At 47.5% G+C, this 133,688-nt stretch overlaps 1 protein-coding gene, 1 long non-coding RNA gene and 1 pseudogene across 3 annotated transcripts; 1 reads left to right on the top strand and 2 right to left on the bottom strand.

Annotated features, from left to right (window-relative positions):
- Window positions 1-12,703: 12,703 nt before the first annotated feature.
- Window positions 12,704-30,547, bottom strand: LOC139042339 (uncharacterized). The gene is made up of 5 exons (XR_011498975.1): window positions 30,450-30,547; window positions 28,674-28,817; window positions 28,004-28,433; window positions 18,377-18,570; window positions 12,704-15,269 (listed from the first exon to the last, which is right to left on the bottom strand). It is a non-coding gene; the product is annotated as an uncharacterized lncRNA (long non-coding RNA).
- Window positions 30,548-32,575: 2,028 nt separating this feature from the next.
- LOC106822441 (liver carboxylesterase 1-like) lies at window positions 32,576-56,996 on the top strand (annotated as a pseudogene).
- A 3,742-nt stretch (window positions 56,997-60,738) lies between these two features.
- SLC6A2 (solute carrier family 6 member 2) lies at window positions 60,739-113,142 on the bottom strand. Of its 2 annotated transcripts, XM_014827664.3 has the most exons (15): window positions 112,180-113,139; window positions 111,335-111,659; window positions 100,702-100,833; window positions 98,589-98,826; window positions 88,796-88,934; window positions 80,942-81,076; window positions 79,149-79,252; window positions 77,905-78,029; window positions 76,956-77,068; window positions 75,597-75,725; window positions 74,999-75,098; window positions 73,916-74,016; window positions 73,218-73,385; window positions 71,562-71,633; window positions 60,739-70,917 (listed from the first exon to the last, which is right to left on the bottom strand). In XM_014827664.3, exons 1-15 carry the CDS (start codon window positions 112,420-112,422, stop codon window positions 70,894-70,896), a joined length of 2,148 nt encoding a protein of 715 aa, XP_014683150.2. In that variant the 5' UTR covers window positions 112,423-113,139; the 3' UTR covers window positions 60,739-70,893. The 2 variants fall into 2 exon arrangements, with proteins under 2 accessions (XP_014683150.2, XP_070356434.1); XM_070500333.1 differs by lacking the exon at window positions 73,218-73,385 and having other exon boundaries at window positions 112,180-113,142.
- Between the last annotated feature and the right edge of the window lie 20,546 nt (window positions 113,143-133,688).

The following is a 133,688-nucleotide window of genomic DNA, read 5'->3' as shown; positions in this document are numbered from 1 at the left end:
CACATCTCACCCTCAGAAGGGCACTGGGGAGTGGCAGACTTCTGAAGCTGGCACCTCATAACCGCAGGCCCTGCCTGGAGCTTCCCCGGTCAGTCCACGAGGTGAGCACCTGGATGAGGGATGGACAGTGAGCCCAGGGTCAGCCAACGTGTCCTGTCCACCAGTCCCTGTGCCATCAGCTCATTTGTGTTCCTCTGTGCACTGGCACCAGGAATAAATGTGAAGGCGAGGCAGCTGGTGAGCAGAGGGGTTCCTGTTAGACTGTGAGCTCCTCAGGGTCAGGACCCAGGTCAGATTCATTTTCATGGTCCCCTGGAAAGTGTTTGGCAAAGGGACTAGGTGGATGGACTCATGGATCTTTACAAGGTGGAGGTGGACATCAGCCTTCAGTGACCTGTGATTATGTCTTTGAAGTCCATACTAATAATAGTAACTAAAAGTTATTGAATATTTATTATGTGTCTTCATAATAATTACTTTCATATTAATTCAAATAATCTCCACAGGAACCCTATGAGGTTAGAACAAGGGCCAAGAAAACTCAACTAGTAAGTGATGGATAGGGCCAGCTACATAATTAATAGTGCAAAATAGAAATGTATAATTTACATAATTAGGTTGTGCAAAGTAAAATAATCCTCATTTTAAAAGTTATTAAGAATTTCATGTTGGTGACAGAGAAGCATATAAGGCCTGCGGAGGCCTTCAGAGAGCCAGGTCTGTGTGACTGCACAGGTCTCACGCCCATGAAGCCGGCCCTGGTGACAGAGCTGGGATACGAACCTCGCAGTCTGGCTCCAGAGCCTGAGTCCTTAAGTACAAAGCAACCCTTCCTTCCTGCGCAGGACATTGTTTACCATCCACGTCTGGGCTCCTCCTCATCTGTGTCTTCATGCCTTGATTCTGGCCAAAGGCACCGATTTGATGATTCTCTGCTGCCCTCTTGTGGGCAGAGTCCATGCAGCCACACATGCTTCAGGGATGGGGCCAGGACTGCGCCCCAGGCCAAGACTCCCCACCATGTCCCCAAATAGTGTGACCATGCCTGAGCTGACACATCCAGGGACGGCATTCAGAGTAATCTCTCGGCTCTTGCAGCCTCTGGAGTCCTAGTCATGCAGGGGCTGCTTGGGTGGGAGCTTCCCAGCTCTTATTCCTCCTTCAAACTGAGATTAAACACCTTCAGGCCCAGGTGGTCTCCCAGCCTCTAAGACAGATCTAATCCAGTTCCCGCACCTGGGAAGTGCTCAGGAAGCTCCACTCACACAGCATTTCTCTGCAAAGCATCTGTCCTCTGCCTCTCACCTGGGCTGGTCTAAGACTCCTATCAAGTCTCCTGCCTCTGTTCTCCACCCTACGGGGCCAGAGTGATGCATCTGAACAGCCACAACTGTTATCACCTCTGTACATGCGATTCTGCAGGTCCACTCATTCAGAGTCTGGGCTGGCCTCTTGACTTGCTTTGACAGTAAAACATGGCGGAAGTGATGGTGTGTCAGTTCTCAGCTAAGGACTCAAGAGGTCTTGCACGTGTCCATTGGTTCTCCTGAATCCACATGACTGGCACGTGAACAAACCCAGGTTAGCCTATTGAAGAATGACATACCACATGGAGGGGAGCCATCCCAGGAGAGGCTGTCTAAGACCAGCCAGCCTTGAGCTCACCCACAGCTGCAGATACCTGAGTGAGCCTGATCAAGGTCAGCTGAACCTGGTCTTGATCAGCAGAACTGTGGGAGACAGATGGTCGACAGACCATGAACTACAGACATGGTTGTTGTTTTAAGATCCAAAGTGGTTTTGTTACCCAGCATGTGCTCACTGATACATTATATAACAACCAACTATGATCACATCACTGCACAAATCTACAACATATCACTGGCTCCCAAGTGCCCCTGGAAACTGTTCCATCTCTTTATACCAGCATAGGAGGACCCTCATCTTCTGGTTTACTTTCCTCTACAGCCTGTCCACTTGCACCCTGCAAATTTCTGCACATCCTTACACTGCAGAATCATGGTATTGTCATGATGTGGAATTTACCTCCAGACTCAGCTCAAGTGCCACCTGTTATGGGGAGCCCTGTCTGATGTCCCTGGGTGGGATTCTGTGCATGATTTCTCTGCCAGGCTGTGCCTTGTCTCACTTGTCTCTGTAACCCAACCACCCCCTAAGGGCCGATGATGTACCAAACACTTGTCTAGACTCTGGAGACATAAAGAGAAGTAAGTGGTTGTGCCTCCCGTCCTAAAAGGCACTGGCCCCATGAAAGATCATGTCAACAAACGGTGGTAGGTGCGGTGACAGGGGTAGGTCAGGGAAGGCTCTTCTAGGGGTGACATCTTGAGGGACAGATAGGACTTAGCCAGTTTCAGAGAGATGGAGAAAGGCCCTGGGATGAGGCGCAAGGGGACAGGGTGTGCTGGGGGAAACACCTGCGTTAATCTAGGGTGACTGGGGCAGAGAGCGGGGGTGAGATGAGGAGGAGGAGGAGGCTGAGGAATTTGGATTTACATTGAAGGAACGGGGAGCCGCTAGAGGACTTCAAACAAGCATGCAGGAGGTGCTCAATATGTGTTTCCTGATCAGCACACCAGCTGTCTCCTCCATCAGACCAAGAGTTCCTTGAGGACAGGGTTATTTGACCTTTGTGTTCTCTAGTTCCTTCAGGTACATAGTAGGACTGGATATGACTGTGATCAGTGAATGAGTGAATGAATGAGTGAATCCATCCAAGATATACCAATATGAAACCAAATATATCTTTTTATCCAGACAAGAACCCTTTTCACTCCCTGGTTCAGGGAAGTGTTGAGGGTTCAAATAGGCTCTGAGACTGGTCCAGAGACAAAGACTCCTCATGCTCCTGGCTTCCCTCAGCCTCTACTTGGCAGCAGGAGCCTGTATTGGTGCCACCTGAGGGCCACAGTGCCCATGTTCTATTTTAATCAGCTTCTGCTGTTGCTATGATGCCCTGTCAGCTCAGAGAAGGGGAGAGGGAATCCAGAATGGGGAGAAATGTTCTGCTCAGTGGACATACCCACCCACTCAGCCAGCTTAGAGGTGCCTCTGTGAATGCCAACCCACGGTCTGTCTGTCCTCATCCTGGAAGAACTAGTCCTGAGTCCCTATAACGTCGTCAAGGATAATAACTGATTGCAGCCTGTGGGAATGAGAAGCCCTTATCTATGGCTGCTTGGACCACGGTCTTTCAACCCCTCCCCACATTTGTCAGCAGATGATGGAATCCAGAGTGAGGAAGCCATGGGAAGGGAGGCAATGACCATCATCCTTCAATATCCCTTCTTATCCTTCTGACATAACCCTGATTCTGTTCAGGGCAGCAAAGTACCCACTTACAATTTCTTACTCTGCCCCCAGACTCCCTTACAGCTAAGAATTGCCATGTTACACGGATCTGGCCAATGAGATGTAGGTAGACATCTGTGTGGGGTTCCAGAAAAATCTACTCTTCTCCAGAGTAAAGAGACACAGGATCAACTGGTCTCTTCCTTTTACTCTGTTTCCCTTCCTCCTGCCTGAAAGGTGGGCAAGATGTCTGCAGGTGGATTAGCCCTTTTCTCTCCATGAGCATGAGAACCACATGCTACGGATGGTGGAACAGGAAGCTAGAAGGGTTGCAAATTCTTCTTGACTTCCTTCAGCATCTCCAGAAACATCCCAGGCTTCTGGGCATGTCCAGATGAAGAAAGTTCTCCTCCAGAAACAAGGAGATTTCTCCCTTTCTTCTTGCTCAAGAACATCTCTCATGCTGACCTATTGCCTATTTGTTATGCAGGAATGAGAAAACCTCATTTAAGAGACCATGATTAGATCTGTTACATGCAGCCACTTGTCATCCTAACACATGTACACGCTATGTGTAATCTTTTTGCATTTTGTGAGCCCATATGGCATACCTGTATCTGGCATAAAGAACCAGAGAGCATGGGTCTGGTGTGCGCCTGGGGAAAGCCAGCAAAGGTATTTTCCCTGGGAGACAGGAGAATTCTGTTCAAGATGAACTCTCTCTTATTATATTACCTAGGACAAATCATTTCTTCCTAGCGCAATGTAGGCACTTAAATATATCTATGTATAAATTTCTTTTTTTTCCTTCCTCTTCTCCCAAAAGCCCCCAGTACATAGCTGTATATCCTAGTTGCAGGCCCCTCTGGTTGTGCGATGTGGGATGCCGCCTCAGCATGGCCTGATGAGCGGTGCCATGTCCACGTCCAGAATCCGAACCAGTGAACCCTGGGCCGCCGAAGCGGAGCATGCGAATTTAACCACTCAGTCATGGGTCCAGACTCATACATAAATTTCTATATATATGTATTATATATACTTAAGTAGGAGTATATATACATAGATAACATATTTATACAAATTACATATATCTGTACATATAAATAAATATATTTGTTTTTATATGTATTTGTAATGAAGAGAGTGTTGGAACCAGTTGAGAATCCATGTCCAGGTACCAGCTGGACCATGTTACGCCTGTGTGGCTGGGGACCAGGGAGATGGCATATCAGAGTGGGTAAAAGAACAGACCGGAGCCTGACTTCCTGGATTCAAACCTCAGTCTCACCAACCAGTATTTCATCTCTTTATGTCTCAGTTTCCACCACTAGTAAATGGGGTTAATAATACTACCTCATGGACTCATTAGGAGGATTCAATGAGCTGCAGTTTATAAAGCACTAGGAACAGTAACTGGCACAGGATAAACCAATGTGTTTGCTAATTAAATGTTAGCTCAGTACACTGGCCTTGTCCAAGGTGCTGATGCTCCTGTGGTCCCAGTTCTCCTGGGAATCCATGACTTGTGAGACTGGGATGACCCCATTCTCTCTTTTAACAAAGCCAGGCACTCCTTGTGCCATATTTCCCCATAATTCCAAAACCATGGTGGGGGCTCTATAAATTTAACTGCCTAGCTAGTAATTCTAATCTTGGCTCTGATCTGAATCTGCATCTCATTAAAATGGCAGAGTTGCAATGTCTTTCCTTATCTGTGAAGTGGGCATGCCTCAAATATCACCCTGCCCTCTCACCTCTCTCCTTTGGTGGAGTATTTTTACTACTATGTGATTGGAGACGGGGTCAGGGCTCAACGGCAACTACCATGGGAGTTTGAGGAGTTGATGCAAGAACAGAAATTTAGCAAAGCCTGGGAATGGGCTCAGAGTGGGCAGCAGGCAGGTGCCCTGGTGTTGGGCTGACATGGCCTTCAAGTCTGCAGCAGGACCACTGTGGCCAGAGGCTGGGCTTGCATGAGACCTCTTCTCTCCTCACTTTGAGTCACCCTATCCTAGGTTGGGACTCTGGACTAGAGCCTGGAGCTGCAGTGGGTGTGGGGGCCGCTCCCTGTATAGTAGCCATTCTCTGCTGCAGAAGCAATTTATTGGTGGCTCCTGGATATGTCCAGGCCATGGTCTTTTCTGGGGCCTTCTCTGGGGATGTGAGTCAGCATAAGTGAGGCCATTTTGTTATGCTAAATAGCCCCAGTTCATCTTCTGCATGACTACTTGTTGCTCTGAATGTACTCTAAAAACATTCACATGCTCTCCTGATTTACGGCCTCAGCTTACGTATGTACTACCCTATAGCTTGATAAATTAAGACTTTTTTCTATGAGTTTCCCTCCAGGAACAGGCTGATCACGGGCGGGAAACACACCTACAAAGTGTCCATCACAGCTGACAAAGGAATGGAACAGTAAAAGACCCTGGAGTCCATCAGGACTGAAGTAAATCCCCTCCTTACCCCCCATTTTGCCTATATCTTCCTCAAGATTCTGCAATCCTTGAAGATGGGTTTTTGAGACATTAATCTGCCATCTTCCTGATTGTGACAGCTAATTGAATTAAATCTTCCTTTCTTGATCCCTAATTCGTTGTGATTAATTGACTTCTCTGGAGTGGTGTTATAGGCCAGTATCTGTGAGAGGATGGAGAATTGGAGGAGGCCTCAGCCTGGTCCAGGGTCACCCTCCCAGTGGCCGAGAAGATACTCCAAGGTAAGCGTCACCTGCTATTTGGTCCTGAAGTCCCACATGGACAGCATGTGAGGTTTGTACAAAACACAGCCCACCCCTGTTTGTGGAGTTGGTCAGTTCACTTTGAGTCATTCATCCAGTGAGTGTTTATTGAGCCAACTACTGTGGTCAGACACTGAGCCAGGCCCTAGTGATCCAGAGCTGAGGGAGACCCACATGCTCTCTGCTGTGGGGGAGCTTACAGTTCATGGAAGGGACTGGCATTGAACAAATAAACGCACAGGCAATTTTCTATCCATGATGGGTATAAGTGCTGCAGAGGACAGGCTCAGAGTGCAATGAGAGCACAGGAGATGGGACTGGCCCTGCCTGGGGAGCAGGCTGGCCTCCCTGGGGTGGAGACACAGGGCAGGACTCAGGGAACATAATTAGAATCAACGACTGATCACTAGATGGTGGAAGCCCTCCATGCTCCCGAAGCATGGACAATAAAAATGCTGAAAGCAGATCCTGGTTCCCATGTCTGGGATGACCTCATGGAACACTGACTCTCCCAGTCACCCAGAGGCTGCCAGATTTTGAGATTTCATGAACAGGAAATATGTCACAAGGAACTGGGGGAAAGAGCAGACAACAGTGGCTGGGGCCCTCTTCACTCAGTTCTTGTATGGCTCCCTCCCTCAAGTCCTCATTTGTCTATCTGTTCCCTCATCAGAATGTGAACTCCAGGAAGTGTTGCCTAGTGCTGAGAATACTGCATGGCCCATACGGATTCTCAGTAAATATCTGTGGAGTGAGTGGGTAAAGGAAAGAAGAAATGAAATCTTTATCTTTCAAATTAAGGACATCAAGAAAAGATCATCATTATGATTTACAAAAGAAAGGGCATGGTAATAACCAAAGAATAGGAAAGACATAACTTCAGAATAAAGAGCACTGTTTCCCAAACACTTATCCAAGTGTATATGTTCATGCAATGCATACAGGTAAAAGAAGAACAATACGTTTTGGAGATCTCTGGTTTAGGTTTATCAGATGTCAGATTTAGGAAAGAGGCAGGTAAAAGCCGAGATACCAGGTCACCGTGAGCTTGGACAGGGAGACTTAGGACATTTGGGGTCATGACAAACCTTAGAGTGACCACGGGAGTGGGTCCAATGAAGGCAGTCTGTCTAGCTCATCCTTGGAGGACTTGAGGACTGAGCATCACCTTCCCACATAAATAACAGTAGGAATAGCAGTGGGAGCATTTATTGCATAGGACATATAACATAACAGCAGGTAACATGTGTTGAACATATATGTACCAGGCACTGTGCTAAGCACAGTCCCTTTTTCCTTTCAAGGTCCATATTATTATCCCCAGGTTACAGATGTGGAAACTGAGGCTTGTGTGTGTGGGGGGGGGGGGTAAATAAGTTGGCAAATGTGGTGGGTCTGTCTTACTCTAGTGTCCACATCCTTCTGTATCCCCTCTCTCATTCCAACAGGAATGACTTAAGATGAGCCCTCCATTCCTGTGCCCCTGTCTTCCTCCAGACTGGCCCAGTGCTCACCTCTTGAAGGGAACTTCATGTGCTGTAGAACTTGTAGACAACGTAGGCTGGTACCAGAGCCATGGAGGAGAACGTGATGCCCCACCCAACCTGGTTGTCCCAGAGTGGGAAGATGTAGTCATTACAGGTGAGTGGCTTAAAGTCGATGATGCTCACCACCACCATGTGTAAATTAATAAAAGAAACCTCAACTAAAATTGGAGTCTGGAAGACCTGTAGAGGGAGCTCTAATGCCTGCCACCCATTGTCAATACCCCAAAGAGGAAAGGACTTACCTGGCATCTCCAACAGCAAGTTGGCTACTACTTTACTACCCCAGCAGGAGGAAGGAAGAATTTCTTTCTGTCCTTCAACAAGCCCAGCCAATGGAAAATACCACAGCTCAGCAAATGAGAAACCATCATCACCCTGGACTCTTACCCTCCTCCAAGGAACTTTCACAGAACAGCCCTCTCTTCTCCCCTTTTTTCTCTTTAAAAGCACAATCCCCTTCTCTGTTCTCCGGACTTGCCGGTGGTTTTTGCCATAGCTTGCTTGTCCCAAACTGAATTCCTCTGGCTATTCCTGAATAAACTCAATCTGCTGCTGAGCTAACGGGCTATTTTATTTTAAGGGTGATGGTAACTGTTGTCAGAAATGGGATCCAAATGAGGAGATCCCTGAAAGACGATGATCCCTGGAACCAAGCAAGCTCCCTGCACCAGCCCCTCGTGCTCAACGCTCTCATGAGTTGCTGCCAAATATATACATATTTTTTTTTATTGAGGCCATATTGACTTATAACATTGTGTAAAGTTTAGGTGTGCATTGTTATATTTCAGTTTCTGTGTAGCCTACATTGCGTTCGCCACCAATAGTCTAGTTTTTATCTCTCACCATACATATGTGATCCTTTATCCATTTCACCCACCCCCCACCTCCTTTTACTCTCGTAACCACTAATCTGTTTGCCAAATTTTGGTTTGGTACGTCTCTCTGAGCTCCACTCTTCTGCATTTTGAGCTCTCTGATTTTATTCATTAAACACTCATTAAAGGCTTCGTTAATTCCAGTTCAAGGCTTCATCCTTGGTGTCAAGGTTTCATCCTTGGTGAGTACTCGATTATTTTCCTTTCAGAAAGAGTAAGATTTTTTTTGCAATCAGGCTAGCCAGGAATATTCTTCTGTTCCTTGAAAAATTTGAGATGGGATCCCAGTCACCTAAATGCTCTAAGGACAGCCCTTCTTCAGGGCCCTTTACCAGTTTTATGTTCAAAAACTACGCTCCCTCCTCATCTGCATTTTTAACTAAATGAACTGATTTAACTAAAAATAATTTACAACATCAATGACCATTATAGAGAATTTTTGATCTTCTCAACCTTTCTTTCCTCAGAACTAAACCAGAAAGCTGCAGCTCTAAAATAAAACAAACTAAATGATACACCTGTTTTAATTGGTTCCTGGAATCTTCTAAACATACCCAAGACTCCAAAATCACCTATTTGTAAAATACCAGTTATAAATTATCTGAGGCAAAGAAACAATAGAAGGAGTCAAAACGGCTTCTGAAGCCTTGTGCTCCCCTCCCAAAGTTTCTACGTCTCAGTTGCCATCTTGTTTGTTCTTCTGGTTCCTTTGTCTCAGGCTTCACCTCCAGCACCATCTTCCTCTCTTCCCCTCTGTGAAAATCTGTCCCTTTAAAATCAGACCCTCTGAGGATTCAAAAGCTAAACTCCTAATAACTATTGCTAAGTTAACTGGAGCAAATAGACAACTAGGAGGAAAAATTTAAATAGCAATTACCCTAGGCTTTGGATATAGACAAATATACTCTGAAACTCCTAGGAGAAAACTTACATGTGTTTCTGTCTGTTTGTTGAAATTCTTGGTAAGGAATAAAAACATGATATTCTCAAGATTTTTAGAACAACTGTTGGAAAACAAAGTCCCTCATAGTTAAGAAGTTTTAGGGAATCCAAAGACAAGAAAGGTTCCACCTGGCTTGTGGGCCAGGATCTTATGCCTTTCTGGAAAAATGAGTAAGCTTTTGGATACTTTGGAAATGTAATGGCCATTCTAAGGAAACTGTTTTAAATAAATCCACCTTAAGTGTCACTCTTAGAAGAGAGGATTCCAAACCTTCCAGGAGACAGTGGAATACATTCTTTGATTGGTATGCAGAAGTTTCTAGAAGACAAAATGGCTCCAAAAAGAATCTTATAGCATGCAAAAAATTTGTTTAGTAGAAAACCTTTAGGCATCTGACCAAATAACCTTAACTTAATCTGTCTGCCAGAAATAGAGTTTGGATCCAACTATTCTTTTGAGTTTTGTATTATTGTGCCTGAAGTTTTAAAATGAAAGCCATGAGGTCTTTGTTTGCATCAATCTGTATGTTTATGTGTGTCTGTGTGTGTTGTATTTTCTACCTCCAGATATTGTCGCCAAAATTAATTTGTAAAAAAGCTCTATTTAATTGATTTGAAATTAAGCATTTATAAACTAAGTATTCCTAAATCTCAGAAATAAAATAGAAACTAATCAAAATGTTTTTCAAGTTTACATGATCTAGAAGTAGTCTTTTGTAAATAAATCTTTAGATTGTTGCTTTAGTTGAAAAAAGTATATCTTTAGAGTTATCAACACTGAATATAATGCAAACATACAACTTTTATTCTACCTGGGTTTATTAAGATGATGTAACTCTGTTACAAAATTTGGCAGTGAGAAAAAATAATTTAAGATGGAGGTTAACTGCTTTAATGCCACAGGAAGCTTTTGTGAGTAATGCAAGCATAATTCTTGGAACAAATGATTTAGATGGATAAAAGTGGGCTAAGAGATTTGAATGCAATAATTATGTTGTATGGTATGTGTGCTTAAAAAATAGCATCCAAAATCCTTTTGGTAACTTAAAACTTTATAGCTTTGCTGAGTTAAATTAAATGATGGAATTTCTTTGAATATCTGGATCATTTCCAAACAAGATTAAATACTAAACAGTCAATTACTGAACACAGGGTTTTCTACTTCTCACTTTAGTTTTGAGGAAGATTAGCCCTGAGCTAACTGCTGCCAGTCTCCCTCTTTTTGCTGAGGAAGACTTGCTTTGAGCTAACATCCGTGCCCATCTTCCTCTACTTTATATGTGGGATGCCTACAACAGCATGGCTTGCCAAGCAGTGCCATATCTGCATCCAGGATCTGAACCAGTGGAACCCTGGGCCACCAAAGTGAAACATGCACACTTAACTGCTGTGCCACCAGGCCAGCCCCTACTTCTCACTTCTTATTGCAAAGAAACTGAAGATAAATTTGGGTCTGTTAGTAGCCATGTCTTGTGCCACATTGAAAGATTGCTCTGTTTAAAAGGGCATATATACTACAAGTTATGAAATATTTTTATAAATTTTCCAGTCCGCAATTGCTTACTTCTTAGTTTTCACTAGGAATTAAGGATTCTAAGGGTTAAGAATTCTAAAATATGAACAAGGGGCCAGCCCAGTGGTGCAGCAGTTAAGTGCGCATGTTTCACGTCGGCGGCCCAGGTTCGCTGGTTTGGATCCCTGGTGCAGACATGGCAATACTTGGCACACCATGCTGTGGTAGGCATTCCACATATAAAGTAGAGGAAGATGGGCACGATGTTACCTCAGTGACAGTCTTCCTCAGCAAAAGGAGTAGGATTGGCGGCAGTTAGCTCAAGGCTAATCTTCCTCAAAATAAATAAATAAATAAATAAATAAAATGTGAACAAAAGCTGCTAGAAACAAAAAGGGAAACATCTTCATGTGCAAGGAAAGTAGGGTGTGTGCTTAAGTAAAAGAAGGTATGAGGAATGGAAATGCATTTTCTTGAGGGAAAAGAAAGCTATTTTGTCCTAAAGAAATGCTGGTTATTTTGTGTTGGGAAAGAGGAAAACATAGGACAAAGTCTCAATGTAAATGAAAGTTCTGGAAGGTTTGTGGAAAGGAATCTTGGGAAAGGAATTTTATGTGCAGTCAAGACTGGCTAAGATTGGAATGAATGAGTTTTAATATCAAAAGTAAACTGATGCTGGGCCAGCCTGGTGGCAGGGTGGCTGGGTTTGTGCTGTCCACTGTGGCAGCCTGGGGTTTATGGGCTCAGATCCCAGGCTTGGACCCACGCACTGCTCATCAGGCCATGTTGTGGAAGCCTCTCACATACAAATTAGAGGAAGATTTGGACAGATGTTAGCTCAGCAACATTCTTCCTCAAGCAAAAAGAGGAAGATTGGCAACAGATGTTAAGTCAGGGCCAATCTTCCTCTCCAAAACAGAAAAGAAAAGAAAAGAAATGAGGAGTTCAAAGCCACTAGATCTCTATTACAAGAAGTGATGAAGCAATCCTCCTACCTGAAACAAAAAGGCAAAGGTTTACAAAGCTTTGAGCAAGGAGATAAATAGACAAAATCAGAAAATTGCAACTCTCTATCAGAATAGGTTAGCAAACACTTAATTATACATAAAAAATAAAAGGAAAGAAAGTATCAAAAATAACTATAAACATTTCAACTTAGTCATAAACTCACAACACAAAACAGCATAGTTTGTGACAACAATAATTCAGAAGCAGATGAGGAAAGGGATGGAAACTACTCAGGTTAATGGAGATAAGAGGCTATCAGAAAATGGAGTATTTCATCTATGAGGTCTTTTATACAAACCTCATGGTCACCACAAAAAAAAAAAAATCAGAGCAGAGTCACAAAGCATAAATAAAGAGAAAACTACCACAGAAAACAACCAAACAGAAATGATAGTTAGAAATACAAGGAAAAAGAAACAATGGAAATATAGAATAAGCAGAAAATAAGACATAAAATGGCAGTATTAAGCCCTCATATACCAATATCCCTCTAAATGTAAATGGATTACAAGACTCACCAATATGCTGTCTCCAGGAAACACATGTCAACTCCAAAGGAAAACAGGCTCGGAGTAAAGGGATGGAAGATGATACTCCAAGCAAATGGCAGGCAAAACAAAGTGGGTGTAGCCACACTAACATTGGAAAAGCAGACTTCAAAATAAAAAAAGAAATTAAGTGACAAAGATGAGCATTATATAATGATAAAAGGGGCATTCCATAAGGAAGACATAATGTTTATTAATACATATACATCTAACACAGGAACACCGAAGTATATAAAGCAACTATTAACAAACCTAAAGAGATAAATTTACAGCAACACAGTAACAGTAGGGGATTTCAACACCCCATTTACATCAATGGGTAGATCATCTACACAGAAAGTCAATACGGGAACAATGACCTTAAATGAAACACTAAACCAAATGGACTTAGTAGATATATATAGAACACTCCATCCAAAAACAGCAGAATACACATTCTTCTCAGGTGCACATGGAACATTCTCAAAGTGAAAATATATTCTGGGAAACAAAGCAAGCCTCAATAAATTTAAGAAGGCTCAAATCATACTAAGCATCTTTTCTGACCGCAATGCTATGAAACTAGAACTCAACTACAAGAATAAAGCTGGGAAAGTCAGAAATATGTGGAAACTAGACAACATGCTACTGAACAACTATTGGATCAATAAAAAATCAAAGGAGAAATAAAAAAATACCTAGAGACAGACGAAAATGAAAACACAACATACAACTCTTATGGGATACAGCAAAAGCAGTACTAAGCATGAAATTTATAGCAATACAGGCACACCTCAACAATCAAGAAAAATCTCAAAAAAACCAAGCTGGACCCAGGTGATCTAACGTAAATGCTTGCCAACTGTCACTAGTGAGGTTAGTTCATTTATTCCTGAATTTATGGGCTGTTCTGTGCCTACAATAATAAGCTAATCAGATGAAGTTATCAATAGAAAAATGATAGGAACTGCACACAGGAGATATCACTAAAATATCTAGTTAAAAAGTTACACAAAACAGGTTCTTAAAGAGTTCATCCTGGCCTCTTAACTTGAGGACAGAGCTTCTCCCATAGAGTATGTTTGTGCACTGTGGTTTGTTCTTTATTACATTTATTCATTCTCATCTTATAATACAGATGAAAACACAACTACTTCCTAGGTGGTCATAAGCATTAAATAATGCTTAGTAAATGTTACTCTTGTTATTATTCAGCAACCATCACTGAGCCTGTACTCAGTGATGGACACATGGACTGTCCAACTGGAAAAAAAGGAACAATGGGTATATCAAAGGGTTAAATTCTGTGATATCTAAAAAGCTCCAAAGATCAATGAGAAAAAACCAAACCACTTGAATATTGGGTAACAGATATAAATAGATAGTTTATGGAAAAGAAACATGATTAGCTTTTAAACATGAAAATCCACTCAATCTCTCGTAACGAGAAAATTGCAAACTAACCCTGACTGAGGAATCATTTTTCATGGATCAAGGCTGAGAAGAACAATACATTTTACTTAATGCATTCAAGCAGGTGTGAGGAATCAGACAACCTTATATAACCTTATAGAAAATGCTTTCAAAATGTAAAATGCACGGTCTTTAGCAATTCAACCTCTGGGATTGTTTTGAGCCATTATACTTCCACATGGGCAATAATATACATGTACACTAAGGCATTGCTTTTACCATCAAACAATTGGAGACAATGTAAAGATCCATCAGTAGAGTACTGATACATGAATTACACATTTATATGTAATTGCATATAAATACATTTATATATTATATATTTATAGAAAAATAAATGACAATAAGTAGTTTATAGGAGACAATATAGAACTATCTCCCATATACAATTTTAGTAAAAAAGGGAAGATGAAAAATGTGTGTCCGTATTATACTGAGTATGTAAAAAGTCTGCTTAAATCTTTGTACCTGTCTAGCCTGCCTTCAGAGGGCGCTCAAGAAGCTGGTAACCATGGTTACCTCTGAGGCTGGTAACCGCGGGGAAAACCAAGTGGTACCTGCTGATGGACTTGAACCCGAGCCTGGGACAGAGTCTGAAGGAGCTGGAGATGGAGTTTTGGACGGAAACCCTCCCCCTGATAATGTCCACTTCCAGAGCGCTCCTCAGTCCTCTCTCCTCCTTAGTCTTGCTGTCTCTGCTCCTGCCTTCCTTTTTCTCTTTTGCTCCTGGAGAAGTTACTTCTGCGCGATTTCGGTTTTCCTTCTCCTTCTGCAATTTCTCCTGCAATCATTAGCTTCATTCTAAGTTTAGCTACTTTGTGGAATCAGCTGCTTTTGCTGATCTTTTATGGACTTGGGGATGATTCTTAGGGAATTCTTTTCAACATCAAAAAATGCAGTTTGCCTGGAAGGCTACCAGATTTCTACGGTGAAGCAGGAGGGCTGGGTTATTAGTGGGCATAATCATGATCCTGTTACTCATAGGAAATAAAATCAGACTGTAAAATATGCACAGGGAATAAAATTTATTTTGGCCTGAAAACTCTCCCCATCCACAGAATCCATGATGAATTGGATTTTCTATCAGAGAAGCTGTCTGTGTGTGTTAGTGAAATATGAGTCCTCCAGCCCCAATCCAGGTGGGTTTCAGCCACAAGCCAAGCACGGATGTCCTGAACATCACTGGCTTGAGCTGGGCTCTTCTCTGGCTCAGGAGTTATGTGGGGGAGGGAGGCATGCTGGAGAGCCTCCTGCTCAGCCATAGAAGTCAGATGTCTCCAAGGTCAGGAATCCAGAAGTCGAAGGCCAGGCAGCAAGGTCAGTTCAGAAACACTGAGGAGAAAAGAAGTTTCCCAGATGGGGTCGACATTAATCTGTCATTCAATAAATCTACAATGGGCGTCTGATATGCTCCAGACATGTCCTCACTGGGGATGCAATGGTGAGTGAAGAAATGCCCTCCACCCAATGGTGAGCAAACAGACAGAAAGGAAACATTCACACAAGCGAACATCTTATGATGTAAAATTGGTAAGTTCACTCAGGAAAAGTAAGGTGTTTTGAGAAAGTGTAACAGGGGAACCTAACTTCGATTGAAGTCTTGGGAGGTTTTCTCTGGAGAAATAAGATTTATGTTAAGAAAAATGAATTAAAGTTAACTAAATGATATGCAATCAGAAAGCTGTACGTATCTTCATTCAAAGGATGCACTTGTATTTCTTACGTCCACATCACCCCTATCATGTTCATGTAATCCATGTCATGGCCATGTACTTTACCACGTTAATTAGTTCTTCTTTGTAATTGCTACAAGATTACACATGAGGAGCACAGAGGAGGAGGGTTTCTGGGATGTCAGTAACTTCAAAGTCATCCGGGTCAGAAATCGCCAATCACACCTGAATCTGGCCCCATGGAGTGTTTTATTTAGCCCATATGATATCCAAAATATTTTGGAATTAGGTTCCAGCTAACTTTAAAGTAGAGGAATTTGTCATATTTTCAGCTTCTCCAGAAAAAAAAAATCTGGCAACATTAAAGCTGCATTCCCACATGGCAACCAGGGTTTCTGACAGTCCATACAGCACATTTGTGCCTCAAATCCCTCTACAGACTTCTTCTAGGAAACTGTCATTGATAAATAGCTACATCTATGGTATGAATGACACCTCAGAAGTAGTGCCCTTGTACAGTGCACAACTTGTACAACTATTCTCAGTGACCCTCAGAGACAACTGATCTGCAGGATCTGCCCCCTTTACAAAAGCATGTGGTCTCAACTTTCCGCAGTCCTCACTAATCCCCATTGTCTTCTGCCCGGCCTATTGCACTCCCTGATATTCCCAGATCTCTGAAGATATTTAAGTTTGGACCCCTGACCTCTAATTTTACAGTAATCTGTGGAATGGTGAAGGGAGTCACCCAGCATCACTCACTGAGTTAGCAGCAAGTCCAGACCAGACCTTGAGTCTCTTGTTTCTCCAGAGCAGGACTCTTCCTGCCGCGCTGCCTGCCTCCCTCAGCAGATGGTCCAAAGCTGTTGATTGTCTCTGGCTTAGGTGGCTGTGGGAGGGGAGGATCGGGGATGCTTGGGGCACTGTAAGGCTCTAGGAAGAGAGACCAGACCAAGTGCAGGCAAGCTGGGAATTCAGTTTCCTCTGCAGCTGCAGAAGGCTAAGGTCTACACTGGTATTTGGCAAAACTAACATGTATAAAATGCCACACTCATTTTCTAAATTACTAGCATATTAAAAGATATTACATGTATTATTTATATACTACTCCCAGTCCCACATCCTCAAATATGGGTCTAATTTTAATAGGTGTCTTGCAAGAGGGAGCATATTTCTAAGTCATCCAGATACGTGGCTGTCTTCCCTCCTTGTTCGCATCCACATGCAATGAGATGATTCATCGAGTTAAAGTTGAAATATAAATGCCACTTGACATTCTGCTTTTTTTCATTAAATTCAGGATTTTCTCTGGGGTGTAGATAGAAGACTCCCTTGGAAGGCTTTTCCTAAATTCCAAGGCCCAGGCCACTCCCCAGTCCGACCAAACAGAATCTTCTTGGAAGGGAGCTGGAAATGTGTATTTCTAGTTTGTAGGTATCTGATGCACATCCCTGATTAAGAATTGCTGAGTATTAATAGCATGGCATATATATTTCAACGTTGCTAGAGGATCGTCTAAAAAAATCCAGTTTCATATCTTATGCTATGGATCCATCACAATCTCTTTAGCCACCTGCTGCTCCTGGACATTTATGGGCATACTTTGATGAGCAACTTTGGGAATGAGTACTTTTACTTTTAAAAATTATTTCTTGCATCTGGATTTGCAGGAGGAGACTGACTGGGTCAAAGTTCACGCCCTTTTTAAACTGTCTCCTTGTGTTCCACATATTCACTTCCCTAAAGGGTCACATCACTTCATCCTCCTCAGCATCACAGGTACATGTCTTTCACAGTCACCTCTGCTTTTCCATCATTGTAAAACATAAAATATTTAATGACTTTTTTATTGTAAATTAAACAATTTTCTTTTTTACAGAAAATCTTTGTTTTTCCCCAATAATCTTGAACCTGAATCACTAAATCAAACCAGAAGAAAACTTTGGAGACAACACAAATCCGATTGGCCTGTGAGTCTCCTCGTGTCCAGCAGAGGGAAGCGTTAGAAAAGGGGAAACAGAAAGTTTCCCACCATCTGAGATTCCGGGGCAGGGGTCGTGGGGTTGGTGGGGGGGGCGCAGGGGGCGCCCAGGGGTGGGCGGGGAACTCCGGGGTGGGGGGGCAGGGGGCGCTGGTGATGTGATACTGTAAGACTTGGAAGGAAAAGAGAACCAAACAAAATACTTAAATTACAAACCAATACCATTTATTGTTGTCCCTTTTCCCTGTAACATTTGGAAAGGGGAAAAATACAATCCATTACCTAAGGAATCTGACTGAAATGATTAACTCACAGGCAGAACAGAAGTTGGGGCCAGCACTTTTTTCTTTGCTGATTTTGTTTCTATCCCATCAAGCCCATAGGACCCCACCTCAGATGGGCAGGAAGGAGCCCCTTCCCCCATGGCTCCCTGCCCCTTCTCCTCTTCCCTCCAGGTGCCCTTGGACTCTGGACATTTCTCACCAACCTGAAGCCCAATTCTCTTCCCTCTCAGCCTCTGGCCCTGGCTGCATGTACCAGTCCTTCCACTACTCCCCCAACAACTCCCCTAAAAAAGCTCAGTGTTTACCAAAGTGTACCACACTTACTCCCAGACTTATGCAAGATTGTTTTAGATGACGTGCAAACAAACTTCAAAGCATTTTATAGTGGTTACATATTTATTTTGCTACGTATTAGCAAAAACATCCCTAATATCAAATCTATAATTCAATGGGTATTATTTGTGGCAGGAATTGCTAGCTGTCCGTTAAACACTGTCTTACTTTCTGTAACGCACAACCAGACCACATTTCCCAGCCTTCCTTGCAATTAGATTGACCATGTGGCTAAGTTCTTTCCAGTGGAATGTGAGAGGAAGTGAGGAGGGCCACATCCACATCTGACCCCACAATGCACCCCAGTGCACCATGTTCATTTCTTTATGCTCCTCCCCTCCTCAGCTGGCTGGACTCAACACCTGTAACAACATTAGAAATCATGAGTTAAAGATGGCAAAGCTGCTATGATCTAGATTAGTGGTCAGAAAACTATGGTCCATAAGATAAATCTGGCCTGCCATCTGCTTTTAAAATAAAGTTTATTGAAATATAGCCATTGTCATTTGCCTGGGAATTGTCTATGCTGTTTTTGCTACAACAGCAGAGTTGAGAAGTTGCCACAGAGTATATATGACCCACAAACCCTAAAATATTTACCATCTGGCCCTTTACAGAGTAAGTTTGCTGACCTCTTGGTTAGATCCCTGAATGACCATGTGGAGGACAGCCACTTTGAGACCTAAAGAGCTCTCCAATACTTTACATAAGCAGGAAATAAACCTCTGAAATTCTGGGCCCATTTGCTCCCACAGTTTACTCCACTCTCACAGTACATTCTTACACAGCAGGAGCTAAACTAGGCAGCCCCGCGTGATCGCCTGATGCAGATGACCTGACTGCCAGTGGTTAGTGCCATGCAGGATGACCACTTACGCCCCTGGGGCAGTGCTCCCCTCCATGACTCACCCCAGCTCAAATTTCCCGCAGGTGCTCTCCCTCACTCAGTCCTAGGACCAGATCGACCCTAGGGAGTCTGACCACCTAATTACAAGAAAGCATCGAGGGCTTTGAGGAGGGTGGCTACAATGAGATTTCTCCCCAGTGATCTGAGCCTCAAGAGGAAGAAAGTCTATTTTTTTGTGTGTGGCATATCCGTAGTGCCATCTCTTTGGTTATTGTTGGTGTCCACAGCCCTGTTTCTTTGTTTACTGTTGGTTTCTGTTAATGTGCACATGAGACAAAGGCTATTGCTAATGGGAACCTCAGAAGCCAAAAGCCACAAAATCGGTGGGCATGAGTGGAGTACTTGAAAGCTGTTAGAGCACTCACCCCCTAACTCGAAGCTTCCTTTTTTAGGATAAGTTGGTCATGGAACAGACTATATTGACGCTACATTGCCTGCCAACCTCCAGAAAATTTCTGCGCAATGAGGCACACTATAAAACACCACAACTCAGAGTCCTCAACTCAGCATGTTTCCCTCTTAGGTATTAATTTGGTCTGAGAGATCCAAGATTTAGTTAAAGAAATGGGACCCTTAAGTTCCAAAGTGCTGAGTGTACCACCTTCTGGTACACCTGCTTATTTTATGGGAAGAACTGTGGTCCTGACAGATGCAGATATCTACAAAATGGCAAAATCTTACTAAAGTTTGTAAGAACTCGGTTTGGTAACTGTCAAGATGGGGCCCCAAAATATGGCCAGAAGGAAATGTGGGTTGCACACCATTTGCAACTAGATGTATCTGGACAGGAAAGTGGGTTAAACTCCATTTTTAGCTAGAGTCCTTCCAAACTGCTTCCAGCCTGAAAGTAATTACAAACCAGAATTAAAACGGCCATTATGAGGAACATTCCAATTAGATAAGATCATCTAAGAAGTGCACTTGAAAGCAGGGGATCCCAAATCAGACTGAATAGGATACCTACTTCAAGTGGTATACAAAAGTCTCCAAAAAGCTTCAAAATTCCGAAATAGCTTCATTGCAAAGCCTAATAAAAAATTAAAGACATAAAAGGTACTAAAACAAAAGACTATAAGACTGACTCTTATAGACAGTCTTACTGTCTATAACACATAAATCTATGGCTCCCTTCTATCCTCCTTTATTTGAGTACTCATTCTAGGAATCCTCTGTCTGAATTATCTTCCCAATCTGATGAGACTGCATGGTTGTAAATAAAGGTGCATCAGGTTGGTGGCCTTACAGACACCCCCATATCTACTCAGGAAGGAGGGCCTCCATGTGGGCCCCTTGTAGGGTTGATGGGGCTCTGAGGAATTTTCTGGTAAACTTCTATGTTATTCCCTTGAACATCCAAGGGAAACTAAGGTTAAAATTAGTGTAAAACCTTGCCAAATTTTGGTAGATACTGAAGCCTGTGGATAGGACCCTGGTAAATCTGGCAGAAGCCAGCACAGCATGAGAGTTTTACTAGAGTAAACTCTCCAAAATCTCTGTCTGTAGTGCCTGGTTGAGAGAGGGAAAAATATCTTTTCACCCTCTTTGGGGATGTCTCTTGGGTCCATGGGGCTGTTCAATACCTGCCAGAAATATTTAGTGTTTGTCCTGGCTAGAAACAGACCAGATGTTTGAAAAGACTTAAGTAGCTCTGTGGTGAGGAGGTGGCCAAATTTGAAGCTGATATTCAGAGCATGATAGGAATTTTTTTTAGGCCTTTCACCCTGAGTTATAATAATACTATGTACCCAGAGGAAAAGAAAAACCTTCCAAAGCATTAGTCAAAGGATTTACTAAAATGTTTTAAGGACAAACAACTCTAAACCCAGAATATAGAACGTTTTTGATTTCCATCTTAGTAAAAAATCTTTTCCCTGATGAAAAAAAAGAAAGAAAGAAAATTGAAGATAATATGATTGGATGGGGAGATCAGCCCTTTGTTATTATTTAGGCTGCAAACCAATTCTTTGAGACATTAAGTCAACTGTTCTTATCTTCACATGTTTAAAAAACAGAAATGCAACTCTAGACACAATTCAAAGTCCACCTACCCTTTTTACCAATCCCAGAACCTCCTCTATTTGTTTCAAGAGGCTTATAAGTATTGGAAAAATTCTGGCTTTAGGAAACAAAAGACTTTCTTGGAGGAACCTGAATTCTTTCCCTTTGCCTTTAAGATGTAGATATCCTCCCTGGTCTTTTCCAGATACACTTATTTAGGTCATCTCTTTGAAATACAAACTTGAGGGAGATAATTCTTATGAGAAGGAAAACAAAAGGGAAAATGTTATTTGGAACTTACACAAATGAAAAATCTTAAGTGTCTTCTCCACAAATATACTAAAAAGCTTTAACCATCTGAGTAGATAACCTTAATTTATTAGGAGTAATGGTAAACTTTCTTTATCTTATTTTTATATAGATCTTTATTAATGTAAGTCTTTCACAAATTGTATGAAACTCCAAAAATTCTAGTACATCCTGCTATAATGACATCAGTCATAATTCTAGCTATTATCTTAAAATGTTGTATGTCATAGATATAACCATATTTCTTTGTCAATTTCATTATAATGCACTCTCATCAGACAATTAACCATGACGATTTTTAAGTCTTTTGTCACATACAATTATTGTTTTACTCTGGTGCATTTGCAAAGGTGATCCTGCAAAGTGCTCATCCTCAAGCTGTTTCATGGAAAGGACTTTGACAATTACAAGTTTCTGATAGCTTCAAGATCATATAACTGAACTGGGGAAGAATTTCCAGTACTAATGGAAAAACTTGATTCAAACAGAACAAGTATTAATGACATGGGATTAAATTAATTAAGGAGGATAATTATAATTTTTTTATTATCCTGTTTTGAAAGATTGCTGGTTCTTAATGTTTTGTTTTTCCAGAATTAAGGGAACTTTTCTCTTAAGCTATCTATGACTTACAGCAATTAGGAAGAGTATAGCTTTGTAAACAAAGATAAAACATTTACTTTTTCTCCCCACCTGGCCCCTCCAGAATTTGGAAAATCTTGAACATTCTTTTCATGGCAATACAATTACTTATTTACATAATTTCAATAAGAATCCGTTTTCCTTGCAACAGAACACAATTGGAAACATTTGTTAAATTAACAAGGCTTTGACTGGAATGTCACATTTGAGAGAGATGTACATAGACTCAGATATGACCAGAGAGTGTTGAGGAATGGAGATTGACTTAATGGAACTAATAAAGCCCCTTGAAAAATTTGACCCAGTACCTTGCTTACAGGGTTCCTGGTATCCCTAGCAGATGAGTAATGAAGGTCACTTCCTGGCAGCCCCAGGAACCTCAGGATATTTTTGTGTACGTTGAGAAGAGGAACTTACCCAAACCACAGGTATGGCAGGCAAAATCTTGGCTTGGCTTTCTGATCTCAGAGTTCTTTTAAGAGACCAAACTGAGAATCCTTATGAAAAGTTTCAGCAAGCAGTCTTGAAAAGAGCTTATATGGTCTACCATTGTTCTTGTGACGCTTATGCAAATAATCAGGCTGAGTTTATTGCAAACAAATTAGTTTTTCTGTGATTGTCTTTGGTAAAAAAAAAAAAAGAGAGAAAAACAGGGGTACTGAAGAGTGAAAAATTTTGTTCGTACCTTTCTGGATAATATATTCTAATCCTGTTAATTATCTTTGAGGTTTTGTTATATACCTGTAAATTGAACTGAATCCTGAATTCTTCTAGTTGCCTCAAATACCTGGCTATGAATCTCCAACTTAACATTTTCAATTTTCTCCTACTCTTCTGATTTGGAATCACTAAGAACAAAGACTGCCCTAAGATCTCCTAGGAAGGGACAATACCAGGTCTTCCTCACTACACAGATGGAAGCCAGACTTCAGGGACTTGAACCTTGGAACCACATCTCCCAATTAAAAAGAGCTCCTTCAGATTCTAGGAACTGCACGCCAGCTGGAGACCTAAAGATCAAATTGACTAGGAGGGAAAGTAGCCAACACTGAGGTAGACTGCTTCCTCCCAAGTCTTCAGATCAAGAAAGTTTCTTTCCATTCCTTCTTCTGTCTCTGACTGTCCTGTTCCTAATTCTTACACTGTGGAGGTCTTTTATGATTCTTTTGTCAACCTTTTGCCTTGCTCTGGCCTGGAGAGATAATGCTATTGTTTGCACCTCTCAGGCCATTGCAAAGGGGGTAATCCAACTTCCAAAGAACGGTTGGACTTGCCACAATGCTGATGTTTCTATAGTTCTGCCCACCACAAACTTCTCCCTAATTTCCAATGCCTCAGTTTCTCAGGAACAAACAACTCCCTCTCTATTGTGCCAGACTCCCTAACCCTGGGGGGTCCATTTGCCTGTCTCTGGTTAAAAATCCCAAACTAAGGAACCAATTTATGTGCATGCTCTGCACAAGAAAAGGGACACAAGTCAAGGCTAACCAGAATAAAGCCACCTGTGTGGTCTATAGACCCTTAAATTTTACTGGCTTCCACAGACATCACTTTTTTCAGTCATGAGCCACAGAGCCAAATGGAAATTACCTTGAGACATTCATGATTGATTCAGAATTAGCTTCCTTTGTTAGATTACTGCTCCCCTGGCTAGGAGCAAGTGCAAATGAGGCTATGATCAGGAACTTCTCCTTAACTCTTGAAGATATTGCAGAATCCGCAGCTAAAGCAATGGCTGCACACACACACACACACACACACACAAACCCTTAGACTCTCTGGCTAAGGTTGTTCTTGATAATAGGATATTCCTTGATTAACTTTTAACTGAACAAGGAGGTATCTGTGATTTTGTCAACTCCTCTTGTTGCATCTGTATTAACACTCCTAGGGAAGTTGAGACTCAGCTACATAAGATTACTGAACAAGCCACTTAGCTTAAGAAATTGACTTATTCAATGAACCTTTCTTTGATTTATTTGATTTTGATTGGTTTAGGTCTTGGAGACCACAGATCCAAAGGGCACTTCAGACACTAGGAATTGTTCCATTTATAATTATTGTAATCCTCTCCCAGGTGTGCTGTATTCTCTCAAAAGCTTTCAAGGGATGTTCACAGACAAGCAAATGATCTCCCTAAGACTTGAACATCAGAAAAGGAAAGATGATAATGACCAACTTAAAAAATAGAAACCTGAAGTCATGACCTGTGAATACCACAAAGAGGAACAGCAAAAACTGTGAGAACTTCAGAGCAGTAGCTGGGGGTGACACTAATGCCTTCAATTTTGATCGCATCTCTCAGTTAAGCTGGGAGTCTGATCAAAAGGGGAAAATTGTTAAAAAATAGACAGCAAATCCCAAATTGAGTCACTTGTATTAAGCCCACATCACCAAACTCAGATTTAATACTTAAGTTAGTTACCATTTCAACCTTTTCCAGGATGGAACCTTAAACCAGTCAATCTGGAATTATCTGGTCAGACTAGTGAGGTGATCTGCCTGATAGCTCTTTGCCATCCTCCAAAGGAAGATAACTCTGCCTGAAACAATCCACTCTTTGCTAGTAACTTCCTTGTCCTGCTACTTTCTGCCCAACTGAGTGTTTCATTTTGTACAACTCCTAGGAGTTTCTTTTTATCTTCAAATGGAATGCTGTCCAGTTCACGAATCATTGAATAAAGACAATAAGATCTTTAAAATTTAATCAGTTGAATTTTGTTTTTTAGAAAACTGGAACTTAATTTCCTTTTATATGCCAAAAGGACAAAGTTTTCTTGGACTGTTGGTCTGCTCCTGATGAGAGATTGTGAAAGGTCTTTCTTTGCTTTTTAAAGTAATCTGCCTAACAAACAAAGATTTTGTGTTTTATCAAAATAATTTTCTGTGTTTGATGCTGTTTTTAATCAAGTTTTTGATTACTTCAGAAAATGGAGTCTTCTTTATTAAAAGAGCTAAGGTTTTTTTTAACTACTTAACATTCTGTATTTGCCTGTGTTGTGTCATCACTATGGTTAAATGGATAACTAAGTATTGCTCCACAGTCACCTATGATCCTATTTGACCAAGTGTTTTATAACCTTTTGATATTTTTGACAAATTTCCCAAAACTCAAATTCCACATAAAGCTTTTTGACCTAGAACTAACTTCGGGGTTTTCCAAAGGGCCCCTGGAACATCTCAAAAGAATTATTCTCTCTCCTTATAGAAAGAGAGATATTAAACTAATTAGGCTGATTTGACGTGTTAAATTACATGGGAAGCATTGTCAAATAAGAAGTAGTACTAAGCCTTCTTTATGCTGTATTTGCATAAGTATATGCTATATGTGTTCCAGAAACTGTATGAAATTCCTGGTATCTGATCTGATATATCCTGGTATAATGTCATTAGTCATAATTCCAGTTATTATCTTAAAGTATTGGATATCACAGAAATAACTACCTTTCCTTATCAAATGAACTATCATCAGATCTTTAACAATAGGCATTTTTAAATCTTTTGTCGTTCAAAGACAGTTATTTTTTTACTCTGATGTTTTTGCAAAAGTGAGACTCACTGGAAGTGCCTTACCAAGTGCTCCTGACCATGGACACTGCTGCAAAACTAGAAGGCCTTGAGCCTTGGGTACACATCTCACAGCTGAAGAAGGCTCCCCTGCACCTGGTCCTGTACAAATGCAGGAGACCTCCAAATCACATTGACTAGGCAGACAAGTAGCTGATGTTGAGGTAGACTGCCTCTACCCAGATGCCAGATCAAGACTTCATACTTTAACTAAACATGAAACCATTTCTTCTCTTTCTTTCCTTTACTCTGGCATTGATCTGGATACGTAATGCCATCATCTGTATCTCCCAGGCCATGGCTAAAGGGGAGTAACCTTTCAGACTGCTGGATTTGTCGCTAACAACTTCAATCTGTCCATGACGAAGGAAAATCCCTGGTCCTCCCTGTGGCCAATGCTGCTTCTATTCCCATTGTCACCATAACTATAATTGACTCCCCTTGGGAGTCACAGAGTCCGACTTTTATGGCTAGAACACCCAGGGCCTTGTTTTTGTGTTTCTCCAATTATAACAATACCTTCCCAATTAGACACAAATACCCATGCAAATCATAGCACATTTGCACCCTGACCTTCTGTGATTATCTACATCAGATCTGCCCACAATCACAAAAGATCTCACCAGCAGTAACCATCTTTTCAAAGAATTTAGAACAACCTTTTATCTCAAGCAAGGAGCTTTACTTCCTGAATGGGCTGAAAACCTAACTGACTCCTGGTTTGAACAGGCAAATACAACAATGCCTGCAAATGAATCCACTAACAGTGCCATCTTAGTGAGAAAGACTTGTGCCTCAACTGGTTTTATCTTTGTCTGTCGTGGTTATCACTCTCCTTAGGTCTATGAATGCCTAGATGGCTGGCACATAACTGGGAAATGCCTCTTAGTTTATCTAACTGTGCCCCAAATGTCCACAATCAACCTAAACACCTCATTGGTAAACTCCACAGAATTGACATCAAGTTAGAAAGGATCGACCAGGATGTGTTCATGATTCACTTCCTTTGGCAGGTCCCTACTTCCTAGGTTAGGAGTGATTACAAGCGAGGTTATGATCAGGAACTTCTCTTTAATTCTTGAAAGTATTGCAGAATCTGCTGCTAAATCAACAGCCACACACACAAAAACAATCCCTAGACTCTGGTCAAGGTTGTTCTTGATAATAAGATAGGCCTTGATTAACTTTTAGCTGAACAAGAAGGTATCTGTCCTGTGGCCAACACCACACGCTGCCCCTGAATTAACATTTCCAGGGAAGTTGAAACTCAGCTACATAAAATCACTGAACAAGGCACTTGGCTTAAGAAAGGGACTCCTTCAACAGGGTCTTTCTTTGACTTATTTGATTTTGACGGTTTGGGTCTTTGGGATCATGGCTCCCAGGTGCACTCTAGACATTGAGAATTACCCTGGTTACAATAATCACAGTAATCTCCCTGGTGCACCGCATTCTCTCAAAAGCTTTAAATACGCGTTTGCAGCAGCTAACCACCAAGCAAATGATCCCTAAGACTGGAACATCAGAAAAGGAACAAAGAGAATGACAGACTAAAAATATGTGAACTTGAAGTTATGACCTCTGAATACCACACAGAGGATCAGCAAAAACTGTAAGAACTTCAGATGGTAGCTGGGAGTGGCGCTAATGCCTTAGATTTTGATCACATCTCTCAGTTAAGCTGAGAGTCTGATCAAAAGGGAAAATTGTTTAAAAAAAAAAAAAAGAGCGAGAGAGAGACAAGAAACTCCAAATTGAATCACTTGTATTAAGCTCACATCACCAAACTGAGGCTTAATACCTAACATAAGTGCAGTTTCAATCTCTCCCAGGAGCAGAATCTTAAACCAGTCAATCTGGAATTACCTGGTCATATTAGTGAGGTAATCTGCCTGATAGACCCCTGCCATCACCGAAAGAAAATTGAGCTTGCCACAGACAATCCACTCTTTGCTAGTAGCTTCCTTGTCCCACCTCTTCCACCTATAGAAGTCTTTCATTTTGTACAGCTCTTCAGAGCTCCCTTCTAACTTCTAGGTGGGATGCTCCCCAATTCATGAATCATTGAGTAAAGCCAATAAGCTCTTTAAAATTGATTCAGTTTAATTTTGTTTGACACCTATCATTCACAGCAAGTTACTCAGGTCTTCCATTTATGGAAATGGTGTAAAAGTTCCTTTCAGAAAGAGCATGTTAACGTAAAAAGAATTAATCCACTTAAGAAAACTGCTCATAATAGTAGAGATGATATGCTATAATGGCAAAAAAGGCATGTTATTATGAGAATAACTGAGGCTCCAGAAACACTGCTTATGTCTAGGCTGCTGTGGAAAATGTCCTAGTGTTACCGAACCTGAAGTGAGTTCGCTCACCCGTTGCGCAGCAAGCCAATCTCTGACACCGGGGGTGGTGGAAGAAAGTAGGAACTTTATTTTGCACAGCACTGAGCAAGGAGGGAGGGCAGCTAATGGTGAAATCCCAAACTCCCCGAAAAGCTAAAAGGAAGGGTTTTTATTTGGGGCTTTGGGTAGGGGAGGGGGAGCATATGGCCTTGCTGGTTGGAGATTTCCCACCAGCCTGTCTTTGGCCTTGAGACACTTGCAGAGAAGAGGGAGCTCGTGACCTTGCTGGTCGGAGCTTTCCCACCAGCCTGTCTTTGGCCTTGAGACTACTTGCAGAGAGGAGGGAGCCCGTGACCTTGCTGGTCAGCAGCTTTCCCACCAGCCCGTATCTCTTTGTGGGGAGGAGATGGTCCAGGTGCTTGTCCTTGACGGTGTCTGTCTCCATGGAGGATAGCGGATTCTGGAGCCAGGAAGCCAGAGAGTAAGCAGGGAATGAGTGTTTTGGTTTTAACCCCATATATGCTGGGTTTAATGTGGGGAAACTGATACCAGGGTCGGTATCACTAGAATTCTAGATTCACAGAATATTCATCCAGGGTGAACAGTGCATGAGAGGTCACCTCACCCATAGCCATTCCTGCCTCTAATCACCTCATTCCCAGAAAGGATCCCCGAATGTCACCCAGTGAGGCTCCCTCACCTCTGGGCTTCCAGTGCAGTGTTCTCCACCATGAAGGCTCTGCCTGATTAATCCCATGATCAATAGACAAAGTCAAGTGAAGGGCCCAGTAGGACGGGGGCTCATGCTAGTTCAGTGCTTGTTCTAGATGTGCTCTTCATATATCTGTTGAGGAAATTGATGGAGATGGAGAAGTTTAGGGGACCTAATGTGGAGCAACCAGACCTGTCTTCTCTCCTAAGACCTTCCCAACTACTTAGGAGTTAGGGCCAATTTCTAGGATTTTATTCTTCAGACCATTAACTTCCACATGGGAAAACGTAGGGAGTTCCCCAAGTGAAAAGCAATAATCCCAATTGACTGTCACTGGAACAAGAAAAGCTGTATCACTTATATCTAATGTGACCTAGGGAGATTATACATATTAAATAAAATTGAAGTCTGGCCTGAGGTTACATAGACTCCAGCCTCACCCATCACTTCTGCAGAGTCTTCATGAGCCAGGAAAGCTTCCAGGCTGCAGCCAGACACAGCAAGATCTGGGGGTGGCTTCCTCTCTTTGCAGAATTGGTTGGTATCAAAAGTGGGCATGTGATTGAACAGGGGGGTTGGGAGAATAATTCATCCCTGCCTTTTATATGTGCTGTCAGCACCCTACAATCTTCATAGACTAGGAGCCAGGGCTATGTTCCCAGGTTGCAAAGCCCACCGGAGCTGGGTAAGGTGTGATTATTATTCCTTAACAGGTTTATGAGTCTGTGAGTGTGTGTGTGTGTGTGTGTGAGAGAGAGAGAGAGAGTGTGTGGGGGGGGAGGGGGTGTGGTATGCTAAGTGATTATAAACAGCCTTGATATCTGCTATGAGGACCACCCAGATTACCCCATATGCAGAGAGATAGGGGTGCTCTTCACTAGGGTGTTCTTTATGACTCGTGTTTCCTTCCTGGATAAAATAGAGGAACACAGAACAGATCAATCTTTCCAGAATCAATGATCTGGGGACTGACTCTAATGCTGTCACAAAGTCCTCATCCCACCACAGGGCTCCCCTCTCACCAGCCTGCCACAGTGTCTAGAATTAGTGCAAATGAGCATCTCTTTTTGAATTTTGGTTCTCCAGAAGCTTCGTTTAGCTATAACCTATGGCCTCGGCCAAGAACCCATGAGGTTTTCTGGGATTGTCATGTGTTTTACGGCTGCTGGTTACCCAATTCTCCCTGATGTCAATATTGGTCCAGCCTGGACAAGGGTAGGCTTGCCAATGACATTGGGAAAGCAGCGTGGGCATGGAGAAGGGACAGCTGCCTCTTTACTGCGCTGGCATGGAGACAGCGCTGCTTCACATCTGCCCACTCTCCATTGGCAGGAACGGATCTCATGACTCCAGTTAATGTGAGGGGCCTGGGGCATGCGTTCCCAGATGGGCAGCATTGTCTCAGTGATAAGTCCACACTGGGAGAGGGGACCTTCAAGTGTGAGCCATCACAGCAAGCCCTCCACCACCTGGTCACTACCTCTCCCAGGAACCCCAGCACTCCTGTTTCCAACCAGCCTTCCAGGCAGCCTGAGGACCCAGGAGGTGTCAGCAGGAAGGTACAGCCCTTTGAAGGGGCAGACGTGGAGGAGATTCTAGAAGAGAGAGGCCACCTGAGCTCACCCACAGGGGAACCAAGCATGTGCTGAGGCCATGAGAAAGTCAGCTTCTCAAAAAGTTTTGACACCACAGCAGTGTGGTTGAGAGCATGGGTTGTAATGTTGTGCAGCTTTTGTTCAATCCTCAGCTCTTCCTCGTACTCACTGTGTGACTGTGGGCCAGTTCCCGACCAGGCTGAGCCCCAGGAAGGAATAGTCTCAACTCACAGGGTTATTTGAGGTCTAAGTGAGATCCTGCAAACAAAACACAGCACAGTGTTTGCCACACAGTGAGCTCTCAATAAATATTTGTCAAATGAACGTCTGAACAAAGAAAAGTGGAAAATACTAATAAGTATAAACTCTCACAATACTACAGGCAAGAAATGGCTATTGTAATACTAATTAGATGTATAACCTTCTGAAATTTTTCCTGTGCAAATAAAGATATGTATTTTTAATAAAATGGGATATTATACATGACTGGAGTTTTAGAAAGTATTTCTTTATTTTATTAAATATGACTCACATACCATAAAACTCACCTTTTTAAAGTACAATTCAGTGGTTTTAGTACATTCCAAAGTTGTGAAAGCAATACCACTATCTAATCCCAAGACATTTCCATCACTCCAAAAAAAACCTCACACCCATTACCAGTCATCCACATTCTCTTCTCCTCTAGCCCTTAGCAACATCTAATACACTTTCTGTCTCTATGGATTTGCTTATTCTTAACATTTCTTATAAAGAGAATCACGCAATATGTGGCCTTCTGTGTCTGGATTCATTCATTAGCATAGTTTTCAGTAGTCATCCATGCTGTGACAAGTATTCATACTTCATTCTTTTTATAGTGAATAATATTCCATTGTGTGGATAGATCACATTTTATTTACCCGTTCATCAGTTGAGGGACATTTGTGTTGTTTCTACTTTTGACTATTAGGAATAATGTTATTTGTATACAAGTTTTTGTATGGATATGCCTTCAGTTATCTCGGGTACATATGTAGGAGTGGAATTTCTGGGAAATATGGTAACTGCATGTTTAATTTTTGAGGAACTGCCGAATCGTATCCCAAAGAGCAGTCATAACTATTTTGTAATCTGTTTTCTTCCCTTCACAATAAACCATGACTGCCTTTCCTTGTCAATAAATATAGATGTTCATCACTAGTTTGAGGAAATGCATCATATGCCCTTAGCCAACTGTACCAGAGTGTATTTAATGAATTCCTCATTGTTGGAAATTTAGTGAATCTATGAAATAGGCTTTGAGTATCTTCCTTGTGTCTCCAGCAGGTAAATGAGACTTTCTTAGTTGTCTTTCTCAGGCACTTCGTATCCCTCTATTTTGATGCTTTCACAATACATTGCAATTCACACACCCCCACACACAGCCCATCTGTCTCATCTACTACACAGTGAGCTCCTTGAGGAGACGGCACATGCTTTGAATTCATCTTTGTATTTATAACACTTAGCATACTGCCCAACATTTGGCAAATGTTTGAAGAATGAATGAATAAATGGAGTTTTGAACAAATGGAAGGATGGATGGATAATGAGAGCCAAGGACTATGGAGGGATGGAGTCTGTTTATGTAAGAAAATTCTGCTCAAAGATCCTTGCCTCTAGAGGTAATGGGTTCCCTCACCCTGGAGGTGTGTGAAAGGAGGCTGAGTCACTTGACAGGAATATTGTAAAGGTTTTTTTAGGCATCAGAAAGGAGACTGGATGCAATTTAAGGTGCTTCCAAACCTGACAGCATAGAACCTTATGAAATAGAAGCCCAGGGAAAGAAGAGATTTGTCCTCAGTTCCCCAGCTGAGCAGTGGTGGGGCTAGGAGCTGCTCTAAAAGTTTTCAAGCTTATTTCGAGGACCCCAGACCCAAGTGTCCCCTTCTCTAAAGGCATCTGTCTGTTTGTGCCTGCCTTTGAGAAGTTTGCAGTGCACTAAGGTTAGAGTCCAGGAAGGGAGCAACCCTTACATAACAAGTTGTTTCTCCAGTCTGTAGCTATCAGTAATCGGAGAGTTTATTTCAGGCTGTTTAGACAAAAGAGGGTAAACTTTTTGCAGGTGTCACGTAGAGGTCCCAACAGACACCCAGAGTGATCTTTGGAACGGAGAGAGTCTTTTTGCTGTTTTCTGATTAGACTATTGGGTGAGAGATGGGGCGGGAGCTGGAGGTGGGCGGGAGCTGGAGGTGGGCGGGAGCTGAGGGGCAGGGCTGTGGGGCTGACTGCACAGCCCCTCTATCTGGTACAAAAACCTGCAGGCCGAGGAGCTGAGATCCTTCCATGATGTGGCTCTTCGCTCTGGTCCTGTTCTCCCTGGCCACTTCCACGGTTTGGGGTGAGTCCTCCCGAAATACAAATGGTGGGGCACATTGGAAATCCTTCTCTGGGGCATAGCTAAAGAAGATACTTACAGGACCAAGGCATGACAGGTCCTGAATTGCAGCAGCTGCCCTCCAGACATGGAGCGCCCAGCCACCAGCCTCAGCCGTGGGAAGATAGACACCCAACCCCAGCTTCCTTCCCCAAGCACAGGAGAAAAGACAGCTAACCTCGTGTCTCGCAGATGAGAACTTTGACAGCTCAGTTTATTTTCCCCTTGATTATTAATCTGGATATGGACAAATCATGGAGAATGGCTTAGCAGAATATAAATATCGACTTTGGAAGCTGAGTTTGTGGGTTCAAGTCCCAGCTCAGCACTTACTAGCTGTGTGTCCTTAGGGATGTTACTTCACTTTTCTGTGCCTCAGTGCCCCTTTTTTAAAATGGAGATGAGGACAGTTCGTACCTCGTTGGGCTGTCGTGAGGAGGAAATGCATTGTTGTTTCTAAAAAGCATATTTTCTGATATGAAGAGAGTGCAACAAAAGGATTCATAAATAAAAGGATTGTTTCACTATACTGTATTAATAGAAATTTGAAGCCTGGTATGGCCATTAGAGCAGGAGCCGACTGCCACTGAAAAGATAGTTTGCTACTCTCAGTTCCAAAGGGGAGGGGCACGCCACCACTATGCTGGGCCATGAGGTGAGGCAGCCGGGGGGTCAGGAGGCAGAGGAAAGAGGAGGAATTGGGGGCAAGAGTCTTCATCCTGGTTGCTGTGGGAAGGAAGGGGCGAGGCAGGATAAGCAGGTTTCAGATGAGAAAACTAAAGAACTTCAGTGGGCTCAGGGGCCTCAGGGCTGTTTGAAGTTGTGACCACTGCTCACCTCCTGGCAAGGCCATCCCTTTTCCATCTTCAGAAAGTCCATACTGGTTGCCTGCATTTCCTCAGCTTCCTCATCCATAAAACAGGCATATGAACACCTACCTAGGAAGGCTTTTGTGAAGATTAATTTAATGGTCCTGGAATACACATCCAGCACATAGGAAGTACTCAGTATACAAACATTACCTGTAACACACATGGTAACTGCTGCTCTTACCACTATGGCTGATGCCTCTCACCCCATCGCCCACTTTGTCACCCTTCTTGTCTGGCTTCTGTCCACTTCATCTCTCCTGAAGTTTAGCACTGGATATTCTTCTTTAAGAAGAAATCTGGGTTATTCTTTCTGCTCTGGCCACACACTTTGAGGGAGATGCTGCCTTTTTGTCTACGCCTAAAGGATAGCAGTTGGGAGGACGAGAGGCTAGACATCATTTCCTACGAGGAACGCTTGAAGAATCTGAGGACGGACAAGAGAAGGCCTGAGGGGTGGGCAGGCTCAGGGGTCTGCAAGGCCGCTGCCACATGGGAGCTCAGGACGGGCCACACAGGTAGAAGCAGGGCTGATGTGGAAGCTGCAGGGGAGGAACTTCGGCTCAGTGAGGAAGAGCTGTCTGCTCCACAACAACGGAACAGATGGGGATCTGACCCCAGTCTCAGCCCCTCTGGATGACCCTGCTCAGAGCCGCCAGAAGAATCCTCTTCAAGCTGATGGTGTTACGCTTCCATACTCCAGAGCTGTTCACTGATGCTCATTTACCCACAATAAAGCTCAAATCCTTAGCCTGGCATTCGAGGCCCTCCCAGACATGAACCTCTCTCACCCCAGGATTATTTTCCACTCCCCCATAGACTCCCTCTGCCTCACATGGGCCATCACTCTTCCTCGGGCAGGCCTTGCCTTTTGCTGTCTCAGAGCCTCGCCTCGGCACATTCTCTTCTCTGCTCTATACCTTTATTCCCCCTCATCCATCTCCCCCCGCTCAGTCTCACCTACTGCAAGTCCCAGCTCCAAGGTCACCGCCTCCATGATGCCAACAATCAGAAGGCCTCGCTCCCTCTTCTAACTCCTGGAGGACCCCACTGGTCCCTCTCTCAGGACACTGACCACTTTCTTCCCAGCAGTAGGGTCAAGTGTGTATGTGGCTCATTCTCCCCACAAGGCTCAGAGCTTCTGAGAAGAGGGGCCGCCTCTTGTCCATCCTCCCATCCAGCACGCAGCTCAGCGCCAGGATCCTCGTGGGTAACTGTCTCCAGGGCTCCTGAGAGCACAACCCCAATGTCTGCTTCACTCCCAGCAGCTCTCCTTCTTGCATTTCCTTCTCACTTGATGCCATTTTACCTCCATGTCCAATTTGCTCCTTAAGCCAGCCCAGGGAGTTAGGAAGGACAGTTGACCTCCTCTCCCTTTTACATAAGAAGAAAATGAGGCCTAGAGAGTTGAGGTGGCTCATTCAAGGTCACATGCTGAAAGCAGCAAGACTCTCAGAATCCAGGTCAAGCCTTTCACTGATGTGTCCTCATTTCCTCTCGCTGTCCTGCAGGGCACCCATCCTCGCCACCTGTGGTGGACACCGCGCAGGGCAAGGTCCTGGGGAAGCATGTCAGCCTGGAAGGATTTGCACAGCCTCTGGCCGTTTTCCTGGGCATCCCTTTTGCCAAGCCCCCCCGGGATCCCTGAGGTTTGCTCCGCCGCAGCCTGCAGACCCATGGCCCTTCGTGAAGAACGCCACCTCCTACCCTCCCATGTAAGCCGGGGGCTTTGGCATCTTTCAGTGGGTGTGTGCCTCAAAGTGACGCAGGAAGGAGCCAAGGCCATCCTCCGAGTGGCTCATACTTTGTTCTAGAATCCTCAAGACACTGTAGATCCTTAGAGACATTCCAGAACTCTCACAGCATTCTGGAGCCCTCTATTCAACACATAGTTATAGAGCACCTACTGTGTGCCAGGCATGTTCTAGGTCCTGGGATCCATCAGTGAACAGAACAAAGATCCTGTCTTCATGGAGCTTGCATTCTAGGAGGAGATATAGGTAATGAACAACATGAAAATTAACAAATGAATTAGTAATATGTTAGAATATGGTAAGTGCTTTGATGAAAATAAAGCGTTGAGCAGTGAGGAGGATCAGAAGTAATGATTCTATTACTTCTTCTCTTTTGAATTTTGCCATAGTTGGCAGGTAGGGCAAGCCAGGCAGTGTGTGAGTAGAGAGTGCTTTGGGGTGGTGACCAGGCAAGTTCTCAACTCCCAGGTGTGTCTAGCCACCTAGTCAGGAGCAGAGCAATGCTTGGTGTGTCCCATTCACTCTGGTCAATTTTGGCAAAGAAGCCCTTCAACCACACCCCAAGACACCGGGATGCCTACCTGCATCCATTCAGACCTTATTCATCTCAGTAAGGCATTTCTGGGAATTTCCAGGGTCTACCTCTTGCTGCCTGCTTTTCTTTTCTCTTTTCTTTTTTTCTCTTCTCTACTCTTATCCTCTTCCTTCCTTCTCTCCATCCTTTCTTCCTTTTTAAAATAATATTCACTATTTGTAGTTCTGGTTACAAGTGTAATACATGCTGATTACAGAAAAGTGAGGAAATACGGATAAGTAAAGGTAAGAAAATGAAATTCATATACAATTTCATCCCCTGGAGAGAACTGCTGCTCATATTTTTTATTCTATTTTTGCAGTCTTTTATCTGTTGCATATTTTCTTCCTTAGAAACAGAATCATAGAAGATTGTGCACCCAGTTCCAGTGTGTGTGTTTTTTTTTCCCACGCCGACAAGCAATTCTCAGATACCAGCTGAGTGTCCTACAATTCAATTAAATTCAGACACTGTTTACCAGGAGATAGCATCAGATGCCACAGTTTAAAGGCTCAATCCTACAAGACTGTCCTCTGCTTCAGATGCCAATACAAGTCGAGGTTGTTACCTGTGCTTCTGGCTGACTGGCTATAAACCAGAGGATGCCACGAGACCCTCCTTGGGTTCCACTCATTTGTTAGAGCAGCTCACAGAACTCGGGAAATTAGTTTACTCTCTAGATGACCAATTTATTACAGAGTATATTAAAGGATAGGAATCAACAGCCACATGAAGAGTTACATAGAGTGAGGTCCTGAACAAAGCAGCCTCCATTCCTGCAGAGTTTTGGGCCTGGCACACTGGCACATGGACCTGTTCTGGTTCACCAACCTGGAAGCTCTCTGAACCCCTGTCCTTTGGTTTCCTATGGATGCTTCCTTACATATGAATGATCAATTAAATCATTGGCCATTGATCATTGGTTTAACCTCCAGCCCCTCTCCTTTCCCAAGAGGTCAGTGGGTGGACTGAAAAGCCCAAACCTCTAATCACTGGTTGGTTCTCCTGGCAACCAGTATCCATCCTCAGGTGTAGTCCAGAAGTCACCTCATTAATATAACAAAAGACACCTTTATTGTTCTCATCACTTAGGAAATGCCAAGGATTTTAGAAGCTCTGTGCCAGAAACTGGATGAAAACCAAACATATACTTCTTATCATAAATCACAATATCCCATCACACTATACATATAGTTTGGATGCCTGCTTTGCTCGGTTATAAGTATATAATGACCATCATTCTGTGCCATCAAATATCACAGCCTGACATTTAATAGCTGCCTTACATTGAGAATTGAATTATAATCTATTTACCCGATCTCTTATTTGAGGTCATTAAGTTGTTCTTAATGTTTTGGTAACACAAATAGCACTCTAATGAACATCCTGTAGCTATATGTTCATACATTTTTATGAATATTTTTGGAGAAGTTGCAAGAAATATAATTTCTGAGTCAAAGAGCATGCACCTTTTCTTAAATTTCCCTCCACTAATGCTGCAACTATACTTCTTCCATTAATTTATGAAAACTTCCATTCATCAGAACTTTGGCAATGCTGGGGCTATTAAAAAATGTTTTTGGTTAATGGACAGGCAAAATAATAATTATTATTGTCATCATAATTATATGTATAATTTTGCTATTTATTTGAATACTAATTGTATTGAGCTCTTTTCTCCCTTTTTGACATTGGAATTTCTTCTTTTATGAATATTACGCCCCTTGCTCTCAGTGATCCAGTGAAATTTCCCCAGGATGGAGATCAGGAAGTCATCTTTGCAGCCTCTGACTCTGCCACTTGACAGCTGGGACGTCCAAGCACCTTAGCGCCTCAGCCACCTCATCTACACACCAGGGCAGTGATGCCTGCCTTCTGGGTGCACTGAGATCAGGAAGTGTTGCTTATAATGTCCTTGGAAATATAAGCACTACAGAGTAGAGGTCTGTGTGACCAGGCTTAGTGACCTTGAGCAGTTTCTCTAATCTCCCTGTCCCTCAGTTTTCTCAAGTATAAAATGAGGATAACAACAGAACCTATGTTACGGGGCTGATCTGAGGATTAAATGAGTTAGTACACAGGAGAACTTAAAACAAGTTTGGCATGCTGGGACAACTCAGTGAATGCCACCGGTTATAATCTATGTGGGATGTTTAAGATCTGTTATTAGGGCAACTAAGAGCCCTTGCCTGGGATGCGCTGATGATAGAATCTTAGCATGTCAGGGCTGAAAGACCCTTACAGAAATCACTCCCCTCGCTTAGACCTCCCAGATTCAGGCCAACCAGGCAAGGTACTCACCCAAGGTCACCCAGCAAATTGGTGACTGAGGCAGGACTAGAATGCAATTCTCCTGATGTTGCCTCACAAATATTTCATCCCTGATCTGTTGTATACACTAAATGTCTGCCATTTGAGTGACTTCTTGTGGTTTATAGAAGTCCCTCGTGGACTAGAACACATGGTTTACCTGGTGGAGGAACATGGTCACCCTGCAGGCCACCACACAGAGCCCGGTGGAGAGCCAGGCTGTGTCCGAGGCATGCAGGAAATGGTCCTCTCCCAGGTGTAGGGGCAGCCTCCTCTCCTTGACCCAGGGCAGCCCGAAGGCTCTGGGAAGGGGACAGGTGCCAGGACTCACTGTACACAGTCCTGGAATACTTTAGTGAGTCCCGTGGCCCCCCTCCCAGATCCCGAGATAACTTCCTGCCCATTCAAGTGTCTTGAATGTGGTAAGAGCAACTCTGTTACAGGTCTAACCCACCCAGTCCAAGGCCAGGCCTGACCGCAGGAGACATCTTGCTCAGCTCTGACTGAACCTCAGGAGTTCTTCCTTCTCCCCTCCCCTCCCAGGTGCTCCCAGGACACAGTGGCGGGGCAGATGCTCTCAGACCTCTTTACCAACAGAAAGGAGAACACTTCTGTCCAGATTTCCGAAGACTGTCTTTACCTAAACATTTACACTCCCGCTGACTTGACGAAGGAGAGCAGGCTGCCGGTAAGCAGTGGATACCACTGGTCAAGGCTGGTGAGTTCCAGCCCTCCAGGATCTTCTGGTATAGACTGGAAGAGGATGAAGGTAGCTTGGGGTGGGGTCATTAGGCAACATGACTGTTTCAGGAGCCACAGGGCTTCCTTTTCCCACCACAGCCAGACCACGTGACCACAGGAAAAAACAAGATTTCCCACCTCAATTTCCGCTGGTGACAGACATAGGGCCTCTGGGGAGTTTGCTGTAATCTGTAGTGTACATTTTAGTTTTTCCAGTTCTCTCAAACTAATCGAGGGACAAGAATGATTGCCCTTAGTTGCTGGATTAGGAATCTGATACCCAGAGCGGTTAGATTAGAATTTCCAATAAACTTGGAATTGGAAGGAATGTTAGAGACAAGCCAACAGCTCTACCCTTCCGAGCACCCAGCCACCTCCTGGGACACAGCCGGCATGACGCCCAGGAGTGGAGGGGGTGTCCGTGAACTCATGGCTAGAAGCGTCACTGCACATGCTTGGCCCAAAGAGGTCGGAACAAAGATTCATCCATTCATTCATTCATTCTTCTGTTTTGTACTCAGTGCCCAATACACAGAGCTAGACTTGGGGGTTAGGAGAAAGGAGGAATATCAAAGCATTACCAAGCAGCCCCTGCCTTTGAGGGTCTTGCCATCTGGGCTGCACAGACGAACACTAACTTCAGCAAATCTCTGCTGCCCCGACCTCGGCTCAGCCTTCACTCAGAGATGACTGAGACTCAGCCGCTCCACCTGGAGGCAGGTGGGGATCAGACGTGTGGGAGGAACAGGGGCTCTGGAACCTGCAGGCAGGAGACCTCTAGCTATGGACACAGTTGCTGGAACTTCAGGACCTGGGTTTAAATCCTGGTTCTGCCTTTTACTCGCTGAGACACCTGGCTCTCTTTCCTCAAAAGGAGAATAATCACATATGAGGATTCAACGACGATGATCAGGCTTTCTCTCAGTGCCTGGAAGCCAGGACAGTGCTCCTGACACGTCACTTAGAGCTGAAGGGAAGATCTTCCTCCTTCCCTAACAGCCAACCTACTGCACCCTGGACATTGGCTGCAGTGCGTTGGGTGGCCCATCATGTGGATCTGGAGCCAGACCACCTGGGTTCAAGTCCCGCTTCCACCTCTTATTAGCTGTGCGACCTAGGGCAGGTTAAGTGCCTCAGTTTCCCTGTCTGTTAAATGGGGCAATAGCAGTCCCTACTTCATGGGTGGTTTAATTTCAAATGCTCAAACAATACTTGGCACATACCTCGTGTTCTGACTTTTTTTATTAACAAAATTATTGCAATGCTATTATGTTAGCCATTCTCAGTTTACTGCTATGTGAGCTTTTTAAACGCAAGAGCCACATGTTACATATTATTGTGACCACTCTCAATCCTCATCACATCCCTGGCACATAGTAGGTTCTCAGATCATGTTAGTCAAATGATTGAGGACTTCTTGGAGGAGGTGGCTTTTAGGCTTGGCTTTGGAGTATCGGTGGGATTTGGGGATGCAGAGGAATCGGGAGGAGGCAGAGGGAAATCCTATCTGGAAGATACACCACTGTGGGCATGTGTGTCTCTTGAGATAATCATTCACACATGAGAGAAGTTTAACTCACTGCAAAGGAGATAACTAAGATGAAGCTGAAGTACAAGGGCCACCACACGCAGAGTATATTGAGCTGGGTGAGGGGTCCAGGCATGAGGATGATGGGAGTGTTGGGGAGAAGATGTCACTCTTAGCCTTGGCTGTTCCCATGATGGTGTTCTCAGCAGGAAGAGCCCTGGAAGGAGGAGGCACTGAGGCTGGGGAGACAGGCAGGGGCAACGAGGATGCATTGAGTGGGGTGGTGGCCTGGGCCCCAGCTGGGAGAGTAGGGGAGGAGAGCAACTGCCTGCTCCAACGTGGCTGGGGACTGCTGGACTTCAGGGCTCCTTGAGTCATTGCTAAGAGATAGGCGACCAAAGCAGACGGCCTGTTGAGGTCCTTCTCAACTCTGCTGCTTATGACCAGTGTTCTTGCTTCCTCCCTGTCCAGGTGATGGTGTGGATCCACGGAGGTGGGCTGGTTCTAGGTGGAGCATCAACCTATGATGGGCTGGTCCTCTCTGCCCATAAAAACATGGTGGTGGTGATCATTCAGTACCGCCTGGGCATCTGGGGATTCCTCAGGTAAGATATTGGACTCCGCCCACTCCACATTGGCCCCCAAAGTGAGGGTGCTAGGACTCAGCTCTTGTCATGTCAGTGCTCAAGGGGATCTTTGCTAAATTCCCTAGTAAGGCCTGCAAGTCCTTTCATAATTTCGCTCCACCTACCTCCTCATTCCCCAGGCACACTGGTCCCCTGCTTCTGAGGTTTTGCATGTGATTTTTCCTCTGCCTAGAATGCCTTTTCTACCTGACAAACTCTTATGCATTCTGAAAGGTCCTACTCAAATGTTACCTCCTCAGAAATACTCATCTCCTTTTCACCTGTGCTGCCCCAGCACATTGCAACCTCTAAAGTGACAGTTAGCATGCAGCACAGCAGTTAGAGGCTTACACATCTTACCTCATGGGAAAGGAAGGCAGGAGCAGACTCATGATGGGAGCTCAGGGAATGCTTGTGGGTGAGGAATGGTTGGCTAGATCTGAGAGGTTGTCAGAGCATATGATCTCAATGCACAGCCCTCCCAAGGAATATCAGATCCTCTCATCCCATTTCCTTCTGCATTTGGCACACACATGAGTCAAGCCTAGAGTCTTCTCCATCAAGTCTCCATGGAAACAGAACCAGGTTTCCTGCAGGACACAGTTACCATGAGCCTTTTCTGAGTGCCCTGGCCCCAGCATCTCTGACCCTGAGATGGCTGATGGGTGGGCTGGGGGGCGGGCGGGGACTACTCTCTGGAAAGACCTATGGAGCTGGAGAAAGTTATCCCAGGTGAGTCCAGAGATGTATCAGCTTCATTAAGACTACTAATCCCTTTCACCCATGGCCCTTTTCTCTGCTCCCTTTTACAGTAAAACTGTTACATTGGCTCTCCCCACTTCCTCTCCTCCCAGCCTCCCCTCTACCTATGCCAGTTAGGTATTCACCCCAACTACACCACCAGACAGTTCTGGCCAAGGTCACCAATGACCCGCCAGATCTTGGCCCAACCTTGGCAAACAACCACACACAGTCTTGGCAGCATCCACACATGATCACTCACACCATTTTGAAATGCTTCCTCTCTCAGCTCCTGGCCGCCTCCTACCTCATGGACTGCTCGTTCCCAGCCCGTTCACTGCATCCTCGTCCTCCCTGACCTCGGGCCTCTGTGTTCGTCTCCCTCACCATCTCCACTACTGCCCTGAGCAACCTCAGAGGGCTCATTCACTGTCTCTATTTTTAGCCCCAACTTCCCTTTTGAAACCCAGATGCGCATCATGAACTATCTCGTTCTACATCCTGCTGTCTCCACTGGACGTTACAGGGCACCTCACACTTTACATGAACAGACTCAACTCTTGACTCCCACTGCCCCTCCCCCAAAACACTCCCGCTTTCCCACAGCGCCTCCTGCTCAGCTCCTGCAGCTCCATCCTTCTGCTTGCTCAGAATAAAGGTCCTGTGGTCAGCCTTGACTCTTCCCTTTTTCTCATACCCCACATCCGGTTGGTCAGCAAATCCTCTGCTTCCACGTTTAACATTCATTTAGAATTCAGTCAGTTCTCACCTCCTCCCTTGCACCCACCCTAAGCTAAGCCCTCTGTGTCTCTCACCTGGATTATTGTAATAACGGCTACTTTTATAATCTTGCTAATGTTATACTCTGTGTGATCTGCACAGTGATCATTTAAGACATAAAGAGAATCATGTCCTTCTGCAGTGACTTCCCACATTACTTACAATGACATCCAGTCCTTACCAAGGGCCACAGGGCTCTCTCTAGCTACATGTCCTACACTCACACTTTGTTCACTGGACCACGGGCCCTTTGCACTTGCTGTTTATTCTTCCTGGAATTCCCTTCTTTGGATATTTGCGAGGCTCATACTCTCATTTATTCAGGTCTCTACTCAAATGCCACAGCCTCAAAGAGGCCTTCCTTGGTCATGTGATCTCAAATAGGATCCCACTGCCCCACCTCTGCCTGTTCCTTTACCAGGTTTTATTTCTCCTGAAAGCATTTTCACTACCTGATATATACTCTATACTTTTCTCTTTATTTGTTTATGATCCATAGTGTGAGCTCTGTGCAGTCAGAGATTTACCTGTTTTGTTCTCAGAAGAGCTCCTGGCTACTAGAACAGCGTTGGCACATGGTAGATGCTCGATGAATAGATGCTGGATGAAGGAATGTAGAACCAACAACAGAACAATGCTACAGGAGAGGAAGGCAGGTGGAGAGCCCTGTGTCAGGGCTGTGAAGGCCCCGTCTTATTCCAGAAGGCTCACCTAGATCCTCCAGCCCCATCTGTGGTCCTGAGAGCCCTGCCACAACATCTCTGCTTCCACCCCACCCTGTTCTCTTACTCACAGCACAGGGGACGAACACTGCCGGGGAAACTGGGGTCACCTGGACCAGCTGGCCGCACTGCGCTGGGTCCAGGAGAACATCGCCAACTTTGGAGGAGACCCAGGCTCCGTGACCATCTTTGGACAGTCAGCGGGAGGTGCAAGTGTCTCTGTTCTTGTAAGTGTTCCTGGTTCTGATGTGGCTCCTGATGGGATCTTTACAGATCAGCCAATCTAGCCTGGGGCACCTTTACTTACAAGACCTGGATTTAAGGCTGACCCCACCTTGCACAGCCTCAGATGGTGCAGAGCTAATGGCAAAACTCTCCTTGGCCCCCAGGAAGCTCAGAGCTCAGCTTAGCATCCTGGGTCCATAAGAATCTCCAGCAGCTGCTGCTACAAGGGCATTCCTCTCTTCTCACTTGGTTGAGCTTCTCTCTCCTTTCTAATCATTTTGACATTAGGACTCACCTCCTTCTCTTGGGAATTAGGTATAGGTATAAATTCTGAATGAGAGGAGGCAACCATGAGAGTTGGGCAGAGTGTCGTGGTTTTGCTTGGAGCCAGATCTATGTGTCAGGGGGACACGAGCACTAAGAACAGCTGAGGGGCCTCCTCTCAGGTGGTCTGATGTCTAGTCCATGCCCAAGAGGGAGGGCAGCAGTCTCTGGACTGAGTGATCGAGCTGGGCTGAGGGAAGCAGGTAAGAGGGAGGAGGGGTTAGAAGGTGGGATGGGGAGGCATGGGACAGGGGATATGGGACACAGACATGACCTGGGAACCTGGTGAGGGGGATGGGGCTGAGGGAGACACTGAGGGAAGCAAAGATAGAAAACCAGATTAGAAGGTGCTGGAAGCTGTGAAGACCCCTCCAGCTGCCTCACAGTTGAGCAGAGGGTCGGCCCTATTACTATACTTTTAAAACATGTATTGGTTTCATAGTTGATACTCAAAGGGAAATGTTTCTATATTTTATACAGTTGAGAAAAAGGAAAAGTACAGATAACACCAGAGAAGAAAATTGTCATCCACAATCTCATTCCAGCGATACTTCCCATGGACGTCTTGAGACATGTTTTTCTAGACTTTTTTCCATGACGCACTCTATCCATCTATCTATCATCTACCTATGATTTTTTTCAAAGAAAATCCTTCCTTAGCATTATAATAAAATATTTCCCTAGCCATTAAGTACTCTTCCATAATATTATTTTTTAAAGTCACACAGGACCCCATGGTAAAAATGAAAAATAGCTTATTCAGCCAATCTCATAATATTGGAACCTTGAGTTATTTACAATTTTAACTATTTGAACAGAATGAGCATTCTTAGAAATCGTTGTGCGCCTCCATAGTCATTTTTCTAAGGATATATTCTGAGTAATGGAAATGCAGAATCAGAACCGTGTCTTTAAAGTGTTGCTAGGACTTTCTAAGATTCTTTCAGATACTCTTGATTGCTATAATCAGCATGCATGCCACACACTTCCTGTTCTATCCTTCACTCTGTGTTCCTGGCTGCCTCCAGCTGAGGGAGGTTTTCTTGGATAATCTGAGTCCCAGGATCAGCCTGGGGTGCAGGCCAGGCCAGGCGAGGACCAGTCATGTCCACTGAGCCCCAGGGTCTCCAGGGGAATGGTCCAGGGCAGAGCTGGGATGGGAGTAGCTCTTGCAGATCCCTCCTGTGAGCATAAACTCTCTTCCTTTCCACTCCCCTCCCAGGTGTTATCTCCACTGGCCAAGGACCTCTTCCATCGGGCCATCTCGGAGAGTGGCGTGGCCCTCACTGCTGTTGTGTCTGATGACTACACGAGGGCTGCAGTTCAGGTAGGGTGGGATGGAACGCCTCTTTATTGATCGATGGAAGGGACGTGGCTCCTGAATCCTGCTGTCGCCTGTGATCTCTGCAGCAATTTGCCAACTTTTCTGGGTGTAACACCACCACCTCAGCTGTCATTGTTGACTGCCTGCGCCAGAAGTCAGAGAAGGAGCTCCTGGAGGCATCACTGAAGATGGTAGGTGCATCCATTCTTGTGGCCACACAAGCCCCCACCCTGTAAACTTGGCCTCAGGCTTCAACATTTCAGTTGTCCCTTTGCCCTGGAAAAACTACCTGGAACATTGTCTCCTCTCTCAGGAGCAGTGTCAGCCTCTGGATCTGAAATAACAATTTTCTTTTTTTCTTTTTTATTATGAAGTATCTCAAACATTAGCAAAGTCAAAAAATAACACAGTGAACAAATGTGTGATAATCCCCCAGCTGTATTAAAACTATTCTTGTTTTCAGATGTGTATATACACTTTAATTGAGGTAGCGTTGGTTTGCAACATTACATAACTTTCAGGTGTACATCATCATATTTTAACTTCTGTATAGACTATATCGTGTTTACCTCCAAAAGTCTAGTTTCTGTCTGTTACTGTACACTTATCCCCTTTTACCCCTTTTCCCCTCCCCACACACCCCTTCCTATGTTGTAACCATCAATCTGTTCTCTGTATCTATGTGTTTGTTATTTTTTAAAATCTTCCACGTATGAACAAAATCATATGATATTTATCTTTATCCATTTGACTTATTTCACTTAGCATAATACTCTCAAGGTCAATCCATGATGTTGTAAATTGCAAGGTTTCATCTTTATTATGGCTGAGTATATTCCATTGTGTATATATATACATATATAGCACATCTTCTTAATCCATTCATCTGTTGGTGGGCACTTAGGTTGTTTCCAAGTATTGGCTGTTATAAATAATACTGCAATGAACATAGGGGTGGAATATATCTTTTCAAATTCATATTTTCACATTCTTTAGCTAAATACCCAGAAGTGGAGTAGCTGGATCATATGGTAGTTCTATTTTTAATTTTTTGAGGAGTCTCTATACTGTTTTCCACAGAGGCTGCACCAATTTACATTCCTACCAGCACTGTACGAGGGTTCCCTTTTCTCCACAATCTCTCCAACACTTGGTATTTCTTATCTTTTTAATAATAGCCATTCTGACAGGCATAAGGTGATATCTCATTGTGGTTTTGATTTTCACTTCCGTAATAATTAGTGATGTTGAACATCAAATATATTTTTAAGAAGTTTAACACTACATATTCCCGGAGGTACCTACCATCGTGAATTTTGGGGGGCGGGGACATTAAGAACAAAGATTTTCAGAAAGGTCATCACAATTTATGTCAGTTAATTTAGAATCCTAAATTAACCCAATAGTTGCCCAATTTTCTAGATTTTCAGAGACTCTTCCTTGATTGTGATTCTCAAATATCCATACATCCACTCATTAATCTATCCAACTAACCATCCATCAATTCATCCATCCATCTATCCACTCATTATCTTATTATCCATCTATCCATCCAAAAATCTATCCAATTCATCGATATCCTTTTATCAATCTAGCATCAATCCATCTGTGACTTTCATTCATCTGTTATCAATCATCCATGCATCATCAGCCACCATATATCTTCACTCCATCATTCTTCCTTCTAAAATCAATGATCCATCCATCACCTATCTGTAGTTATCATCCACCTAGCCACTTATCTATCCAATTCACACATACTCCATGTATTGACCAACTCCATCCATCCATTCATTCATCCATCCATGCTAGGTATCTGGGGAGGGGGTGGTAAAAGGGATGATGATGCAAACTTGAATTGAATATAGTCCCTGCTCACAAGAAATTATTCAGGAGAAACATACCATACTTTGTGGGTTATATACTTTGGGGGTTAAGTGTGATAGTAGTATAGAGACAGGAAACATTCCACATAGTCAGCAGGGATGCTTCACAGAGAAGGTGAAATTGAGCGTTGATGGATGGCTATGGCAGTGGGTCATCACAGGACCAGACACCCGGAGAATACAGCATTAGGACCACCAGAAATTATTACCTTTGTAGGGTTTGGGGAGGGTGTGGATGTGAACTCAGGAGTAGCCTGAGCCCCTGCACTCTCTATGTGGACAATGGGATCCTGAGGATACTCCTGGGCCCCCAGAAACTGGCCTCTGCTCTGTTTCCATGGGTTAACTCCACCATGGCCCTAGGGCATGGATCCAGGTTTTTCTGGCTCAAATGAGGTGACCAAAGTGTTCAAAGAATAAAAACATAACTGTTTTCTGATGCCTGGAACAAAGCAAATTTACTTCAGCAATTCTCCGTATGGCTCAAGAGGACTCATCTTATAAGGGGAGAGTGGTGACTTTGAGAAAACTCAAAGAATCTAAGAGCCCATGTTATCCTTCTGAGATTTTCTGAGATCATGTGGAAATGTTTCCCTGATTACCCACTCTCCTCAATACACAACACACGCACACACCCCTGGCTGGTAGAGCTGCAAAACATAATAGAGGGACTCTACTGGTCGCTTGCTGTATACTGATCAGAACTGTTAGCTATAGCATAACATTACAATCAATGGAATCTTGGTGAACACACAACAAACAGAAGTGTAGGGTGGGGTGAATTTCTGTGAGCTTACATGAATCAGGACTTTCTAATGGAGGATGAGAAAACTCATCTCAAAGTGCATAGAGAAGAAAAAGCAATGTGTTGTAAGAGACTCTTCAGGTAACTAACTGAAAACTAAACTACAGTTCAGGAGTAGACGGCTTCAGGCATGGCTGAATCCAGATGCACATATGATATTATTAAGAATCTAAATGTCTCTGTCTCTCAGCTTTTTATCTCTCAGTGTTGGCTTCACTCTCAGGCAGGTGTGTCCCCTGGAGAGGTTAAAGACAAGAAGAGCACTCTAGAAGTATATTCTATCTGCTTAGAAACCCTCTTTCCCAATAATCCAGCTAAAGTTTTGGGGTAAATTCTATTGGACTTACATGGCTTGTGCCCATCCCTGACCTAATCTCTGTGGTCAGGGAGATGGGGCACCCCAGGTCACACATAGAGGCCTGGATTCATGGACTGAGAGTGGGGAAGAAGGAGGCCCCTCAAAGGAAAAAGGGGGTGTTGTTGCCTGAGGGAACAAGAAGGGGAAATGGATGGAGGGCGGGGCAGGCACCACCACAGACATCCTCTCCAGAGCCCCTCCCCCGTCCTACACCTACACCCTGTGCTCATGCCCAGGGCAGCCAGGGTCCGGCTTTTCTCCAGGAAGCTTCTCACCCACATCGTCTGCCTTTGTCTTCACAGAAATTTCTCATGCTTGATTTTACTGGGGATTCCAGAGAGGTAATGACCTTTGGTTTCTTGATTACAGTTTTAAGTCTTGATATGTTTAAGCTAAAATTGAATATGAATGAAAGAATTCTCCCTGTAGAGTCATAGAAATTCCTTGTGTTCCTATTGCTGAGGCCCAGAGAGGGGTAGTGACTTGCCTGGATAACACAGCCAGGAGGACCAGACGTAGGACTGAAACCTGTTCCCCTGACTCCCAGTCCAGGGCTCTCAGTCATCAACTCTGTGTCCCCTGGGCCCAGACTACCCCCTTTCTTCATTACGTTTCTTGCTCCTAAAATTGCCCCCAAAGGAGAAGGCTGGACTAACAACTTCCCCCATGGGGAGATGGAGATAACTAGATAAGGGGTTTCTTCAGCAGCCTTCACTGAGGAGCCCAGATATTCTCATGGGAGGCTGCAGGGTTGACTGGCTGTGCAAGCTGCACTCTCTGCAGGGCCATCAGGAAGGAAGCCAAGCGTCTCAGTCCTGAAGACTCCACCAGAACGCCCAGACACGCAGGAAACTCCAAAAGCATCCTCCCCATTTCCTTCATCCTCCCCTCCTACCTTCTAAGGTGTTGCCAGGTTCCGATGACATTACCTGTGCAATACCATACAATCCTGTTCTCTTTGCTCTCTCCCAGGAAATAGTAGCACTACTTTAAAAGGCGTTGTACGGATTAAATGAGATTCATTCCGTCATTCAGCAAAGATTTAATTAGCGCTTAATGAGTGTCAGGACCTGACTCAGGAGCTGGGGATATAGGAGCGAAACAGGCTAAACAGATTAAATCCACGCAGATCTGTGGTGTTGGCCTCACACTCAGATAGGTGGAGGGGGGAGGTGGGTGTTTCCTTGAGGTGGGGAAAGCACAACACTATGCTGCCTCTTCCCCAGAGCTATCCCTTCCTGACCACTGTGGTTGATGGAGTGCTGCTGCCAAAGATGCCTGAGGAGATTCTGGCTGAAAAGAAGTTCAACACTGTTCCCTACATCGTCGGAATCAACAAGCACGAGTTTGGCTGGATTATTCCAACGGTGAGAATGTGCTGGTGTCTTAGACTCACCTCCTCTATCCTTCACATCACCTCTCCCGTCTCAGGTCACAGGAGCTCCTCCTTCTCCAGACACCCCTAAGGGTCCAGGGCAGCCATCCCCTTCACACAAGTTGACATATCCATGGAAATCTTCTCTGAGATTTCCCAACTGTCACGTGGGCGTGTGGCCCTGGGGACACCTGTCCCCAAACCCTCTCTGATTGTTCCCCAATCCGAGAATCCTGAAATGTCAATGCTGGGGGCCTGTAGAGACAATCACAGGGCAGATGAGAAAACCGAGGCCTGGAAAGGGAAGGAGCTCGGGGGTGAAGGAGTGTGAGGCTGGGGCCTGGCAGCCTCTCCCCTTGGGCTTGGTGCCTTCATGATTTCTCCATAAACCTCACACATGCTCCTAGTCATCCAACAGCAAAGATTCAGAGGAGCTCACTTCCTCTTAAGTTAAAATGACTGCTGCAAGCTAGGAAGGGCTGTCCCTTCTGCCAAAGATAAAGCCAACAGGAGTGTAAGTGGTGCGGACAGGTTTTATTATTTATCGCACTGCAGTGGGGAAAAGAGTCCAGCGTGAACTGAGGTCAAGTCCCTGAAACTAAAGGCTGGAGTCTATTTAAAGGCTCGATGTGCTCAAGAAAGGCTGTGGGGTGGGAGTGGAAGTTTGTTCATGTGTCTAGGCCACCAGGATTAGTTAATTGGCACCTACCCAGAGGAGCAACAAACCCTCTTGTCTTTATGACAGGAGGCAGTGGAATAGGTTGGAGCAAGGTGCCCAAAGAGGTTTAGTCTTTCTCCTCCCACAGAGACTGAGAGAGAGCAAGGGTCATCCCCTGAAGTCTGCATTTCAAAGAGGTGGCTCCCTGGTCCTTGAGGAAACAGGTTGGATGGTAGACTTACGTCTCAAAGACAGAGAAAGGATTTATAGTTGAAAGATTTCTAAAGTAGCTGCTTTAAGAGAGTGTTCAGGGAACTGTCAACTGATCAGCAGGTTTGGGCTGGAACAAACAGTAAATTCCCCTGGCAGCAGGGAGCTTTCTCAGGCAGGCATTTTAAGGGAAGCTGGGGTCATCCTAAAGACAGGGCCTTAACTGCTAGAAGTCTTCATAGAGTTTTGACAAGTGTGTTACTATAGAGATTTACTTAGAGTTCTTATGTGCAGAGTTCTTCAATTCTTACTTTGGAACATTTTAAGAGGTTGTACTGAAGGACCAAAGCCAGAATGGCAGGATTTGGGGCTTCCTCAGTCAGCTGAGACAGGGAGGGTATTTGTGAGCTCTGTGTCCTCTGCCCAGAACCCTCCACTTCCACACTAACTTGGCTTGAACCTTCCCTCTCTGCCTTGATGGCCATTGTGGGGACTCTAGTCTGACACATATATACACATACATACTGCAAAGAGCTGGGACAGCTCTTCTTAACATTCGCTTTAACCTCTTTACATTGAATTTCTGGATAAAGCAAGTCCATTTGATTCACTGATTTTGCCCAGCTTATCAGAGACCCTTGCACATAAAGACGTGGTAAGGTGACCTTCACACTCCATTGGTTTGGTTGGTTGGTCAGTTTGAGTCTTCCTGCTGATTCCCAATGATTCACAACTGATTAACCATTGTTTTAACAGATGATGGGCTTCTCACTCTCTGAAGGCAAGCTGGACCAGAAGACGGCCACGTCACTCTTGCAGAAAGCCAACCCCATCCTGGTAAGAGTCTAGGGAATCACACGAACTGGCCAAGACCCGAAGAAGGGAGGTGCTTGCCCCAAATCACAGACCAGTTAAATGACAGAATGAAGACTGGGGCCAGAGGGTTCTACCACCTTTTTTCTGCTTTTTTCCTCTCACAAGGCTTAAGGAGTGGTTTCACAGGAATCAAGAGGTTCACCATTAATGCAAGAAGAGAAGCTGTGTCACTCACGAGGGAGTGGGGTCACTTTCACTCTTGATCCATTTCAGCACATCCCTGATGAACTGACTCCAGTGGCCATTGAGAAGTATTTAGGAGGGACAGACGACCCTGTCAAAAAGAAAGACCTGTTCCTGGACTTGATGGGGGATTTGATGTTTGGTGTCCCAATTATAACTTTGGCCCGGCTCCACAGAGGTAAGTCCCTGAAGTCGGACAGCAAAGGGCCACTGACCCCACTAGCTTTGCTGTCTGCCTTGCCCACTCCTCAGCATGCACAGATATGTGGAAATTGCTGAGAGTCAGGCCTACAAGGCTGATTCCACATGGCCTGGCTGGGGCACCGTCTTATTTTAGTTTCTGCCAGAAGCCAACTCTGGGAAAAAGATCTGAATACAAGTAGTTTATTTGGGAGATGATCCCAGAAAACACCTTTAGAAGGGTGGAGAAGTGACATGGGAAGGAGAAGGAAGTCAACCCATGCTGCCCTGTCAAGCAAGTATCCATGTAGACACTGGAGCTGGGGAGCTCTGGGAAACCCGCAGAAGACATTCTCAGGGTTATCCGGGGTGAACAGCATGGGAGCTCAGGTATTTATCCTCCAACTGCCAGGACTCACTGGTTGAAGCCTATTCCCAAGGGGTTGTTAATTCTCTGGTGCTTTGACTTGCTGCACACATGGGTCTCTGGTGGCCAAAGACCTCAGGCAAAGAGCGACAGATGCCAGAGGTGGAAGTCAGGCTGGCATGTCCAGAAGTAGGGGATGTGGTGAGGCACCAACACCATCTGCTACAAGGACTCCTCACCTGAAATTTTTGTGGTCCGTGGGGCCAAAGAGCACATATTAGAAGATGTGTCTTGGAAGGTTTCCAAGGTCAGAGCTAGCTTCAAACTAATTTGTTACCTAGTGGAGCTAGGGGTACAGTGAAGCCAAGCATAGGATCAGATGGGTTATCAGGGAGCAAGAGAGACAAAAGGAATGAAGACTAGCCTGTTATCAATGAAATCCAGTAGTGTAAACTGTATGTATGTAGATGTTCTTGAGTGTGGATGCATCAGTAGGCAAAGGGGTTCATGTGAATTGATCTGGTGTCCCCAAAATGGTAGTTATTAGGAAAAGATTTACCCAAGGTTTCAACAACATTCATTCATTCAACAAACACCTGGCTCAAATCCAGTTCCAGCTATCTGCCCTTAAGCAAGTCACAGAACTTTTCTGAAACAGTATGTTATGCTGATAAACAGGGGTTTCCTGCAGCGCCACATGTGTCCAGCACACACACACACTCACAATGGCACCTGTTGTTAATATTGTTGTTGTTGTGTACTCAGGTTCCAGGTGTGCCACCAATTCCCCGAGTGCTCGGGGCCCCCAGAGACCTTGATACCATCCAGGTGTGCATCAGGTAAAATGAACTGTGCATGAATCTATGTCTTCTCAGATGCCGGAGCCTCCACCTACGTGTATGAGTTTCAGTACCGCCCAAGCTTCTCATCAGTTATGAGACCCAAGACAGTGATGTGGGACCACGGGGATGAGCTCTTCTCACTCTTCGGGGCCCCATTTTTAAAAGGTGATGGCAGTTTGGTGACTACAAACTTAGGATTAGAAGATCTGGGTACAGGTCTCAGTTTGGTGGCTTTGGACAAGTTCCTTCTTCTTTCTAGGCCTTAATCTCTGGAATTCTCCATAATACGGTTGAACTGTGAAGGTTCCCAACATTTCTCTTATTTTAACATATATGATGGAGAAGGTGTACCCATGTGCCCTCATTCATGATCACTCTAAGAATCCAGACCTGGGCATCAATATGACAGGTGGTGGGTCACCTGCAGGGCCCTGCTCAAGGGCTAGAATGCCACCACTCACTTCCCACTGGCAAGAGCATATGAGAATATGAGTGAGGGTAAGGTTAGAATATGTATTGTCTTTGAATCAGGACTAATGTGTGTCTGTCTATAGATCACCTATCTGTCTAAAACTCATATCTTATTAAATTTATGAATATGATAATTTAAAAAGAATCACAAATGTCTTCAATGCCTTAACTGTATGCAATAACAGATAACTTGTGTGTGACCCACCTCAAGGCATTCCCCGGTGGGGCGACGCCTTAGGGCCATTGCAGCTCTGTTATTTTTCAGATTCTGTGCATATGTGGGTGGGTGAAGAAGGTTGTGGAAAGACTCAAAAGAGAGCAATCCTGGGAGGTGGGCTTGCTTTAGTGGAAACCCTGGGGTGTGGCATTGCCACCCTGAAGGGAGAGGGTCAAGGGCTGGTGGGCACAGAAGACAAAGGCAGACCACTCAAGTATTGACTGCAGCCCCTCTCTGTGCCTTAGATCAGTAACTCTCAAGCTTAAAATGCACATAGATGTCCCAGAATCTTGTTGAAGTGCCACTTTTCACTCAGTAGGTCCGGAGAAAGGGCTCAGATTCTGAATTTCTAACAAGCTCTCAGGTGATGCTGCTGCTGAAGGACCATGAACCACACTTTGAGTAGCAAAATCTTTTCATCTCCTTCCCCACAGGGGGTGCCTCAGAAGAGGAGATCTATCTCAGCAATATAACGATGAGCTTCGCGGCCAACTTTGCTCGGAATGGGTGAGCCTCGTGGAAAAGATGGATTTAGATAGATAGATATTGGGAAGGGGTAGCTTCTAATATTTGATGATCAAACTTCTGGCCCTGTGAGTTCTGATATGAGAGCTCTCTAAAAATGGACAAGCTGCCCAGAAGATGGTGAGCTCCCTATCTCTGGAGGCCTCTGATCTTCTTCTGAGATGAAGTTAGGGGGTCCCTGAAATCTCAGATGGTTGTTGGGACCACACAACAGCTTTGGGGAGTTTCTGTTTGATTCTGTTCCCAGGGACCCCGGTGCGGAGGAGCTGCCCCACTGGCCAGCATATGACCAGAATGAAGGGTACCTGAAGATTGGCGTCCCCATCGAGGCAGACCAGAAGCTGAAAGACAAGGAAGTGGCTTTCTGGACCGAGCTCCTGGCCCAGAAGGCAGTGGAAGAGCCACCCCAGACAGAACACTGAGCTGTGAACAGGAAGCCCAGCTGGATTTGGAGTCCGGGGAGAACCCACACAGAGGTATTCTACAGAGGGTGTTTATGGGCCAAAGAGACATATTATTGTGGACGCTTGGAAATTGCTGGTGGGAGTAGAGAGAGGATGAGGAGGGAGAATTTCTGCATCTGTGGCCTCAATTTGGGGAATAAATGTGTTTTTTTGGAGACCAAGTTAGTATCTGTGTCTTGGGCTGGATATAAAACCATCCTCCTTAGAGAGAGAAGGATGGAGAGAGAGGGCATCATTGGCAGGAAGGTGACTCTGGTGGGTCTGGCTTGGCTTCTGCACAAGCAGAGTCCAGCAGACGGGGCCCAGGCCATTGTTGAGGGGGAATCCACATCTATACCATGTCTATGGGCCCACAGCAACTTCCAACAATAGCATGTGGAGTGCAGAGTGCAGTGTCCCTGTCCTCCCTGTGGAAGTACCTGTAGAGGCGGAGGTGGCACAGATTGAGGATGTACCTGGAGTCAATGGGGGAGGGTGGTGCCTTAGTGACCCTGTGGCAGGTTGCGTGTCCCTTACTGACCCTTCCACAGGCCTACAAGTCTTTCTTCAACATGCACAGTATCCTCTCAGGCCCCTCCCTAAGGCCATAACTTCCAACAACTCGTCTGAGCCCCCTCTGCAGCCTGGACCACTTCAGGTCCAAGCAGTGACCACCTTGGAGTGATCCCTCAAGTGTCACCCTAAAACTGCCTCTTGCAGAATCTCTTGTGTGACTTCTGGCTTCTACTGTGATGTAGAAAACTCTAGGGAGTGACACTCCCACCCTAACAGCAAGAAAACACTGGAGTATCCTCAAAATCATGACTTTTCCTGAGCCATTCAAAGAGCTGAGATTGCAGGTGAACAGTTACCCTGAGGTCTCAGGAAGACAGGCACTTTGGAGCACAGATGGGGTATGGATGCTGACTCACCGTCCCCTACAGGTGGAAGATGGGGTCACCGTGGGTGTGAGCAGAATTACTCTAAAACTTCTAATCAAGTACAAAGGCTCCATGAGAGCTGGTACGAGTGTATAAAGTCCTCGGGAGCCACAGACCCACAGGGCAGTTTACACAGACTCTTCTCCATGGACCTCCATCAGAGGCTCCTGAGAAAGATGGGGAGCAGGTAGTAAGACCAGAGAAAGCCTGCCTCAGGGATGCAGGCGTGAGGCCTGCTTAGACACTTCTCTCTTAAGGAACAAACTCCCTAAACCACAGGGGCAAGGGCAGCAAACCCGCCTCCCTCAGGGCCCTGGGGAGAGCTATTCAGGCCGTGGAAAAGGAAAATTTAAAAATTATCTGCCCCTGGGCGTGGTTCAGGAGACCATCCTGGGTCTTTTTCATTAAAGGTCCTTTATTGCTGGGGAGGGGCAGAACCAATGAGAAAGCCCACTCTCCACGACCAAGGGACAGAGGGTCTGCCTAAGGCTGAGGTCTCACCAGGACAAGAGAGACCACTCCTGGATGCCAGCACTGAGTTAGCACACACCAGGGACTGAGCAGCAGAAATGTACCACTGGGGGGGGCGGAGACAGTGTGGAGCGAGACCCTCTCTGAGGGGCAGGTGCACAGGGCAGGGCTACAGCTGAGCGTGGAACAGGAATATTGGGGAAAACTTTTGAGCAGCTCTCACCCTAAGCACAAGGTAGCACTACAAGAATGTGAATCGGGTGGTGACTGAAGAAAACCACAGCAACAACGAAACTCAAGCCCTGCTCCACTCCTGATAAATGCACTCAATTCTCTAAACACACAAACATGCACATGCACGCACACACACACAGAGTATCAGTCTAACAGATGGAGAGGCATGGCCATTTCCAGTCATAAATACTATTTACTTAATTTCTGCTCTCTTACTCATGCTGCTGAGGGAGACTCTACATCTCTCATCCAAAATTACAAACACAAAAAACAAGAAAATCATTCCCACTAACAGGAGACAAAGCAGTCAAGAGAACCAGATTCAGACACAGCCCAGGTGTTAGTACTAACAGACTAGGGATCTAAAACAACTATATGGAAAACTTCTCTGAACAGATGGGTAATTTCAGCAGAGAGAAAAACTAGAAGGAAGAAGAAAATGGAAATGTTGGAAATTTTTTAAAAATACTAACAGAGATGAGCAATACCTTCAATGAGTTAATCAGTACATTTGACACAGCTGAGGAAAGAATGAGTGAAGTTGAAGAGAGGTCCATATAAACTACTGAACTTACATTAGAAAAGCTGTGGGAACAAAACAGTACAGAGGATCTAAGAGGTGGGACAATATGGAATGGTCCAACGTATGTGTAACTGGATTCCCAGAAGTACAAGATGGAAGGAACAGGCAAAAAAATATATTTAAAAAGCTAATGGCTGAGAATTTTTTCAAAAATGATGAAAGACACCAAAGCCTAGATCCAGGAAGATCAGTCAGCTCCGAGCAGGATTACAGGACAACACACACATCTAGACACACAATGAGACAACATCGAAGGCAACCAGAGGAAAAGGACACGACATGACGTAGAAGGGCACCAGGGACGGCACTTGACCACCCATATATGTGGACAAAGGAGGCCCAGAGAGGGGAAGGAACTGGCTCAAATCACCCAGAAGACATGGGTGAAACTACTGGAGCCAAACTGAGGCCTCCTTGCCCCTAAGCTGGGGTCTCTCTACTGCATTGCCTGGCCACCCCCACATGTACCCCCTTCACCCTCTTTCCCTCTTGACCACACTCCACTCCTCTCCCCTCTGCATCTGCCTACAGCTGCTCCCCCTCCCTGACCAGCTCCAGGGTGTGAAACCGACCCTATCAAACACTCTTTGCCTCCACATTCCAGGCAGCTGTGAGAGGCGAAGTCTGTGAAATTTCCAGCTTTGGACATTTCCCTTAAATAATTATGACTAACTAATCTTTGGGGAAAATGGTGGCATGAGCTGGTGCCTGATCTACAACAAGTCATGACATAAAATAGAGGAAGAGCAAGCAGAAAAAGAAAGGAGAAAAAACCTGAAAAAGAAAGATGGAGATAAGAAAATACAGGATTAAAGAAGCAAAAACCTGCAGAGGCTGAAAGAAATCCACTAAATGATACGTTCGCCATCCTGGCTGCCATTGAATTCAGCTGAGCAGCTTCTAGAACACGTCATTGCCCGGGCCCCATCCTGACTCTGATTCCTTTCCTCTGAGGAGATGCCTGGGCATCAGGAGTTTTTAAAAGCTCCTCTTGGGAAGATGGTGTTCAGCCAGGGTTGAAAACTCCTCACCTGCTCAGTTTGTTACCGTGGGGAACACTTTCTATAGGTCTCTGCATCTCCAGGGCCCTGCACAGAGCGTGTGTTGAGTGCAGGCAGGCATGCACGGCTGAACGCAGGAGCAGGCAGGCAAAGGAGTTGTTTGCCAGGTGCCTGGGGATTGCAAACATGTGAGCCCACCCGGATTTCTTCAGTGACCGGGGCTTGTGGTCAGAATGCAGGAAGAAGAAGGAAAGCGGTTCATTGACGAGGCCTTGTGGGGACAGGAATGTCATCTGGGAGATGAACCCGAGGAAGCCATGACAACAGGGTCATTGTGTCAATTCCCCTGCAGTAGCACCACCTCCCCAAACCTGGATGTCCTCCTTCATGGTCACTCAGCCCCTCTGAGCCTCTGCTTCTATGGCTCCTGCTGATGTCTCTGGGTATGATGATGCAGGTTTGTGCTCATGTGACCTCGTGTTGCACTCTGTGCCTGAGCTCCAGCTTTCTCTGCACACTTCACTTCAATCTTCCTGAGAAAGTCTGATTGATTGTCTCAGTCACCCTCCCATAGAGACCATCCTATCCAGGGTGTGGCTTTGTGCCCACTAGTCCTTCTTGCCTGGGTGCCTTCTCTGGACTGTGCAGCTGTGCCCACACAATGGGGAGCAGAGCAGCCCACATCTCAATCTCACAAGGGCACTGGGGAGTGGCAGCCTTCTGACGCTGGTCCTTCGTAACTGCAGGCCCTGCCCGGAGCTTCCCTGGTCAGTCCAGGAGGTGAGCGCCTGGATGAGGGATGGACAGTGAGCCCAGGATCAGCAAATGTATCCTGTCCATCAGTCCCTGTGGCCATCAGCTCATTGGTGTTCCTCTGTGCACTGGCACCAGGAATAAATGTGAAGGCAAGGAGGCTGATGACCAGAGTGGTTCCTGTTAGACTTGGGGCTCCTCTGGGTCAGGACCAAGGTCAGATTCATTTTCATAGTCCCCTAGCAAGCGCTTGGGAATGGGACTAGATGCACAAATGGATAGATGGCCGGCCAGTTGGATTTTTACAAGGTGGAAGTGGACATAAGCCTTCAGTGACCTGTTGATTATGACCTTGAACTCTCAACAAATAATAGTAACTAAAAGTTATTGAATATTTATTATGTGTCTTCATAATAAAGTACTTTTCATGTTATTTCAAATAATCTTCACAACAACTCTCTGAGGTTAACACAAGGCATACGAAAATTCAACTGGTAAGTGACAGACAGGACCAATTACCTAATTGACTATGCAAAGACAAATATGTAATTTGCAGATTTTAGTTGTGCACAGTACAAATAATCCTCATTTTAAAAGTTATTAAGAATTTCATGATGGTGACAGAGAAGCATATAAGGCCTCCGGAGGCCTTCAGAGAGCCGGGTCTGTGTGACTGCACAGGTCTCACGCCCGTGAAGCCGGCCCTGGTGACAGAGCTGGGATATGAACCTCGCAGTCTGCCTCCAGAGCCTGAGTCCTTAAGTGCAAAGCAACCCTTCCTTCCTGCGCAGGACACAGTTTACTATCCACCTCTGGGCCCCTCCTCATCTGTATCTTCATCCCTTGATTCTGGCCAAAGGCACCGATTTGATGATTCTCTGCTGCCCTCTTGTGGGCAGAGTCCATGCAGCCACACCTGCTTCGGGGATGGGGCCAGGACTGCACCCCAGGCCAAGACTCCCCACCATGTCCCCAAATAGTGTGACCATGCCTGAGCTGACACATCCAGGGACGGCATTCAGAGTAATCTCTCGGCTCTTGCAACCTCTGGAGTCCTAGCCATGCAGGGGCTGCTGGGTGGGAGCTTCCCAGCTCTTATTCCTCCTTCAAACTGAGATTAAACACCTTCAGGCCCAGGTGGTCTCCCAGCCTCTAAGACAGAACTAATCCAGTTCCCGCACCTGGGAAGTGCTCGGGAAGCTCCACTCACACAGCATTTCTCTGCAAAGCATCTGTCCTCTGCCTCTCACCTGGGCGGGTCTAAGACTCCTATCAAGTCTCCTGCCTCTGTTCTCCACCCTACGGGGCCAGAGTGATGCATCTGAACGGCCACAACTGTCATCACCTCTCTGGACACGCACCCTTTGTGATGCGATTCTGCAGGTCCACTCATTCAGTCTGGGCTGGCCTCTTTGACTTGCTTTGACAGTAAAATGTGGGGGAAGTGATGGTGTGCCAGTTGTCAGCTCAGGACTCAAGAGGCTTTGCATGTGTCCACTTGCTCTCTTGAGTCCACATGACTGCCAAGTGAACAAGCCAGGCTAGCCTTCTGGAGAATGAGACACCACATGGAGGGGAGCCATCTCAGGAGAGGCTGTCTCAGAACAGCCAGCCTCCAGCTGACCCACAGCTGCAGATGCGTGGATGAACCCAATCAAGATCAGCTGAGCCTGGTCCAGATGAGCAGAACTGTGGAAGGCAGGTGGTCCATAGACTCATGAGCTACATATATTGTTGTTGTTTTAAGATATGGGATGGTTTGTTACCCAGCGTTCTCTCTGATACACTATATAACACCCAAGTGTGATCATATCATTGCACCAATCTAAAACTTCCAACTGGCTCCCCAGGGCCCCTTGAAAAAGTTCCATCTCCTCATCCCAGCACAGGAGGGCCCTCATCTGGTTTACTTTCCTCTGCAGCCTGTCCACATAGACCTTGCAAATTTCTGCACACCTATGTACTGCCTGTACTGCTTCACGCCTCTGTGCTGTAACTTTTGCTGTCTCATGACCTAGAATTACCCTCAAAACTGAGCTCAAGTGCCACCTGTTATGGGGAGCCCTCTTTGATGTCCCTGGGTGGGGTTCTGTGCATGATTTCTCTGCCAGGCTGTGAGGTGGCCTTGTCTCACTTGTCTCTTTAACCCAACCATCCCCTGAGGGCCGACCATGTGCCAGACACTCGTCTAGACTCTGGAGACATACAGAGAAGTAAGTGGTTGTGCCTCCTGTCTGAAAAGTTGCCGGCCCCTGAAAGATCACGTCAACAAACTGTGGTAGGTGCGGTGACAGGGGTAGGTCAGGGAAGGCTCTTCTAGGGGTGAAATCTTGAGGGACAGATAGGACTTAGCCAGTTTCAGAGAGATGGAGAAAGGCCCTGGGATGAGGCCCAGGGCCCGCAGCGTGCTGGGGGACACACCTGCATTAGTCTAGGGTGATTGGGGCAGGGAGGCGGGGTGAGATGAGGAGGGAGAGGCTGAGGAACTTGGATTTACGTGAAGGCAACGGGGAGCCTCTAGAGGACTTCAAACAAGCATGCAGGAGGTGCTCAATATGTGTCTCCTGATCAGCACACCAGCTGTCTCCTCCATCAGACTGAGAGTTCTTGAGGACAGGGTTATTTGACCTTTGTGTTCTCTAGTTCCTTCAGGTACATAGTAGGACTGGGTATGACTCCGATCAATTAATGAATGAGTGAATGAATGAATGAATGAATGAATCCTCTCAAATTATAACAATATGAAACCAAATGAATCTTTTTATCCAGACAGGAACCACTTTTCACTCCCCGGTGGAAAGTTCAAACAGTCTCTGAGACTCGTCCAGAGACGAAGACCTCCAGTCCTCCTGGCTTCCCTCAGCCTCTGCTTGGCAGCAGGACCCTGTGTTGGTGCCATCTGGCGGCCACAGTGCCCATATTCTATTGTAATCAGCTTCCTTTGTTGCTAAGATACACTGTCAGCTCAGAGAGGGGGAGAGGGAACCTGGAATGGGGAGAAATGCCCTGCTTAGCAGACATACCCACCTGCTCAGCCAGCTTAGAGGTGCTCTATGAATTCCACCCCCGGGTCTGTATGTCCTCACTCTGCAGGAACTGAGTCCTAAATCCCCATAACTTGAGCCCAAGAGAATAATGATAGCCCATGGGACAGAGAACCCCTTCTCTATGGGTCTCATTCCATGGTTTCCACAACATCCCTCCCCACCTTTCTCAGCAGATGATGGAATCCAGGGTGAGGAAGCTATGGGAAGGGAGGCATTGACCAGCATCTTCCCCATATCCTTCTTGTCCTCCTCCTAAGAGAACCCTGATTCTGTCAGAGAAGCAATGTACTCAAGTTACAAATTCTTACCCCGCCCCCCAGAGTCCCTTACAGCTAGAGGTTGCCATGTTACATAGATCAGGCCAGTGAGATGTAGGCAAACATCCGGGTGTTCTAGAAAAATCTAGTCTTCTCCAGAATAAAGAGGCACAGACTCACCTGGCTTCTGCCTTTTTCCCTCTCTCTTTTTTTCCCTTCCTCCTGCCTGAAAGGTGGGCAAGATGTCTGCAAGTGGATTAGCCATTTTCTCTCCATGAGCATGAGAACCACATGCTATGGATGGTGGAACAGGAAGCTAGAAGGATTCCAAATTTTTCATAACTTTCTTAAGCATCTCCAGAGCGTTCCCAGGTTTCTGTGCATGTCCAGGCAGAGACCCTCACTAAAGTCCTTCTCCAGAACCAAGGGCACCTCTCTCTCTTCTTCCTGCTGAAGAACACCTCTCTCCCTGATACATTGCCTGTGTGTTACACAAAATGAGAAAACCCCATTCGTTGAGACCATAGTTAGATGTGTTACATGCAGCCACTTGTCATCTGCACACATATGTGCTGTGTGTGTAATCTTTTTGGTTCTTGATAGTGAGCCCGTATGGACCCTATTTCTGGCACAAGGAACAAGAAAGCATGGGATTGGGGTGTGCTTGGAGGAAGCCAGTAAAGGTATTTCCCCTGGGAGACAGGAGAACTCTGTTCAAGATGAACTCTCTCTTACTACGTGACATAGGAGAAGTCATTTCTTCCTAGTACACTATAGGCACTTACATATATACATATACATTTGTATATAAATTATATATACTTAAGTATGTATATACATATAACTACAGATATATGTACAATTACATATATGCATATATAAATTAATGTATTCATTTTTATATGTATTACACATTTGTAATGAAGAGGGTGTTGGAACTAGTTGAGGACCCATGTCCCTACCATCTGGACCACGTTATGCCTGTATGGCTGGGGACCAGGGAGATGGCATATCACAGTGTTTAAGAGCACAGACTGGAGCCAGTCTCACCACCTAATAACTTATTTCATTTCTTTATGTCTCAGTTCTCCGCACTTGTAAATGGGATTAATAATACTACCTCATGGACTCATTAGGAGGATTCAATGAGCTGCAGTTTATAAAGCACTAGGAACAGTAACTGGCACAGGATAAGCCAACCTCTTTGGTTATTAAATGTCAGCTCAGGGCATTGGCCTTGTCCAAGGTGCTGATGCTCCTAAGGTCCCAGTCATCCTAGGAATCCGTGGCTTGTGAGACTGTGCTGGCCCCATTCTCTCTTTTAAGAAAGCCAGGTACTCCTTGTGCCATGTTTCCCCTCCAGTTCCAAAACTCTGGTGAGGGCCTCTAAAAATTTAATTGTGTAGCTACCAATTTTAATCTTGATTCTGCTGCTCCCTGATCTGACTCTGCATCTCATTTTAAACATCAGAGTTGCAAAGTCCTTTCTTATCTCAAATATTGGTCCTGCTCTCTCACTCCTCTCCATTGGTGGAGTACTGTTACTAGTAAGTGACTGGAGATTGGGCTCAGGGTTCAATGGCAACTACCAGGTGAATTTGCAGGCTTGTAGTGTAGGAATGAAATTTCACAAGGACCTGGAAATGGGCTCAGGGTGGGCAGCAGACAGGTGCCTTGTTATTGGGCTGAACATGGCCTTCAAGTCTGTAACAGGCCCACTGGGGCCAGAGGCTGGGCTCACTTCAGATGCCTCCTCTCCTCTTCTGACTCTGAATCATCCCGTCCCAGGTTGGGACTCTAGACTGGTGCCTGAAGCTGCAGGATGTGTGGGGACTCATGCCTGTATAATAGCCATTCTCTGTTCAGAAACAGTGGATCTCTGGCTCCTGGATATGTCCAGGCCATGGCCCTTGCTGGGGCCTTCTCTGGGAACAGAGATGGTCTTCCCTGATTTCCTGAAGCCCAACCCCTTACCTTCATGCCCTGCTAGTCTGTCCCAACTCAGCCCAGGCCTTAGGACAACAGAGCCAGCAGCTGACTAGCAGGACACCAGAAGCCAGTTACTTGCCAGCTCTTTCCAGAGTCCCTGGTCACCACACTTCTACCTCCTCCTCCTCTGGGTCACGGCTGTGGTCAGGGCCTGCCTGAGACATAGCCAGCTAGAAGAGCATCTTTCTTGCCATCAGCCTGATAGGGGTTGACAGCAGAGGGCTTGTGGGGCAGCCCGGGCCTGCAGGAAGTTGGCTGCTGCCTGACGAGCCCCATGGAGGCTGCTATTTCCCAAAGCTGGAATTTCCTGTGCAGTTGGTCACATGTGCTCGGGCCCAGAGAGACTCAGATTTGCCCAGACACAAATTCAAACCTCAGGGATGCCAACCTGAGGAGGGGACAAGGGCACAGAGACATTGTTTTGGCTACATGAGAACAGAGCAGTAGCTGCCTTTGAAATGGGCCGAGGTAGGAGAGAGGGAGAGGAAAGAAACATTCATTACGTAGCTGATATGTACTAACTGTCATAACACCCTGCACTGTTCTGAATGGACTGTTAACAGTTACTCCTCCCTGTGACCCCGTCAGTGGTCACTATTGTCATTCCCTTGTGCAGATGACAAACTGAGGTAAGGGAGGCTCAGTACCTTGCCCAAGCTTTCACACTGCTGAGTGATGGAACCAGGGTTAGGGTCCAGGCACTGTGGCTCCAGAGAGTTGCTCTGTGTGCACATCATCTTGCCTGATCCTCCTGATGAGCCTCAGCAGCCTTATTCCCACCCTTCAGAAACAGGAAGCCTCAGAGGTTTTTCCTGACTTGTCTGAGATGCCGCAGCAGTGGGTGGAAGAGCTGGGATTCAAACTCAGGTCTGGTCTGACTCCAAGCCCTTTGTTTTTCCACTAAACCAGAGCAAACCACAGACTTCAGGCCAAATGCAGCCCACACCTGTTTGTAAATACAGCTGCTTTCATGATGCAACAGCAGAGGTGAGTAGTTGTGACAGAGACCTTTACAGAGTATGTTTGCTGACTCTGCACTAAACCTGCAGGATGAATGAAAGGCAGCACCTCCCACCTCTGCCTCTCAGTGTCTGCCTATAAGGTAGTCATTCTCATCTGAGTATGAACTAGTCCACCAGCTCTGTGACAGCTCCCTGAGAGTTCTCACAGAGTCAAAAACAGAAGCCACTTTAAGGAATCACCTAATCCAGCCCTCTTATTTTCTGATGGGGAAACCAAGGTTTAGTGATGACTTTCCAGTGTGACTCAGTCATAACCTCAGAGTAGCTGGTCTCAAGCGGACTCTTGGAATCCAAAACATTTCCCTGGCCTTGACTCCTAATGGTATGGACCCACCTCAACTGTCTTGTTCAAGGTCATGTGACAAAGTGATCTTCCCAGTCCTCTGCAACCAGCCTCGACTTGAAGTCCTCATGGCTCTGCTGTCCTTTCCCACAGCTCTGGGCACCTGTTGGGACTTGTATGATCCCACCCCATCCTCACTTCCCGAGGGCACCACACACAACGAGGGGAGCATGGACTTGGTCCTTCAGTGGCTGTGTGACCTTGGGTGGATCACTTCTCGAGCGCAGTCCTCAATGTCCTCATCTGCCGGGAGGGCACATTGTTCTTATTGCTGCCTATCTCAGAGGAGCATTCTCAGGGAAACAAATGAAAAATGGAATATGAAGTGATGGAGATTTAGAAATAAGCTCTGTTAACATCTTAATTTATTTAGGGTGGAGAACAGAGACTGACACCATGTGTCATCAGAAGAGAGAGGCTTTTGAAGGTAATACGTACCTGTGAGTCTTAAACATTTGAGATCTGATGATCGTATGGCTTTTCTCTCCCAGAAAAGTAGATATGAACTGATGCCCCAAAATATTTGCATTTAGTTTCAGAAGACTCTGAAACTTTTTTCATGAACACTAGTTTTAATAACTCTGACCCATTGTACAGATGAACAAATTGAGGTCTAGAGAGAGACTGCACACATCAGTGCCTTTTGGAAGGAGACAGAAATGAAGCTATGTTTCTCCAAAGGTAGGAAATTCAAATGTCCGCCAGTTGCCTAAAGTGGGGCTCACCCATGGGGCTTCTCCGACCACATGTGTCAGCCCAGAGGACAGGGCAGCGGCCAGATCCCCCCTCGCTCCCAGGAGAGCTGCCCTTTCCCCGTCTGGCCCAACCTCCCTCCTCGATCTCCTCGGGGCCACTTACCCATTAAATGTCAGCAGGCCTGAGAGAAGGCTGGAAACGGTGGTGGCCTTTTGTTTGATTCATTAAAATAAACCCTAACTCCAATTCTGGAGTTCAAGCAAATGATCAGAACAATAACAACCCCTGTGGGATGTCTGCCCAACTCAGTCCCACAGGCCAAACCACTCCCACCCCAGGATCTTTGGCGTAAGCGTATTTGCGTGCCCCAGTGCTGCTGCACGAGACTCAGCCCATGGCTATCCAGAAAGAATCCCAGAAGCTCCAAAGGGAAGGGACCTTAGAGGCTACGCAACTTCCCTTCCCCGCAACTACCTGACACTGAGTCCCCTCTGCAAACTCCCTAAGAGGCTCTGCCTGACGTCTGCTTGCATATCCCCATTGCTGGGGAATTCACTACTTACATCAACACCCCATTCTTTATTCTGGTGTTATCTTCTTGCAAGCTGTTCCTGGACTTCCTATCATTGGCCCTAATTCAGCCCTTGGGCCCACCACCCACTCCATGACTGCCTTTGCATGTTTGAAGACACAGTGAAATGTTATTTGTCAATACCTCATTTATATTATTGTCACTGTCTACTTGCTGACTTGCATTCAAACTAATAATATAAGTTCACACCTTCCCCAAACAATAACAGTACCTAGCACTAAGATCTAAGTGCTAATGTATCTCCCTCCCTGGAAAAATGCCCACATGCACTAAAGTGTGCATTGAATGCAATCCAACTGGAGGTTCCTATCCCCTTGAAATTAAGCCTTAGAAATGAAAAAGCAAAACTGGATAACTAGCATGGTCTCACTTGGTATCCACTTTCAGTGTAAATAAAAATATACGTCAATCGCAGAGCTAGGATTACAGATTTCACATTCCCCTCCTCCAGTTACCTGTTAGCTTATAAAAAGTTATTTGGGTGAAAGGGGGGCCACTTTGACCAGAAGCTCTTCTTTACTAGCTGGGGGCTGATCATAGACAAACACTTTTGCCTCACATAATTTGTAGCATTTTACCTTCATGGCAAAAAGAATCCGCTGCCAGATACACAGCACAGGAAATGTTCTTTATTGTTCTGTACACTTGTTTTTCCATGAAGAGAACAGCTTTTTAAATAAATCCACACCAGACATGGAAATCTGCATGACATTGGAACAGTCCGTGACACAGAGAGGGCACCACTGAAACAGCACTTATTTACACTGAGGTGGAGAGACCGAGGGATGAGGGCGCGCACCCCGGAAGCAACTTCCCATTCTCCAGTGTTTCAGAGATGCCTGCGACTGCAGCCATGGCTGTGCTGGATGTCCACAGAGCTGAGCAACCTGGGGCTTACAGGGAGTGACGTGTTACCCTCAAAATCTTGGAACAGAAGGTTGGATTTTATTTTTTAAATCCCAAGTGTTTCTGGCATCAGTTGAAGAAATACTGGAGAAAGAGTAATTACGGAAAGTCCACAAAAATGAAATTTCTGAAAGCCAAAAATCTGACATTTCTCTGCTCAATAGGTTATTGGTCACCGGGTCATTCTGGAAAGTCCTACAGTAAGCGATGTGCTTCCTTCACTGTAAATTTAGCACAAGAACGTTGTAATGGAGACAAGAGATTTTTTAACTGGAGGGGACCTTTGATTAGTTGATCCAACCCTTGCTTTTACAAAGAATTCTGAAGTCCATGGAGGTGAAGCCACTCTCCTCAGGATACCCAGCTAGTCAGCAGCAGACCCAGGTCTGTGCAACTCCAAATGCTGTGCTGTTTCCACTGCACCACACTCCCTCTCTGTTTTTCTCCCTTCCATGGCTTTCAAAGGAAATAAACAAATGGAATAAGCTTGGCGGGCTTCCTTACTAAGAAATGACTTCTTTGGTAAGAATGCTTCAGTCTCATGTTACCAGGGCTGCAAATCGACCACACGGGAAGAGAGTGGCTCCCATGTGGGCAGGAAGCCCCTCTAAGAAGGCAGCTTTGGGAACTTCTAATCAGCAGGACAGTTGGCAAGAGTTGTCCGTTTCCCTTCTCTTTTGTCTCATTTGCATCTAGAATGAAAAACAACTAACAGGTGGACGATAAGTAACCAGACATTGAGTAGATGTTAACATGGTGGTCTTAAACAGGTATTTTACATTCCGTGGAAAATAATAGCTCTTTAAAAATCTGGTAAAATAGTAAAAGTGTCATATATAGTACACAGGAGCACGCTTTTCCCAGGTAACCTCTACGATCAAAGAAAAGCCACAAAAAAGAAGTCAAACATCCTTTATGATAAAGCACACACTGCATTAAGTGTGGGTGGAAGGTGAAACCTGAAGGTCAGCCAGCACGAGAACTTCCAAGAGCTTCCTGGGTCCCCCTCCCCCCAGGGGCCCGGGGCTTGAAGCCAGTCCCCCACCCCAGGCTCAGGAGCCAACTTCCGCAAGGCAGCACCATTGCGTTGGTCTGGTGTTGGTTCAGCTAGCACCGCGTCTCTGGTTCACCCTTGGGACAAAAGTCCGGGGGCAGCAGGGCCATGTGCAGATGGCAAAGAGAAAGTGCAGGCTCTCTCCACACAGGGCACCTCCCCGATACACACAGGCTTTCCTGGCCACGTGCTCTCATTTCAGTCAAGTAGAGCCCGCATTTCACATCCCACTGTTCCTCAGAGTGATTCTTTTCATCAAAAGAGAGCAGCTAAATAATTTCCTCTCTGGGAAGCAGCTAGGGGAGAATAAATGACAGCCTCTCCCCTTCTTCCAACACGTTGTTCTTTTGCTAAGAAATACTCCTTGGCATTTGACTGGATTTAGGTTTATTTTAATGAGAGCCTTGGGTGAGGTGAACCATATCGTGTAGGGAAGTTACAAGTGCTCTGGGCTGAGAGGCAGGGGATCTGACTCGAGGGTCCAACTCGACCCCTTAGAAGCCGAGAAACCTTGAGCATCAGTGACCGAAATGCTGGGCCTTGCTTTTCTTACTGGGAAATGGGGAAACAGAAGCCAGCCCTGCAGTCCTCGCTGGGCGGATGGGAGGAGACGGGGGCGGACGTGCTTCTAAAAGCAATTCTAACCCCTGGGGAGGAATGAAACTTCACGGGAGATTTGAAGTCACTTAGAGGGACAGATTCCATCAGGGGCGGTCGCCCTGCCCTCATCTCCCAGACCCCACCATTCTCTTGGATGCTCCCAGGCCCCACCTGCCACTTGGGCTGTCCAGACTTTGAGCTTGCCTTTTTATATGGAAAGATCAAAGGTCTCCTGATTTCCCCTCTTTTCTCTAAAGAATGACCCCAGGACCCTGATTCAGCAGGACCATGACCCACTCAGAGCCTTAAGAGAGAAAACTACCTCCTGGCCCTCAGCTGGCCCCGACTAACCCTCTTCCACAGACTGCATGGTTGATCGACTGGGCTCAGTGACTCTAGTATTATACAAGCACCTTCTGGACGTGTGTCTCCTTACACTCCCAGTGTGAAGAGGAGTGGCCTCTTATTTTTGTTGTCCCAAGATTCTGCAAGAGGGGCTCCCACAGTCAGAATAGGAACCCATGAGTCTAGATTTCCAAGGAGGATGAAAGTGACTCAAACCATAAACTGAATCCTCAATTAGATGCCGCCGGTTTACCAAACTATGAATTGTTTCTCTGAATAAGCTGAAACTAACTAACACCACCAGAGGGCACCACTCAGGAGCTGGTGTCAGAGGTCAACCTGGAAATTGTCTGCAACCACCAACCTGTTCCACCAACTAAGAATATTTCCCCCTTAACATGAGTGACCGGGTTGCTGTGTGCTTGGTTCCACCCTGTCCTCCAAGATGCCACGTCGAGCCCATGAAGAAAGATAAAGGGCATTTTCAGGGCCAACTCCCCATCACTCAGGACCCCTGGTCCGCACTGGGTGGGGTTTCCAGGGAAAGGCTTTGCAGGTGTCCGTGAGCAATAAATAAACATGACAGCCTCTCAGACTGCCCGTGGGCACCATCTGGCCCCGTGAAGACAGCAGAGACACCCGCAGTGAAGACATACATCTCGCCTTGCTGGGTTCCTGCCCCCTGTCTCCCAGGAAGGCTCCAGGAGCCACAGATGGGTTTCTGGGCTCCATGAGCCTGAAAGGGTGACCCACGTGTGGTCTCTACAGGCTTGTCTGGTACTTCTGTAGAACCCACTCACTGCAGCTCATCTACATTCTTCTCTGTGACACCCATGGCTCTGGACCATCTGACCACCAGAAGCTGGAAGAAGGTTCCAGAACACAAATCACACTCAGGTTAGCCAGAGTGAAAACTATGAAGTTATCTGCTCACGATCCCCCAAACCACTTATCCACAGACTTCATTTTAGAGACAAACCCAAGCTCCTGGACTGAGGTTCAGACAGCGGAGCGCTTACTGGGGTGGACAAAAAAGGGAAGATCTATGTAGCCCCCCAAATTCAGCCAGGAATTTTCTTTGTGTTTTTGACCAAAACTAAATCCTCAAAGAGGATTTCTTCTTTGGCCCAAAATATAAGCAAACATGGTGGGGAATTCTGCAGGAGCCATAAAGTTCGGCTTTGACAGCTCCCAGATTGGGTGAGACTTCCCCAGAACAAAAGAGGTTCAACAGAAATCGTTTTTCCTGTTTCCTCCCCTCCTCTTCTCCCTTGAGGCCTAACAGTCCAAGCGCACACCTAGGCCAGATGAACAGAAGGTAAATGAAAACCAGATTACTGAATCATTTGTAACTGGGAAAGGAGGAAGAGGGGTCGGAAAGAACGTCTTCCAGGAGAGGAATCCCAAGAGCATCCGGGGCCCTCGACCTGGACGTTGGCGTGGCGGGGTTCCTCCTCGGGGCCAGGTTCAGATGGCCAGCCAGTGTTGCAACTGCAGAGAAAGACGGTGAGGCTGTTATGCCAGGACTGGGGTGGGCAAGGACGAAGGGGATGAAGGGCCAGCTGAGAAGGGCAGCAAAAAGCACAGAGCGGGCAGAAAACATACTCCCTCCCTTCAAAGACCCGGAGAAGATGCAGGCTGATTTCCTAATTTTCACTGAGGCCCAGAAAGGGCAGAGGAGCATCCAAAAGTCACACAGCAAGTCTGAGGCAGGGGGCTCACCAGGACATCCCCCCATCCCCCAACCCTGATGGTTTTATGGGGCAGAAAATAGGACCCAGGTGAATGTGTTAGTGATGAAACTGCTGGTCTTCCTCCAAAATAAGAAATCCTCAGCCTTGTTTGGTGACTAGTGACTCTATGCTGACAACTCATAGAGAGAGAAGAGTTTAGGACAGTCTGGGCATTTGGCATCCCGTGACCAAGGAGCAGAGAAGCAGGTGGAAGCGGGTAGAAGGCAGAAGACAGACCCATCTCCTCCAATCCTGAGACCACATGCCCATGAGCTACAGCCCACAGCTGCCCGGGTTTTCTGGTGTGTGGTATGTGGTCTTGCCCTGGGCAGCCAGTGCACAGCAGGCAGCAGTGAGGGTTCACCCCTGGCCCCCACCCAGAATGATCCAGGCTGCTCCTACCTGGAACTGCCTCACATCCCTCTGGGCCACCAGGTGATGCTCGTTCTCTGGCGTGATGCCATAGGCCAGTCTCTGTGAAAGAGAGGATGGAGAAGTAGAGGAGGCCTCAGCTAGATCCAAGGACACCCCCTAGTGGTCCAGCAGCCACCCCTAGATAAGGGTCACTTGCTATTTGGCCCTGAAGTTCCACATGGACAAAGTATGAGGTCTGTACGAGACTCCTCACCCTTGTTGGTAGAGCTGGCCAGGTCACTTTGAGTCATTCATCCAGTGAATGTTTGTTGAGCCAACTACTGTGGTCACTGAGCCAGGCCCTAGTGAGATTTGAAGGAGACTCACATGGTCTCTCCTCTGGGGGAGCTTACAGCTCATGGAAGGGACTGCCATTGAACGAATAAATACACAGGCAATTTTCAATCCACAATGGGAGTAAATGCTGCAGAGAACGGGCTCAGGGTGCAGCGAGAGCACAGGAGATGGGACAGGCCCTGCCTGGGGAGTGGGCTGGCCTCCCTGGGGTGGAGACACAGGGCAGGACTCAGGGAACATAATTGGAATCAACGAGTCATCACTAGATGGTGGAAGCCCTCCATGCTCCCGAAGTGTGGACAATAAAATGCTCAAAGCAGGTTCTGCTTCCCACGTCCAGGATGAGCTCACAGAACATGGATCATCCCAGTGACCAAGAGGCTATCAGACTTTGAGATTTCATGAACAGGAAATATATCACAAGGCACTAGGGGAGGAGGTAGACACAGCCCTCCCTGGGTCCCTCTTCCGTAAGTTCTTGTATGGCTCCCTCCCTCACATCCTCACTCTTCTATCTCCCCCTTCATCAGAACGTGAGCTCCAGGAAGTGTTGCCTAGTGCTGAGAAGACTGTGTGGCCCGTATAGATTCTCGGTAAATATCTGTGAAGTGAGTGGATAAAGGAATGAAGGAATGAAATCTTTATCTTGCCAAGTAAGGACAAGAGGAAAAGACTATCATTATTATTTATAAAAGAAAGGGCATTGTAATAATCGAAGAATAGGAAAGAATAATTTCAGAGTAAAGATCACTGTTTCCCAAATACTTATCCATTTATACATGTTCTTGCAACACATACAGGTAAAAGAAGAAAATATATTCTGGAAATCTCTGGTTTAGGCTAATCAGGTGCCAGGTTTAGGAAAGAGGCAGGTAAAAGCCAAGATACCAGGTGACTGTGAGCTTGGATGGGGACAGTTGGGACATTTGGGGTCACGACAAACCTTAGAATGACCACAGGAGTGGGCCCAATGAAGACAGTCTTTCTAGCTCATCCTTAGAGGACTTGAGGACTGAGCATCACCTTCCCACATAAATGACAGTAGGAATAGCAGTAGGAGCATTTATTGCATAGGTCATATAACAGCAGGTAACGCGTGTTGAACATCTCATATGTACCAGGCACTGTGCTAAGCCGTCCCTTTTCCCTTTCAAGGCCCATATTATTATCCCCAGGTTACAGATGTGGAAACTGAGGCTTAGGGGGTAAATAACTTGCCCAGTGTGATAAGTCTGTCTTGCTCTAATGTCCATGTTCTCCTGTCTCCCCTCTCTCATCCCAACAAGAATGACTCAGGATGCCCCCTCCCGCCCCTGCTCTCCCACAGCCCAGCTGGCCAGAGCTCACCTCCTGAAGGGAACCCCGCGTCCTGATGAACTTGTAGATGATGTAGGCAGGTACCAGGGCCATGGATGAGAGCGCGATGCCCCACCCAACCCAGTTGGCCCAGAGGGGGAAGACGTAGTCATCATAGGTGAGCGGCTTGAAGTTGATGATGCTCACCACCACCACAAACTGGGAGGGGAGAAGAGCAGGAGAGGGGTGGAGGGAACACATAGGAAAGAACAGAGAGAAGAGAGACAAGGAGAGGGAGGAGACAGGAAGACAGGAAAGAGGGAAGGAGGGGGAGGAAGGGAGAGAAGCAGAGAAAGATCAGAGAGAAATGAGGAGCATTGAGTGGAAGACGCAGTGAGCAAGACGGATTAACAGGGAACAAAGGAAAGAGGGATGAGATGGAGAAGAAGCAAGAGATAACAAAGGAGACAGACAATGGAAGCAAGAAAAGGAAAAGAAGAATAGAAAGGTGACCTTGGGGCAGGGCTGAGTGGTGGCATACACAGCCCCGGGGGACCTGGCCCCAGACTGGAGAACCCATTAAGGTGAAAACCCACCATGGTGTCAACAGGGGTGAGCATCCCGCGCGCCCTGTCTGCATGACCAGGGCTCTGCCTACAGAACCTCCCCTCATAAGAAGCAAATATGCCCACCCCACCCCCACCCAGACACGCCCCCTCCCCCAGGATGCCCAGCCACACACTACACACCAAGAGGAAGGCAGGGCTGACAAACTTCCAGCACAGTCTCCAGTACAGGCCTGGCTTGAACCCCATCATCTGCTGGATGTCATTGCTGAACCTGTCGACACCTGTGCGCATACAAGGCAGGCTTGTCACAGGCTACCCCCTGCTGCCCTCCCAGGAGGGTCTGGCCCCCGGCAGACAGCAGGGCAGTGAGGCCAGACGGTGACACCCTGGCACTTAGGAGAGCTGGGGATAGGCACTTTGCTGGTGCAAATCAAAAAGAGAGGACACACTCGGGAGAGTATCACATTTTATGTGCCCCCCAATTCATTGTTCAGAGAGGGGAGGGGACTTGCCCCAGGTTACACAGCCAGGTCCCCCAAACTCCAAAGCTTTACTTTTTCCTCTTGCTCACTCTCTCTTAAACCAAGAACAACTTTGTATTCAGTGCTTTCCCAGCCTCTAATCTGCTAGGAGAGCTCAGACTCACATTGAAGTCTCTTTCTGATTAGTAGAAAAGAGTGAGAACAGGACTAACACTTTGATGTGACACGTGGGGAAAAAAAAGAACAATTACTGGACATCACATTTGACACTTTGCACATGTTCTCCCAGTTCAGCTCTGGACTAAGGTTGCCAGATAAAATACAGGACACCCAGCTACAAGTGAATTTCAGATAGACAACAAAAAAATTTTAGTTTCAGTACATCCCATGCAATATTGGGGAAAATACTTGACCTAAAACAATTATTCATTGTTTATCTGAAATTCGAGTTTAATTGAGCGTGTTGTATTCTATTTGCTGTATCTGGCAACCCTACTCTAGAATGAATTACATGGCTTAGGGAACAGCAGCTTCCTACGAGATCCCCTTTGAAAGCTGGCACTGGATGTGTTTGGGATCCTTTGTGGCCTCCCATTAAAGGGAGTTCATGCAAAGATGAAAGAGGGCTGCGAGAGCTGTTCCCTGATAAGCAACTTGCTCAATTCTGGAGTCAGCCAGTGGCTGCCCTGGAGATGGAAAGCCCCTCAGCATCTCCAGGTGAAAAGGCTCCAGGAGCTTTGGGGACCAAGGCTTTTCCACACACACAGATCCCAGCACCTACCATAAAACCAGGAGACTCCGATGGCTTCCATGAGAACAGCAAACAGAATGGAGGTCCCCGCCGCAAACGTGTCCAGCAGGGTCAGCACGTATATTCCACCCTGGGGCAAGGACAGAGAAGGTTGAGCCCATCTTGGCTAGAAATGGCCACCGACTGTTACATCCATCAACACTTACCTGTCCCCTGTCCCACTCACTGAGAACCCAGTTTGAGAACATGAGTAACAGGGAAGTCGTGCTACTGCATTGCTGTTACACACCTGCCTTCTACCAGAGGCCTTTGAGAGTCACTGGGTCTATGCGTAGGTTTTCAGCCAGTGCAAAAATGAAATGGGTTTCAAAGAGACCTTTGCTGCCTATCAAACCAATAAGCAGTTAAAAGGTTTGCCTGGAAATCCTGAGGCTCAGAGGTGGGAGAAGACAACGGGTGTAACCCTAGCAGATCAGGCCACAGGGCTGAGGACGCAGGGTCCTGCAATGGCTCCCCCGACCTCAGCCACCCTCAGCCCTACCCACCCGGCTCTGAGGCTGGCTATGTCTGACTGGATTGAAGTGCAGCCCCACAAACTCCAGGTGACCCGGAGCCCAGACCTCCTCACCTTGGTTATGCAAAACAGAGCCAGAAGGAAGGTTCCAAAGGAGACACCAAATGTGAAGAGTTTCCGGTGTCGCTTCAGGACCTGGAAGTCGTCAGCCAGGCCCGTGATGACCGCCTCCATGCCTCCCATCTGGGGGAACCAGGCAGGTGGGTGCAGGGATGAGGGCCCAGACCACCTCAGACCCCCCGCAGCCTAGGATTCATGCTCCCTGGCTGTCTCTTGAGAAAGCAGCCCGTCCTGCCTTCCTCTCCATCCTAACCCCACTTCCTCCCTGTTCTCAACCACACACAGATCTCAGAAGCTACGTGGGTGGGTGTAGGACTAATGCCTGTCTCTCCCTAATCAACAGCACCTGTCCCCATCCCGCTCACTCAGCCTGAGCAGGTGCTGAGGAGCCAACAGGAGAGTGAAAGGGGCAAAGACGCCAAAACACCTGCATAATATATCTGCACGTAAATGAGGGCCTTCTAGAAACAACTGCCAAGAAGAACTTCTAGCGGTGGGAACTCCAGGCAGCAGTTTCTGACAAGGATTTTGGGGGCCTTTCTAACTGTCAAGCAAGTGGTCACCTCAAAATGCACCCTCAGAGTCTGGAAGGTTCTCATATCCCACAGTTATGGGCAAATGCGTTCTTTATGAGGCCAGTACTATGGCCTCATATGAGTAAGAATCATGCATTTACTTAAGCGATACCCCAAGCCTAGGATGGCAGACAAGAAGCACACATGCCACTGCTCTCCACCTCGTGTGTGTCTCCTCTACCCTTCCTAGGAGCCTGGAAGCAGCCTCAGAATCCTTCTCAACACACTGCTCCTGGAAGATCTAACAATTGAACAGAAAAGGCAGTAAGAGGAAACCTACTTGCCAGCCCTACCCTAAGACTTCTTGCAAACTTCCAGGCATGATGTACTAAAGGTGGACCATATGGCTTAAAAAAATTAGTTTCTAAAAAAATAATGAGGTTTTAAGCACTTTTGTTGGCTGTTGATGATGAAAGATAATGGGAAGAGTGCTTGGTTAGAGAATAAGCATTCTATCCATGCTCTCTCTGAATCCAGTTTCCCCAAGTGAATAAGCCTTAGGCTGGCTTATCTGAGGTCCCTTCTGATGTAGATTTCCGTGATGTCAATGGGGTTTCTCTTGGTTCTTGGCTTTGGTCTAAGTCTTGCTTTTTTGAGTGAAGATTCACTTCCTTGTTTGCATTTAAATGAGGCCTTCTGGAAACACCTACTAATCAGGAGTCTGAGTCAGGAGTGGGAACTTTAGGTTAAGTAGTGTGTGTCTATGTCGTGGTGGAGGAGGCCAGGCCCAATGGCGTGTGTGCCCGAGGGGGTGAGTATTCTGAGCTGGGTCACTCACGGAGCTGTCAATTCCCAGAGCCAGGAGCATGATGAAGAACACGATGGCCCAGAATGTGGATCCCGACAGGGTGGAAATGGCTTCTGGGTACAGGATGAAGACCAGGCCAGCTCCTGTAAGAAACATCAAGGACCTCATGAATGGCTGGGACTGTTGATCTGAGCTGCAGATGGTGGGGGAGCATTTTGAAAACCAATCAGCCCCAGCCCAGCCCCAATATATTTGGTCAGCCATGCGTGGACAGAGCAAACCAAGGGTCTGAAGACGACAGATGAAGCCAGCTCCACCTTGCAGTTCACCTATGCACCAAGGAGGGTGACCTCCAACAGCCAGGCCAGAGAGCAGAGCCTCGCCTGGACAGCTGTAGGCTACATGCCACAAACCCCACCTCCTGCACACCGTGTGGGATCTTCTTACTTTCAAAAGCCTGTGGTCATCAGAGCCCATTAGAGGCAGCCCCTCCCCAGGTCTCAGCTTCTTTGTGACCATAAGAATATGGGAAGCAGTGGGGAAGGACACAGGATCCAGAGTCGAACTGATCAGGGCTTGAGGGCTGACACCATTGCTCACTAGCTGGGCGACCCTGGACAACGCATATAGCCTAGGTCTCAGCTTTCTCATCTTTCCAGTGGGTCTATTAACACTTGCCTTACAGCACTATGGAAACTAAATGAAGGTATGTCAAGCGCTCAGCACAGGAGCTGGTACAGACTGGATGCTCCAAAATCTGTTCTGCTGGCATGACTCAGAGGAAGGTTCCGTTACATTCTCAGGGCCCAGGACTGCCTGGAATTCCCAATGACAGCTTCAAAGAAAGTCCATCCAATGGGCAGTTTGGAAAACTCAATATCAAGCCCTCTCAGTCCCACAGCCAAGGGTGAGCTGCACAACCAAGAAAGAGGTGCATTTCTCAGCCCTCCCCTCCTCAGTGGGCTGGCTGCCCACCCACCTTCAGTGGCAACATCCTCGATGTTGACCTTGTGTTCATGGGCCATGTAGCCGAGGATGGAGAAGATGGCAAATCCAGAGATGAAGCTGGTGACACAGTTGATGGTGCTGGTGAGCAGGGCGTCCCTGGGGGAGAGAGGCACTGTTGGTTCAAGTCTCCTGACTCTCTCCAGTCCTGCTCATTGACCGCTGGACCATCTATGGGATCCGCAGCTTCAAATGCCATCCCTTTCTTCAGTTTCCCTGCTGCCACAATGACCCTAGTGCCCTGGTATCAAACTCTTGCTGGGGAATCGAGTCACCAGCCTTCTTCTTCAACAAACTTTCCATGGCTTCCTAGGACCTCTCAACTTCTCACCCAGGCATTCAAGAGCTTTGCTAAGATGATCCAGCCTTCCTTCCAGGTTTATTTTCCATGACTTCCCAACATGTACTCTTTGAACGAACCAAACCAGTCAAATTGCTGGCCAACAAACACACCACCTCCCTGGATTTGTTCATGTTGTTCCCCACCATGCATGCTGCCCTCCGTGTCTTCCTGTCACAATCCTAACCATCCTCCAAGGCTCACCTCAGATTCACCTCCATGCTTTTGCTGATCCCCCATCAGAGGGCTGATCATTCCATTTTCTTAGCCTCCCTAGAGCCTGCCCCGCTGGTATGCACTCATCCTCCTCTGTCTTGTACCAGAAGGGTTGTGATTCTGTCTCAAGCCTTTAATAGAGAGTGATGGAGGCAGATCCAGTTTGTGCTCATGTCTGAAGACCTCACAGCACTGGGCCCCCAGGAGGCAGCATTCAATGCTTACTGAACTGGGCTGGAGCGTGCTCTGAGATCTTACCTCTGAACCTGCCAGGCCCTCACTTCTCCTACTACCAGCCTAGATATTCCATCCTTGCCTGCCTGGGCATCAGATGGGGCAGACCGGCAGTGCTGTCTGCTCTGAAAGCCACACAGTGGCCCTCTGTTCCAGCTACCCATCCCCAAGATCTCTCAGCACTAGTGACCCCAACTTTCCCAGGCCCTCACCTTGCATCTGTCCTGAATTGAAATTTGTTCATCAGGGCCCCCATAGGCCATGTCACAGTTCATAGAACACCCAGGATGGTCCACTGTGCCTCATTTCACAGAGGAAGAAACTCGAGAAGAAAGTTGTCTTGTCCCAGACCAGAGCCCTCTCTCCCATCTTTGCAAGGGTTGATCCCCAGGATTTAGAGCTTTCAAGAGCCCTGAAAAGGGTCTTACCTGTAGCAGTTGTTGTCGAACTTGTTGTAACTGGCAAATGCAATCAAGACTCCAAATCCAGCCCCCAAGGAAAAAAATATCTGAGTTGCGGCATCAATCCATACCTGAAATGGGCAGACAGAAGCCATCACCCTCTGTTTCCTAGAGAAGAGGACCGCCTCAATGCTCTAGAAGGGCTGGGAAGCCTCGAGATGCTCTGCGACCTGAGGAAATAGGTCTGAACCCAAGGAGGGCAGCCATGCAACTCCTCCACCCCAGAGGACTGTACAAAATCGCTGTGGGGAGAGGCCGGGGTCTCTCCAGCATCTTTCAGCTTTGGGTGGTCATGAGTGAGCTCACCCTGGAGGAACTCACTGGCTCAATTTGATGTCCTGATCTTCAAAGAAAGTTAATAAACTAACAGCTCTAGGCTAGAACGTGGATGGAGTGAGGATAAGTGGTTATGACCATCTCACGAGTTACGGAGATGACATCTTCAGAAAGGTGTAATGATTCTTAGAAGCTTCTACCAGCCCACAGACAGTGGTGAGTCCTTGGGGGCCAATGGGGTTTATTTATTCCATCTTTTGGGTGATGAAAGCACGTGGCAGGAGATCTGAGCCCCTCTCCAACTTCTGCCTCTTGGTCTAGCTCCAGTCGATTTCATCTCTCTCTACCTCAGTTTCCTCCTCTGTATAGTGGGGATACTTATGCCTAGCCCACCCAGACTAGGAGCCACAATTCGGATTTGTGAGATTTCTGTCATGTCCCAGTCACATTATCCTAGGCCTCCCCTACTTTGAAAGCAAAGGGTGTAATGAGAGAAGCAATCTGTTGGAGGAAGAAAGGTCTGCTCCTTAAGACAGCACTCAGGCTCAGTTTCTACATGTCGGAAAGACTTAGGAGATTTAAACAGCTGCAGAACAAACAGAACTCTGATTTGTTTCACAATTCACAAGGCTGATTCGCGTTCTTATGCCCTGTTACCTTTCTGACTGTTACTAAGGAAATGAGCTTTTCTCTTGGTTACTGGGCTGTGGTGTGTTGGAACATTATAACTATGGTAGGTGTGTACTGAGATGTGTCCCTCCTAATCCCACACTGCGAGGATTATTGTGGGTTCAAATAGAGTGTGAAGAGGCCTTTGGGAATTGTGAGGGAAAGTACTGAGGTGTTGTCACTGGGGTAGGCCCCAGGGAGGAGGCTGGAAATAATGTCAGCCATGATTTGAAGATTCTCAAGGCACTGGGTACCTCCAAGACTGTCTCTGCTCCCAATCTTGCCCCACCGCTCTGGACTCCACTCCGATTCGCCCCACCTTCAAGGTAACCTGTGTCTCCGGACAGGACAGTGAGCTGGAGGAGGCTGCAGGTGAGAGGCAGCAGGGTCCAGCTCTCCTGAGGCTCATGCTTCTCCTCTTGCCAACAACAAAGGATGGTGGCAGAGCCCAGGCATGGGGACTAGAGAGTAGAAATCGGGCTGAGTGACTGGGGTGGGCCAGGAGGCCATGACACAGGGCAGGTGTAAGGACTCAGAACAGGGTATTGCTCTACTTGAAAAGAGGGGTCTGCAAAGGCCACTAAGTGGAACAACAGAATCCCAGACCCTCAGAGCTGGACGGGCTCTTAGAGGCCATCAGGTGCAAATCAAATCGACCTCAGCCAGATGGAGAAGCTGCACCCCAGAGAGGGAAGAATCTGTGCCAGGCTATGCCACAAGTTTGTGGCAGAGCTGGGACCAAATTTTCTATCAGTGCATGCACCGAGAGCCCTCCCCAACCCTGGCCCAGCAGTGGGTGGTCACAAGGCACTGACCGTGGCCTCTTTCAGGCGGTAGAAGTCGATGTGCAGATAGGCGTTGATGCCGTTGGAGGCGCCGGGCAGCGTGACACCGTGAATCAGGAGCACAAACAGCACGAAGTAAGGCAGTGTGGCCGTGATCCACACGACCTGGCAGTGGACAAGCTCACCGTGAGAGACTCACTCTGCCCCCGGCCTGGTGGGGGGCTGGGAGGGGCACAGGTCCTCTCCCAGAGAGCCAGTCACTCCTTCCCCCCACCCTCCTTCACACAGTACACATGCCATGAGCTCCATCTCTAGGCCAGGCCCCGGGCCAGGCTCCAAGACAGAGGGAACAGACACAGGCCGCACCCTAGAGCTCGGAACTGAGTGGGAGAGTCAGCCGCCCTGGGCACAGCACAGCCATGAGAGCTAAGGGCGCGAGGACAAAGGCTAGGTTCTCATAGAGCCCGACACCTCCTCCTTTAAAAGCCGCCTCTCCTGACCCCTTCAAGTTGCCCCAGGTAGAACTGAGCACACCCACCTTTATGCCGTCCTCCTCTCTCCCTTCTTCTCTCCCTTCCCCCCTCCTCCTTCTCTCTCTCTCTCTCCCTCTGCTTTACCTTCATTCAAGCATCCTTCTAAGCTAGTTGCCCAAGGAGAGATGTGGCCAGGCAGAAAGCAGAATCTCTGGTCATTCTTCATCTTAGTGGGGACAGATTTGGGACAAAGATAAACTGTCTTGTCCAGAAACCCATAAGGGAAGAGATGATCCCAGAGTAAAAGGAGACCCCTTCTCCCCACGTAAGGTGGAGGAACAGAGAAGAAAGGTGAGGAGAGGGGAGGATTGCGTGGGCTTCCTCCCTACTCCTTCTCACCCTTGACTACACATTAGAATACTCTGGGGCAAGTTAGAGACAACAATGTCAAAGGTCAGATCCCGTTCTTGGAGTTTCTGCTATAATTGGTCTGGGGTGGGGCATGAACTTCAATATGTTTTAAAAGCCTCCCTAGTTGATGTAAACGTAGACAAGGTTAAAAATCCCTACTATAGGCAGATGAAGCAATGGCAGCCTTGGAGAAAGAAGATTGTGCCCGCAGCAGAAAATCCACTCAGGGCTGGGGTGGCCAATCCCAAGGAAGACTCAGCTGAGACACCAGAGGACACACAACTTAGGACCAGATGGCCCCTCTCCTCCCAAAGCCCTGGCAGCCCCAAAAACCTTCACACATCCCTGGGGAGAAAACAGAAGACCTGAAACATGTCTGAGGGAAAGTTCTTTGCTAGCCTAGAAAGATAGGGGCTCAACACAAAAATTGAGATGCAGAAAATAAAGTCACATGTTTCCCATATCTATGTTGATGGACTGGGATTTGTCCTCCTTGTCTGTCCTTCCCACTAGACCATGAGCTTCTTAGAAGCGAGATGCCCACATTTTTCAATCTTGTTTCCCCAGCACATGGCACACATGGGTGCTTTAAAAAATGTTTGTTGGATGGGTGGATGAATGATTGGACAGTTACATAGAGGAATGATTGGCTTGATGGATAGATGGATGGAGAGATGTATGGATGGATGTATGGATGAATGAATAATTGGATGGGTGGATATATAGTTGAGTAGATGGTTAAATGGATAGATGGATGGTTAGGAAGGTGAATGGTTAGGTGGATGGATGGATAGAAGGATGAATGGGTCAGTGATAAATCAGAGGGTTAGTGGATGACTAAGTTAGTCAAAGAATGAGTGAATGAATGAGCAAATGAGTCAAGGAGTAATTAAATGCATCAATGATTTGGCATGTCTTCTGAGGGAATCAGAAGATGAACCAGGCTCCTCTGTTTCACGTTATCCAGCTGTTCTTCCATCACTCCCTTATTCTATTGGGAAGAGTGGGGTCTTTGTGCATGTGGGCCTTAGGCTTCTGTTTTCTTTCAGGGGTGCAGGAACAAGGAGGACAAATTGCCAAAAACAAATGAGGAGAAAAACATGCCTTAGAAAGTAAAGCCATTGCAGCTGTGTGGCCTCACATTAATCCTGGATTTATTCTCCCAAATTGAGACAAGTGGGTCTAACTCCTTGGTGACAGGCACAAGGAAGAACTCTCACATATGCTTATGTTGAGTCCTAACTGCTGTGTTCCCCTACAGCTCTTGTCAACAGCTGCAGGCCCATGGCCCAGACCAGCAGACTAAGTGACACCACACTCCACCCATCAAACAACAATGTCTCAGGTCTGACCCCCAGGAATCTCCCACAGGGTCTGCAGGCAGCCCTGTGTTGGCCACGAGTTAAATTTGGATTCAATCTCCCCAATGCTTGCATCAGGTTACGGCTGAGCTAACTGACTACAGTCAGTCATCAAGAAAGGGGAGCTTATTTTGTTCATGAACATGTGTTCAAAGTGAAACCATCTGAGTCTTGTTGAAAGTTCTCAGAATTGATGGCAGATATGAGTTCAGCTGCCTAAGATCTTGTCTGAAAAGGGAGGATCCTGGTTCCTTAGCCAACAGCTTGCTCATAGTCATATGTGCCCTGTATGCACACTAGGCAAAGAGAAGGGACACTTGGGTTCTGTCATCTCCACCCCAGGATTACCTGCTTTATAAATTTCAACTTGCAATGCATCTCTCGCCATGAGAAGCCAGACTCAGTCCATCTTTGAGCACAAGATGAAGACAACAATGAGCAGCCCATTGGTTTTGGCAAGTGTCCTCAGTCACCAAGGGAGGTCACTGCTTTCTATCACCTCAAATCCAACTTCTTATCCACCTTGCGTTTCTATGGATAAGGGTTAGAATTTGTGTGGTTCTAGAGTGCCAAACTCAAACCAATGGCGATAATTACAATGAGGAAGATCTTGGCTTCATAAAAGGAAAAACTTTCTATTGAACAGAGCTCTCTAAAGAAGAAATGAGCTACCCAGAAAGGTGGAGAGGTCACTGTCATTGAAGGTATGTGACTCTTGCTCGGGATCCAGGCATTAGGCAAAGGATTACGTAGATCAAGGTGAGGCCCATGGACCAGCAGCATCAGTATCACCTAGGAGATTGTCAGAAATGCAAATTCTCCTCCGACCCCCACGGAATCAGACTCTCAAGGAGGGACCCAGGAATCTGAGTTTTAACAAGCCCTCCATGTGATTCCTACATGCATTTAAGGTTGAGAATCACAGCTCAGGGTCACCTCTAAGGTCTACTCACACACGGAGGTGTTAAACTCCCATGCTTTATCACTACAAAACCCCATTAATTTAACCTCTAATGATTTAGAATTTGTGATCCTCTGAACTGGGCTTTAGGGACGTTTGCACCAATAATGAAGACATACTAAGATTTATGGGGTGAGGGGCATGCTCTGACGTTACGTAAGAAAACACTGAGCTGTAAATATTGTAGCACATTTGTTACTCATATGCAAATGATGCTGCTCGTTATAACTGGATCCAATCAAGTCACTAAAGCAAGCCAAAACCAGCCTGTGTCAACACATTAGTGGGAAGACTTGGCTAGAATTACGACTTGAACTCAAAAGTCACAAAACGACCTTTCTATTTAAATATTCTAGAACTCAGGTTTTCTTTGAATTGGTCTGGCTTTCTCCCTCCTCAACCCCACCACCTTTGCCAGAATTCAAGAGGTGGTCAATCTTTTCCCATCCCCCAAACAGCTCAGAGCCTGGCCGTGAAGTGGGCAGACCACCGTGGCCGACCCTGGCCAGTTCTTTTCTTTGGATTCATCTCCAGGCATAGGGGAGTCCAAGGTCTCTGAAAGTTTAGTCCAACATGTAAACCAGAGCAGGTGGGAGCCTGGGCCATCCCTCCTCCAAGACTCAAAGGGAGTTGGCAGAGTTTGAAAACCACCGAGGTGGGGACAGAGCACTGGCAGGGGTGCTGATGAAGGGGACAAAGACAGACGAGGATCATTTATTGAGCAATTTCCATCTGCCAGCCCTGCACTGAGGATCTCTCGCTCCTCCCACCCAACAGCCCTGGAGGCTGGCACCATCATTAATTGTTGTCACTTTACAGGTGAGGAGACTGAAGTTTGGGGTGTCATTAATCCTGAGGTCACTCCATAGGAAATGATGGTGCCTGGACTCCAACCCAGGTGGTCTGACCACAAAGCCATGTGCCTAAGCACTCGTTCTACTGTATATTTAAGACTCAGGTTTAACTCCTAGCTATGTTGAAGACTGCTGTGAAACCCTGTCCCTCTCTGGGCCTCAGTTTCCCCATGTGTGCAAGCAGGTTGCAGTAGATGGCCCTTAAGTACCCTCTAGCTCAACAGTTAGAGGCTCAGTTCCTGGGCCTGTAATTGCTAAGTGCTGGTTCAGCCAAGGACTCCTGAGATGGGGGAGGCAAGCGGGATTCCAGAATGGCAAGCAATGGTATGCACATACTTGCCTAGCTCCTGGGGGATAATTTCTGACTCAAACTTTCATGCTCCACCCTGAGTTGGTCAATGGGCCAAGGTCACAGAGTGTGTGGTCTCGGATAACCCCTTTCCCTGGTTTACCCCACCCACCACCATCCCAGCTGTGGAGTCAGCCACCTTCCCAAGGACAGAGCCTTCACTTGCCTGGATGCGGAGCACGAACATTTGCAGTTCATTTCAGGCTGGCTCCGTGGCTGGGGAAGCCTGTTAAGAAAAGCTCCCCATCCTGTTCCAGACGCAGTCTGGAAGAAATAAGCCATGCTCTCGGTTTTCTCATGAGCCAGTTTATAAAAACAGAGACAGGGCACAGGAATGTCCTGAGGGAAGCTCCCCATTCTAGAAAGCCCCTCTCCACAGACTGCCAGGGGGCCCCTGCCTGCTCAGCTGCCAGAACGCTGGGGCACTTGTACGAAATGTGGGCTGTGGCTTCAGTTGACATGTTTCTACCTGGGGGGCTTCCCTGGAGCAACATTCCTCATCACACTCCCCAGGGGAGGAGAGGACGCCTCCAAAGCTGTCTTTGCACGGAGGAACAGAGCATGCTCAGCTCCACTCGTCCCTCTCTCTTTAGCATCAACCCTCCCACAGACAACTCGTGCTACTCTCTGGCCAAGTGCTAAACTGGTTGGGACAGGCTCTACTCCTCTGGTGATGCCTGTGAGGACCTTAATCTCGGGCTACAACATTAGAAGCATGTGGTGGCCCCACACCCAGGCAAGTAGCAGTAGTAAATCTCATATATATTCTGCAGGTCTGCCTTCTGCAGAGGCCAGGGGAGCCCTGCTCTTGCTTGATACCCAGGAAAGGTACAGAAAGTCTGGGCAAGGCCAGCCTGGGGTTCTGCACCTCTATGGCTTGGCTCAGGCAGTTCCTTCCACTGAAAATCCCTTCCCTCTGCCCCATCTCTACCTGTGCCTGTCCTTCAAGACCTAGCCCAGATGCCACCATCCCCACAGTCTTTGCAGACCCGCCAGTTGAAAGAGCTTGCTTCCTCCACTAATGCAGCTTCTCACACTTTTCGAGTATGACAACTCATGGTAAGAAAAACCTTATATATCGAGACAAAATACACAAACATATGGATGGCTATAACTGAAGCATGAATTCCACAAGACAGCTCTTACATCACTAAGGGCAATGCACTCTGTTAGTATCCAGCCTATTTGATTTTTAAAAATTGTGGCAACGCACTAAATTGATTTAATAGCAGTTTAAAAACTCACAGTTTGTCTTTCTATGAAAGCTCAACCTGACTACCTGATGTGAAATCTCCAAGGTAAAGTTAAGTTTAAAAAAAGATTGGGGGCCGGCCCAGTGGCGCAGCGGTTAAGTTCGCACGTTCTGCTTCTCAGCGGCCGGGGGTTCGCAGGTTCAGATCCCAGGTGTGGACATGGCACCGCTTGGCAAAAGCCATGCTGTGGTAGGCATCCCATGTATCAAGTAAAGGAAGATGGGCATGGATGTTAGCTCAGGGCCAGTCTTCCTCAGCAAAAGAGGAGGACTTGCAGTAGTTAGCTCAGGGTTAATCTTCCTCAAAAAAAAAAAAAAGGATAAATAATAGGGTATATAGTTTGTGACCATTGGCATTTATTTAAATGGGGATACACATACATGTCTGGATGGAGACTCAAGAAACTAGTGACATTGGTTGACCCACAACCTGTGTGTAATACACATAAGACTATAAGCAATTGAAGGAGGAATCTGTCTTATTTATTCTTGCATCACTAGCATTAGCATCAAGCCTGGCACATGGTAGGAGTCCATAAATGTTTAATAATTTGAACTGAATTGAAAAGAACACTCATTGAAGTTCGCCAAATTACCCACTCATCCTTCTTCCTTTCTTCCTACCTTCCATCCATTCCTCATTGACCCTTCAATAAATATTCACTGAAGATCTATGTGCCACCTGCTAATACCGTAGTGGTCCTAGACTGGTTTCGCTCTATTCTAGAATTCCTCCCAGCCCTGGTCTGCATTTAATTTGGGTTCTTCTTTGGGGCAGACACTGTGTCCCCAACATGCTGATAGGAAGTTTCACTTCAAGCTCTTCTTGACAAATTTCATCCCCTCTGGCTGCTGGGCCCCTGCCATTAGCTTTGCTCTCAACGGTATGACCATGGTGTCTAGGAGTGCCAGAAAGAACCCTGATGCACCCTACTTTCCAAAATCAGTTGCCTAATGAAGCTTCTCACAAATTCATGCCTAGCTGATTCATGCCTTGTGATCTCGAGTAAACCACATCTGTGTGTAGTCCTTCCCACACTGACTCTAGGCTTTACCACAAGACTTATCTTGGCCACTGGGACAATAGCAAGCATGATGCCAACAGAGACTGGAAGAGCTACTTGCGCATTGTGGTTTGTCTGCTTGGAACATGCTCTTGGAACTCAGCCACGACGCTGTGAGAAGCCCAAGCCACATGGAGAGGCTATGTGGAAACAACCCAAAGCGCTCTGATTGACAGCTCCAGTTGAGCCCCCAGCCAGTGCAACTGCCATCCATGAGTATGCGCCATCTTAGACCCCCAGATATGTAGCCCAGGCAATATCAGATGGAGCAGAAGAACCACCTGGCTGATCCCAGTCGGTGCAGAGAATCATGAGAGATGATAAAATGGTTGTGACTTTCCATCACTACATCTTGGGGTGGTTTGTAACACAGCAATGCCTAACCAAAACCCTGCAAATAACATTTCCCACTACAGCCTCTTGAACACAGTCAAGCTCCGCATGGACCCCATAGGATCCAAATGGGGTTGCTGCTCCCATGACGTTCCTCAGCCTTAGAGCCAACATGAGCCATGATCTGAGCATACTCCACTCCTGAGGGGCTGACTGCAGGGGGCAGTGTCACCCAGGTCAGAATGCCAACCCTGGCAGACGCCCCCTAGGTCATCTAACCCTGTGCTCCTTTCTCCAGGACACCAAGACCCTTGGGACACTCAGCACGGTGTCAGAGGAAGCACAAAGGCCCGGGATACATCTAGATAGCTTCCGGAGCATTCTCTTTTACTCAAAAATTCAGAGGAGGGAAAGACTGGTTTTATAATGAAGCAAATGGTTCTATTCCAGAGAAGGGAGCAACATTTGCACAAAGTTTTAGGCCAGAATTCAAGATTTATCAAATGCACATTCATAGGTTGTTTCAAGCCTATTCCCGAGGCCCTTGGGGTGACCCATTCCTGGGCCTCTGCTATTCCTGGAGCTTTGGTGGAAAACTCTGAGGGGCCCAATCCACCCACTCTGGGAGCCTTGGGCTTAGGGACGAGAGGGGATTTGTCCAGGCCTCCCAGCATGCCAGTGGCAGAGCTAGGGAGCAAACTCAGGCTTTCTACTTTCGCGGCCTCTTATTCTTTTCACCAACTACCTGGTTATAGCCAGAAAAAAATATATATATGGGGTTTTTTTGAGGCCAATCTCCAAACTGAAAGTGAAACAAAGATATTACCTTTCCTGATGTCTTCACTCCTTTCCAGAGGCTAAAAAACAGGACGATGACGACGACAATCAGACAGAGCAGGAGCTGCCACTGGGGCAGGCCGATGTCATGGATCCCACTGCTCTCGTGAAGGTGCAGGACACCACGCCTGACCGGAGGAGAAGGGAAGGGACCAGGGAAGACAGTGTCAGGGAGGATGACCACGGCCTTGACCACAGGCCAGTGCCCAACAGTGCACACCAATGGGGACGAGCTGTGGGCTGCCCTAGCCACTGCCTTGCATCATTCTGGCCTACTCTGTGCAGTCACGGCCTATGTCTAGGATTTCCCTACCCTGGGCCAGCAAATTGGCTCGGGAGACTCCCCACTCAAGGTTGTTTTTTAAACAGGAACAAAAATTTTCAAGGTAACAAAACCTGTTGAGTGCCACCTGCCTTCCAGGTCCTGGGGAGGTGGTGGTAAATAACGGAGCGAGGGTCCCTGCCCTCATAGAGCTCACAGCCTAGAGCGGTGGTTCTCAACAGGATTGGTGGGCAATTTTGTCTCCCAGGGGACATTGGAACATGTGGCAATGTCTGGAGGTGTCCTTGATTGTCACAACTTGGGGAGGGGGCTGTGCTACGGACATCTGGAGAATAGAGACTGGCAACATCCTACAATGCACAGAATAGCCTTAACATCCTATAATACACAGGATGGCCTCTAACAACAAAGAATTATCCAGTCCAAAATTTCCATATTGCTGAGGTTATGAATCCCTGGTCTAGAGATGGAGACAAAAGTAAATATTTCTCTCCTATTCTGGAATATCTACTAAAGCTAAAAGTATGCATATCCTGTGCTTTAGCAATTCCACTCCTGGGTATTTACCCAACAGCAATGTGTACACATGTTCATCAAAAGACATGTTCTAGAACATTCATAGCAGTATTATTCAGAACAATCCCTAATTGCAAAGCACTCAAATATTTATCAACAGTAGAACGGATAAATTATGATATATTTATGAAATAGAACATTATACAGCAACTGCTCTATATGGATGAATCTCTCACACATAATTCTGTAAAAGAGTTCTTTCTGTCTGATTCTATTGATATAAAGTACAACTAACCTAAGGAGTTAGACGTCAGGAAAGATGTACTCTAGGGAGTGAGGGGTGGAGTTACTGACTGAGAGGGGACACATTAGGGACCAGCCATGTTCTGTTTCTTAATCTGGGTGCTGGTTACATGGCTGTGTCCAATGTGTGACACCCATTGAGCTGTCACTTAATGATAGTCACTTGTCTATAATATTTTATCCTTCAATAAAAACAAATAGAACAAACATTTGTGAGGTCTGAGAATATCGAGGTCCCTCGTACGATCTGCAATGAAGGAATGGTAAGTAGCATGCAAACAAAATGACCATTTGCTAATTAGAATCTAATCAAAGTGGGTCAGGATCTAACCAAAGGTGAAATAAGATCAGCCGATAAAATGGTAGACCGGGTCCCAATGGAGGGAGGTTCCCCCACAATTCTACATCCTTGCAGGATAAAGAAATCAGAACTGTTCTGATGGCAGAGGGAAGAGCTTGGGGTGGTGTTTCCTCTGCACCCATATCATTCGCTGCTCACTGAGTGCCAGCTGGGAGAGGCCCATCCTGGGCCCCAGACACACAGCGGGGAACTCCCCACCCACAGTGCCCCGCCTTGGGGAAACTTACATTCTATTAAATGCACAATCACCACAAAGTGTGACAAGTGTGGGGAAAGCCAAGGGAACTGCAAGGACCCCCAGAACTGGTCTCTGCCTGGTCCTCCTCTGAGCCTCATGCTCAGAGGGTACAGTCAGCTGCAAACTTCCTGACACCATTCAAGGCCCAGCTCCAATGTCACCTCTTCTGGGAGGCCTGTGTGATCACTCTTGATAGGAATCTTTCAACCCTTTCAGTTCCTGTGGCTCTTGGCTCATTTCTCAAGCAGAGCCTGCTCCTGCAACATTAGGCTGACTGGGTACAAGGCTCTCAGGATGAGGAGGTGGAGTCACCACCCCTGGGTCCATGGCTAAGCCCAGCCTGGCGGTTAGGCCTGTTAGCTCACAGCAGATGGTTGGATCAGGAACAAGTGTTCACAACCTTTCTTGCTGGCTAAACCCAACAATCCATCTTCTAGAAAAAATGAGACAGACCCAGGACCACCCCAAAGGGAACTGGGAAGGAAAGAGGGTCAGTCACCCACACACTCTCACTGCTTCTCTTAGCAACTCCTCCTCTGACTTATGGTAAATTCCTAGCCCTTCTGTCCAGTTCTTTCACACTGCCCAGGGGAATCATCCATTTCCCCACGGAGACACTTAACCTCCTTGTATCTCCTTCTACAGGGGTTTGCTCTCAGCCAGGAGCCCATTCAGAAAGTGGCTGATTAATAAATTCACACTAGTATGAAAGACAAAAAAAGCTTAATATATTGTCCTTCCTTGAAGTAGTACTTTAATCCGAAAGAAGGACATGTTGATGGCAAAATTTTACACACCTGCAATGAATAAGCTAGAGGACAGTCAATTGTCTGTCTGTCTGTCTGTCTCCCCACTCTCCCTCCTCCCTTTCCTCCTCTCTCTCCTTACCCACCTTCCCAAAGAGAAATATGAGGTAGGAAGAACATAAGTTTGAGCCCTATCAATAAGAAGAAACTTCTCAACATGCACATTAGAATCACCTGGAGATCTTTTTAAAAGTTGCTGGTATCTGGGCCCCACCCTCAATGAATTAAGTTAGAACCCTTGATGCATGGGGCCTGGGCACCAGTGTCTTTTCAATTCCCCAGCTGATTCTACTGGGCAGCTGGAGAGCCAAGACCCACCCAACTAGAGGCCGGCTCAAAGGACAGGTTTCTTTTAGAACAAACTTGAGCCTTCCAGAAACTCTTTACTTTCCTGGCAAAATAAAACTGGCTCCCTGTGCCTAAGGGAAAAAAAAATCCCAGAGAGGCTCATAACAAGTGGGCTTGAAATATTTTGGAAGCCTGAGTCGTTAGATGAGCCCGCAGAATCAGAGGCCGATGGCTGCCCTCGCTGGGAGCAGTGCAAAAGACAGGGGAAGATGCTAGACTTGTGAGGAAAACACGAACCCCAAGTCTGGAAACTTAGTTAGCTTATCCTTGGGAAGAAATTTATATTTGTCCCTGGACAGGTGAAAGTCTGGAGGCCACCACTGACACTGCATAGTTTCATTCATTCATTTACTCATCTGTTCATTCATTTAAAAGTGATGTCTAATATTTGCAAGAATGTGAAGGAAAACAGAAGAATGTGGCACAGAAATTATCCAGGCTCTGGGGTCAGACAGACCTGAACTCCCATCCTGGCCCTGCCACCAGCTGATGTGTGGCCTGAATCCTTTCACCGTTGCCACAAACTCTTTCTGCACATCTGCTGTGAGCCAGGCAGTGTGCTGAGAGCTCGTGACATGGCTGTGGACAAGCAGGTGATGGGTCCAGACACATGGAGTTCCCAGGCAAGTGGACAAGAGCTGGTGCAAACATTCCCCATCTTGAGACTTTTTCCTTTTCAGGAAAATGGCTCTCATGAGGATTAAATTATAGAATGTGAGAAAAATGCCTAGAACCCAGGAAACACTCAACAAATGGTAACTGTAACTACTGTCATCACTGATACGCTTCCAGGAGCAGCAGGCATCAGCAAAGGAGCTAGGGAGCGCCCAGAAAACTCGGCAGTGGGAGTCAGCCAGGCAGGTTCTGCCAAGCAGGTACTGGTGCCTTCGCCCGACCTGGAGAAGAACAGGTGAGTTGAGAGAAGGTGCACAGGTGTGGTAGAGGGAGAGATGGGGAGGGGGGATGTGGACAGGCATGGGCTTCTGCAAGTGAGCATGCGTGAATGAATGAGCAGCGCTGTGTGGGCGATCAAGGCCCACAAAGGCCCACATGCCCCTCCCCAGATGGTCCCCATCCCCACAGCCCCCAGGAAGGATGCTGTGGCTTTAAACTACTCACCCTGCACCAGCTTCCCTTTGCAATCAGTCCCTGTGCCTGGTCCCTCCAAATCCAGTCTCTTAGTCTGTTCCCCCAACCCCCACCCTCTAGGCCCTGTCCCAGGCCAGACCTACATTCTCTTCCTCCGGGACTATTATAAATAAAGTCCCCATCTTCCCCTGACTCTGGTCTCTCTGCCTCCAGTACCCCTAAATCCACCGTCTGTGCTGCTGTAGAACTAGCCATCTGAAGTGCCCTTCTAACTTTGTCACTCTCCTGCCCCCAAAACGCTCCTTATAACCTAAAATAGTGGTTCTCATGGGAAGAATTTTGCCCCTGCCTCCCCAGAGACATTTGGCAACATCTAGAGACATTTTTGGTTGTCTCCTGTGTGGTCCCTTCACATCTGGAGAGGAGGGGGTGCTGCTAGTATCCAGTGGGCAGAGGCCAGGGACGCAGCTAAACATCCAAAATGCACAGGACGGCCCCTCCCCCAACAGAGAATCATCCAGCCCAAAATGTCAAAAGAGTCCAAGTTGTGAAATGCTGGCCTAGAGGACAAAAACATAAGCCTTTCAGCATCCGAGGCCTTTCACCATCGTCCCGTGCCAAGTGCATGCCCTGCCTTTGGCTCCAAGCAATGGCCAGCCCCTTGTCATTCCCCCATCATACGGAGCTCTCATTGCTCTGGGCCTTGGAACTTTCTGTTCCTCAGCCTGAAGCACACTTCCCAGCCCAGCTTGTCTGCCTGGCAAACTTCTTCTCACCTGCTAGTCTCAACTCAGAGAGAATGCACTGACCTGGGCCCTTCTCCTATGCCCTAAGGGAGAGCAGAGAAGGGAAGGGAAGAGAAGAGAAGAGAGAGTGGGCATATCTAAAAAGAGAGAGACCCAGAATCAGGTAGTGAACCCATCTTACACTTAGTCCCTCTTCTTCCCCTTGCTTTATGGGCCCTGTGTTGAATGGTGTCAACAACCCTTTGCCCAAAGTGACTACTAAAATTATGAAAAGAAGGCACTGAACCAACTGTGCTTTCCTTGAAATTTGCTAAAATGCCTCTAGTGTCCAATCAGATGGCTGAAATGCCCCATAATGGGACCAGGTGACCCCATATGCCTGTGAAGACCACTTGCAGGGTCGCAGTGGCTGTCTAGACATTTCATCAGAGAAAAGGCTGGACTCCCGAACTGATTCCCAAGAAAAGGAATGTGAATCCAGCCTCCTCTCCCGAGCAGGCCCAAGCCTTGGGGGTTAGCACAAGTAACTTGGGTTTGTTGCCATTTTCCAGCATTTTAATGAAAATGAATCATCGTGAAGTGTACGGTCCAGACTTTCCGAAGTCTACGGGCCAAATGGGCTCCGTTTGTCTCGACATTTAAGCACAGAGAGTCAGAGGTGGGGTGCGGGGGAGTTCTCTTCCCCACCAGGAATAGGCAGGGGGTAGAAGGGTTCTATCGCTGGCACATGTTCACCAAGGGGCCCTTTTTCAGACACAGTTACAGAGCATCAGAGTTTCGTTTAGCCGCCGGCTGTTTGGCTTCAGGCCCGGAGCCTGGGGAGAATAGAGGATTTGTTCCCTTGAATGATATGTTCAATCCATCAGCTTAAATGAGTACAAGATGGCAACAGCATTGGCCAGCAGGCTCTGAGGAGAGAGAGAAAATTACCTACCCTCCTCAGCGTAGGCACTGGTGGTGCTACTTGCTGGATGCCCAGACTGAGATAGGGTGATGATTTTAAAGCAGAAACATTTAGATGTGCCACTAAAAAAAAGCCAGAGGCAGCTCATGGCTTAGCGACTTAGAAGCTCACAAAAACAGCTCCCGGTGAGAAAGAGACAGGCTCCTATCTACCCTCAGGGACTCCTGTACTGCCGTCCCAAATACACCCCATTGGAGACTCAGACAGGATGGAGGAGAAAGACGGGAGAGAGGCCCATGTACGGGGTGAGAGCCTCAAGTCAGAACCTGGGTTCCGATCCTGGCTCCGCCACTTATCTAAAACCTGAGGCTCCACGTTCTCATCTGTAAAATGGGAATAATTTCCACCAACATCAACTGTGGAGACTAAAGGGGACTTAGATACAAAGAGACAGTTAGTGCCCGGCTCATGGTAGCTATGAAGCTTGGGGGGGTCTTAAAAGGTGAGATGGGGTCTCCATAGGGCAGGAAGCTGCCGAAATAGCCCTGGATTCTGCTCTCCACAACCTCCCCCATCCCCTGCAGCCCTGCACATAGGAATGTCATCTTCTTCCGCCACATTCTGCCCACAGCTGAGCAGGAGGAAGTTTCGGGCTGTAATTAAAGTACCCGGAGTCTCCAAACCCCACCCACCTCCCTCCTGCCGGATGTCTCTGCTGGGGCAGACCTATTGCCATTAAGACGTCAGAGGAGGAATCAAATAATAACTAGACTAGAGACAAGGCTATCATTTTCCAGTTTAATTTATAAGGACAAGGGTTGCCAAGAGCAAAAAAAAAAAAAAATCATGCTTTTTCCTTCACCAGAAGACGATAAAGGAAAAGCATGAAACCAATTACACTTATCAGCAGCGCCCTCTGCCCCACTTTCCTTGCCCGCTTGCAGGTCCAAACCACAGTCATAAACTAGGAAGGTCTAAAATCTTCCCCACAAGCTCTCCAAAGATTCTGGGATTTTCTGAGGCCCTGCCCCTCAGGAGAGCAGAGAAGGCCCTAGATTTTCCATGACATGACACTGTGGAGGTGTCAGCCTGACCGCAGTGAGAATCTTGTTCTGTCTGAGACAGGAGAGAGCAGTGCCTAAGACAGGGGCTTTCAACCTTGACTGGATGTTAGAATCGCTGGGGGAGCTGTCAATAAAAATCCCTCACGCCCTGGCTTGGACCAATGAAATCAGAATCTCAGGGCCTAGGCTCCAAGCATCAGTGGGTTTTAAAGCTTTTCAGGTGATTCTGACGTGCAAGAAGATTTAGAATCACTGGGTGAAGAGCTTGGGCTTCGGAGCCAGCCTGCCTGGGTTCAAAGAAAGCTCATTGGGCTGGTGTGAGGCTTCAATCAACAGAATATACACAAAGAAGCTAGCAGAAAGCCTGCCACACGTGGTAAGCGATGAGCCGTTCATGTGATAGGAAGATGGGGAGGATGCTGTTGCTTAAACAGGTGCTGGCTTTAAGTAACAGCCATGTTTCCCAGCCTTTGGGGGCTGTAAACGTATTTAGAATTTGATGACAACTGTGGACCCTCTCCCAACAAATTTACAAACACACAACTTTGCATGCACGTGCCTGCTGGAATCCATAGGGAACACAGGTCCAGGACCTTAGCGAGCTCTTAGCCCCAAGAGACAGCAGACATTCCAGCGGCCACTTTTAGCCAAACTGAATCTCCTTTGCCCCACTGCACTGAGATGGCAGGGATGGCAGTGGTCCTAAGTGACCCCAATCTCAGGATAATCAGGACTCAGTCCCAGGTCCTTGGCTTAGGGAATGTATAGGACTGAAGAACACTGACCTTGAAGTTTTGTTGCTTATGAATTTGTCGTTTCTTATGCTCTACACCTGCACTACCCAGCATGGTAGCCACTGGCTACATGTAGCTTTTAAAGGTAAGTTAATGAAAATTAAATAAAATTAAAAATTCAGCTCCTCAGTCACAATGGCCACACATTTCAACTCGCTCGATGACCACATGTGGCAAGTGGCCACTGTATTGGACTGTGCAGATATAGAACGTTTCTATTACCGCAGGAAGTTTGACCGGGCAGCACCGCTCTAGACCAGGAGTCAGCCAACCACGGCCCCCAGGCCAAATCCAGCCTGTGGCCTGTTTAGTTACGTCCTGTGAGCTAAGAATGGTTTTTATCTTTTTAAATGCTAAAATAAGACAAAGAAGAATATGCAAGAGATATGGACAGCCTGCAGAGCCCAAAATATTTCCTATCTGGTCTTTTACGGAAAAGTCTGCCAATCCCTACTCTAGACCAGGTGTCCCTGGGGGGTGGGATTTGAGAGGGGTTTACCTGTCCCACCCCACAGCTTATAACACGGAATTTCTGTTGATCTGCTAACACTTGTGTTGGCATTGCTAAAATGGGACTCATCTGAGGAATAAAGATAACAGATGCTCCATTCTGAAGAGACCACCACGCAGACATTTTACATTAGCAGACCGAAAACAAGTTGACCATCACCCACCTCAAGGACATAAAAGAATGGAGTAGAGATTGAGAGAGATCAAGGGAACAACAATATAAATGATGGTTACAGATTAAAACCACAAATAAAATAAATATCCATGGGCCCGTACTGATATAAATGAATGAACGAGTGAGTAAATGAATGAATGACTGAATAGAGGAAAAGAGACAATTCTTCCTTATAGAATTCCAATCAATTAATCCAGAGGGAATGAGGGGATTAGAAAATCACAATTAGACAAACACTACCATAATAATCCTTGCCTGCAAGAATCATTGAAGGATGCTAAGAATTGTGGGTAAAAGTACGATGAGAAACAAGGTATTTACATAACCTCAAAGTAGCTCCCAGGCGACGCTTATTAATTACAAAGGAAATAAGGCGTCCTCTGAACAGGAAGAAGCTGGCAGCTACCACCTGAGACGTGATCAAGATTAACATCCCCCATAATAAGACAGACCAGCACCTGCACCCCTGACACGATGCACTGAGAAGGGTACAACATCACCTCTGTGATATTCTTGCCAAAATGCCTAACCTCGGTCTAATCAAGAGAGAACGAACCAACCCACACTAAGGGCTATTTTACAGGTCAACTGACCAGCACTCTTCAAAAGTGTCAAGATCATGACACTCAAGAAAAGACCAAAGAACTCTTACAGATTGGAGGTGACCAAGGAGACATGACAACTAAGTGCCACAATGGGACTCTAGGCTGGATCCTGGACCGGAAAAGGACATTAGTGGGAAAACTAGCGAATCTAATAAAGGTCTTTAGTAGGTTAGTCAGTCGCATATGCGTGTTAATTTTCTGATTTCCATCGTCGCTCTTTGGTCAGAAGAGGCATCAACATTAGAGGAAGCTGGTGAAGGGTACACAGGAGCTCTGTGGACCACTTGTGCAACTTTTCTCAGTGTAAAATGACTTCAACCTAAAACTTGTCTTTTCTTTAAGACATTCTGTCTTCCACCACCAGTCAGTGCCTCTCACACACACGTGGTCTAACTAATTTCCCTGAGCTGCATGGAGCCGGCCTGCCTCCCATTTCTTGAGTGTCATTCACAAGCCCTGGCTGCTCTGCCCCGCGGAAGCCCCAGAGGGACAGCGGCACAGGCTCCGCCAGACGACAGCTTCAGGATCAGATCGACTTGGGTGCAAGCTGAGCTCCATCACATGCTGGCTGAGCCCCTAGATGTTCCGCTAGCTGACTGCATCTGTTCTTCTGACACCTCCTCAGAGAAGCCCTCCCTGACCACCTGCACTAAATTCCTTTCCCCCCACAATCACCTTCTCCCACATACCTGGTTTTAGTTTCTTAAGGTCACTTATAGTCTCTAAAATGTGGGGGTTTTTTTACTGGAGGTCACGTCTACTGTCTCAAACGTTCCTGCTCCCTGAGCTGTTTACTAGTGTACTGTCTCCCCATCCCCATGCCCTGTGCCAGAACACAAGCTCCTGCAGCTGCCTGGTCCACAGCTGTGTCCTCCGCTGCTAGCCCAGGGTCGGGCCTGGGGTAGCTGCTCGGTACACATTACCAACGATGACCGGTGTGTTCCCCTGCTCTCTGTGGTTTTCCTTAGCGTTTGGCTCAGGTCCTGCCAGCACAGGTCTCGGTGCGCCCAGGTGAACAGGACGAGGGGTCAATAACTTACTCGTAAAACTCCGCTGCCGGCGTGAACTTGTACTTGGAGTACTTGGTGTGGTTGCCCAGCACGGAGCCGTTGAGGAGCTTGGGGTCAGTGCAGTTGGGGCTGTTCCAGGCGTGGCCACAGTCGGTCCAGGGCAGGTTGAAGGTGAAGGAGGAGAAGAGGTAGTACAGTGACCAGGCGATGATGACGTTGTAGTAGAAGCCGACATAGAGGGCGATGAGGATCACGGCATAGCCAACTCCTGGGTGGGGGGCAGCGGGGGTCAGGCAGGGGCTTCCCGGGCCCACCCGGGAGCCACCTCTCCCGGGGAGGTGGCTCCAACCACTGCACTCCCCAACCCCTATGCCTCTCTTTTTCTGTAGCAGATTGTCAGAGCCCTGCCTGTGTCCCCATACACCACCACCCCTTTGCCTGAGGGCTCTCTCTTGCCACTGGAGCCCCTTCCGCTCACTCATCGGGTGGGTGAGAGGTGCCAGGACCTTAATGCCCCCAAGATCAGCCCGGTCAGCCACTGGAGCATAAACGTCCCAGCTCCTCGCCCCTCGAGCAGGATGACACCGAGGCGTGTAACACTCTCTCCCAGTGGGACTGAGCCCCCTGCCCATGGTGGAACTGGCTTATTGGCTGCCTCCCCTCCCCTATCACCTGCTGGCACTTCCCGGGATCACCTCCCAGAACAACTGGAACCCTTACACAGGAATCCTTGTCTCAGGACCTGCTTCTGGGGAACCCCAAGGAAGCACGCCTTGCTTAGACCTTCAGTCCTGTGTGTTCTCTGGGTTCTGTTTTCAACCATCTGCTTCATGTACCAATCTCATCTTCCTGAATGTATCAGAAGCCCCTTTAGGGCTAATTCTATGGCTTTTCCTATAGCAGATGTGCTTTTGCCTCCCTGGCATTACCTCAGGCATTCCTAGCACATGAGGTTTGCATGAGGCTAATCCCCCACTTCCTTGAGCTAGCTGTAGTCACGTGACTCAGGCCTGGCCAATCAGAGTTCTGCTTCCCCATCACCACAGTGATTGGTTGACAGAAGAGCACATGACTCAAGTCAAACCAACGAGAGTCTTCTTTGGGACCTTTAATGAAGCTATGTTGATACAAGGTGTTTTTGTTTTGTTTTGTTATTGTTAAACTTGGTAGGATTTAATCTTGTTGTTGCTGATGCCCAGCTTTGCTAGCACCTGAAGAGAATATGCCTGAGAACTATGCTAATACTGAAGAAAACAGACTTGAGATGGAGAGAGATCGACAGAGATTCCAAATAACATTATTTAAGTACTTGGATCAAGCTGTACCTGAAGCTAGAAAAAACTCCTAGACTTTACTGTACCATAAGCCAATAAATTTTCTTTTATATTGAAGCCACTTTGAGGGGATTTCTGGAAATTAAGCAAAAAACCTCCTAACTAATACACATGTCACATAAGCCTCTTTTCCCAGCCTGTATCTATTATAGGACTGAGTATGTTGGAGGTACTCAAGAGATGGGCCAGCTGAGAAGAGGCTCACAGCAGTCACACTGGCCCTCAGTGCCATCTGGGCCCAGCTCTCTAGTGCTTGGGAGCACTAATTCTTACCCCACATCCTCACAGTGGTATCGGGGCCAAGAAATAGCAGTTGCTATGGCCATTTTATCCAGATGTGCTCTAAGTCCTGAATGCCAGCAGACTTCCTCTTATATCCCAGCTGTGATCAATTAGTTGTGGCTGTTGTATTAAGGATTATGAGGCAGCTTTCCAGCTGAGCCCAAAAAAGGTCCGTGATCAATTTATCATGTCTGCCATGGGAACGAGAGGGAAGAGTAGTGGTGTGTGTGCTGGGTACTTCTGACACTTCCGTGAATATTTCTCCTAAAGGAACCGACTCCCTCTGGTCACTCAGCTACAGAGCCTGGACTGGAATCCAGGTTTCTAGACTTTTCTAGGCTAAAGCTGCTCCTGACACACCCAATGTTCTCCATGTAACTTTGAATGGTCAACGCACTTGACCTTGGCAATACCTGTGAACGACAGGAGAGTTGTTCCACCTCAGATCCCACCTTTGGAGTAGATTCTCCAGTGGCTCACAGAAGTCTTTTTGGGCAACCTTTGACTCCCCCAGACCCATTCTTTACCTTTGAAGAATGGACAGATCTTCCACACCGTGGCTGCCCCTTCCCGGTTGTACTGGCCCAGAGCCAGCTCCATGTAGAACAAGGGCATCCCAGCAATGATGAGGAACAGAGTATATGGGATCAGGAAGGCACCTGGAGGACACAGAGGCAGAGCGTGACCACCAAGACCCCTGGCCGGCCTTGGGCTTGCCCCTCAGAGGGCTCAGATCAATGTCTGCCAGAGCCGTGAGGGTCCTCATTCATCTGTTCACCTGGCCATTTCCCAAGGGGTGTTTCGTGCTAGGTAAATAAAGGTACATTGAGCAATTAATACAAATCATCGTGTTAATAGTTGTGGTGGTAGTGATAACCATAATCATACTCATGAGGTTCTGTGGTCAAATTAGTAAAATCTGGGTTAATCAAAGCTAAACAGGCTTGCTTCTTACAGGATTCTCCTAGTATTCGATACACAAGCACACACTGTGAAGTGCCATGAGCGGAATGGCAGGTGCAGTCTTTACCAAATTTATTTAAACTCAGAATCTTTTCTTTCATGAGTCATCACTCTGGGGAAGGCCAATTGCCGCAAACCCTTCCTTTTATAGGTAATAAAATTGAGACGAGAGAGGGAGAAAGTGCCCAAAGTTACATAGGATTGGGTTTCTAATTTTGCTCATATCTCCATCATTTTAAGGTCACGTGGGGCTTTCCCAAACACAATCCCACTGGATTCTTCTTAGTCTCACTGCAGCTCGCAGACATAGTCAGACAGGGTCATAATGTCCCTCCGGGGGAAACTGAAGGCAGAGAAGGGAGTCCAGTTGGCCCCGTTTGTGCTGCTGGTGAGTGACAGAAGCAGGACTCCCATTCGTGTTCGTTGGACTCACTCTTTACAGGCGGCTGGAGGGACCAAACAGGCCAGAGGCTTGAGTCTCTGACCGGGAAGATGCCACCGCGAGCGTCACAGAGACTACAGGGACCCTTTGGCAATGGGCAGAAACTAATCCCCGGGAGACTTCCTGGTGGAATGAGACGCGTCTGAGTTGCAGAGACACTTCTCAGGCTGCCTGGCAGCCTGGGGTGAGCTTGGGGGGCTCTGACGCTGCGAGGTGACTCACTGGGATACAAGCCACGTCAGCCCAGGCTGCAAGGCTGCAAGCGTGACCGGAGCGAAATGCCAGCTCCTGTTCCTGACGCAGCTGGAGGTGGCCAGGCCAAATCCACACTCCTCCTGCCATTGGCCTTTGGCAGAGATGCCGTCACCCTGGAAACCAAACACTCTCCGACCCGCCCACACCAGGAAAGTGCAGAAACTGGGAAATATTATAGCGATGGCAACGTTAGGAATATAACAGCCCCTACTGTGCACCAGCAATTTCCATGCAATGTCTCATTCGGTCCTCACAACAAATCCTAAAATGCAAAGATGGCTACTACCTCTATTTTACAGATGTGGAAACTGAGACTCCAAGCCAGCAGAGAACTGTGGCAGTCACATGACACCCAGGGTCAAACTCACCCAGCTACTCCAACTGTCAGTCTCCACTTTCTTCGCAGGGCTTCTCCTCAGGCAGCCCTGGGCTCTTAGGGACAAAGCAGGAAGGGTGGGCCCCAATGTTCTGAGACCCAGTCCCTTTTGTAGCAGGAGGTGGACCAGCAGGGGGCGGTAGGGAAGAAACTACTAGGAAGTGAGCACCTCCTGTGGATCCAGCAGAGCACTGGGCACTGGACATCTGTGACCCCATTCACCCCGCCCAGAAACCATCCAAGGCAGCAACTGCTATTCCCACTTTTCAGAGGAGGAATCTGTGGCTTAGAGAAATGAAGCGACTTGACCAAGCTCACTCCACTGTTAAGTGGTGGCTCTGGAATTTGGGTCCAGGTCTGCCTGGCTCCAAAGCTTCAGAGCTACTCTCCACATATTCTGCAGACTCCAGAACATTCCAGCCTAGATGACGGTCGTGAGTCGGAATAGAATCTTAGAGAGGGGGCGTTCTGAAACTTGGGATCTGGGGCCAGCTGAGCCACCTGATCTGTTGGTCACAGGCTGACTCAATGCTCCAGCTGCTGCTCCACACTGGACTTCTTTGAAACAGCCACATGCCAACCTCTCTCTTCCTCTCTTCATTTCTTGCTTTCAATCTCTCCCCTTGTCTCTCTCTGACACCCTGGTCTGGCACGGCACCCCACGCCTGTTATAGTAATGGTGGTGGTGATGGTGCTGATGCTGGTGATGCTGATGGAGGTAGGTGGCGGTGATGATGGTAGTGATGCTGGTGACAGAGGTAGGTGGCAGTGGTGATGGTGGGGTTGGTGAAAGTAATAAGCACCATCTGTAGAGCATCTCCTATATGCCAAACCACATTAAGTTTTTACATAATTATTCATTTAAAACCATCACTGAAAGATAATTACCACTAATCCCATTTAACAGATGAGGAAACTGAGGCCTTTTTGAAAAAGATCAAGTTGCTTGTCCAAACTAGTAAGGATGCAACTTGGCTTCAAATCTGGATCAGTTTGAGCCCAAGTCTGCCTTGTAACCACCTGCTACTCCCCTTGGCGGCCTGGAGCCAGAGAGTAGGGGAAACAGATGTATGAAACTGTTTAATAGGTCTGACAGACTAAAGTCAGTGGCCCAAGGCTCTATCGGGAAGGGAGAAGCCAGTAGTCACAGCTCAGATCTTGGCACTGCGGTTTGCCACTGGTGACTCGATGTTATTTTCTACAACAAAGAGAAAGAGCAACACCAGCCAATTAACCAGGTGTCTCACTCTGGCCAGTTTCCTTAACTCCAACCTGCCAGGTGGCACAGCCAGCAGATAGGTAAGCTGCCCAGTCTGAGATTCATCTCCGCTTGTGCTGGCTGGGAGTCCCAGCAGCAGGAGAGAAGGAGGGGAGACGATGGGTCTGCACAAGCCTGAGGCTCTTCTCTGTGAGAGCGTTTGATGCGGGCCAGCCAAAGCTTCGGGTGGAAACAGACCAAGAACACGCAAGAATGATGAAATGGCTGAGTATGAATGAAACCAGAGAGCTGCCGAGTGGCCAGTGCCTTCTTCTCAAAGAGGACATCAACCAGCAAACTGGCCCACATCTCCTTGCAAAAAGATCTGGAGGAAGCCAGGGCAGAGCTGAAGAGTCAGAACGGGGCTTCAGGGGTGACTGAGGTCAACCGAGGATGCCTCTCTTACAAACAGCCCTGAAGCAGCTCCTGGGAAAACGAGACTGGATTGCAAACTTCCTAGAAGTTACCGCCCTGCAAGGCCCATAATTGCCACATTCCCACAGCCCTGCTACGTCTCCATGTGTGGCGGTGCCAGCTGCAACCAGCCTCACGCAAGGCCTGAGAGCTGAGAACCTCAGAGGCCACAAGCCCAGAATCCTGGCTCTGGAATGTTCTGGCCATGTAGGTTCTGGTCTGACCTATAAAAACGCAGGCAGGGCAGACCTCCCCAGGGTCTCAGCTCCTGGGAGTCTCCAACACATGTGCATGTATACAAATGCACACCTGTACACTCTCATGCAAAGGTAGACACGTACTTCTGCACATCGACACACTCACACAAACACACGAGGAAAAGAACTGTCAACTGTGAAAGGGATTTTGACCAGTGGCTTTTGGATGAATTTAGGAAGAAAAGCACCTATCCCATCACCTTTGGCCCAAGGCACACTGCCAGATACCCCAGTATTAGAGAGGAACCCTACTGGTCACAGAGGGGTTCTGGAATCTTCTGTGCAGATGCCAAGTCCTCAGGAAGGGAAGCCCAGTGGTCACTAAGTTCCAAGTGGGGTGTGCCAGAGCGGACCCTGGGCAGGTGAGGAGGACCCCAGGAAAGGGTTGGGAGTGCCTTTGGGAGGGGGCTCCGCAAGAGGTAGTATGGTCCAGGCCTGGTGGAGAATCGGAGGGAAACAGAGGCAGTGTGATCACAGAGGGGCTGCAGGAAGGAGAGGAGGGTCCCCTGAGACCGAGCTGGACCGGGTTCCCAGTCTGTTGAGGGCAGGATTCCTCAAACTGAATTCTGGCCACACTCTGATATATTAAGAAGTGAAAACCCTCAGAACTGTTCCCTGGGTGCCCACAGCTTGGCTACAGGTTGTCACTGCCTGCAGCTTTCACCAGAGTCCCAAGAAAACCCTGGTCAATGCTTAGAGCAGCCAGATTTGTCCCTCCCCCCCAAACATCCCAAGGGCATACAGACAAGCCGAGGATGGACAGTGTGGTTGCAGGTGGCTGGGTCCTTCACAGAGCACAGCTGTCAATGCCTGCTGGAGGCTCGCCAGCATGGAGGACTTTGAGGCAGTCCCTTGGGCAACTCATGTCCCTGTCCCAAGTGAGGCTGGCTACTCCCTCTTGTGGCCAAACAAGACTGCTGGCCACAAGCAAGTCCAAGGCCAAGGACTTCTCCAGGCCACTGCCAACCCCATGACCAAAAAAGGACTTCCGCAGTGTTACCCGGATCCCCTCCAGGAATGAAGGACTTACTCCCCCCGCAGCTGGGACTGTTCTGGCCTCAGCCATCAGCCTTTGGAAATTGCCTTAGCTGAAGAAAGCCAGGTGGCCACACCCCAAGGCCACACCCCCTTCTCAGGGCAGCGGGCATCCAATGACTGATCGACACTGGGGCATGCAGTCTCGGCCCCTTCACTTCAACTCAGGACAAGTCTAGAATGCCATCCCAGATCCAGAGGTCCCTGTGGTCAGCTGAGGCTTTGCTGAACCTGGCAGCCCCACCTCTCCATCTGGCCAGCAGTGCCGCCTCCCCTTTTCCCGAAATCCTGCCCGCTGCGGCCTTCACCTGCTGCCTTCGCTCTGTCCTTCAGAGCCATGGGGAGCAAAACAAATGCATCTTCCCAAAGCAATTCTTTGAGCTCCGGTGTCAGACGTAGGGTCTGCCTCCAGGTCTTTGCCTGTTCAACAGCTGGCTCCGTGGCCATTTCTGTAGGGAGACACTCTGGTTCCTATAGTAGACCAAGCCCAGATCACTCAAGTTTGTCAACCCAGAGACTCTGTCCCGGGGTAGGGTAGCTGAGCCATGTGGTGCCAACTTCTGTGTCTTCCTCCCCAAGACTGATCTTCTCCTTGGGGCCCTCAATGACCACTGTGGGCCCCTGCCCAGTGGCCTCAGGGTCCCTGTGACCTCAGCCCACGTGGGATCTTGTACCTCTTCGCCCCTTCCCCTGCACTTCCCTGAGACCACGAAGAGCAGCCAGACAAGCCCCTGTGCAAGTGCCGCTGCTCCGAGAGGGCAGATTCTGCACAAAGTGATGAGAGCCAGCTGTCTTGGCCCCTCCAGAGTCACTCCCTCACCTTCACTTTGGGTTCTGCCAGCTGACATCTGGGCCTTATCTCTGAAACCAGGGAACAGCACAAGCAAGGAAACACGCCCTCCCCAAAAGATTAAACCCCACCCCTCTAAGGAGGGCAATGTGGGTAGAATTCAGGGAAATTAGTGTCGGGGCGACCCCTCCCCACATGACAATCCTCCCTCTGCTCTCAACTTTGCAGGATCTAGACTTGATTTTTACTAATAAATCTGCACTTTCCATATAGCTCCTTGAAAGTTCTGGTTTCCCATCTCCTCCATCCTGGTCTCTTTAAGAGGAACAAATCAGACGTTTTGGATGCTCAGAACTACATTATAGAGGGAAATAGGATCCACAAAGAACAGAGACGGAGCTCACCTCCCTCATCTCAGACATAATACCTCCAATAACAGAATCCAAAATGACATTAACTTTTAGGATAACTACAATAGACTATGAGTCTCTTACAGGCAAGAACTGCCTTTTGCTCAACTCTATATTCCTGGCATATGATGGGCATTTAGTAAATGCTTTTTGGTTAAATAAATGGATCCCAGCAGTGACTCACACTGCGGATGCCGCTAATGAAAGCCCCAGGGCCTTTCTCCACTCCTGCTGTGGCCTAATCCTTACTTAGGAAGCTGGGCTTGGACCGCAGGGCAGGATGTAACATTTAGCCCCATGAAACCCCATCTTTTTGGAAGCAGCCCCTCTGGATCCTTTTGGCCAGCTCAGAGTAAGGGGCCAAATCATGCTGGTGACCCCAGATCAAGGTCTCAGCTCCAGCCCCCAGCGAGTGCCTCATTCCTGCATACTTGTCAGCCGGGGGCCACACCAGCTGGCTGGCTGGCTCATGTGCAGCTGCGCTGAACAATCAGTGTGGGGCTCTGCCAGCTTGGGTGTAGACAGCCCCCTACAGCCAGGCCAGATGAGAGGGCACTGAGTTTGCAAACTCCTGCCCTCTGTTCCAGCCATCACCTCACACCTGGCCTCAAGAACCCCAGATATTTTGGCCAAGAGGGTTCCCAAAGGGCTGGGAGTACCTGAGACTACGAGTTTACTTGGGGAAGGAGGGAACCCCATTGGTGACCCGGAACCACATCTCTCCTGGGACCGCATGAGGGAATGTTAATCCCCATTTTCCCAGGTGAGGAGACTACAGCGAGAGGAGGTTGGGCTGTCAGAATCCGGGGCAAAGCCCAGCTCTGGATTCTTGCTGCCCCAGGCGCAAAGCACGATCAATTTCTAGTCTCACTTCCCTTCATCAATGTCCTCTTAGAAGCAATCTTGCTCCCTCGAAACTCAGGAGCCCGCCCTGCTCCTGGGTCTAGCCCGTAGTCAAAAATCATTGAACAACAACAGTAATAGTAAAAACTCTATTTATGAGCTCCTGCTACGTGCCAGGCACTGTGTGGGGTACCATGTGCATCTGACCTCTAACGTCCTATCACCCCACAGGAAGGTACCATTATTCTCCTCTTCCGCACAAGGAAACTGAGGCCCAGAGAAGATCAATGACTTGTCCAAGGCCACACTTCCTGGATTCAGGCTTGGATTCAAACCCAGGTCTGTCTGAATAAGCTAAAGGCCACGGTTCTAACAGCTGAGTTGTCAGCAGGACATGTCTCGAATAGAAGTAGCCATTTGCAAAGGATAATTCACAGTGGCCCCTTGCCTGGCAGGAAGGCAGATGTGGGGACCCAGCTGATCTGCCCAATACCCCCCGGGGACCGGCACAAGCCAGGCCCAAGACCACAGGTGCAGAGGGAGAATCGAGAAGCCTGGAAACAGCTCCACCGCCAGGCACTGCCTCCCTGTTTGAGAAGGTTGTGGACAGAGGCCTGGAACTGCTGAGAGTAGCTTTTCCCACCCGAAGCCTCCTGCCCTCCTGCATCCCAGCAGCTGGCCTCTGGGAAGATGTTCAGACAGGCTGATCTTTCTCAGTAATTCATTCAGAAAATATTAGCCAGGGGCCTAAATGATTGACACCTTTATCATTTCATAATATCCTCCAGCCTGAGCCAGTGTGAACAGCCGGACTTGGAGGTTCCCATGTTCATACTGGCCTCAGAAAGGCGTACAGGCTGTTCAAGAGTAGGGTGGGTGAGTCCTGGCTTGGGTGCAGTACTGAGCCAGGTCACTGCATACAGATGGATCTCAGGGGTCATCTAAGCTTACCTTCAGCTGTCGCAGGGAATGTGCGGTCACAGAGGGGCTGTGACATGCCGAGGCTCACAGAGCTGGAATTCGAACTCGGGTCTTTCGGCTGCTTCCACAATTACAGAATACCTTGTAACTGCCAGCCTGCTTGCCCATCTCTGGGGCTGACTTTAGAGTTACTGGATGAGAATTGATCTGCAAGGAACGGCCAGGAAGTCTCCGCATAGACAAAGCCCAGAAGAGGCCAGCTGAGCAGCCCTCAGAGAGATGAGGAGTAAGTTAGAAAAGGAGCTGCCTCGGACCGTGAGATGGGGGCTGCCATGCTCCATCATGCCAACCACGGACATCCTAGCCAGAAATGGAAATTCACTGGTAGAACATCCCCACCCAGGAGCCTGGCATTCAAGGTCTCCACAGCCCGGCCCAAACTTGCCTCGCCACCCTTATCTCTCCCAGCTTGCCCTTCAGCCAGGCTGCACTCCTCGTTTCTGAGACGATCCACGTGCATTCTTGCACAGCTAGACTACCTCCTCCTTTCACGAGGCTTGTCCACGCCTCTCCCGTCCCGAGGAGCTGAGCTCCAACCACAGCCCACCTCTTCTGAGTCTTTCCTCAGCAGCAGTCCTCAGGCCTTCAGAGCACTGGTCACCTCTCCCATCTATTTCACATGTCATCATAACGATGTTACTAAGAAGCAGCAGCTACCTGCACTAAGGCCATACACCATGCCAGGGTCTCCCCAGGCATTAGCACTTTTAGTCCTTGCAATATCCCTCAGAGCTGAACACCATCACAATCACGCATCGCTTAACAACAGGATATGTTCTGAGAAATGTGTCATTAGGCACTTTCGTACAAACATCACAGAGTGCACTTATTCAAACCTAGATGGGATAGCCTACTACACACCTAGGCCACGTGGTACTAGATCTTACAGGACCAACGTCATATATGCAGTCCATCATTTACCAAAAAGTCGTTATGCAGCGCACGCCTGTAATTCCATTTGACATGTGAAGAAACTGAGGCTTGCAGAGTTGCTCAAAGTCACACAGCTAGAAGTCGGAACCCAGAATGCCACAGTCAAGGCTCCTAATCTCTAGGCTGCCAGCCGCCCCCACTCCCCCCAGACCCCGCCAGCGCACGCTGCCTCACTTGGTCAGTTACTGCAGGGGCTCCTACTGTTTCTGGATAGGCCTTAGGTCTTTGAGGGCTTGGACCATTTCTTTAATTTATTCACTCAAGAGAAGTTTGTTGGGCACCTTCTACCACATTTCTAGAATCTAAGCCTTATCTCGGGCATTAGAAATATAGGGATAAAAAAAAACACAGTCTCTGCTGTCAATGAGCCCAGGCCGGTATGGAAACAGACCTGCAAAGAGGCAAAAGACCAGACAACTCGGGACGGGTGATGTGAGGGGCAAGCAAGCCTAGGAGAGGGAGCTTCCGGCCAGCTTTGTCTAAAAATTGGAACATGTGACAAATGTGCTCCGTTTTGTACCCTAGACCCCTTATATGTCACCTTGCAAACAGCAGGCGCCAAGTGAGAATACAGTGTCAGTGAAAGCCATGGAATATCCATCTAGCTGATGCGTCCAACTGACCATCTGGGGTGCTTTTAGTTTCAACGAACACTTATAACAACGGAAATGATGTGTAGCAGCGTGACAATGAAGCTCTTAGGTGACGAAAGCTCCTGGCAAGCAGACGTGGCGGTCAATACATCTAGGCGACTCCCACAGAGCCTAGCACTGTGCCTCCCACTGAGAGGAACCGATAAATAATTGCTGATGGATGATGGAGCCTTCCTCTGTCTATGGGCACACAGTCTCAGTCACCGAGGACATGCTGGATGACGCGTCCTAGGGTCTCTCAGTCTGTCTGTCATTCATCATCTCCCAGCCTGCTAAAAATACCGAGAATCTGCATGTCCTCCCTCCCCGGGTCCAAGGGGCCAGAATGCTTAAACCTGAGCAGAAACTTTCGAGAAGCTGCAGGAGCCAAATGTGGAAAAGTTCCACCTCTGGATCATCTGTTTCCCATTTCTCACCCAAAGCAAAGGTCCACAGTACACACTGAGGCAAACAGCGGGGTTCCAGCCCCTATGGGACGAGGTCACAAGCTTTCCCTCTACCCAGTTCCAAACCCTCATCCTGCCTCCCTCTGACCCCCGGAGTCCTGAGCCACTGCTGGGCAGAACGGCCCAGTGAGAGAGGTTTCCAGAGCTGCATCACCCTTTTCTAACTTCTTTCTCCGGGTCGTTTTCCCAGCTCTCTGCAGGGCATCCCTGAGCTCCTCCCAGCAAGGGAGGCAGAATGAGGGTGGTCTGGACACTCCAGTAGAAAAGGCCCTCAGGAAGGAGCTGGAGCCTTAGGACCCGGTGTCCTTCCCCCTGGGTTGCTTCCCCAGGGCTCTGCCCCCTGACTGGGCTGTAGTTGACTTCTAGGCTCTCAGCCTAGGTGGGCGGGTATCTGTCACCCAGCAGGGGGAAGGGGAGAGAGCCTGGCCACTCCACCAGAGTCTTCTCCAGCCCCCACTCCCACTCCATCCCACAATGTGGCCAGGATTCCAGGAGATGGAGTCTTCATCCCAGTCACCCAGGCCTCCTGCTTCAAGGACAGGCCAGCTCTTGGTCCCTACTGACACAACCCACCCAGACTGTGCACTCTGGCCCCTCCAGCAAATCAGCCACGAACCTAAGGTGGACTTCTCTCTGACGCTAGCTTTTCTTTGTGTGTCTCTGTTCCAAAGTCTCTGTCCCCAAGAGGGCAGGGCCTCCCCAACGCCTTCAGGGAACCCAAGTCCTCTATCAGGCTCAGAGTGCTGGATTTAGGGTCGCCACACCTGGTTGTCATATCCTGTGCGCTTCTGGCGCCCCTTCAAGAGCTCTCCAAATCGCCACCTTCCTTCCTGTGGCCTATGAAAGGTCAGGGTTCCTCAGCCAACTTGGTGCCCAGATTCTGTCCTTCCACCCATGCATCAATCATGTCTAAGGTCGTGCCTTGATTTCCCTCTGCCGGGGACTCCAATCCTTTTCCGAGAGCCCTGTCCAGTCCCTTCCTGCACCGCAGACATGCCCGTGTGCTTCCTGCTCCCCTCCCTCCTGCGTCCCAGCCTTCTCCCCAGCCTCGGCTGCAACAGGTGGCCTCCCTTGTCCACACCCCCAGCCCATTAGGGGGCTCACCGCCGCCGTTCTTGTAGCAGAGGTAGGGGAAGCGCCACACGTTGGCCAGGTCTACCGCGAAGCCTACCACCGACAGCAGGAAGTCGATTTTCTTGCCCCAGGTCTCCCGGGGCTGCTCGTCGCCGCTGCGGGACGCCAGGAGGCACTGGACTCCGTTGCGCTCTTTCACCACCAACAGCTCCGCAGCTTTGCGCGCCCGCAGGGGCTGCGCGGGCCCCGGGTCCGCGCCGCTGTTCTCGGGCTGCACCTGCGAGTTCATCCGCGCCAGAAGCATGGGTGCGGCTGGCAAGACGGACTTCAGCGGTACCGGGAGCACGCCGAGGCTCTGCTTGGATAAGGGAAAAGATGTGGTCACTGGGCCATTCCTCCCTGCTTGCGCCTCCCAAGACCTCCCGAGAGCGCCAGGGACACAGTGGCCAACGCGCGCTGAGCAGACGCAGGGATCCCAGAAAAGGGCGCGCGCCTGTTAGAAAAATTTGGAGACAGTGGTAGCGGCGCGCCGGACTGAGACGGAACTTAGAGGTGGGGACCGCCTCTGCCCGCCCTATGGATCTGGCTTGGGACCCCACGGCGCTTCCCTCATTCGCCCGCTCCCTCTCGCCCCCAAACGGCGGGGTTTGGACATGCCGAGCTGCCGAGGCTGAGGTTTGAGGGCGGTGAGCTGGCCCGGTGCAGATTGCTGTCCCCACCCCCGGCTCGGGTCTGCGCCACCTCCAACAGCCCCAGGAGCCTCCCCGGACAGTTACACCTCTGCACTTCAAACTCGCCTGCCCTCTAGCTCTATGCGTCTCAGCTTGGGCCTCCCCGGCACACCTAGGCCAGTCCCGCGCGCAGGGCGCACTCACGTGTCCGGCAGCGACGGGACCCTGGGTGCCGCGCGTCCTGCCTGCCCCCGACCCCTCCTCGCCTCCGCAGGCTGTGGGGCGCGGGCTGGAACTGGGCTCCGCCGCGTGGCGCTCGGGCGCGGCCCGAGGAGTGTTGGAGGCGCTGGGCGGCCGGCGGGGTGCGGGCTGGCTGGTTCTGGCCGCGCCGGGGCGGGGGCCGGGCTGGTAATGTAGCCTGCGCCCCAGGTAACGCGCCGATTGCATTAACCCAGCGCCGGGCCCGCTCCGTCTGGAGCCTGTTAGCACTAATGGAGACTGACAGCGCGGCCGGGGATGGGCAGGGGCGGGGGCGCGGCGCGGGCTCAGGGGGCGGCGGGAGCCCCGCTCCTGGCAACGCGCGGGACCTGGGCGCCCATTCCCTTTCCCGGGGGCACCAGGCTCTGACCTCCGACCACGGGAAGAGAGCGAGACGCCCAGAACTAGGGTCTGAGTCTCGTCCGAGAGGGGGCCCGGAAAAGACTCCGGGGAGCGAATGACTCGGTTCGTCCCAGCTCTGTCGTCCGCGGCAGGCCACTTAAACTACCCTGCCAGAGTTTCTCCGTCTACTAAGTGGGGATGTTCTGCTCCGTATCGAGGACGGCAAATTGATGCTGGTGGGCCCTTGGGCTGGTTCTGTTTGGCTGGCTCTGGGTTGAAAGGTCACTACCTAGCGCGTTCTCCCACCTTTCTGTTATGGGCAGGCCAGCAAGGCATTTGAAGTTGTGACCTCTATTCTATGAGGCTGAGAACCGCTATTCATTCATTCATTCGCTCATTGATTCACTCCTTCATTCATTTGTTTCTACACCTGCCTGCTATGTGCCAGGCGCTGTTCTAGGCTCTTGCAGGTACATGAGTGGATGGCTCACTCAAAAATCCCTGACATGATGAAGCTTACATTCTGTCAGGGGAAGACAGGGGAAAACAAGAAACATAATGAATAAACACCTTATCTGGTATGTGAGAAGGTGACATTTAAACTAGTAAAGGAGTGAGCCATTTGGACCTGGTGTTCCTTTATTCATTCACTCATTTATCTATTGGCTAATTTATTCATTCATCAAACAGATGCTGATCATCTGCTATTTGCCTGAATAGTGCCAGCTAGTGGAGCTATGGAGATAGTTCCTGCCATCAAGGAGCTAACAGTCAGTGTGTAAAGACTCAATCACAACCCAAGGTGGTCAGGATGTGACCACAGGAGTGTGGGAATTGGGTGGAGCTGAATCAACTAGTAAGGAGTGGGGTGGTGATCCAAGAAGGCTTCAGGGAGGTGACAACACTTAAGCAGGATGAGTAGGATTTTCCATAAGCCCAAGCAAGCTGAGCTTTCTGTTCTTTAAACATTCCAAGCTCAAACCCACCCCAGGACCTTTCCACTTGCTGCTTCCTCTGCCTGAGTTGTTCAGATCTCGTTTAGTGGTCCTTTCCTGACCACTCAGATCTAAAAGACACCCCAGTCTCTATCACATCACTCTTTTCTTCCCTTCATTACATCACTATCCAAATTTACGTATTTGTTTGTTATATGTCTCCTCTTGGGTGACATATGAGCTCCATGAGGCTGGGGACCTTGAATGGTCTATACAACACTGTACTCCCAGCAGGAACATACTGGGGCATCAATTAGTATGTAAAGAGAACGAATGAATAATGGTGCATGGGGTTGTTTAAAGCATTTTCACCAGAAAGACCAGCATGACAAGTGTCCTCTGTGAAGGAAGCAGAGAAGAGAGGAAGGGAAAACTAGTGGGGTGAGGGGTCTGCCCTGGTCTCTGGGGGCTGCTGATTGGAGGCAGAAGGTCAGGGAAAGGATTGAGCAAAGACTTCAGGAGGAGAGGCTGGAACCACAGGTTCCCATCCATCAAGGACGTTAATCCCCTCTGACCCATGGACTATCTTGACAAGCCCGTGAGGAGAGCAAGAATGAAGTCCTCTTTCCATTTTTCAAGTCAGGAACCTGTGGCTCTGAGGATTCAAGGCACGTGTCTGAGGTCTGACAGCTTGGAAGTGATCGAGGTGAAATGAGAAGCCAGGTCTCCTGACTGCCAGTCTCTACCCCCTCCCCCAATTTATGGATGGAGGCACTCAGAGCCTCCCCAGCAATCATGTTCCCTCCTCCCCTCTTTCCCAGGCTCCATCCAACTGGTCCTGAGACTCCCATCTCTAAAGACCCTGCGGAGCGCCCGTGTTCCCGCTGCTGCAGCATCCCCACGGAGGACCCCTGTCACCTTTCCCTGCCACGGCCTCCTAGCTGATCACCCCATGTCCAGTATCTTTCCAGCCGCATGATATTCACCAGCTGCCAGAGCGCTTTCTAAAACTCAAGTCTGATCACCTCACTCTTCGGCCTAAAACTCCTCTGAGAGACAACAACACATCCACGTGATTTAATTAACCCTGGATTGGAGGTAATTGTATTTCCTTCTTTATCCTTCTCTTTATCTGCCAACTTTTCTACAATGAGCATTTGATACTTATGCAATCAGAAAAAGATAACCCATGATTTCTTCAAATCCTCCAATCTTTCCAAGATAACATCTAAACACCTTCAGCAGTCCAGACAAGATTCTGCCTGTCTATTTAAACACATCTCTTGCTATTCTACTTCTGTCTTCAATCTCCCTACAAACCCTTTACCACCTCCAAAATATGCTTTATTCTCTGGCAACATGGGAGATCCTCAACTACTAGTGGTTCCCTGGACCCCTTGTGCCTTTTTACACCTCTGGATTTTTAAATGTGCTGTTTCCATCTTCCTCTTGTCCACCCGGAGAACTCCTATTCATCCTTCAAAACCTCAGATGTCGTCTCCACTCTACAGCCATCCCTAATAACCACCTCCATGTTTAGTACAGTTATCTGTGTGACTTCCCCACCAAGGACCAGGTCAGTGCCTGATGCATCCTGTTACATAGCTTGTGCTCTGGAAATGTGTATAAAACAGAAGTAGGAAAGATCTCAGTCGCTGGTTGCATTTGATGTCTTTGGTTGGGGTTGTTTATATCAGATTCCTCCGGAAGCAGAACCTGAAACAAAGACTTGAATTCAAGTAGTTTATTTAGGAGGCAATTCCTGGAAGCACTAGTAGAGGAGCAGAGAGGTGAGACACAAAAAGGGAAGGAAACCAATAGAGGGGACATTAAGAAGCAGTTACAGGGCCAGCCCCCCGTGGCCGAGTGGTTAAGTTCACCCCAGCAGCCCAGGGTTCACGGGTTTGGCTCCCGGCCGCAGACATACACACTGCTCATAAAGCCATGCTGTGGTGGCATCCCACACAGAAGAACTAGAAGGACGTACAACTAGGATATACAACTATGAATGGGGCTTTGGGGAAAAAAAAAAAGAGGAAGATTAGCAACAGATGTCAACTCAGGGCCAATCTTCCTCACCAAAAAGAAAAAAAAAAGCAAAGCATACCTTTAAATGCCTGGAGCTTATCAAGAGGACCATATTAAAATTTAAATTAAAAAAAAAGGAAGCAGTTACAGCTATGGGCAGCTGGTGTTCAGTCCTGCTGGGAGCCTCTGGGAGACCGCATAGAACGTGCCTCTGTTGTCTCACTCCCAGGCAAGGAGGCAGGAGTCTTTCCCCATTAAGGCTGCCCCAGGGTGCTAACTTCCCAGCATTTGCTGCCTGCCTGGTGTGTGGGCTGAGCATGCTCCTGTAGCCAGAAAAATGCTTCCAGCAGAGTTCCAGGTACTGGCAGTAGGAATCTGATGGGCCAGGTCTGTGCTGGCAGACACAGTGAGTGGGGTGGGGTGGGCGGGGCATGGGAAGTGTTTGCTACTGGGCACCCCCCACCCCCATACCCACACACACATGCACACCGTCGGAGGGCCGATCATCAAGCCCTGAGCATTCCACCTTGTGGTTTCAGAGACTCCTGGGGCACAGCAGTGAGGACACCAGGCTGTGGCTGGGCTGAAGGGGAAGGCGTCGCTCCCATCTCTGGCCCAGACTTCCTGCCCACAGCTCCAAGAGCTGTGGGGCCATGTGGCTGCTCTCTGTGCCCTGCATCCTACCCCTCCAGGTGGCCTGAGGGCAAGTGGGTGGGCAGCGGCTGCAGGATTATCAGAGCTAGCATGCTTTCTGGGGAGGCGTCACTTCCACTTACCACGGCACTCGGTGACACAGGCCATGGGCACAAGGCGACAGCTGGTGCTGTCAGTCCCACTCTAGCCATCTCCCTGCAGACACCGAGCCCCGACACACAAAGGCTGGGCTGGAGGCCATTTGGAATCCAAGGGGCTGGGTCCCGGCATGTCCTGAGGGTGTTCTCAGAACCAGTGCCTCCGTTGCACTGATGGGGACTAAGGGGAGGGGTGGTTTGCCTGTGTATTTATTTCCATCCCTTCTCTTCCTTCTTTCCCTGATTCCTTGCTTCCTTCCTTCCTTTCTTTCTTTTTTCTCTTGTTTGTTCATTTGTTTCGGATCAGGGAGCATTAGGCCGATGTGTCCTTGCAGCTGACCTGCCCTGGGTCATTGGTCATTGGTATAAGCTATCCTGCATTTACAACTAGCATGTAAGTCCCCTCAATAAAAGACCCCCACAAGCTGGAATCAGTGTCCTTCATGGTGCCTCCCACTGAAGGCCTCTGGGGGTCCTTGAGGCTCCCAACCTACCCAGATGTGGCTCAGTCCTTCGACTCTTCTCTACTGAGCTCCTTCCAACTGACCACATCCAGCACTGTCATTAAGGAGCATCTATCCATCAGTGACGTCCGCGCTTGCATCCTCTGTTTGGATCCAACTACAGCCTGGACGTCTCTGCCTGGGTAATAAATGGGGCCTGGAACTTGCCATATCCAAAGCAGAATTCTTGACCTCTCCTTCCTGACCTCCCACAGACTCACTCCTCCATGTCTCCCACATTCTAGGTGCTGGTGTCTTCTTCCTTCTAGTTCCTCAGGCCAAAGACCTTGGAGTCGGCCTTGACTCCTCTTTCATGTACTCCCACATCCAGTCCTTCTGCAAACTCTGTTGGCTCCAAATCATAGCACATCTCCCCACCCCCACAGTGACTGCCCTGGTCCAGGCCACGCCATCTCTCACCAGGATTACTGAATGGCCCCCCTCATCTCTCTCCTTGCTCTCTGAAGTTTAAGCTCTACATAGCCGCCAGAAAGACCTTTTGGAAACAAATTCAGATCCTATCCCTCACTCTCTCCAATGGCTCCCATCTCATTCAGAATAATGTCCAAAGTCCTTCCATGGGTGATATGGATGAATGAGTAAAAGCATATTTTTTTGGACTTGCCAACACAAGCCCGGCCAAGCCTTGTGGCCCCCATGGGAGAGTGGATCAGGCGGGGACTGAGGTGCTGCGGGCAAAAAGAACAGAAATGGCAGAAGTGGCAGAAAGAGCACGGGGCTGGGGGTCAGTGCCCTGAGCCCTGACTCCTCTCCTGCTGCTTTTGGCCTTTGCAGTAATGGCCAAGTCCGTCAGCAAGATGGGGATGGACCATAAGAAGCAGAAAGACAAACAGAAGCCATATCAGGAGAGGAGCTGAGGAGGGAGAAAGAAAAGGAGGCGTTCACAACAGAGGGACTCTGTCTCCTGGGAGGAAAGAAGGACCTCCCTCCTCTGCGTGAGCTCCCAATGACATCCTTTGGCCTTCAGGTGGTCACGTGAGTTGTGGTGACAGCGGACTCACAGCTGGTTCGTGTCCCTCTCCGGGGCAGAGGAGGGTTGTGGTCAGCTGACAGGGATGAGCCATAACCAGACTAGGTCCATTCAGGGAATTTCAGAGCAGCATGGGACCTGAGACATCTTCATGCCCACGTGCACTCTGTTAGAAGGTCAGGCATCTGATGAAACGTGAACTCACCACAAATATGCACATCCACGCAGCGTTTTTCAATTTAGCGTGAAATTTATCAAACAAGAAAAAATACACAAACGTGCGTCAACAGTCTACAGTTTAAACAATAGTAGTGATATGAACATACAAGAACCACCTCCCCCGAGAAATAGAGCATTTCCAAGCCCCTATAAGCCCGTGTGCCCCTCCCTAAGCATATCCCCTCACTCTTCTCCCCCACTGCAATGTAACCACTATCCTGAATTTAGCAAATAATCATTTCTTTGTTTTTCTTTACAGTATGTCTACTTATGAATCTATTCCTAGCAAAACTAACTTTTGTCCTTCTTTGAACACTTTTTTTTTTTTTTTGGTAAGGAAGATTGGCCCTGAGCTAACATCTGTGCCAATCTTCCTCTTTTTGCTTGAGGAAGATTGTTACTGAGCTAACATCTGTACCAATCTTCCACTATTTTGTATGTGGGATGCCACCACAGCATGGCTTGACAAATGGTGCTAGGTCCACGACCAGGATATGAACCTGCAAACCTTGGGCCACTGAAGCAGAGCACGTGAACTTAATCACTATGCCACAGGGCTGGCCCCATGTACTTTATGTAAAAAGAATCACACTGCAGATGTTGTTCTGTGACTTCTTTGGCTGAATATAACATTTTTGAGATTCATCCATGATGATGGAGGTAGCTGAGTCCACTCATTTTCATTGTTGTATGCATTTATTCTATTGTGTGAATGTTCACAGTTCATTTATTCGTTGAACTGTTTAAGGACATTTGGATTGTTTCCAGTTTTTTTATATTTTGAGCAGTGCTGCCTATGAACTTTTGCGTCGATATCTCCTATGCACACATGCTTGGATTTCTCCAGCCTCTACACCTGGGAGTGAATTGTTGGTTTGTAGGCTACGTATTTATTCATCTTTATCAAATCATGGCAAATTATTTTCTAAAGTGGTTGTACCAACTGAAACTCTGTCTAGCAGTATTATTTCTTTACTTCTGACGTCTTCACATCCCCCCAACCCTTAGTAGTATCTAGGCTTTTAATTTTTGCCAGTCTTTTAGGTGTGCTTTTAATGTGCATTTCTCTGACTTCTGATGATGTTGAGCATCTTTTCACGAGCGTATAAGCCATTGGTGTTTCTATTTCTTCTGTGAAATGGTGACATGTCATTTGTGCAGTTTTCTATTGGCTTGTTTATCTTTTTCTTATTGATTCACAGTAATTCTTAATATATTCTGGGTATGAATTTTTGTCAGTTGTGTTGCAAATATCTTTTCTTGGTTGTATTGTAAGTCTTCTTTCTCTATGTGGTGATTTTGGCAAATAGAGGTTATTAATTTTAATGTAATTTAATGTAGCAATCTTTTCTTATGGTTTATGTGTTTATGTTTAGTTTAAGAAATCCTTCCCTTCCTGATATTTTCCCAAATGTATTTTAAAATTTGGGAGTTGTCCTTCATATTCACATCTTCAATCCACATGGAGTTGATTCTGCGTAGGGTGTGAGGTAGGGACTCCACTTCATTATTTTTCATGTGAATAACAAATAACAGATCGTCCTGGCCCATTCATTAAGTAGCTACATCTTTTCTGCTCTGACTGGCAGAGAATGCTCTGTCACAAACCAAGTTTGCTTGTACATTTGGGTCTGTTTCTGGGCTCTTCATTCTGCTCTATTGGTCTGTTCGTCTGCGCCTGAGCAACACCACATTGTCTTAAACAACACTGCTTTCTAGGTACAAACCTTCAGCTATGAGATGAATACATTCTGGGGATCAAGGACAACATGGTGACCATAGTTAACGATACTGCACCGTATACCTGAAATTGGCTGAGAGAGTAGATCTTACGTGTTCTCGCCACACATACAGAAAAAGGTAACTACGAAGTGATGTATATGTTAATTAACTTAGCTATGGTAATCATATTATAATGTATACATAAACCAAGTCAGCATGCTGTGCACTTTAAATATATATAATTTTATTTGTCAACTATACCTCAATAAAGCTGGGAAAACAAGCAAACAAACAACATTGCTTTCTAAGTTTTTCTATATGGTGAGGCAAGACTCTCTGGTTCTTTTTCTTTGGAAACGTCTTGGTGATGCTCTTCTCTACAAATTTCAGAACAATCTTGCTGAGTTCCATGAAATATCCCTTTGGAATTTCAACATTGAATATATAGATCAATTTAGGGAGAACTGACGTTTTTACAGTATTCGATCTCCCTATCCAAGGACACAGTACGGATCTCTGTGTATTTGTCCTCTTTAATGTACACAGCATTTTAAATAGAGTTTTAGGGCATCTGCAGATTCCTGCACGAAATCTATCTCAGAATCTCTTAAAATCACTACCCGCTAGTCTCTGTGCTTTCTTTTCTCTTTCCTCAGGAAACACTTCCAAAGGCTTCTCCAGTAGTCCATATGGACCCAAGTCCACCTAGAGCTACCTACTCCACATTCCCGCTTGTCTCACTGGCCCTCTGATAGCTATTCCTGGAAACTTACCAAGTTAACTTTTTCTGCAGCCTGGAGAGGCAGAAAGGCATAGTGACCAAAAGCATGGACTTAGGAACTACATTGCCTGATTTTTAATCCAGGCTCCGTAGAATCTTGGCCAAGCTTTCCTGCTTCTCTGTGTCTCAGTTTCCTCATCTGTGAAATGGGTAAGATGGTGATGCTAATGGTACTTACCTCCTAGAATTGTTGAGAAGATTAAAGGAATAAATACACGTAAAGCACTTGGAACAGTGCCTGGCACAGCAGACATGTTCCTTCTTCTTGTTGTTGTTTCAAAAAGTTTAATTTCTCTGTCTGTGGGAGGGAGAGATCTTCTCCAGAATTATGAATTAGGTTTATCTGACTTCAAATTCCAAGAGTGGGATGAAATAGCAAATATGGGCTAGTATAACAATTATGAGTGTGGCATTCAAATTAAAAAAAAAAAAAGCTGGGTTGGGTTGAAAGCCTGATTTCACCATTTACCTAATGGGTGATCTTTGGCTTCTGAGCCTTAGTTTTCCCACCGGTAAAATGGAGATAACAACACCTGTAACTAAGATAACCAACGGGAAGGACCTTGGTAACACTAGCGGAGGGGACCATTTATTGAGGCTCCATGATGCCAGTTGCAGTCTCATTCAAGAAGGTCACTTTGTGGCCTTTCGCCTCTTTGCCACTTTCCCAGCTCACACCAGTCTAGCACACTGTTCCAACTGCAGACTCCTGGGCGCCAACCCAGAAACTTGAAATCAGTGGATCTGCAGTGGCAACCAGGAGTCTGCGTGTTTGAGGCATATTTAATTCCTGTTTAAGTACGATAATTCCAGTACGTGTCAGGGATACATTTTTTACAACCATGGTCCCAGGTTTTTTACCTGGAGCGATTTACCCTGTTCTGCCCGACCTGAGCACGTTCTCTCCCTGGCACTGGTGCTTCCTCCCTTCGCTCTGGCCACACTTAGCAAAAAACACACAGCCACTTCCCGGCTGAGCTATCTTTTTCCCTGGGAGATGTAAACGGGTGCCCTCTAGGGCACGGAAGGGAGAAAAGCTGCTTCGTGCTCATTGTTTAGAGGACAGTCCTGGAAGTAGCAGGAGCAGCCAGGGAACCCCAGAGCAGGTGTGTGGGATGGGAGAGAGGAGGCAGGTGGAACTGCACCCTCGTCAGATGGGTCACCATGAGGCCTCAACACAGAGTTTTCCACAATGAAGCCAAAGGGCTGGGGGATGCTGCCCCCAGTCTGGGCTGGTCCTCCTCTGCCCCGTGCCCAGGAAGCTCACTGCAGACCACACAGAGAACGCCTGCTGAGGCATGTCCTTGCAAAGCCTGGTGCCCCCTCCTCCTGTAACCTTGACCCCCAAGATGAAAGCTGAGTGGTCTTAGGGCAAGGACAGGGAACTAGAGAGCCAGGCTCAGGTGGCGATTTTCTGCTCGGCCCCTCTTTATGGTAAACACATTCCACCTTCCCCTCCTGGTTTCTTAGGAGGCCCTGGACCTCTTGGCCTCCTTAATATAACGAGCAGGCAGAGTGGCACTCAGCTTTTACACTAACTGCTTGGGGCTTCAAATCCTGGCTCTGTCACTTATCAGCTGTGTGACTTTGGGCTGAGGTGTACCCAGTTTTCTCTTCTCTAAAACGGGGCTCATCATAGTATCCATCTCCTAGGGTAATGATAAGATTTAAGTGCATCAAGACTACGAATTGTGAAGTCTTCAGCAGGGTTTGGCACATACTAAATACACAGTAGATATGTGCTATATATTTGGCAGTCCTTTCGTTCATCGGACATTTACTGGTTCTAGGTACCATGCTGAGTATTAATTCATATAACACTTACTACTATTATCCCATTTGTATAGATTAAAGAATTAATGCTGAAAGTGATTACATGTCTTGCCCAGGGCTGCATGTAGGAAGGGACAGACCATGGGATTTGACCCCAGATTTAGGCTGGCTCCGGGGCACATGCTCTTAACCGCTGTTCTCTCCTGGTTGCTCAGTGCCTCCCTATTCGGTCCGCACCCGCTTCATCCTCCTCACCCTCTCACTTCCCTCCTCCCCACTCCAGCTCCCCACTGTCAGCAGGGCCCCTCAGCCTTTTTGGCTGGGAACCTGGAGGCTGTGGCTGATGCATTTCTGAAGCCCAGCATTGTCCATTGTAGCCATCACCTTCTCTGGCCCTTTCTCCTTGGAGCTGGAGTCCTTCTCTCTCCAAGTCTCACATCCTCCCACCCCAAGCCCTTATACCTGCCCTGCCCACCACTTCTGGCACCTGCCCCAAATACCACCCTGATTCTCTTCTATTTTTCTTCTCCCCTTCCCTCCGTCCTACCCACCCGTCCACGTCTTCTTCAGCCAATGACATCCTCCCTTCCTTAGTGCTGTATCATGCTTCTTTCCCTTCCTCCCAGGTAGCTGGAAGAACCCTCCACTCGCTGCCTCTGTGCCTCCCTCCCAGCTCTCAAAGTCACACAGGTTAGTGGCAGAACGAAAACTCATACCCTGGCTCCTGACATGTGGTCCAGGGCTTTTCCCATGTGCCATGTCCTCTCCGTGGACACAGCCTGAAGGAATGAGACACAGGACAGGGAAGCTGAGATGAGGAGGCTGGGAAGACCCTGCTGGAGGAGGGTCCAGGTCAGGTGGGATTCTGGGTGATGACAGAGTCGAAAAGAGGTCATCATTCAGCCATCCCTGCCTTTCCCAAGGGACACAGAAATACACACGCTAACCTTCCAATGTACCACTTTCCTCGTGAGGAGGCTGGGGAGGCAGTTAACACTGCCCAGGGATAGATGGGGGCTGCTGAGTTGAAGTCAGTCCAGATGCTCAGCCCCCATCACCATATAACACACGTCTCTGCGTGCATCTGTGCTCAGGAGCACGAGAAGGGGTGATAGTGAAGGGACTTGTGGCCTCAGAAGAATGAGGGGCAGACCAGCTGGCCTTAAGCGGGGACCTGCAGTCAGAGCGGGGAAGACGCAGATATAGTCCGTGTGGCCCAAGAGCGGGACCAGAGCCCATAAATGTACGCTTGATGGAGTCAGACCCCAGCCAGTGGAACATGGGGAGGAGCTTAAAGGGCTGTGTCAGGGATGGAACAGGCGCCCTCCGAGGAGTGAGTGCCCCACTCCCTGAGGCTTCCAGGCTGAGCCTCAGCGTGAGAAGACATCACGCTGTGTGGACTGTTTGACTGGCGGTTTCCCAGGACGTGAGGCTGGGGAAGGGGCCGTGGGAGGGAAGGGGGATCTTCCTCAAGGTTTTCCAGATTCTCCTAGTCATTGCTAATCATTTTGGTAATAATAACAGTATCTCCTCTTTTTTCTCCCCATCCCCCACCCCACTCCTAACAAGACCTCCCCCTACTCCCCAGACCACCTAGAAGCCAGCATGACCAGAGCTCAGAGGGACTTTGCCACCCTTCCTGAGAGGCATAGCGGGTCTGTGAGAGGGCCGATGGCTCAGGGCCATGCAGACCCTGCTTTAAGTGACTTTGAGTCATGTGGGAAAGAAGTTCGACCCCATTTCCATGGCCCTTCCACCCTGACTACTGAAGGAGCCAGTCTTAGCCTGGTCTAACACATCTGAAGCGCCGCTCTCTCATTTGCCAATCCCCTTTTCGGCAGAGGGAAGCCAGGCTTGGGGTCAGAGTTTTCTAGTGTCAGAGCACAACTTAGTGACAGCACTTTCTTCTCATTGCGTTTATTTGTGCACTCACCATCTACTTATGGCGTGTGATACAGTTTTCGATTTACGATAGTGATATAAAGTTTTGTTCATTATTTATTACTTTTAACTCTACGATTTTAAAATTATGAAATATCTCAGACACATAAAAATATTGACAATCATATAACAAAAAAACTAGCTTGATTAAGAATCAAAAACATTAGAAATACGATTGAAGTCTCTGTGTACCCCTCCCCACTGTATTCCCCTCCATCCCACCTCCCCTGGCCAGTCACCATCCTTACATAGTGCCGATTGTTCCCAAGTGTGCATCTCTGCTTTCACTAGATAGATAGACAGATACATAGATAGATACAGAGATATAGCTATATATAGGGATACATATGGATATATACAGAAATATATATGGGTATGTGCATACATACATACATACATTCCTAAAACCATATGTGTGTATTCCTAAAATTATAATATATATGTATATATCTGTGTGTGTATATATCTGTGTGTGTATATGTCTGTGTGTGTATATGTCTGTGTGTGTATATGTGTGTGTATATGTCTGTGTGTGTATATGTCTGTGTGTGTATATGTCTGTGTGTGTATATATGTGTGTATATGTCTGTGTGTGTATATGTGTGTGTATATGTCTGTGTGTATATATATGTGTGTGTATATGTCTGTGTGTGTATATGTCTGTGTGTGTATATGTCTGTGTGTGTATATGTCTGTGTGTGTATATATGTGTGTGTATATGTCTGTGTGTATATATATGTGTGTGTATATGTCTGTGTGTGTATATGTCTGTGTGTGTATATATGTGTGTGTATATGTCTGTGTGTGTATATGTCTGTGTGTGTATATGTCTGTGTGTGTATATGTCTGTGTGTGTATATGTCTGTGTGTGTATATGTCTGTGTGTGTATATATGTGTGTGTATATGTCTGTGTGTGTATATGTCTGTGTGTGTATATGTCTGTGTGTGTATATGTCTGTGTGTGTATATGTCTGTGTGTATATATGTGTGTGTATATATCTGTGTGTGTATATATATGTGTATATGTCTGTGTGTGTATATGTCTGTGTGTGTATATATGTGTGTGTATATGTCTGTGTGTGTATATATGTGTGTGTATATGTCTGTGTGTGTATATGTCTGTGTGTGTATATGTCTGTGTGTGTATATGTCTGTGTGTGTATATGTCTGTGTGTGTATATGTCTGTGTGTGTATATGTCTATGTGTATATATGTGTGTGTATATATCTGTGTGTGTATATATATGTGTATATGTCTGTGTGTGTATATGTCTGTGTGTGTATATATGTGTGTGTACGTGTGTCTAGGAGGCTTAACACACACGGAAAAGCCACTAATCCCAAGTGCACTTTTTCATAGTGATTTACTTTTTTCCATAGTGCGTAGTAAAAATTTACTTTTTTACATAGTGAATATACCCATATAATCACCACCCAAGCCATAAAAAAAAATGACCGGCGCCCAGAAGTCCCCCTTGGACCCCTCCCAATCAGCATCTCCTCTTTCCTCTCCAAGGTAACCACTAGCTTGACCTCTAACAGCATAGATTAGTTTTGCCTGTGGAAACAATAGAAAGAATCACTTTGTGCAGGTTTAAATTTTATACAAATGGTATCATTCTGCAAGAATCTTTCTGCAAATGTCCTTGAGATTTTTCCATGTTGATATTCGCACTTCCTTTTTAAAACAAATGTATTTAATTAAGAAGAGTGAGTTGATTGAAAGGAAAACATCACATGCTTCTAAGACAAGTTGGAAACGGGCTGCCAGAATTTAGGAAACGTTGGTTCTAAGGCCACTACTTCCTCCTTTCACAGGTGGGGAAACTGAGGCCAGAGAGAGTAAGAGGGGTACCCCAAGGTCGCTCTGAAAGGTCAAGGCGCAACAGGGACGAGCCCCAAATGCCTGAGGCCAGAGATGTTTTCCACTATGTCATGTTGGCAAGAAACGTCCACCCCACCCCACGGCAACAGATATCAACTCTATTTCCCAGCCAGGATTAGTTCTTAACCTTGAACTGCAGAAAGTAAACTGTTTTTGTTGAGTTGATGGTTTTGGAATTAAGCCTGGGATGGGGGCGGTGTGGTGTGGGGGGGACAGGACAGCTGTCCAGCCTTCAAAGTTATGACAAGTCTTCCACTTGGCAGCCCACCTCGCTGACCTATATTTTAATATGTGCTATTAGATTATTGCTAATGAGACGTCTTAGGGATAAAAGAATTACGCTCACTGCCCGGGCTGTGGTAAAAGTACAATTGAATTAGGGGCTGACATCGTTTAGGACTCTGCTAGACAACCTTTCCCCCAGGCTGGGCCTGAATGGAGATATTAAGCTTTGGAAATTACACAGGAAAAATAAGTATAATTGATCTAAGGTAACTTCACTCGTCTAAATTAAATAATGTGATTGTTACGGGCAGAAAGGATCAAGATGAGGAGCCGGACGGAAAAGGCTCGCTATCTGCAAACAGAGTTATAAGTCAAAGCCTGAGGGAACTGACTTTTCCCTGATGAGCTGAGCACCTCCCGATGGCTCTGAGAGTCCACATGGGCATCAGCAGGAAATGGACCTGGTCTGGGCATCACAGAATTTGAGGTCTGGCAGGGACCCCCAAGTACCATCCTTATCATCCCTACGGACTACCTGAGCCTTTCTTGCTCTCCTCAGCCCCTCAGTGTGGGGAGCTCATGCGCCCCCAGCAGGCCATCCAGTGTCTGCCCTCAGCAGAGATTTCTGTGCGGGTGGCCTGCAGCTGCTTTTGTGTAGCTTGTGTCCACCCACACGAGTCCTGCTGTCTGGAACACCGGGGCCCAGTGCAATCCCAGCTCCCTGGGACGAGCTTCCACCCCCTCCCCTTGCCATCGTTTATCATTGCACAATTGTGTGCGAAGCGCCAACCCGAGGCCAATTCTTGAGTGGAAAGGCTGCATTTGCAGAACAGCAGCAGACCCGAGTCTTGTCTCCAAGGAGCTCTCTGGCCTAAATATTTGCATTCCACCAACCCTTTCATCGATTCTCGGTTATTTGGGGGCAAGGCAGGCCCTGGAGCTGTTCGTAAAATGGCAGATGTTGCCCTTAAGAGTCCCCCAGGCAGGGCAGGTCCTGCAAACCTGTGAGGGTGGAGACTTCTCACCTCCTCCAACTATTCCATCACGCCCCACTGGCAGCTCCCTTAGCTGTGTCTGTCCCTACCCCTAGTGACATCGGTGGCTGCCTGGAAGGTGAGACTTAGGGGCCCCCAAATATTGCTGCTTCTAATCCTTTTAAGTGTTACCTCTTCAGCCTAAAAACCAACTCGAATACTTAAATGCAAGAGACTTCCTCCCTCCCTCCATCCTTTCTCTTTTTCTCCTCTCTCCCCTCCTTCCTTCCTTTCTTCCTTCCCACAAGTATTTCCTGAGCAACTATTATGTGTCAGGAACAGTTCTATGAGCCAGGACTATCGTGGTAAACAAGACAGTTGAGAACTTAAACTCAAGCAGGGGAAGAAGTCTAGAAACAAATAAACAAATAAGGTAGCAGTAGATATTGACAAGCGCTTGAAGAAAATACCAGAGTGGCGGGTCAGCTTAGAAAGGCTGGGAAGGGTCCTTAGTCGGACGCTCAGAGAAGCTCTCTCCAAGACCTCCCAAGCCGAGGGACCAGAAGATGAGAAGAACACCGCCCTGCAGAGAGCAGGGAGCACAGCCTCAGGTAGAGGGAGGGACTGGTGGGAGAGGATGAAAAGAGGTGGGCTGCGGCCTGATTTTAAGGTGCCTTTCTGCCACTCTGAGGAGGATGGTGCTTACTCCTAACACAGTAAGAAAGGCCTTGAGGACTTTTAGGCTGCTGTGTGTTGAACAGTGGGCAGGGTGGAGCAGTCACCTGGTCAGGAGATTCTGGAGTCACCTGGAGAGAGGAGGGAGCTGAGGAAAGGTTGAGGCTTTCCTCCCAGGCAGGAAGAGAAGGATTTGCAGGAAAGCAAAGGGTGGTTGTAAAGACCAGTCTAAAGCATACCCCAAAAGAACATTCTGGGAACACTTTCTGATCCTGAAAAAATATTAAATACTTAGAGTCATTGGACGTGCTCCCTCTAGCTCTTTACAGATATGACTGCCCTGGCTCAGAAAACTGCCTAACTTGCCTGGTCCTGCTGGGAGACCACCTTGGGGCCTCTCTCTGTCTTTCAAAGTCAGACAAACTGGATCGGCTTCAAAGGCCGCCAGCCCCTGAACCACCCAGGAATGGGCCTGCTCTCTGGATGAGTCTGTGAACAGGGCAGAACACAGATTTTGATGGTTCTTCAGTATATCCCCAAATCACACTCTGTCAACAAGAAGTTGACTTTTAGCATGTGGGACAGGAGAAATCTCCATTCCTCAAAAGCCAGTTATTGAGTTGGAGAGAGTCCTGTATGAATTCCCAGAGAGGTTGTTTTCTAAAGCAGAGGCACTATCTCTAACTTTAGCGGTATCAACTTCTTTTTCTGTTAATTCAGGAAAGAAAACGAATTGACTCTTACACACCTGTCTTCCCCGTTGCGCTTAGCACAGGATCCTCTCTGTGGGCCTCAGCTTTCCATTCTGTATAATGGGTGAAATGATTCCCAATGTTCACTTCAGTTCTGATGTTCTATGTCCTTCCTGGGAGGGCGCGATGAATGGTGGACTTTTCGGCACTCTAACGGGGGGTGAAGGAGACCACTGTGAGCAAATGGTGAGCCCCACGCCCGTCTAATTTTGTTCTGGGATGAGGGGCTGCCATTGACCAGGCAGGAATCAAATGCAAGGGGAGGCCCAGGGGCAGGATGTTCTGGCTGCCACAGAGGACTCACATGTCGGTTTAGAATTACATTTTCCCAACTTCTCCTGTTGTTTTGGTCACCTGGGGTCTCTGCAAAGCCTTCATTACTTTCCACTTGTCCGATTTTCTTTTTTCTTGCTTTTATTTCTTCCTGTTACTCTCAGACTTTGAGACTCAGCCATTCGACTTCTTATTAATTCCAGGCTCCCGTGCCGATCTGCCAATTCTCCTCCCTCTTTCTCAGAAGCTTGCCTTGCACTTTCACTCTTCCTGGGCAGCCACGAATTAAGCCGCTGCCAATGACTCCCTGTTACCTTCATCTCTCAAGTACTGTGGCTCTGGGTTACCTCCCACTTGTCATATTTCCTGTGCTGCAAGCTCCAAGTCCCATTTCTACAGTGGAAAGAGAATTTTGAAGTTTCTGCATATTTTCTAAGAAAAAAAAAAGACTCCAGATAAAGCAGGTCAGTTGAACATGACAAGCTGCAGCAAGTAAGATAAATCACAAAATTTCTAGGACAAAGGAGACTCCGGAGTTGATCTAAAGCAGCCCTTCTCTCCACCATATTATCCCCAAACAGTGGCCATTTGACAAGCACTTGATTGCCTCCCATAACGGAGTGCTTACTTCTTCCAAAGGCAACCGGCTCCACCTTCAGACCTCTCTGATTGTTAGGGAGTCCTTTGGTTTTAGTTGTCTCCCAATAGCTTCTACCTGCTGGCCCTAGGGCCAGCCCTTGTAACCACACAAAGGAAGTAGATTCCCTCCTTCTACATAATGACCCTGCAGATGTTGAGGCCAGGAATAGCAACTCCTTCTCCCACCCCCATCACCACCCCCACACACCTTGGGTTTTCTCTTCTCTGGGCCAAGCATCTGGCCCCCAAGACTGTCCGTGTGTCCTAAGAGACTGATTCCAAATCATGGCTCTTGTAACTGCCTTTGGAATTTAGCAGCTGCTACGGACATCAGAACTAATTGCTTAAGAGGCCACGGGGACACATTTCTTCCCCTCCACAGCCATTGACTTTCTCAGGTTCCCTTGATCTGGTTTGTATCGATCGCATCTCAGTGAAATGTTTGCATTTCACTGCCCCAGAGAGGCCTGCCTATTCTCTCGCACCAGGGACAGGCCGTAACCATTTGTGACCACTCAGGAAGGTGCCCAGGGGTCCCTAAAGCAGTGGTGGCACTGCACAGCCAGCTGTCAGGGTGGATAGTGGAAGGAGTTACCTCTGTTATGGAGAGGCACCAATCGGCGCTTTGTGGGCCAGCTCGAGGCCTCAGTGCTTCCTTTGACCCATCCACTGCTTTACAAATCGGGAAACTTCACATAAATATCTGAGTCTCTGGCTTCTCACAAAGCATCAGGAGGTCTGTCTGGCCACCCTGAGTTTTGGAGAGGGCACAAGCTCTCTAGCTGACCGCAGACTCCTTGGTACTTCTTGACGGCATTACTCACTTACCTTTCTGCCGACTCTGTGATGTCGGACAGTTTGCAAGCCCTGCCCTCGGCACTCGACCTCTTTGACACCGGCGTTGCCCCCAGAGAGTGATCTTTCCCAAAAGAGTGATTGCCTCCTGGGGCTTTCCACGTGCACCCACCTCCCTAGCCTTCTCTGGCCCTCCATCTGAACACCTACCTATGTGAGCATTGCCAGGTGTTTCCTGACCAGGTAAGCGCCTTTGGCCCTCCTGGTCTTTGCACCTGCTGCACCGTCTGCCTAAGGCAGCCTCCCCACTGTCCCCCACCACCCCATTGTCTGCTAAACAAAGATCCATGCTGCGTAATCAGCTCTGATTGACGTCCTTTCTCTGAAAGCAAGGTGCCCTGCAGACCTTCCCTCCGCTGGCCTCCCTGAGTGTTGTCCAAGAGGTGGGTTCCCTTTTGCATTTTTCCCACATACAAAGCAAAGAAAGCAGAGCCCCTGTCCTCAGCAGAACTTAACCTCTCCTTAGTGATCACAGGTCTACGCATCAAGAGAAGAAACTATGCTCTGATAAAACACCACTGGGGGGCCAGCCCCATGGCAGAGTGGTTAAGTTCGTGCGCTCCACTGCAGGCGGCCCAGGGTTTTGCCGGTTCGAATCCTGGGTGCGGACATGGCACAGCTCATCAGGCCATGGTGAGATGATGTCCCACATAGCACAACCAGAAGGACCAACAACTAGAATATAGAACTATGTACTGGGGGGCTTTGGGGAGAAGAAAAAGGAAAAAAAAGATTGGCAACAGATGTTAGCTCAGGGCCAATCTCAACAACAACAAAAAAATCATCACTATTATTACCCCTTAAAGGACTTGAGATTTTTAATGCACATTCACCCATAGTGTCCTCTAATATCACCTAAATATAAACTAGAGAAGCAAATGACAAAATGTGAGACAGGCTGGATGAATCAGAACAAGATCCTGGTGTGACCCTCCTCCGGGAGGGACATTGTGCATGTCACAGGTGGGTCTGGTATTTGGAGGTTGTGCAGCCAGACCAGGGCTGACCCAGCTCAGCGCACCCTGCTTCCTGAAGAGCATGGCTGGAGAGGCCCAGCAGGCACAGTGAGCTCTCTCAGGAACCCAGCCCAGGATCCAGAGCCTCTACACTTCGGAGCCCAGGTGACCTGGGAAACACAGCCTCCCCAGGGTACCCAGACCACAGTTTGGAAGTACTTGGCAATAGGCAGCTTTTACAAGTGAGCCATGGGCCGGGAAACTGGACAAATTCAAACCTGCCAGCAGTGTCTTTATGCCGCCAGAGGAGAAAGATGTGTCATGGAAGTGTGGCCTCCACCATTTGGGGGGCCCACAGCAGCAATTTCTCCAAGCTTGTTAGTGCTCCCTGAACAGCTAAGATAAATCCAGCCCATGGTTGGCACAGGTCAGCCTAAGGGAAGCCACCTTATAGAAGGAAAACATGTTAGGACTGTAAATGACCTCGGTCCACAAGACACCCCCTTTCCCTGTCAGCAATGCTTCAGTCTGCACGCTGCCTAGATAAGTACGCACCTACTTGTGAGCAACACACGTGCTTTGCCATCTTCGCAGCCTTGACTTACACGCAGACCTCCCTATTCCGATAAGGCAATACTGTGTCCTTTCAGCTTTTCCAGGGGCGTAACAACCTTCGGGAAAAAAGCCCTCTGCTGGTATCTGTCACTGGTGACAAAAAAAAAAAGGGATGATCTGGAGTCTCAAGGACTCCAACACCAGATGGTCAACATTCCAAGACACACTCTCCCCCTTCAGCCCATTTGCCCCATATAACTGCTTCAAAATTCTGTAGTTTTAAGACAGTTCTTCAGGACACTACTCTGCCATCTTCCCCCTTTGGCAAGCTGTAAGAAAAAGACCCTTTCTCTCCCCCACCTTGCCTCTGGGCTGTTGGCTTGTCTTGCGGCCAGTAGAAGACCCCCTTTGGTGGTTACAAGCTGAGGCTGGAGTTGGCATTTCTCCTGGGGCCAGACCCACTCTTTGCTCTCAGAGGGAACAATTGGGCCATTCTCAGCCTTCCAGACTGACGGAAAGCAAGTCCCACCCATTGTTCTTGGGTGAACCAGTGAAGAAACCCAAACGCAGATGTTCAAGGCTGAGAGACATTACCACAAATGGGTGTCTCTTGACAAGACCTTGCCTTGTAGACTGACTGCTTTTCTCCTATATGTGCAAGAAGAGAAGCGGTGGTGCTTTTGCTTTTAGGTATTTGCTCACAACAGAGGACAGGAGCAGAAGGCTTTCCCACCCAGCAGCCCCCTCCCCGAGGCGCACACAGCAGGGCCTGCAGGCCCCGCCCTCTCTCTCCCTCTGCTGAAGACTGGGCTGTCGAAGGAACTGAACTTGCCTTGTTGCATCGCTCCCCAGCCTCATCTATGGTGGGAGAGCCAGGTTCAGGGGACTGTGGGGACTCGTGTGATTGTCTCGCCTGGGCCCTGAAGGATAACGGGGGATGCACCCCTGAAGAAGATGGGTGATCCCATGCACCACCCAGGAGAGGAATGGAAGTGGCTTTCAGCTGGGCGGGGGATGCCCCTCCTCCCTCCCTGGGCCCCTGAGGAGAGGGGAGAGTTGCGGGGCCTCCTCTCTGAGGGAGAGAAGCTGTCCTGCAGCCGTGCGGTGGCTGCCAGCACTTGTGCCCAGAAAGGTGGTCCCTCAGGGCAGAAGGATCTCATGAGTGGCGAGGTTGGGGCCAGTTTTGAGTGTTGGCTTTCTGCAACCTCATTCCATCCTAGGGGCCTCAGGGCCTCAGGAACAATTTCTTAAGCACTGCCTCTTGTGTGAACGATGCTTTGAGGAACCAGGGAACGGTAGTCTCCATGCTTGGGCAAAGAGGCCTGGAGACAGGGCAGCAGCCTGAGGAATGAAGAAGCTGGGGCAGTGGCCCAGAGGGCGAGGTGACAGGTGGCCAGCAGGTTAGATTTGTTGGATGTGGGAGCCCATCTTGGGATTCATCAGAAAGATTGTATCTCCAAGCCTCATAAGAGACATGGGTTTTTAATAGTTTCAGAAAGTAAAATCTTAAACTGATATCATCGTTTGCTTCGCCAGCCTGTGACGTGGATTCGCGCACAGGCAGTTTTATTTGGGAGGTGACCTCAGGAAGCAGGAGTGACAGAACAGGACAAGGGACCCAGGGAGGGAAGAAAAGCCAA

Source organism: Equus asinus, chromosome 28, assembly GCF_041296235.1.
Source record: "Equus asinus isolate D_3611 breed Donkey chromosome 28, EquAss-T2T_v2, whole genome shotgun sequence".
Lineage (NCBI taxonomy): Eukaryota > Metazoa > Chordata > Mammalia > Perissodactyla > Equidae > Equus > Equus asinus.
The sequence above is the reverse complement of the archived record's forward strand: the minus strand, read 5'-3'. Positions and strand labels throughout refer to the sequence as shown.

What these genes read in the sequence shown, in the direction of transcription:
- SLC6A2 (XM_014827664.3), bottom strand. Translation starts at nt 112,422, where the DNA reads ATGCAATCGGCGCGTTACCTGGGGCGCAGGCTACATTACCAGCCCGGC. An exon ending in CTCTGGGAATTGACAGCTCC is followed by an intron (nt 75,726 to 76,955) that starts GTGAGTGACCCA and finishes TGGTTCCCCCAG; the next exon opens with ATGGGAGGCATGGAGGCGGT. An exon ending in CTCTGTTTTGCATAACCAAG is followed by an intron (nt 75,099 to 75,596) that starts GTGAGGAGGTCT and finishes TCCTTGCCCCAG; the next exon opens with GGTGGAATATACGTGCTGAC.